The sequence below is a fragment of the Ascaphus truei genome, chromosome 8 (genome assembly GCF_040206685.1).
Source record: "Ascaphus truei isolate aAscTru1 chromosome 8, aAscTru1.hap1, whole genome shotgun sequence".
NCBI classification, from domain to species: Eukaryota; Metazoa; Chordata; class Amphibia; order Anura; family Ascaphidae; genus Ascaphus; species Ascaphus truei.
In genome coordinates this window covers 1,200,910-1,345,088 of record NC_134490.1, presented here as the reverse complement: position 1 = coordinate 1,345,088, position 144,179 = coordinate 1,200,910, and the positions used below count along the sequence as shown (strand labels likewise).

General features: G+C 54.2%; 1 long non-coding RNA gene across 2 annotated transcripts; it reads right to left on the bottom strand.

Moving 5' to 3' along the window:
- Positions 1–62,556: 62,556 nt before the first annotated feature.
- On the bottom strand, positions 62,557–132,625 carry LOC142500856 (uncharacterized). 2 transcript variants are annotated; one of them, XR_012803313.1, is made up of 4 exons: positions 132,330–132,625; positions 130,273–130,438; positions 91,066–91,203; positions 62,557–62,726 (listed from the first exon to the last, which is right to left on the bottom strand). It is a non-coding gene; the product is annotated as an uncharacterized LOC142500856 (long non-coding RNA). The 2 variants fall into 2 exon arrangements; XR_012803314.1 differs by lacking the exon at positions 91,066–91,203.
- Between the last annotated feature and the right edge of the window lie 11,554 nt (positions 132,626–144,179).

Sequence of the window (144,179 nt, the reverse complement as noted above, 5' to 3'; positions counted from 1 at the left end):
GTGTCACTAAGGGCCTCATGCAGAGGGCAGCGCTATTTAAAATTGGAGAGGGGAATAAAAAGTAGGTTTAATGGAGAGTTTTATTCTCCATATGCAGAAATGGGCGAAATCCGCTATTTTTAGCATTACTGCATGTGGAGAATTGTAAATGAGGAGATGCGCGCAGCTGAAAGGGAGAAAAAAAATCGCGCATTTTTTTTCCCCTATAGCCGGTGAGCTCCTGCTTCTTGCCAACTTTAGTTGGCGGAGAAAATTGAAGAAAATCGCGCCAAAAACAGCCGCTAGATGGCGAGCGTGCCTTTCTGAATTCGGATACTTTTCAGACTGGCGAGATGTAGTTTCTCGCCAGCCGCGTGGCGAGATTTTCACATAGAAAAAAAAAAATGCCGCGTTTTTCCTACCTCGCCATTTTCAGCTGTTTTTTGCGTGATTTTCTCCGGAAAATGGCGAGATTTTAAATTGCGCTGCTCTCTGCATGAGGCCCTATCTCATCCCATAACTCACAGTAGGACTCACCTAATTATCAGGGGAGAATGCCCACCTGTGCTCACACACAGTGTCTACCCCGACGTCACAGGCCACGGCTTCCCAGGCCACGGCATCCCAGGCCACGGTTTCCCAGGCCACGGCTGGAGTGTGTTTTCCTAAGTATAATTATCTTCATATTGTCTGTGTTATTGAATTATTTGCTTGTTCCCTCCCCGCTCATCCCCCCCCCTCCCCGCTCATCCCCCCCCCTCCCCGCTCATCCCCCCTCCTCCCCGCTCATCCTTCCCTCCCCGCTCATCCCCCCCCCTCCCCATCCACACTCATCCCCCTTCCCCGCTCACCCCCCCTACCTGCTCAGCCCCCCCTCCCCGCTCACCCCCCCTACCTGCTTAGCCCCCTCTCCCCGCTCACCCCCCCTACCTGCACAGCCCCCCCTCCCCGCTCATCTCCCCCCTGCCCGCTCATCTCCTCCCCCTGCCCGCTCATCTCCCCATCCACACTCATCCCCCTTCCCCGCTCAGTCCCCTCCCCGTTCAGCCCCCCTCCCCACTCAGCCCCCATCCCCGCTCATCCCCCCCCTCCCCGCTCATCGCCCTTACCCGCAGATCCCATGCTCAGCCCCCTTCCCCGCTAAGCCTCCCTCCCCACGCAGCCCTCCTCCCTCCTCATCTCCCCCGTCCCTGCTCATCCTCCTTCCCATCCTCACCTCCCTTCCCCGCACAGCCCCCTCTGTCCTCATTCCCTCCTCCCCACTCAGCCGCCCCCCCCCCCTCCCGCTCAGCCCCATCCCCAATTTCACAGTCTCCCGGCTGCAGAACCGGGGACAAAACCTTGTACCAAATGGATCCTATTAACCGGAACTAGTGAAATTAATGAGGTTTTCTATTGAATACATATGGCACAGAATTTTTGCACCCATTTTGCAGCCAGGAGGCTTTGATAAATGATCTATTCTGTAGTATTAGTGAATGCTTGGCTTTCCTAACTCGCCCCCGGCGCAGCCCGGCGCAGCCCGGCGCAGGTGATGGAAGATTTCCGGATTATTTCTGCCCGACACAAAGAATGTTTTGATGAGTAAAAAAGTGGCAAAATCTCCACCGCTGCGCAGTGCGCAGCAAGTACAGGTACCACGTGTGGGCAGTGTCCCACGTCTCAGCCAGGTCTGCAACCCTGCTCTTCCCCATTATTTCTTAGCATGCAATGCTTCCTTTGCAGCCAGGGATTCTGGGTAATGACATGCAACTGAGCACACACGCTACCACTTTTTGCTTCTTGTCCATTTTAACATGGATCCCTATAAGCGCACGCCTGTCCCATCTTTTCAGCACAGCCCGGGTTACAGAAGTGTAGAGCCAGTAACCTACTCACAGATTACAGAAATGTTTTTAAGAGGCTTCCGAAAGCTGCGCTAGCGCGCTCGAAGTCTGTGCTGGCGCGCTCTGCGCTCGAAGTCTGTGCTGGCGCGCTCTGCGCTCGAAGTCTGTGCTGGCGCGCTCTGCGCTCGAAGTCTGTGCTGGCGCGCTCTGCGCTCAAAGTCTGTGCTGGCGCGCTCTGCGCTCGAAGTCTGTGCTGGTGCGCTCTGTGCTCGAAGTCTGTGCTGACTTACTCTGCGCTCGAAGTCTGCGCTGGCACGCTCTGCGCTCAAAGTCTGTGCTGGCGCGCTCTGCGCTCGAAGTCTGTGCTGGCGCGCTCTGCGCTCGAAGTCTGTGCTGGCGCGCTCTGCGCTCGAAGTCTGTGCTGGCGCGCTCTGCGCTCAAAGTCTGTGCTGGCGCGCTCTGCGCTCGAAGTCTGTGCTGGTGCGCTCTGTGCTCGAAGTCTGTGCTGACTTACTCTGCGCTCGAAATCTGTGCTGGCGCGCTCTGCGCTCGAAGTCTGTGCTGGCGCGCTCTGCGCTCGAAGTCTGCGCTCGCGCGCTCTGCGCTCGAAGTCTGCGCAGGCGCGCTCTGCGCTCGAAGTCTGCGCTGGCGCGCTCGAAGTCTGTGCTGGCGCGCTCTGCGCTCGAAGTCTGTGCTGGCGCGCTCTGCGCTCGAAGTCTGTGCTGGTGCGCTCTGTGCTCGAAGTCTGTGCTGGCGAGCTCTGCGCTCGAAGTCTGTGCTGGCGCGCTCTGCGCTCGAAGTCTGTGCTGGTGCGCTCTGTGCTCGAAGTCTGTGCTGACGCGCTCTGCGCTCGAAGTCTGTGCTGGCGCGCTCTGCGCTCGAAGTCTGTGCTGGCGCGCTCTGCGCTCAAAGTCTGCGCTGGCGCGCTCGAAGTCTGTGCTGGCGCGCTCTGCGCTCAAAGTCTGCGCTGGCGCGCTCTGCGCTCGAAGTCTGCGCTGGCGCGCTCGAAGTCTGTGCATTCCACGCCGTATATTCCCATAATCTGCGTGTCAATGTCCTATGTACCGTGTACGGGAAGTGGAGACCGCCCTGTGTGGCCCCATGTGGGTGATTTGTAACCGTTACATATTATCGCCGCGCTTGTTGGTTTCATCTTCCCCAATATCCCCCAGCTCCTGTGACTGTGCAGGAATGCTTCACACACTGCTTATTAGGGAGAGACGGGGAACGATTGAGCGCTTTCTTCCCTCCTCGGAAACTCCCAGCACATGTGCCCTGAGTAATACTCCAGCCTCTGCTGCCATTAATGCGGAGGCCCAGCTGGGAGGAGCGTCGCCCGCCTGGATGAAGCCGCTTTGTGCGCTGATAATTGGCCGAGTCGCTGTGTATCTGTGTTTACACGCGGTAATTAATCAGACGTACAGTAGAGAGCCTGATGCACCGCTGGTCCCAGTCTGCACCACGGACTGCAGCATCCTCAGAGCTGCCGAGTGAAAGCAGATGGCAGATATATTTGGGACGGGGGCGAGGGGGCAATTAGCAGATCAGGGGAGAGAGGAAACGCAGCTTTAATTGAGAGGTCCGAACAGGCGCAGCCCAAGGCTCGGGCCAGACGTGTCAAGATTTGGGGATTACAGTAACCATACATGTGGAGGAGGGAGCGGGTCGCCCGTGTTACCGCCTGCAAAGCCACATGTACATGGGAAAGACACTGCAGACCACCTATAGGCTCAGCAAAGCTGTATGTACAGGAAATGCTACATGTATGCAGCAGGGCCGCTGCCAGTCAACAACCACACGTATACACACGCCAGTTTATCCAGGCATCCCGTGCGCCTCCTATGTACGTCCCATGTGCGTCCCGCCCCGTGTGCATCCTATGTGTGTTCCGTGTGCATCCCGCCCCACGTGTGTCCCGTGTGTGTTCTGTGTGCATCCCGCCCCATGTGTGTCCCATGTGTATCCTGTGTGTCCCGTGTGCATCCCGTTCCGTGTGCATCCCGCCCCATGTATGTCCCGTGTGCATCCCGTGCGCAATCCCGCAGAGCGCACCGGCCCGACTCAATGTTTATTGGAAAATCTGCAGAGACAAATCCTGTATTACAGAGGCGGATCCCAATAACGCCCGCGGGTCAGATTCTCCCTGGCATAGGGGGGCCCCACTGTATGGAAAGATACTTTGTTGATGAAGGGCATGCCATGAATGTCTATTAACAAAACATTCTTGCGATATGGAGTGAGGACGGACAGAGGCAAATGTCACCTGAAGGCCCTTCCCCGGGGGGCTTCCTGGGGGTCACAGGTCAGCTTTGCAAAACGCCTTTACCTGCAGCTCATCACCTAGCCCAGGGGTGCACAACTCCAGTCCCCCCAACAGGTCAGGTTTTCAGGATATCCCAGCTTCAGCACAGGTGGCTCAGTCAGTGTGCACCCCTAACCTAACTGCCCCGTTACTGTGCGCCGGACCCAATCACCGCCTCACCGGCCCGGGAATATACCTGCCGGATACAGACGAGCCGTTGTAGGGTTATTTGCTGAGGAAATTGTTACAAAAAAACCCCAACTGGTTCCTTTTTGTTGTTGGAAGTTTGCAAAAAGCCAGAGTTACATCCCAGCGGAGAAACCCTTTCACTGCCAGAATCGCCGGCAACGCCTCGTTGCTCTGACACTAAGGGTTAAATCGCAACAAACCACATGCTACAGTCACCTGCCGGGGAAACGTATCTCCTAAGGAGCGCACCCCACTTATTTACTCGTCCTTCCTTTGCACGTGCGAAGCTGGGGATTATACCCCGGGGTGGGGCAACCACAGTCCTCGAGGGCCACTAACAGGTCAGGTTTTCAGGATATCCCTGATTCACCATGGGAGGCTCAATCAGTGGCTCAGTCTTTGACTCAGAGCCACCTGTGCTGAAGCAGAGATATCCTGAAAACCTGACCTGTTGGTGGCCCTTGAGGACTGGAGTTGGCCGCTCCTGTTTTACGCTCTTTAAGGCGTTAGTGGTCGTTAACAAACAAAAATAAATGGGTCCAGACGCGAGAACGGCCACACATTGCTGGATATTTCGCTGGGGTTTTATTGGGGCGATCTGCTGAAGGTTTCCGGTTTGATTTATTACAGAATGAGAGAGCGGGACCGGTCTTTTAATCACATGCATTGGAATGAGCAAATTGGCGTATGCAGATTCGGAGATCCTCATTCAGCGCAATAATTAGGTGCAATGTATATAAATACTGCGAGGGGTTAATGTTTGTAAAGATCAGCGTGGGAAATGATTTTAAAGCCGCAAAACGTTTTTAATTTTTTTTAAATAAATCAGTTCTGTAGTATTAGATAATAGTGGCTGTTCTTATATATTTATTATTTAGCGCCTAATGCCATTTTTAATGTGTTTCAAAGCATCTTTTAATTTATATAACAGGCTTTAGCACACCTTCCCAGCAGTGCAAGATCTTTGCAACACCTTACTGTTGGTGATAATTTGTTGCAAATGTCCCCAGCAGTTTTAGTTGCAAACTGTAACCATAGATAATGTTACCTTAGTAATAACAGGATACATTGTAGCTGCTGCGTAACAGTGACTGAAGCAGCCATTATGTTAGGCACACAATCAGGATTTGTACAGATTTATAACCGGAGCCCCAAACGATTGCCAGCGTAGGTAAGAATGTAGAATGATACATTGCCACGCGCTTTAAGTATATAAAATACAAAGTTGGAAAGTAGCATTGCTGCTTTAACACCAGTTATTAGCTGCTCTACAAAGCAGCACAACGTTCCTAACAGCTGAAAAGCAATTAACAAGAGAAACACCTCCCAGGTTACCTTAACTGTTACGTTATCGCCCACTTTGTGCCCGTAATATTCTATATACATGACAAGCCGAAGCACAAAGCACACAGCCGGCTCCGTGCGAGCAGCGAGATGTGTGTGCGGCGTCCCGGTGATAAACCGCCAGGAACACCGACATCACCAATCAGCTGGCGTTATGTATTGTACAGTGCCGTCGGCTCATATAGAAACATATATCTTTAGAACGCACTGCGCTGAAGGCGTTAACCCGCACAATAAATAAATAAATAAGTACAGATATTCAAACACAGCAATCTGAGGAGACGTGTAAAAGTGTTATCAGTTTTATTGTAAATACAGAATAAAGCTGTCAGCAGCCTGACGTGCAAAGCGTTTGTACACGGGAAAGAATTTGGGTTATAAGATCTTTCTTCTGTTTGGCTCTAACTTCCAGCACCCCGGTGTCCCGGTTTCCTGGCGTCCCAGCGCCCCGGTTTCCTGGCGTCCCAGCGCCCCGATGTCCTGGCGTCCCAGCGCCCCGGTTTCCTGGCGTCCCAGCGCCCCGGTTTCCTGGCGTCCCAGCGCCCCGGTTTCCTGGTGTCCGAGCGCCCCGGTTTCCTGGTGTCCGAGCGCCCCGGTTTCCTGGAGTCCCAGCACCCCGGTGTCTCGGTCTCGTCGCCCCAGCGCCCTGGTTTCCTGACGTCTCAGTTTCCTGGCGTCCCAGCGTCCCGGTTTCCTGGCGTCCCAGCGCCCCGGTTTCCTGGCGTCCCAGCGCCCTGGTTTCCCGGCGTCCCAGTTTCCTGGCGTCCCAGCGCCCCGGTTTTCCGGTATCCCAGCGCCCCGGTATCCCAGCACCCCGGTGTCACGGTCTCGTCGCCCCAGCGCCCTGGTTTCCCGGTGTCCCAGTTTCCTGGCGTCCCAGGGCCCCGGTTTCCCGGTATCCCAGCACCCCGGTGTCACGGTCTCGTCGCCCCAGCGCCCTGGTTTCCCGGTGTCCCAGTTTCCTGGCGTCCCAGCGCCCCGGTTTCCCGGTATCCCAGCACCCCGGTGTCTCGGTCTCGTCGCCCCAGCGCCCTGGTTTCCCGGCGTCCCAGTTTCCTGGCGTCCCAGTGCCCCGGTTTCCTGGCGTCCCAGCGTCCGGTTTCCTGGCACCGCAGTGTCCCGGTTTCCTGGCGTCCCAGCGCCCGGTTTCCTGGCGTCCCAGCGCCCCGATGTCCTGGCGTCCCAGTTTCCTGGTGTCCCAGCGCCCCGGTTTCCTGGCATCCCAGCGTCCCGGTTTCCTGGTGTCCCAGCGCCCGGTTTCCTGGCGTCCCAGCGCCCCGGTTTCCTGGCGTCCCAGCGCCCCGGTTTCCTGGCGTCCCAGCGTCCCGGTTTCCTGGCGTCCCAGCGCCCGGTTTCCTGGCGTCCCAGCGCCCCGGTTTCCTGGCGTCCCAGCGCCCCGGTCTCATCGCCCCAGCGCCCCGGTTTCCTGGCGTCCCAGCGCCCTGGTGTCTCGGTCTCATCGCCCCAGCGCCCCGGTTTCCTGGCGTCCCAGCGCCCTGGTGTCTCGGTCTCGTAGCCCCAGCGCCCCGGTTTCCCGGCGTCCCAGTTTCCTGGCGTCTCAGCGCCCCGGTTTCCTGGCGTCCCAGCGCCCCGGTTTCCTGGCATCCCAGCGTCCCGGTTTCCTGGCGTCCCAGCGCCCGGTTTCCTGGCGTCCCAGCGCCCCAGTTTCCTGGCGTCCCAGCGCCCCGGTTTCCTGGCGTCCCAGTGCCCGGTCTCATCGCCCCAGCGCCCCGGTTTCCTGACGTCTCAGCGCCCTGGTTTCCCGGTGTCCCAGTTTCCTGGCGTCCCAGTGCCCCGGTTTCCCGGTATCCCAGCACCCCGGTGTCTCGGTCTCGTCGCCCCAGCGCCCTGGTTTCCCGGCGTCCCAGTTTCCTGGCGTCCCAGTGCCCCGGTTTCCTGGCGTCCAAGCGTCCGGTTTCCTGGCACCGCAGTGTCCCGGTTTCCTGGTGTCCCAGCGCCCGGTTTCCTGGCGTCCCAGCGCCCCGATGTCCTGGCGTCCCAGTTTCCTGGTGTCCCAGCGCCCCGGTTCCCTGGCGTCCCAGCGCCCCGGTTTCCTGGCGTCCCAGTGCCCCGGTTTCCTGGAGTCCCAGCACCCTGGTTTCCTGGCGTCCCAGCGCCCCGATGTCCTGGCGTCCCAGCGTCCCGGTTTCCTGGCGTCCCAGCGTCCCGGTTTCCTGGCGTCCCAGCGCCCCGGTTTCCTGGCGTCCCAGCGCCCCGATGTCCTGGCGTCCCGGTTTCCTGGCGTCCCAGCGCCCCGGTTTCCTGGCGTCCCAGCGCCCCGATGTCCTGGCGTCCCAGTTTCCTGGCATCCCAGTGCCCTGGTTTCCTGGAGTCCCAGCACCCCGGTTTCCTGGCGTCCCAGCGCTCCGGTTTCCTGGCGTCCCAGCGTCCCGGTTTCCTGGCGTCCCAGCGTCCCGGTTTCCAATGAATTTAGGATGTCAGGTGACCCCTCCCAAATATTCATATTAACTCACAAACGTCAGGTGACCCCTCCCAAATATTCCCATTAACTCACGGACGTCAGGTAACCCCTCCCAAATATTCCCATTAACTCACGGACGTCAGGTGACCCCTCCCAAATATTCCCATTATCTCACGGACATCAGGTGACCACTCCCAAATATTCCCATTAACTCACGGACGTCAGGTGACCACTCCCAAATATTCCCATTAACTCACGGACGTCAGGTGACCCCTCCCAAATATTCCCATTGCTACATTATACTTGGTTATTAAGGAACGTTCTGCACCGTTATTTGTTCCTACCCCGAGCGTCCCTGCTTTCGTATTTCCAAACGTATAATCTCACTTTCTTATTCGTGTATTTGAGATACATTTTTCTGTTTTCATAACACACATTTATACTTCTAAAAAAACAAATCGCTTTGGCTCAAATGATAATAAAAGTAGAGATATTTTGAAAGCGGCCGCAGTGCCGCGACTTTGTGCAGGCAGCTCCCCACCGCTCTGCAGAGGCGCTCGCTAACCGGAATTTACAGCAATGAGCGAGCATTTGGAAGGAGTTATTGATAGTTGTTAAATTGACAGACAGACCCCCCAGTCTGTGAGTGTGATACATCGTTCCCCTGGCTGCCATATTCTTGCTGTGCTTGGGTTACACGGCTGGATTGATGCTGTACGGGTCTCGCTCCCTCCCCTCCTGTTCTCAGCTATGTGGGGTATTTATTTCTGGCAGAGCAGTAAGAATAGCCCCAGAGCTCACATACGTCATAGTGACACACAGCGCCAGGGGTACTGCTCTTCTCCACCTGTGCCCTGAGCTGGGGTCATTTCCAAATATATTTGCGGATATGTTGAATAGGACATAGCTATTTTGCATTCATTTGTTGCTAGAAATGTAGAAGTTGATGGCAGATAGCCACTTGACCCACATGGGCTGCCAGTCTCTGCCCCTGATCTCGCATCATTGGCTTGCTTTCATAGTAAGACTTTCGCCTATTTCTGGAATTCTCTTGAGTACCACCTCGGCTGGGAGGCGGTTCCCCTAATCCACCACCCTCTCTGTGATGAAGTACTCCCACACATTTCCCCTGAGCACCCCCCCCCCCCCCCGGCGTCAGAGAATAACCTCTTGCTCTAGCTCTTCTCTTTCTCTGAACTATGCTTCCCTCCTGTACATTATTGCAGGGGTGCGCAAACTGGGGGGGGCAAGATTTTTTTTGGGGGGGTGGGGCAGTTACAGAGGCACCGCGCTCTTCCCCAAGGCATTTAAATTAAATGGCGGGAATCGCACGAGGCCTCTGTAACTCACTTACCTTGATTCAGATGGCTTGGTGTGACGCGTTGCTATGGCAATGTGGCATCAAATAACACAGCGGGACACGTGACGTCACATGACCCCACAGCGTCATTTACACTTGATACAAGGTGAGGGGGGGGGGGGAGAGGGCACCTGCCGGGTAGAATTAAGGTACTACCGGTAGCTCCGGCACCTGAACTTCTAAAAAAAATAATTGTATTCTTACCCAAATATCTCACCTAAAACTTACACTCAGCAAGTTTCATGAGTCTGGGGCAAAGGGGACATGGAAAGTGTGAAAGCAGGGGTCACTAACTTGTCATGTAATGATACCTAGCCCCTGGCTTATAGTGCTGTGTACCTGCCAGGGACCCCACGGTTTCAGGGGTGACCAGTGGGCTTAACCTTTATTATATAGCCTGGTCACCCCCTTACCGTCACACCTCCCCCCTCAAGACGTAGGCTCTGGGGCAGCCACCTCATCCGGTGGTTCCGCAAGCCTGGAAGATCTGGAGGTACGTTAGTCACTGGGGATGTCCTGCAGGGAGAGTCCATCAGCATTGCCGCGCTCACTGCCCTTTTTGTGCTGAATTGAAAAAGCAAACTCCTGCAGGGCGAGGCTCCAGCGAAGCAACTTCCCGTCCTCCCTCGACACCCTCTGCAGCCAACTCATGGGATTGTGATCCGTGATAACAGTAAAATCCCTACCACACAGGTAGGGCTGGAGCTTCTTCAGTGGCCACACAATTGCGAGGCACTCTTTTTCAATGGTGGCATAAGCCACTTTCCGAAGCAACAGCTTGTGACTCAGGTAGATGATCGGGTGTTCTCCGCCGTCCTCGCCTACCTTGCTCAGTACAGCGCCGACACCATAGTCCGAGGCATGGGCCTGCACCACGAGACGCTTGCTGTAGTCAAGGGATGCCAGGGTGGGATCACTAGCCAGGGCAGACTTCAAAGCCTGGAATACCTCCACGCAAGCGGGAGACCATGTTACCAGAACCGAGAGTTTCTTCTGGGTCAGGTCAGTCAGGGGTTTGGCCAGGGCGCTGTACTGGGGAACAAACTTCCTACAGTAGCCAGCGGTGCCTAAGAAAGCCATAACCTGCTTCTTTGCTCGGGGCACTGGCCACTCGAAAATGGCCTATTCCTTAGCCGGCTCAGGCTGGAGATGCCCCCCGCCTACTCTGTGCCCAAGGAACAGTACCTCTGCCATCCCGACCAGACACTTAGATGGTTTGTGTCAGCCCGGCTTTGCTATCCGTTTCAGCACCGCTGCTACATGCACTAGATTGATTCCCAGGAATTGCTTAACACAGCTATATCATCCAGGTAAAGCTTTGCATGCCTTCCAGTAACCTATTGACCAGGCGTTGGAAGGTAGACGGGGCATTCTTCATCCCGAATGGCATAACAGAAAATTGTATAAGCCACTCGGAGTGATGAAGGCTGAATTCTCCTGCGCCTTCTGGGTCAGCGGGATTTGCCAGTACCCCCTTGACAAATCCATGGTAGTCAGATACCTTGCCCCCGTGAGCTCATCGAACAGCTCGTCCATGCGGGGCATGGGGTAGGCATCTGACACCGTCTGAGCGTTGAGCTGCCGGTAGTCCACACAGAACAGAGTGGTCCCGCCCTTCTTAGGTACCAGGACTACCGGTGAAGCCCAAAGACGGTACAATTACCCCTAGGGCCAGCATCTCTTCTACCTCCTCCTCTATGCTGCTCTTCACCTCCTCCGATAACCGATAGGCATTCTTAGGCTTCGCTCATAGTGCGGGCGACAGCGACACGACGTCACAATAAATGCATTGCCGCCGTCACATGTGCTTATAGTAAGCGTGACGTGACGGAGCGACGGCTTGGTCGCGATCGCTGGAGCTCATCTCGATTTGATTTTTCCATCGACCGCAGCCTGATGTCACCGTCGCCGGCCCTACAGTATAAGCGTAGCCTTATGCAGAGGTCCCGGTGTGGACTGGGTGATCAGTAATATAGGTCTGGCCAGGCTTATCCGTGAACAGGTCCGTGTACTGGTGTAACATGGCTCGTGCCTGCACCTGCTGGGGTGCCTCAAGCTGGGGACCAATCTATACTGTACCCCCATTCCTGGCCTCCCCTAGGAGATCGGGCAGAGCTTGGCTCCCCGGGTCCTCCATCAGTTGGCTACAGATATCCAGCACGGATGGCTCACTCGGAAAACTCGCTTGTAACATATTTATGTGATAGGTTCTATGTCTACCTGTCTCCTTATCTAACTGCACAACATAGTTGCACTCGTTCATCCGCCAGAGAACCGTATATGGGCCACCCCAGGCAGCCATGAGTTTGTTCTGCTGAGTGGGCTTCAGAACAAGCACTTGCTGCCCAGGGATAAACTATCTGCTACGGGCATTTTTATCATGCCAGCGCTTCTGCTTGGTCTGAGCATCTTTCAGGTTAGCCTGTGCCAACCCCATGAGCATCTCTAACCGGTCCCTGAGCTCTACTACATACTGTAGCACAGGCGCATCAGTAGTCTTCCCTTCCCCTTCCTCACGGAACAGGTCAAGTTGTCCCGGAGCCTGCGACCATATAGAAGCTCAAAAGGTGAGAATCCGTGGACTCTTGCGGTCCCGCTCGGTATGCAACAGCAAGTGCTGTAACTGAGCCTCCCAGTCTTTCTGTTCAGCTTCTACAAAGGCTCGCAGCATCTGCTTCAGGGTGCCAATGAACCGCTCACACCGTCCGTTTGTCTGGAAGTGGTAAGGGGCAGTGCGGCGGGCTGCCACCCCGCACATAGCCCAGCGATACTGACACATTAATAGTGCCCCATGATCGGTCAGAATCTCACTAGGGAACCCTACTCTAGTACAAATCCCTATCGGAGTTTCTGCTACTTTTCTAGCCTCAGTGGATGAAAGTGCCGCAGCCTCAGGGTACCTGGTTGCAAAATCCACACGGTGAGGATGCAGCGCTTCCCCGTCCAGCTAGGGACCATAAGGGGTCCCACTATGTCTACCGCTATCCTCTGGAAAGGTTTACTGATCACCGGTAGTGGCTTCAGGGAGACCTTCACACGGTTGCCCGACTTGCCAACTCACTGGCAGGCATCACAGGAGCGGCCAAAATCTGCTACTGCCGTGGATGCACCTGGCCAGTAGAAACACTGCAAAAGCAGGGTTTGGTGCGGGTGACTCCCTGATGTCCCGCTAGTGGGATGGAGTGGGCTACCTGCAGTAACTGCTGCCTATACTCCCTGGGTATCACTAGCAGCCTCCTACTCATCCATACTCTTGTCTGGAGCATCAGGAGCATGCTTTATGTACAAGAGCCCACGGTACCAGAGATACCAATCCGACCCACCCTCAGAGGCAGACTCGGACGCCCGAAAGTCTCATGCCCTCTAAGCTGGGATTGGACTGCACTGCTTCTCTGAACCGTGCACCTAGCTCCGGCCACTCACCCTCAGTCACTAAGTCAGGGGATGGGGAAACAGGTATGTTGGAAGGGAGGTTAGGACTCATTATAGTCTCGGTCTGGCTTAGCTGCCCGGTCTCCGCAGAGACCTCAGGAATCGTTGGTCCCAAATGCAGGGGGATGGTGATTTCCTCAGTGGACAGGGGTACCAAATGCTCCCCTGCCTGGGCAAGTGCCCAACGTTGGCTCCTTGTGACCACAGCCACAGGAGCATCTTATTCAGCCAAAGAACAGATGAGGTGTCCTAGGTCATTTCGAGTAGCACCTCGGTATCCAAACCAGGCAGGACACCAACATCTCTCACTCCTCGACTGGCACCCCAGTTGAGAAACACCTGGGCGACCTGGATTGACCTAGGTCCCCCATCTGGCATAGTGACCTACATCCCTAGTCCATGGAGCAGATCCTCTGGGCTAACCATATCAGGTCGCACCAGAGTAATTGTAGCACCGGAGTCGATCAGGCTGGATGCCTGGTGATCTCCGATGGTCGCCGGATGCAAATGCTTCCTCTGGACATCGTTGACCTGCAGCCTGACTGCTGCAACTTGATGCCCGCCTGTCTCCTCCGCTGTGCTGGCTGTAGATGGTGTAGCAACCACCGCCTGGGTCCTCAGCTGTACCTGGTGGATGGCTGCTTGCTGTTCCTCTGTGGGTACCAGTCCCATGTAGGCGACCGCTTTTGGCGTTTGGGTACGTTGCCTCTGAGGGGGGTTGCTGGAACAGTGCAGATTCAGGCAATCAGGCTTCAGATGCCCGGTCCGGTGACAATGGTAGCACCGCCGCTCATGCACAAATTCTGTGGGCTTGGATGCACTTCCCCCGGCAGGAGGTTTGCTCCTCCAGGCCGGCGTAGGGTGAGCAACCTCAGCCACCATGGGCACCCGAGTCAGGGCTACCCCTGTAGGCGGGATGCCCGCTTGGCATACAGCGGATGAGTTGTCACAAACTCGTCCGCCATCCTGGCAGCCTCAATGTAGGTCTTGGGCTTGAGGTCAATCACCCATTCTCTGACTTCAGGCAGACACTTCCGCCAAAACTGCTACTGGAATATGAGGTCCAGCAGTCCCTGGTATTTGGTGGCATGCACCCTTCGATCCACCGGGTACCGTGCTTGGCTAACCGGGCTGCGAATTCCAAGTGAGTGTCCCGGCCAGTTTTCTCCCCGGATTGGAACAGCCCCCAATAAGCCTCGGGATTGACGGCATATCGATCAAGCAAGACTGCCTTGACATGCTTGTAGCCGTGGCTATCCACTGTCGGAATTCCCTGGAAAGCCTTCAGGGCTCTGCCGGCTAACAGTGGGGACAAGTGTAACACCCAGTCTCGGGGTGAGTGATGGAAAAGTCCACACTGGTCCGTGAAAACTTTCAAAAAGCCGTCTATATCATCGGTGCCATCCACAAACTTGGTAAAGCTGTGGTGAGACACTCTCGGGGGTCGGGGCTGGTCAGGGTCCTGAAGGGGTCGGGGCATCTGAACACCTTGGGCAGCCGCAATCAGCTGCAATTTCTGTTCACACATGACCCCGATAGCCATGGCTGTAACAATAGCCGTGATATCCGCAGCAGGGGCATCAGTAGCCATTGGGGCTACTGCAAGTGGGACCACAGGCCCATCCTCACTCTCGCCCTCTGATTCCTCTGCGCTCTCCTCGATGTCCAAGGTTATGTCCTGGGCTGGAGTAGCCACGGTCACCCCCAGCCATGCTGCAGCCACCGGCCTAACGCCCCCCCCTCCCTGTAGCAATGGCACCCCCTTCACAGCCACCGGCCCTCCTGCAGCAACCGCCCCCCCCCCAGTAGCAGCCACCGGCACCCCCCCAGTACCCAGTAGCAGCCACCACCACCGGCCCACCCGCAGCCACCGGCCATCCCGCAGCCACCGGGCCTGACCTGAGATCATCCAGAAGGTCAATCTGATTTTTATTTGTATTGGGGGTGTATATTTTATATGTATTGGGGGGTGTATTTTTTATATGTATTGGGGGGGGCGGTATATTTTTATATGTATTGGGGGGTGTATTTGTATATGTATTGGGTGGTGGGGGTGTAGTTTTATATATATTGGGGGGGTGTATTTTTATATGTATTGGGTGGTGGGGGTGTAGTTTTATATATATTGGGGGGTGTATTTGTATATGTATTGGGTGGTGGGGGTGTAGTTTTATATATATTGGGGGGGGTGTATTTTTATATGTATTGGGGGGGGGGCGGTATATTTGTATATGTATTGGGTGGTGGGGGTGTAGTTTTATATATATTGGGGGGGGTGTATTTTTATATGTATTGGGGGGGTTAAGTAAACGTTGTGCGCTAAAAAAAATAATTCCATGGTAGGTGCGCTATGGGTTGGGGGGGGGGCGCTATGGTTTGGGGGGGGCGCTATGGGTTGGGGGAGGGGGGGCTGCTCTTAATTTGTCCCAGGATTTCTGTTGGCGGCCCTGCCGACACCTCTCAACATCCCGTCTCCTCTTTGAACTCCGGACTCTATGCAGACTTGCTGGCACTTTAAGCAGATGCCCGGGCAAACTGCATAGAGCCTTGTAACAAATGTATCAAACACAGAAAACATATTTTAATACATGGGGGACTTTGGGGAGACTCATGACTGTAAGGGAAATAGGACTGAGATATCAGGGCTCGAAAACCAGGAGACTGGGGGACACTGGGCAGCCCCAGTATAATTCCACCCGGATATCGGCAAATCATGCCTGCTCACCGGGTAGAATTAAGTTACTACCGGTAGCTCCGCCACCCGAACTCCTGCAAACAAAATAATTGTATTCTTACCCAAATATCTCACCTAAAACTTACACACAGCAAGTTTCATGAGTCTGGGGCAAAGGGGACATGGAAAGTGGGAAAGCAGGGGTCACTAACTTGTCATGTAATGATACCTGGCCCCAGGCTTATAGTGCTGTGTAGCTGCCAGGGACCCCACAGTTTCAGGGGTAACCAGTGGGGTTAACCTTTATTATATAGCCTGGTCACCCCCATACCGTCCCACATATATCCATATAATCACAGTACACAGGTTCCTGTTCTGTGGACTGGCACATCTGTGAACAGGAGCGGTCTGTTTGCAGGAAGAGTTGGCGTCTCCAGACACTGGTAAATTATTTCCAGAAGGAGAGATGCAGCTTTCTGCACTTTGCAAAGATTCTCAGAACAGGCACAATCCCTCCCAGGGGGAAAGTTATTCCAGGGCTCTCAGATGTTATTAGAAGGAGTTGTTTGTGTACCCGGGATTTCTCCTATAGATAGAAGCATGTAGAGGCTGTGAGGAAACGTTTCTATAATGGGAATATTTTTAGAGCAAGCATTCCTCCTGTACAAAGGAGGATATTAGGGCTGCCGGGGGATCTGTTGCACGTGTAAGTTAGGATGGTTTTTGGTTCACACCAAACACGTGAAACTCGCTCGGATTTACCTTGATTTTATCAGTGGTACAAGCCAATATTGTGGTTATATTTTGTGACAAAAAAAAATGTCATTGAATGAGAATAAAAATCGAAATAAATACTTTCATCCCATCAGTGCGAGAGGGAAGTGCAATGTATTGGAAAACAATATTGTGAAAGCAAGCTTATCATAGTGCGTGAGATAAAAGGTAGAAATAGGAGAGAAAGTGCTCCATGGCGTAGTGCTGTAAGATGCTAAGAATGAGATGTTCAATGTATCGTTCATGGTAAAATCTTTTACATGAAGTAATAAGTGGGACAGCACCTGAAACGCTCCTGCTGTGCTGCCTGCAGCAGCCTGACACTGTGCAGACAGTATGTTATCTTATATCTGAGATAACCTCAGGGCATTTTTCCTCTGAACAGCCATGTATTTCTAAATCATTTTAATAATATTTGGCTAAAGCGTTTCTGGTACATTATGGAGGACTTGTGTACATTAAATTCCATCTGCCGTTTATCTGTAAAACTCTGCACTCTGTCACTGTCTGCGTGTTATCTCTCGTACATCTTTATATTTAGGCTGCCGCTGGACTTGGCCCCGTACGCCAAAAATTAGACTTTAATCTCAGCCCCTTCGGCAATGTTACTTATGTATATTACAAAAAGGTTTCTCAGTATAAAGAAACAATGTGATCTTGCAGAAGGGATAAAATAATGGCGCTTAGCATAGAACCAGTATTGGCGCCCTCGTATTACATGCCCAGGTTCCCTGAAGCCTTCTGAACCGCAAGCGTCTTTCACCCGTGGAGTCTCGGCATCTGCCGATCACCCCGTGTTAATTCCACGGACGCGGAAATGGCGGTTGTACCATCAGTTCTTCTTTCTTGGGAGGACTGGAGACTCTTCGCCGAGCACCGCTTTGGTCAAATTGACTTTCTAAACAGCACAGCGACACCCCTACGCGTTTCGTGGTGGTATCCACTTCATCAGGGAGTAGTAATGGTGTGCCAACACCTACAATTTATATGTCAGAACCCTTCTTGATTGGTTAATTAAAAAATAAATTAAAAAAGGATATACATATACACAAAAGATTGCAGCGCCAATTAATGTAGATAGGATCAAATTGAACAATTAATAAGGGACAGATATTCCCTGCTATAATGATTATAGATTGTGCCAATTACAGACAAACATAAAACCAACTTACAAACAACATACATGTAGCGCACTTTCCCCCACCCCCTTGAGGGATGTGTGGCTACGGTGTGTGTGGTGCAATACCTGTGGCTCACAGGAGGTCTGAGCCTCCGCTGCAGGGGGCCTGGGGTGTAACTGGTACGTGTTCTTCAGCGCCTCCACCTGTCACGGATTCTACTGTGTGGAATTACCTGTTACAGGACACACACACACACACATACCTGTTATAGGACCCCCCCCCCCACACACACACATATATATATAATATATATTTGCACAATAAACACACACTCGTGAGTAAACAGAAAATAACCAATTTACTACAGACTATAATATGGCTACTGGTTACAGCCTACCCGCCAGGCCTCGCACGGCGGTAACACCCGCTCAGTGTCCCACACACTTGTTCACAGTCCCCACAGTTCCTGACGGGGCCCTCGTGCACCCAACCACTGTAGTGTCCACAAGGATATAACCCCTCATCCTTATATGTGGTCAGCGCTGCCACTATAGTGTATGTTGGTGCACTTGTGCATGGGGTACCTGCCGGGGTCATGCATGGGGTACCTGCCGGGGTCATGCATGGGGTACCTGCCGGGGTCATGCATGGGGTACCTGCCGGAGGCGTCCGCCCCCAGGCGCGCTGCGTCCTCCGATGGGGGTACACGGACCCAACGGTGATCAGCGACTCCTGTGCTTCCGCGTGGGGTGATCACCAGTGGGGTGTCTCTTCCAGTCTCTTCCGTAGGGTGGTCTGGTCCCAGACCACCAAGAGCCAGGATGCCGCTGTGTCCCTCACTACAAGATGCAGGGGCAGTGTCCCTATCTAAGGGCCTGTCCCTGCAGCAAGCACAATCTAGTGGTCTCAGGGCCTTCCTGGGGCCTAAGGGGGTAAAGCTTGGCCTAGTCCAGGGGAGCACAGATCCCTGGACACTACCTCTCAGCTTCAGCTCCCTCTGTAGACTGGCGTGGTCCAAACACGCAAATTGTATCATTATCAGCGAGCAGGGGATTGCTGCAGCCCTATTGGCTGTGTGGCATCAGGTGGGGCTTTGTCCCATAGCCTTCTGGGGGCTGTAGTTCCCCCACATCGCTCCTCATGTAATGGCCGCAGGGCACCCTCACTAGTGCGCATGGCTCTTCTAATGGCCCCCGCACTCTGGACGTCACTGCGCATGCGCGAGCGCACTCAAGATGGCGGCGCCCTGAGTCGGGAGCCGCCGCGGACGTCCGGCGACCCGGTCGCCTCTCCTCCTACCCGCATGCCTCCCCCCCCCCCCCGCAATCTCGCCACCCTTGCTGGAGTCAAGGTATTAATTCGAATACTCTAGGTTCCTACAAGAATCCTGGTGGGTCTTCCTTACGTGACCCAATATCCTTGTCGTGTTTGGGACCTGCCACTTCCGTACACACTGATGAAGAGTATTAGTGCAGATCCGCGGTTACAGCTGATCCGCCGGACACCCGGGAGCCATCTTTAATACTCACAATCATTTCATGCACAAAATGTGGACTCATCCAAATTATAAATGGGACGGATCATTCTGTCTCCAATTTGAATTAGACACACCCGGACAATAAATTAATCTCCAACACTACTGTAAAATAATCATACAGAGCGGATCAAGCCAAATCCCTGGCAGAGTTCCCTAGGTATGAGGCTATGTAACGGTATCATTTAATACGGTTCTTGTTTTGCCAGCAAATTACCAATGTTACCTCTTCTTTTATGTAAAGTCACATGCTCAATGCCTTCGAGTAAACTGGGATTACTACTAAGCAATTCTTTATCGTGTCTGGATACACTGTGCAGCACAAATACATATGTAATATTCCTAACGTGTTCCTGGATCCTGTGCTTTACGCTCTGTAACGGATCGGGGGACTGGCGCCTCTCAGCGTGTCCCCGTCACCTCACGCCCCACTGCGGCTAGCTGCCCCGGTTCCCCACTCTCTCTCCTCCTCCTCTCCGAGCCGTCCCTCTGCGGCACGGTCCGCACGCCCAGGCACACGATCGGGGCACGCGCGAGGCCGCCTCACTGAACGCGCACGCTCCCGATCCCTTGTGACGAATCGAGGGACACGCGCCCCTCGGCGTGCCTCCGTCACCCCAGCCCTTACTGTACCTGGCTCCACCGCTCCTCCTTCCCTTCTGCCTCCCGTGCCGAGCCCTTCCCCCGCGATGCACGCCACACGCCCAGGCACACGGTCGGTGCGCGCGCATAACAACCTTACAGAAGGCGCGCGCACCCGATCTAGTTACCAGCCGTCCCCAGGCACTGGCTCCGCCCCCCGTCGGTTGCAGGCGATTGCCCTGGATTACCTCCCTGTCTCCTCCTCTGCTCTCACGGACCTATCCCTGCAATTACCCAGACAAACCTCTGCTCCACCCCTCACCCCTATTGGTCCTCCTTCCCATATAACCCCAGTCTGTCCTCTCAGTCCTTGCTCTGCAGAGCTTCCTGTAGCTCCTGTGTGTGCAGTGTCTATGCCCAGCTCCCTTGTCTGTTTCAGCTCTGGTTCCTGTCCCTGCCCCTGTTTGGATTCCTTTGGTGTGAACTTGGACTTTGACTACGCTGCCTTCTCCTGCCCCTGAACCCTGGCTTTCGGACATCACTACGCTGCCTTCTCCTGCCCCTGAACCCTGGCTTTCGGACATCACTACGCTGCCTTCTCCTGCCCCTGAACCCTGGCTTTGGACATCACTATGCTGCCTTCTCCTGCCCCTGAACCCTGGCTTTCGGACATCACTACGCTGCCTTCTCCTGCCCCTGAACCCTGGCTTTGGACATCACTACGCTGCCTTCTCCTGCCCCTGAACCCTGGCTTTCGGACATCACTACGCTGCCTTCTCCTGCCCCTGAACCCTGGCTTTGGACATCACTACGCTGCCTTCTCCTGCCTCTGAACCCTGGCTTTGGACATCACTACGCTGCCTTCTCCTGCCCCTGAACCCTGGCTTTCGGACATCACTACGCTGCCTTCTCCTGTCCCTGAACCCTGGCTTTGGACATCACTACGCTGCCTTCTCCTGCCCCTGAACCCTGGCTTTGGACATCACTACGCTGCCTTCTCCTGCCCCTGAACCCTGGCTTTGGACATCACTACGCTGCCTTCTCCTGCCCCTGAACCCTGGCTTTGGACATCACTACGCTGCCTTCTCCTGCCCCTGAACCCTGGCTTTGGACATCACTATGCTGCCTTCTCTTGCCCCTGAACCCTGGCTTTGGACATCACTACGCTGCCTTCTCCTGCCCCTGAACCCTGGCTTTGGACATCACTATGTTGCCTTCTCTTGCCCCTGAACCCTGGCTTTGGACATCACTACGCTGCCTTCTCCTGCCCCTGAACCCTGGCTTTGGACATCACTACGCTGCCTTCTCCTGCCCCTGAACCCTGGCTTTGGACATCACTACGCTGCCTTCTCCTGCCCCTGAACCCTGGCTTTCGGACATCACTACGCTGCCTTCTCCTGTCCCTGAACCCTGGCTTTGGACATCACTACGCTGCCTTCTCCTGCCCCTGAACTCTGGCTTTGGACATCACTACGCTGCCTTCTCCTGCCCCTGAACTCTGGCTTTGGACCTCACTACGCTGCCTTCTCCTGCCCCTGAACTCTGGCTTTGGACCTCACTACGCTGCCTTCTCCTGCCCCTGAACTCTGGCTTTGAACATCACTACGCTGCCTTCTCCTGCCCCTGAACCCTGGCTTTGGACATCACTACGCTGCCTTCTCCTGCCCCTGAACTCTGGCTTTCGGACATCACTACACTGCCTTCTCCTGCCCCTGAACCCTGGCTTTGGACATCACTACGCTGCCTTCTCCTGCCCCTGAACCCTGGCTTTGGACATCACTACGCTGCCTTCTCCTGCCACTGAACTCTGGCTTTGGACATCACTACGCTGCCTTCTCCTGCCCCTGAACCCTGGCTTTCGGACATCACTACGCTGCCTTCTCCTGCCCCTGAACCCTGGCTTTGGACATCACTACGCTGCCTTCTCCTGCCCCTGTACCCTGGCTTCTGGACATTAACCCTCCGACCTCTGGCACCCCGGACTCAGCAAGTATAACGTTTACCCTTACTCTCCAGGCCCGGCAGCGCTATTACCACACTCCGGGCACGCCCTCACTGCTGTGGGTGCGTGTTATACCCTTACCCACCTCAGTACTGGGGACTGGCCAGGTCTGCGGGCATACAGGCGTTACACATGCCTTGTGTGTGGGTCCTACGTATTGTAATTTGCATGGGCTCTCTAATAGATACAGGCATACCCCGCATTAACGTGCGCAACGGGTCCAGAGCATGTATGTAACACAGGCACACCCCACATTAACGTACCCAATGGGACCGGAGCATGTATGTAACACAGGCATACCCCACATTAACGTACGCAATGGGACGGGAGCGTGTGTGTAACACAGGCATACCCCGCATTAACGTACGCAATGGGACCGGAGCATGTATGTAACACAAGCATACCCCGCATTAACGTACGCAACGGGACCGGAGCGTGTATGTAACACAGGCATACCCCACATTAACGTACGCAATGGGACCGGAGCGTGTATGTAACACAGGCATACCCCACATTAACGTACGCAATGGGACGGGAGCGTGTGTGTAACACAGGCATACCCCACATTAACGTACGCAATGGGACCGGAGCATGTATGTAACACAGGCATACCCCACATTAACGTACGCAATGGGACCGGAGCATGTATGTAACACAGGCATACCCCGCATTAACGTGCGCATTGGGTCCAGAGCATGTATGTAAAGGGAAAATGTACTTAAAGTGAAGCACGACCTTTTCCCCACTTATCGATGCTTTGGTACAGGTAGGGAGTCGGTATTGCTGTTCGGGATGTGCTGATAGGCGCATGCGTGAGCTGCCGTTTGCCTATTGGGCGAGGGGAATCAGCGCGTCACTACTACGGCGGTTTGTAGGGCAGAATAAGTGTCCGTACTCGCAAAGCGAGCTTACGGACACAGGGGTATGGGGCTACTGAAAATATGTCCTTACTCGCGAGTGTAAAGTGAGTGTCCTTAAACCGGGGTATGCCTGTAATGCACTTTAGTAGTGTTGCAATCGATATAGTGTTTAATAGAATACTCCAGATTCGGCGCATTACAAGTTTTATTATCGGACTGCTTACATTTATTACACGGAAGATTCCGGACGGATTTTGACCCAGAAAGTTTTTTTCCATCAGTGGCTGATTTTAATTCCCTTGGTGAAGTTTTTCATATTTTTAGCTTTACGGAAAACTTCCCTGAGGGATCGTCGCAAGTTCAGAGCCTAAAATAGGACCGCGCAGTAATACACGCCAATTCTTTTTATTCTCTTTCTGTGCGTGATATGATGAATAATTAAAACAAGTAATAAAAGGAACAATTAACTTGTCTTTTCTACGACGCGATTTACCATCGTTTTTATTTATATTTTTAACCTCAATGAGATCACTTCCATTCAAATGTAGAGTTTTCTGAAATACTGAATCTAATAGTTTTTCAGCGTAGTCTCTCTGGAGAAGTTTATTTTTTTTAACTCTGTTACTTGTGTTATAAAGTCAGTGGGGCCTATTCTAGAAGCCTCGATGAGTTCGCTGCTACATCGCCAGGTTTGGCCTGTTCCCGCCGCACGGTTTGGCCTGTTCCCGCCGCACGGTTTGGCCTGTTCCCGCCGCACGGTTTGGCCTGTTCCCGCCGCACGGTTTGGCCTGTTCCCGCCGCATGGTTTGGCCTGTTCCCGCCGCACGGTTTGGCCTGTTCCCCGCCGCACGGTTTGGTCTGTTCCCGCCGCACGGTTTGGCCTGTTCCCGCCGCACGGTTTGGCCTGTTCCCGCCGCACGGTTTGGCCTATTCCCGCCGCACGGTTTGGCCTGTTCCCGCCGCACGGTTTGGCCTGTTCCCGCCGAACGGTTTGTCAGTTGAGTTATCACGGTATTCTGAAAGACTCTGAACCCACCTCAAACTGAGCGGCAGGAAAATACCTAAACCGCTCGGCGAAGCAGCAAACTCATCTCATCCTCTCTCAAAGTTCTCCCCGTGCGATCTGGCTGCGAGATGCCCAGAGAGAGCCGCCTCTCCCTGCGCGTGTGCCGCCAGCAATCGTAATGTTTTAATTCAAATTGTAATACTAGTGTACGTGAGCAGGGGGTCTCCGGAGCAGAACCGCATTGATTTCAGGTGCGGGGACCCCCTGCTTCCCGAAATACAGGCCCAGATATGGGGTGCCGGAATCTCCTATGTGTTTAAATGTCCCGCGTCACGTAACCGGGATATTTAAACGCACACGTACACTCACGAACATTAGTATAATTTGTTTTATTAAAACAGCTTCATTACCTTAGGGGTTAGCAATTAAAGCTAAACCTGAATAGCATGTTTATTGGGGGCAGAGGGGGTGGATGAAGGGGGTAGTTGCCCAGGGTGGGTGGTTAGGCCTGCCGGGAAGGTTGCAGGAGTGGTTAACCCCATTCACTACCATACCGGTGCGAACCGCTATGGTAATAAAGGGGTTAACCACTCCCGCTACCCACCCGGTAGGCCTAACCACCCACCCATGGGGCAACTACCCCCTTAACGCAATCCCTCTACCCCCAAGAAACATTAAAAAAACAATAACCCTAATACCCACCTCCTCTACCCCCAACAACCCCCCCCAACACATACAGTACAGCAATGGGCAAAATTACTATTATCCAGATATACATAACAATTAACTCAAAACAATAAACAGTAATAGAAAACATAACAATAAATTCCAAACAAGCATTTGCCAAAAAATGCATTGCCTGTCACTGTATTTGTCTGTACCCTAAAGGGGCACAGATTAATACATTAGCAGTCAATGGGCAATGACAAACATAGAAAGAAAAAAATACAATCAAAAAACTTGAAAATGTAAAATTACATATATTCAATATTTGTCTCACCATTAGAAGTCTTCAGGGGGGGTTCACGGCCATGACATCACGCGGGTGTATCGCCCTCATTGGCTGAATTGCCACCGTGACGTGGCCAGAGCTCCGTCACCACTAGTAAAGACAAAATACATTTACAAAATGTGGTCGCGTATCGTGATCTCTACACGCGCGCAGGCAGGTACTGGGCCCTTGGGGGTGGGGAAGGTATGCGCCTGGGGGAAGGTATGCGCCTGGGGGGGAGGTATGCGCTTGGGGGGATGTATGGGCCTGGGGGGGAGGTGGGAAAGGTATGGGCCCTGTGGGGGAAAGGTATGGGACTAGGGGTGGAGGTATGGGCCTGGGGGGGTGGGGGGAGGTGTGGGCCTGGGGGGAGGTATGGGCCTGGGGGGGGAGGAATGGGCCTTGAGGGGAGGGGGGAAAAGTAGTGGCCTGGGGGGCAAGGTATGGGACTAGGGGGGGAGGTATGGGTCTGGGGGGGGTGGGGGGAGGTGTGGGCCTGGGGGGAGGTATGGGCCTGGTGGGGGGGGAATGGGCCTTGAGGGGAGGGGGGAAAAGTAGTGGCCTGGGGGGGAAGGTATGGGACTAGGGGGGGAGGTATGGGCCTTGGGGGGGGAGGTATGGGCCTTGGGGGGGAGGTATGGGCTTTGGGGGGAGGGGGTGAAGGTATGGACCTGGGGGGAGGTATGGGCCTGGAGGGAGGGAGGTATGGGCCTGGGGGGGAGGGAGGTATGGGCCGTGGGGGAGGGAGGTATGGGCCATTGGGAGGGAGGTATGGGCTGGGGGGAGGGAGGTATGGGCAGGGGGGAGAAGGTTTGGGCCTGGGGGGGAAGGTTTGGGCCTGGGGGGGAGAAGGTTTGGGCCTGGGGGGGAGAAGGTTTGGGCCTGGGGGGGGAAGGTTTGGGCCTGGGGGTGGAGATATGGGCTGAGGAGGGCAGTGCGCACAAGACTAGGAGCCAGGGGGAGATTACCTTTAGGGCGGAGTCTGGAGGTTCAAGGAGGGATCTTCCGACAGCCACAGAGGGCAAGTGGGGGGGCTTGGAGGGACTGCTGACTGCCCACAGAGGGCACGTGGGGGGGCTTGGAGGGACTGCTGACGGCCCACAGAGGGCACGTGGGGGGGCTTGGAGGAGCTGCTAAGGGCAGGTAGCTTTGGGACAGAGACAGACACACAAACACACACACACACACACACACACACACACAGACACACACAGAGACACACAAACACACACACACACACACACACACAGAGACACACACACACACACACACACACACACACACACACACACACACACACACACACACACACACACACACACACACACACACACACACACACACACAGACACACACACAGACACACACACAGACACACAGACACACACACACACAAACACACACACACACAGACACACACACACAGACACAGACACACACACACACACACTGACACACACTGACACACACACACTGACACACACACTGACACACACACACTGACACACACACAGACAAAGACACACACACACACACACAGACAAAGACACACACACACAGACAAAGACACACACACACACACACACACACACAAACAGACAGAAACATACACACAGAGACAGAGAGAGAGACATATACACACACACAAACACACACAGAGACACACACACACAGAAACAGAGACACACACACAGACGCACACAGACACACACACACACAGATCCTGTATAAGCCGCTGCAGTGAGGAAGATTCAAACAAAACTTTTCCCGCCTGTACAGCTGCTTATATTAGCAAGGCCCCGCCCACGAGGAAGGCCCCGCCCATGAGGAAGGCCCCTCCCATGAGGAAGGCTCTGATTGGCTCTCCCAAGCAAGATACACGTAAGATAGCGTGTCAGCGTTTGTTTTCTGACAGGTGTTCTGGTGTGGGGCCCGGGGCCCCTGACTCAGCTGGCCCAGGACAGCAGTCCCATCTGTCCCCCCTGTCGGCGACCCTGCCCCCTGAACCCCAACTGCTTCCCACCTTGTCACTCTTCTTGCCGCCCATTGGGCATCACCCATAATACATCCTACCTTATGCCCGAACAGAACCATGACGAGGACAACCTTCCTTCCCGCATTATGGCTTTGTCACCCATACCTAACCTCCCTGCTTTGGACGCCGCACCCATCCCACAGGAATACAAACTCACCTTTAAATTAAATTAAACCCAATACTCAAGCACGGCGTCAAAACTTTCTCCAACTGGCAACGCGATATTGCCGACCCGTCCTCATGCCCTAACAAGAGGCCCTTGCCAGCTGGTCTAACCCCCATAGACCCCGCTAGCGTCACTGGGCATACGGCATTAAGCCGCGCCTATAGTGCCAGCTACCGCGACGGCGATGCATGACGTCACCCGTCGCCGCTAGCAAAAGTTGTATTTCGCTTTGCGGCGGCGTCGCGGGCGACCCGGGCATTGATTGGTTCAGGGGCTGTCACATGAGGCGACAGCCCCTGAAAAATCAAATATTCCCGGCTTCCGAAAATCGCGTCGCTTTGTCGCGCTTACTATAAGCGCTCGCGGCGGCGACAATGCATTTGTTTTTGGGCAACGCCGCGTTGACCGGCACTATAAGCGCGGCCGTACCCTCCAGCTCTCCCAGTGTGACCCACTTCCCTTTCCCATGCTGGTCATTTTTACACCGCCTTTTCAGGAAATTCAAACCCCCTAACGCATCACTACGCCCTTGCAGGGCTATGGACAGATTTCCCGGGGTCCCCCCAGTCTGAGGCCCGGCACCCTCACTCCTCACACACCTTCTCCCCTTCTGGACACACTCACCACTTCACTTACTTACCCTCATGGCCCCGGCAAAGGAAACAAAAATGCTGCAACAAACACCTTGGCCTTCAAAGTCGGACAACACGCGACCTCCGTCACCCCAACACGCGATCTCCGTCACCCCCAACACGCGACTTCCGTCACCCCCAAAACGCGACCTCCGTCACCCCCAACACGCGACCTCTGTCACCCCCAACACGCGACTTCTGGCACCCCCAACATGCGACCTCCATCACCCCCAACATGCGATCTTCGCCACCCCCACCAGACGACGGTCACCCACAACATGCGACCTCCCGTCACCCCCAACACGCGATTTCGGTCACCCCTAACACGTGACCTCTGCCACCCCAACACACGATGGTCACTCCCAACACGCGCCCTCCATCACCCCCAACACGTGACCCCCGCCACCCCCAACACGCGACTTCCATCACCCCCAACACGTGACCCCCGCCACCCCCAACATGCGACCTCCATCACCCAGCCTCTGGGCTTTCTTTATTAGGGGGCTCATCGGTTTCCCCCTGGATAACATACGGAAATGGAGAGAATACTTAACGGGCACCACTCAAAATACCGCCAAAAAAGGTAGGCCTGAGCCCTAAGCGAAAGGGCGCCATGACCGACGGGACTCGGCCCCCCTTACCAGCGAGGGTTTGGGCATCGTCCTCCCTGGCCTCTCTCCGTGGCGTCGGGGGTGACAGGGCTTGGCGGTGGGGAGGGGTCACGGAGGTTAATATGTATACCCTCTGCCAGGGGTCAGTCACGCCCCGGTCTGAGGTTAATATGTATACCCTCTGCCAGGGGTCAGTCACGCCCCGGTCTGAGGTTAATATGTATACCCTCTGCCAGGGGTCAGTCACGCCCCGGTCTGAGGTTAATATGTATACCCTCTGCCAGGGGTCAGTCACGCCCCGGCCTGAGGTTAATACGTATACCCTCTGCCAGGGGTCAGTTACGCCCCGGCCTGAGGTTAATACGTATACCCTCTGCCAGGGGTCAGTCACGCCCCGGCCTGAGGTTAATACGTATACCCTCTGCCAGGGGTCAGTCACGCCCCGGCCTGAGGTTAATACGTATACTCTCTGCCAGGGGTCAGTCACGGCCCCGCCTGAGGTTAATACGTATACCCTCTGCCAGGGGTCAGTCACGCCCCGGCCTGAGGTTAATACCTATACCCTCTGCCAGGGGTCAGTCACGCCCCGGCCTGAGGTTAATACGTATACCCTCTGCCAGGGGTCAGTCACCCCCCGGCCTGAGGTTAATACGTATAACCTCTGCCAGGGGTCAGTCACGCCCCGGCCTGAGGTTAATACGTATAACCTCTGCCAGGGGTCAGTCACGCCCCGGCCTGAGGTTAATATGTATACCCTCTGCCAGGGGTCAGTCACGCCCCGGCCTGAGGTTAATATGTATACCCTCTGCCAGGGGTCAGTCACGCCCCGGCCTGAGGTTAATATGTATACCCTCTGCCAGGGGTCAGTCACGCCCCGGCCTGAGGTTAATATGTATAACCTCTGCCAGGGGTCAGTCACGCCCCGGTCTGAGGTTAATATGTATACCCTCTGCCAGGGGTCAGTCACGCCCCGGCCTGAGGTTAATACGTATACCCTCTGCCAGGGGTCAGTCACGCCCTACCAGGGGGCAGTCACGCCCCGGCCTGAGGTTAATATGTATACCCTCTGCCAGGGGTCAGTCACGCCCCGGCCTGAGGTTAATATGTATACCCTCTGCCAGGGGTCAGTCATGCCCCGGCCTGAGGTAAATATGATGTTGCACTTCTTGAAAGTTCTTTGAAGGAAAGTGAGAGAAAGTGCCTGTTGACGTTACCTTCCCGGGGTCATTTTTGAGGCGTGTGGCTGCCTTTGTCACTGCGGCGGTTGGGGGGTAAGTGCGGGTAACCTTGCCAGACTTAAAGCCGGGGGGTGGCTGGGAGTAGTGAGTTCCTGAGGCTCATACTCAGTATACAGCCAGGCCTGGCGGTGCCCCGGTTTGGGTGCTGTTGCCAAGGTTGGAGTACCATTGGTCTTTACCCAGTGAGCGAGCACTCCGGCAGGGGGGGGGGTTGGCACTTATCAAGTTAACGTATGTTTTAATAAAAGTCGCGACCTTTGACCTCCTGACCTTGCTTGTGCTTAGTTATGTTATTGTGGGTGTGGGTCACTGGGAGTGGGCGAGGGCTCACTGGGAGTGGGCGAGGGGTCAATGGGAGTGGGCGAGGGGTCACTGGGAGTGGGCGAGGGGTGGGGGAGCTTCGTTGCCGGCTCCAAGGTCAAGCACTTACTAATTTATTACACTTTGAATAAATGTACACTGGCGACACACTTTATTCGAGCTCGGCTAGTCCCACGAATTCGGGTATACCCGGGTGTATTGAGGTTTGTGACTGTTTTCTGCCCGAGTGCATTGAGTTATTTTCCGGCAGGGATTGAAGCATTTTATTCCCGCTGGCTGCAATACTGCACAGTACATATATATATATATATATATATATATACTGCATTACAATTCATGAATTTATGCCATCTGGTAGACACGCGAAGCATTGCAGCCTATTAAATCCTAATCATTATCATTTAACAGATCAGCCGCCCGTCAGCCAGGCATGAACCCAGGCTGGGAAGGCAAACACAACGGGGCTTGTCAGAGGTGAGGAGCGGCGCATTCCAGGTATCTGCCAGGTACATACCGGGTATTTGCTCGAATAAAGTGTGTCGGTGCAGTAATAACAAAAAGTAAGTGCATCACAAGGGGAGCGGGGGCACTTTATCAGCGCGGTCCCCCACGGTCAGGACATTCCTATAACGTATCAGCTCCGAAGGTGTTTAATCAGATGGGAATGATGCACTGTAACAGTACACAATTAAGTATGTTATCACTGTGTGTGTTACACTTACTGCTATCACCGTGTGTGTTACACTAATGCACTTACACTTACTGCCATCACTGCGTTACACTAATGCTCTTACACTTACTGCTATCACCGTGTGTGTTACACTAATGCACTTACACTTACTGCCATCACTGTGTGTGTTACACTAATGCACTTACACTTACTGCCATCACTGTGTGTGTTACACTAATGCACTTACACTTACTGCCATCACAGTGTGTGTTACACTAATGCTCTTACACTTACTGCTATCACTGTGTGTGTTACACTAATGCTCTTACACTTACTGCTATCACTGTGTGTGTTACACTAATGCACTTACACTTACTGCCATCACTGTGTGTGTTACACTAATGCACTTACGCTTACTGCCATCACTGTGTGTGTTACACTAATGCACTTACACTTACTGCCATCACTGTGTGTGTTACACTAATGCACTTACACTTACTGCCATCACTGTGTGTGTTACACTAATGCACTTACACTTACTGCCATCACTGTGTGTCTTACACTAATGCACTTACACTTACTGCCATCACTGTGTGTGGTACACTAATGCACTTACACTTACTGCCATCACTGTGTGTCTTACACTAATGCACTTACACTTACTGCCATCACTGCGTTACACTAATGCTCTTACACTTACTGCTATCACTGTGTGTGTTACACTAATGCACTTACTTACTGCCATCACTGTGTGTGTTACACTAATGCACTTATACTTACTGCCATCACTGTGTGTCTTACACTAATGCACTTACACTTACTGCCATCACCGTGTGTGTTACACTAATGCACTTACACTTACTGCCATCACTGCGTTACACTAATGCTCTTACACTTACTGCTATCACTGTGTGTGTTACATGAATGCCCTTGCACTATCATTGTGTGTTACACTAATACACTTACTGCTATGACAGTGTGCGTGTGTTATACTAATGCATTTACTGCTATCACTGTGGGTGCTATGCACTAAGCAGTGATAAGTGCTTTTAGGTGAGATAAAAAGCCATTATAGCGTGATACTGCCTGCTGTGAGATTCACAAAGCAGTGATAACAGTGCAGTATCTGCTATAATGGCTACTTAAAAGCACTTATCACTGCTTTGTGAATCTCATAGCAGACAGTATCGCGCTATAATGGCTTTTTATCTCCCTTAAAAGCACTTATCACTGCTTAGTGCATGACCCCCTAAGTGCGTGTTACACTAATGCACTTACACTTACTGCTATCACTGTGTGCGTGTGTTACACTAATGCACTTACAGCTATCACTGTGTGCGCGTGTTACACTAATGCACTTACACTTACTGCTATCACTGTGTGCGTGTGTTACACTAATGCACTTACAGCTATCACTGTGTGCGTGTGTTACACTAATGCACTTACAGCTATCACTGTGTGCGTGTGTTACACTAATGCACTTACAGCTATCACTGTGTGCGTGTGTTACACTAATGCACTTACTGCTATCACTGTGTGCGTGTGTTACACTAATGCACTTACAGCTATCACTGTGTGCGTGTGTTACACTAATGCACTTACTGCTATCACTGTGTGCGTGTGTTACACTAATGCACTTACAGCTATCACTGTGTGCGCGTGTTACACTAATGCACTTACACTTACTGCTATCACTGTGTGCGTGTGTTACACTAATGCACTTACAGCTATCACTGTGTGCGTGTGTTACACTAATGCACTTACAGCTATCACTGTGTGCGTGTGTTACACTAATGCACTTACAGCTATCACTGTGTGCGCGTGTTACACTAATGCACTTACACTTACTGCTATCACTGTGTGCGTGTGTTACACTAATGCACTTACAGCTATCACTGTGTGCGTGTGTTACACTAATGCACTTACAGCTATCACTGTGTGCGTGTGTTACACTAATGCACTTACAGCTATCACTGTGTGCGTGTGTTACACTAATGCACTTACAGCTATCACTGTGTGCGTGTGTTACACTAATGCACTTACACTTACTGCTATCACTGTGTGCGTGTGTTACACTAATGCACTTACACTTGCTGCTATCACTGTGTGCGCGTGTTACACTAATGCACTTACACTTGCTGCTATCACTGTGCGCGTGTTACACTAATGCACTTACACTTGCTGCTATCACTGTGCGCGTGTTACACTAATGCACTTACACTCACTGTGCATGCCTGTAACATTCTGCGCACATCCCGGGATATCACGCGCCATGCTATAATTGTAAAGCTCTTTGAGCGTCATTGTTAGTAAAGTGCTCTCTGAAATAAATATATTACTATTATATTAGCAGCATGCATCAGCAGAGTATAAATGCACATACAGCAAAGCCTGACATCTGTGGCTCATGTCCCAGCGGATCCCAGCGGATCCTGGCTGTGAGGAGTTTCAGGCACATTGAGGGCTGCTTTGTGTCTGCTATTTGTGTAGATGGGATGGGAAACCGTGTCTGCCCTGGCTCCCTCCCCTCTGCTTCCTGCAGGGGACCAGAGGCACAAGAAAAACAAATACAAATACAGGACTATTTACTTAGGAGTCCGGAGCCTGAGGAATTACACGAGACACACAGGGTTACTGGGTATCTGGGCCTCTGCTAAGCTCATAATGTGCCCTGATTTACATACAGGACCCAGAGCTGAGAGCAAAGCACAGATCCATCATCCGAGCCTCACACACAGGCTGGTGGGGTCTCCATGCTGTGCCTGAGCTTAAAGTCCCAGTCTTGTCAATGCGTTGATATATAGATATATACATATAGATACTCAAGTCTGCCGGCCTCCATACCATTGCAAATTAATGACACCCAAACATCAAAGAAAAATCTCTGGGGGTTTGCAAATGGATTTCTTTTCTTGGCTAAATCTGGTGCTGTTTTTTGCACTGTTTTAGCCCTGCTTGTGCAGCTGGGAGATTTTAGTAACTAGACCCCTAAGTGCTCACGTGACAGTTGCTTCCTGTTTTTTGTCCTGATCACTCACTTCATGGGGAACTTCTCCCGAAATGTTCTTCCCCGGGGGGAATATTTCCTATTAGGAAATGTCCGTGTGATGTTTCGAGGGGCCACTGATATGGGTGAGGATTTGGTGGCACAGAAACGTTTGCTGGCCGCCTGCTGACAGATACAAAGCCGAAAGAACAGGGAGTAGGGGACAGATTTACTTCATGTTGCTAGGCCATTTCCATAATCTTAGCGCCATTTAGTATATCTGGACCTGCGTGTCTTTTTTGGGAGATATGTATCTTTTACAATGGCCTCTTCCCCCTCCATTCTCCCGTGACGCCTCGCTCCCTCTCCCCGAGCCGCAGACCATCTATCTCTGTGTCCGTTCCCACATGTGCAGCTCATGGTGTAGCAGGGGCAGGTTGGGAATGTTTAGATGGATGAGGCTGCGGTGTTTTAGAAAGGTTTTCTGGCCCTCTGCCCCTGGCTGTGTGTGAAATTCCTCTAGATACAGTCACATAAAGTATCTGACGGAGAGATACAACGTTACATGAAGCGTCTGAGCGAGAGATACAAAGTGCGCTGCTGAGAGGTGAAGTGGGACAGTGTGGGAAAGACGCAGAACCTCACCCTGCAGGAGAAGGCCCAGCCTTTATCTGCCTCCTAACATCTAATTACCCGCAGATTCACCTCCCGATTAAGAGATCTCCCACCTTATCCCACCAGGAGAATGGCTCTGCCAGGAGCAGTTGGATCGTGTCAGTGATATGAATCTTGGCCCATCAGCCTCACTCATTGGACGTTAGCATCACTCATTGGGTGTAAATCTCACTCATTGGACGTTAGCATCACTCATTGGGTGTAATTCTCACTCATTGGGTGTAAATCTCACCCATTGGGTGTAATTCTCACTCATTGGACGTTAGCATCACTCATTGGGTGTAAATCTCACTCATTGGGTGTAATTCTCACTCATTGGGTGTAATTCTCACTCATTGGGTGTAAATCTCACTCATTGGGTGTAATTCTCACTCATTGGGTGTAAATCTCACTCATTGGGTGTAATTCTCACTCATTGGGTGTAATTCTCACTCATTGGGTGTAATTCTCACTCATTGGGTGTAATTCTCACTCATTGGGTGTAAATCTCACTCATTGGGTGTAATTCTCACTCATTGGGTGTAATTCTCACTCATTGGACGTTAGCATCACTCATTGGGTGTAAATCTCACTCATTGGGTGTAATTCTCACTCATTGGGTGTAAATCTCACTCATTGGGTGTAATTCTCACTCATTGGGTGTAATTCTCACTCATTGGACGTTAGCATCACTCATTGGGTGTAAATCTCACTCATTGGGTGTAATTCTCACTCATTGGGTGTAATTCTCACTCATTGGGTGTAATTCTCACTCATTGGGTGTAATTCTCACTCATTGGGTGTAATTCTCACTCATTGGGTGTAAATCTCACTCATTGGGTGTAATTCTCACTCATTGGAAGTCCATACGACTCATTACTCTCATTTGTTATCAGATAATATGACTCATTAAGACTAAATCACTCTCTTTAGCAGATGATCTCCCTCTTTTCTTCAGAAGGGAGTCCCATGAAAGTCTATGTGGACAACTCATTTCCTGTACAGGGGGGGGGGGGGGGACCCATTAAAGTCTATGGGGGCAAACTATTTCTAAATAGAGGTTCCTTGCAAATAGCCGGTTTACCTCCCTGCGTCCTACAGTTTAAGAATTAAATTGTGAGCTCTGAAGCGGAACCAGTTGTTTTTTCCCTAGTCGTGTTTGCAGAGCTGCGTTCCCTGAAGGGATTATATGACAATCCATAGTGGATATAATTGCAATTGTTCATGAGACAGTGTGTCTGCGAGGTGCGGGAAGGGGCTCTTTGCCGGGGTGAGGGGGATGGGGGGGTGTGTAGCAGGGAGGAATGCAGGCGTCTCCCCGAGTATAACTGTCACAGGAGTAAGTGAGATGTTAGCAGTGTCTCCATCCTTCTTCCTCTGTCTCCAGTGCGGCTCCAGCCAGCCACAACAGCTCTTCTGGGTGCTATTTAATACAGAGTCAGGTAGACTGTTTATACAAGGGACCCCAGACTGGACAGCTGACCTGTGATGTATGGACAGGACCTTGCAGGACACTGAGTAACGACACAGGAGTAAGTTATAGAATATAACCTTGGGGGGGAAAAAGTCAAAGTTGATCCCATCGTGCTGGAGGGGATGGAGCTCCAAGGTTACAAACTTATGCTATCCAATACAGCGCAATGAACGGAGCCTCCACCCTTCTGGCAAAGCGGCCGCAGGACCACCAGGCCGAGACCCCTAGATCACCCCCCCCCCTTTTCACTCCTCTTTCTCGTTCCTGGTGGGGGTTGTGGTAGTAAGAGGTTAAGGTTGAGTGGTGGGACGGGGTTTTGGGGAGGTCCCTCCAGAGGCCTTAAAGGGCCTCACAGTTGAGGGCCTCCTCTTTTCCCGCACGCAGGAGACAGTCCTGACCACGGGCTGGTTGGGGAGCAATGTCGGGCTCCCGGGGGCAGCGGGGTTATTTTCACATACCCGTTTCTTTGTATTCAGTGGGATCAGTAACAGGTTCCGTGGTGCGTTTCCTATCTTTCATCCTAAAAGAATGGCCGGTTTGAGACATCTACTGTGGGCGGCAGCCGGCGTGATACAACGTGCAAACATGGCATCATGAGGACAGCGGGCGGCAACTTCCAGCCGCAGCAGTTATATATATAGGGTACCCCCCAGCCCCCCCCCCAACAGGTCAGGTTTTAAGGCTATCCCAGCTTCAGCACAGGTCGCTCAATCTGAGCCACTGATTGAGCGACCTGTGCTGAAGCTGGGATCCACTGATTGAGCCACCTGTACTGAAGCAGAGATATCTCGAAAACCTGACTTGTTAGGGGGGATCTTGCGGACTGGAGCTGAGAACCCCTGATATAGGAGCATACATGGAAGCGAGAGGTAACTCTCAATGTATAGCTGCCCGGTAAAACATTGTATAAATAAATATACAAAAAAAGGGGGGGATTAAAGTCTCTGGGTATATCCCGAATGTTGCTCAGCCACGGGTACACCCGCAGGGTTAGGGCAGTTGAACGTAGTGTGACTTCGCTCTGGGTTATGCTTTGTTGGATGACTCATGGATAGATGCCAACGTTGAGTTGGATAGAAGGTGGTAAGGACTTCCGTTGGGTATTGCCGGGACCTTCCTTCCTTTACGGCACTAGCTTTGGTGAGGGAGGGGAGTTCGCGGTAAAAGGATATATTACATCTCAGTGGTGACGCTAATGAAAAACGGGACATTTTCGGGGTTTCCGCAGTCCGCACGTGGGCAATAGTACTCAGAGGGCAGATAAAGGCCGATAGGTGTGGGGCAGGGTAACTAGTGGCATGTATCGGGTACCTGGAAGTGGCACCAGGTTCCTCCCGGGCTCCGACACGTTTTCAGGGGTACATTTACAAAACGGCAGTCCCTTAGTTGGGATGCTTTGTGGGTACGGTATTCTTGCATCTGAATGCTTTATATTAATCTCCTGTCTGAGGGGTAGGTGTGCCCGGGAACGGACCATTTCTTCTCTCCGCAGGTTTGGAGTTACAGAGATTGGAGTGGGCAACCAAGACACTGGGGGCAACCTCAACCAGGTGGTCAATGGGAACAGAGAGGAGTTTGGTTGATGATTAGTATTGGACAGCGAGCATTACTGATATAGGGGAAGGAGCCTATAGGAAGATAATGGGTTGTGGTAGCGGGGGAACGGGTGCCGCTCAGTACAGCAGGTAACTATTGCGGGCACGGGAAGTGTAATGGGCGTGTGGATGTAAGTAAGTCGTGGTGAGCAGCTTTATACGGTGAGCTGGGGGGGATCTAATGATATACTCTGCGTGGGGGGTAGGTGGTTGGCGGCGGTGTGCAGAGCAGTGATGGTAAATATATACGTGTATGAGCCTTCACCTGTCGGTCAGTGTGTCAGCGAGTGAGTGAGGCTTCAGAAAGAGAGACGGCTGATATAGAAAAGAGTGAGCCGTGAGCACAGAGTGGGAACGTGAACCAAATGACAGAGAATACAAAATGTAAATGGGAATCCGGTTTCTTTTCTCTCCTAGCCGGAGGAAGGAGAGTTCTCCGAGACCCGGTATAATCTCCAAATGTGTAGGTATGCATGCCGTTATTTATATAATGCCGACAATGTACTCTGTGTTTTACAAAGACAATACAGTACAGGGAATTATAATACAATAAGTTCAGCAGAATCAGACAATAGGAGAGGAAATCCCTGTCCCAAGGAGCTTACAATCTAAAGTGGTATGATGGGAGACTTACAGAGACAGCAGGTGAGGGAATAAGTGCAGTAGATGGCAGTGCTTGGTTACCATGATTGGTAGCAGTGACTGTGGGTGGGGGACAGTAGCCAGGAGTCGGGGCTATTGGGATGCATGATTTGAGAGGTGAGTTTTAAGGTTGGTCAGTATGAAATAGGGACGGAGGTGTGGGCGAGAGCAGGTGTGTCTGTGGCTGGGTCCAGGATTAGGAGAGAGATCCCCAGCAGCAGGAAGGAGGAGAGAGAGAGACGGTGAGAGGGGGAGAAGAGGACGAGTAAAATAAAAAGTGTATTATACAGTATAGAATCGTTAAAAGGCAGAAGTGTGAGTCTGGAAAGAGTTCAAATGGAAATGTCTTGGAAGGGGTTAATTCTGTGCTTGTTTTGACACAAACACCCCTGTGGGGACATCATTGATGACCCCAGTGGGGCGGCTGGCCTGAGCCCCTTGTTCGGGTGTATTATTGTAATTAGTGCTAATAGCTCCTTTGTTGGCATATGCAAATGAGTGTTTGTCTTTGAGTGTTTGCCCCTTCCCCCCAGGGAGAAGGGGTGTGATACGCGGACCCCTCCCGGCTCTGGGTGGCACTTTGTGTGGCTCCTGTCTGCGTTAGTGACAGAGCCTCTCGGTGGCGAATCTCCAGCCTCCTAACATCAAGTTCAGCTTCCCCCTGGCACCGGTTCCACCAGTCCCAGTTTGCACATTGTGATGGGGATGTTTAAAGGGGCAGAACGGCCTAGCATGCCACAAATAATAATATTTATAACCTAGCAATGTACAGTAACTGGCTTCATTAGAAAGTCTCTGAAACCACTAAAGTAACAATTTCACTTATTTGTATCCTGTGAAGAAATAATGTTTTCAATGCCTCCCAGGGCAGGTTTATTGAAACAGCTGTATATGTTTTTGGTACAGCTGTGTCCCACTCATCTAAACAGCTTTATCATTTTGATAGTTGCAGAGCAAACTGAAATGAACATGTTTATTTCCAACTTCATTTATCTTATGGGATACTACAGTTGATGGAGAGACCTGTGAGGTTGGGAAGGCTCTGTGCATGTGAAGAAGAGACCTGTGAGGTTTGAAGAGCGCAGTACACGTAAAGAAGAGACCTGTGAGGTTTAAATAGCTCTGTACATGTGAAGAAGAGACCTGTGATGTTTGGAAAGCTCTGTGCATGTGAAGAAGAGACCTGTGAGGTTTGAAGAGCGCAGTACACGTAAAGAAGAGACCTGTGAGGTTTAAATAGCTCTGTACATGTGAAGAGGAGACCTGTGAGGTTTGAAGAGCGCAGTACACGTAAAGAAGAGACCTGTGAGGTTTAAATAGGTCTGTACATGTGAAGAAGAGTGTGAGGTTTGGAAAGCTCTGTACATGAGAAGAAGAGACATGTGAGGTTTAGAAAGCTCTGTTCATGTGAAGAAGAGACCTGTGAGGTTTGGAAAGCTCTGTACATGTGAAGAAGAGACCTGTGAGGTTTGGAAAGCTCTGTACATGTGAAGAAGAGACCTGTGAGGTTTGGAAAGCTCTGTACACGTGAAGAAGAGACCTGTGAGGTTTGGAAAGCTCTGTACATGTGAAGAAGAGGCCTGTGAGGTTTGGGAATCTCTGTACATGTGAAGAAGAGACCTGTGAGGTTCGCAAAACGCTGTCCACTATAATTCCACCTCTGAAATACTATTTTATTTCCCTAAAAGATATCACAACCTAGAATAAATCTACTCATCTTCGAGATCCATACGCATACTTAACCTTTGACCCGCAGCCTTGGGGAGATGATCCTTTAGGTATCCTGGCTTTGAAGCTTCTCCAGTTAATGGTTTAATTGATCACATACTAGGAAGCGCTGCTAATGTTTGGGAATCCTTCGGCTTTGCACCATGCGCCGCATGGCTACAGCCAATTAATAAAACCTAAGTACTCTCTCATCGCAGCCTCTCGGATAACACTTAGCATCCTATTAGCTGCTGGCTTTATGGGGGCTTGGGTTTCCGGATCTGCCTTTCATATATTGCTGGGTGTTATGGCCCGGGTGTAACTTCGCTTTTCCGGGGGTATTAGGGGTAAATGACAGATCTCGCCCTGACTTTTATTTGGGGGAGAGAATTATCTGACAGGAGGAAAGTCTAAAAATAACGAGATTTTCCAGTGAATTTGAAGGGCGTCTCCCTCCTGCCGTACGACGTATTGCTGGGAAGTCACCGAGGGGTTAAAAATCCAGGGATTTGTCTTTGCAGATCACAGTGATTGTCCCAAACAGGTCATTAAGCAAATCCTTATTGCCCCAAGGAGCCCAGAGGTCTGCATTAAACGGAGGGTGACGGTGACAACGATGGTAACAAATATTATCCTTGTATCGGATCATTTTTCGATGCATTATAGTCAGAGTTTAAAGAGAAACAAGGGATGTTAACCCCCTGTCTGCCGGAGGGGCAGGAACACATCGTTTTCAGGCGTCTCTGAAGCCGACTCCTCCCTCGGGGTGACTGACGCCCGCATACTGACGCCCGCATACTGACGTCTCAGAATAATTTTTTGTTCTTGTATAGCGCTGCTAGTTTTACGCAGCGCTTCGCAGAGACATTTTGCAGGCACAGGCCCCTGTCCCGCAGAGCTTACAATCTATGTTTTTGGTGCCTGAGGCACAGGGAGATAAAGTGACTTGCCCAAGGTCACAAGGAGCCGACACTGGGAATTGAACCAGGTTCCCCTGCTGGGGTGACTGACGCCCGCCCTCTGACCCAGGGCGGTGTCTCAGAAGACGACTCCCCCCTCGGGGTGACTGACGCCCGCTCTCTGACCCAGGGCGGTGTCTCAGAAGACGACTCCCCCCTCGGGGTGACTGACGCCCGCTCTCTGACCCAGGGCGGTGTCTCAGAAGACGACTCCCCCCTCGGGGTGACTGACGCCCGCACTCTGCAGGGCGGTGTCTCAGAAGACGACTCCCCCCTCGGGGTGACTGTCGCCCGCTCTCTGACCCAGGGCGGTGTCTCAGAAGACGACTCCCCCCTCGGGGTGACTGACGCCCGACCTCTGACCCAGGGCTGTGTCTCAGAAGATGACTCCCCCCTCGGGGTGACTGACGCCCGACCTCTGACCCAGGGCGGTGTCTCAGAAGATGACTCCCCCCTCGGGGTGACTGTCGCCCGCACTCTGCAGGGCGGTGTCTCAGAAGACGACTCCCCCCTCGGGGTGACTGACGCCCGACCTCTGACCCAGGGCGGTGTCTCAGAAGACGACTCCCCCATCGGGGTGACTGACGCCCGACCTCTGACCCAGGGCGGTGTCTCAGAAGACGACTCCCCCCTCGGGGTGACTGACGCCCGACCTCTGACCCAGGGCGGTGTCTCAGAAGACGACTCCCCCCTCGGGGTGACTGTCGCCCGACCTCTGACCCAGGGCGGTGTCTCAGAAGACGACTCCCCCCTCGGGGTGACTGTCGCCCGACCTCTGACCCAGGGCGGTGTCTCAGAAGATGACTCCCCCCTCGGGGTGACTGACGCCCGCCCTCTGACCCAGGGCGGTGTCTCAGAAGACGACTCCCCCCTCGGGGTGACTGACGCCCGCACTCTGCAGGGCGGTGTCTCAGAAGACGACTCCCCCCTCGGGGTGACTGTCGCCCGCTCTCTGACCCAGGGCGGTGTCTCAGAAGACGACTCCCCCCTCGGGGTGACTGACGCCCGACCTCTGACCCAGGGCTGTGTCTCAGAAGATGACTCCCCCCTCGGGGTGACTGTCGCCCGCACTCTGCAGGGCGGTGTCTCAGAAGACGACTCCCCCATCGGGGTGACTGACGCCCGACCTCTGACCCAGGGCGGTGTCTCAGAAGACGACTCCCCCCTCGGGGTGACCGACGCCCGACCTCTGACCCAGGGCGGTGTCTCAGAAGACGACTCCCCCCTCGGGGTGACTGTCGCCCGACCTCTGACCCAGGGCGGTGTCTCAGAAGATGACTCCCCCCTCGGGGTGACTGACGCCCGACCTCTGACCCAGGGCGGTGTCTCAGAAGACGACTCCCCCCTCGGGGTGACTGTCGCCCGACCTCTGACCCAGGGCGGTGTCTCAGAAGATGACTCCCCCCTCGGGGTGACTGACGCCCGCCCTCTGACCCAGGGCGGTGTCTCAGAAGACGACTCCCCCCTCGGGGTGACTGACGCCCGCTCTCTGACCCAGGGTGGTGTCTCAGAAGACGACTCCCCCCTCGGGGTGACTGACGCCCGACCTCTGACCCAGGGCGGTGTCTCAGAAGATGACTCCCCCCTCGGGGTGACTGACGCCCACCCTCTGACCCAGGGCGGTGTCTCAGAAGATGACTCCCCCCTTGGGGTGACTGACGCCCGACCTCTGACCCAGGGCTGTGTCTCAGAAGATGACTCCCCCCTTGGGGTGACTGACGCCCGCTCTCTGACCCGGGGCGGTGTCTCAGAAGATGACTCCCCCCTTGGGGTGACTGACGCCCGCTCTCTGACCCGGGGCGGTGTCTCAGAAGATGACTCCCCCCTCGGGGTGACTGACGCCCGCTCTCTGTCCCTGGGCGCTGCCTCAGAAGATGACTCCCCCCTCGGGGTGACTGACGCCCGACCTCTGACCCAGGGCGGTGTCTCAGAAGATGACTCCCCCCTCGGGGTGACTGACGCCCGACCTCTGACCCAGGGCGGTGTCTCAGAAGACGACTCCCCCCTCGGGGTGACTGACGCCCGACCTCTGACCCAGGGCGGTGTCTCAGAAGACGACTCCCCCCTCGGGGTGACTGTCGCCCGACCTCTGACCCAGGGCGGTGTCTCAGAAGACGACTCCCCCCTCGGGGTGACTGTCGCCCGACCTCTGACCCAGGGCGGTGTCTCAGAAGATGACTCCCCCCTCGGGGTGACTGACGCCCGCCCTCTGACCCAGGGCGGTGTCTCAGAAGACGACTCCCCCCTCGGGGTGACTGACGCCCGCACTCTGCAGGGCGGTGTCTCAGAAGACGACTCCCCCCTCGGGGTGACTGTCGCCCGCTCTCTGACCCAGGGCGGTGTCTCAGAAGACGACTCCCCCCTCGGGGTGACTGACGCCCGACCTCTGACCCAGGGCTGTGTCTCAGAAGATGACTCCCCCCTCGGGGTGACTGTCGCCCGCACTCTGCAGGGCGGTGTCTCAGAAGACGACTCCCCCATCGGGGTGACTGACGCCCGACCTCTGACCCAGGGCGGTGTCTCAGAAGACGACTCCCCCCTCGGGGTGACCGACGCCCGACCTCTGACCCAGGGCGGTGTCTCAGAAGACGACTCCCCCCTCGGGGTGACTGTCGCCCGACCTCTGACCCAGGGCGGTGTCTCAGAAGATGACTCCCCCCTCGGGGTGACTGACGCCCGACCTCTGACCCAGGGCGGTGTCTCAGAAGACGACTCCCCCCTCGGGGTGACTGTCGCCCGACCTCTGACCCAGGGCGGTGTCTCAGAAGATGACTCCCCCCTCGGGGTGACTGACGCCCGCCCTCTGACCCAGGGCGGTGTCTCAGAAGACGACTCCCCCCTCGGGGTGACTGACGCCCGCTCTCTGACCCGGGGCGGTGTCTCAGAAGACGACTCCCCCCTCGGGGTGACTGACGCCCGCCCTCTGACCCAGGGCGGTGTCTCAGAAGACGACTCCCCCCTCGGGGTGACTGACGCCCGCTCTCTGACCCGGGGCGGTGTCTCAGAAGACGACTCCCCCCTCGGGGTGACTGACGCCCGACCTCTGACCCGGGGCGGTGTCTCAGAAGATGACTCCCCCCTCGGGGTGACTGACGCCCGACCTCTGCAGGGCGTGTCTCAGAAGATGACTCCCCCCTCGGGGTGACTGACGCCCGCCCTCTGACCCAGGGCGGTGTCTCAGAAGACGACTCCCCCCTCGGGGTGACTGACGCCCGCTCTCTGACCCAGGGCGGTGTCTCAGAAGATGACTCCCCCCTCGGGGTGACTGACGCCCGACCTCTGACCCAGGGCGGTGTCTCAGAAGATGACTCCCCCCTCGGGGTGACTGACGCCCACCCTCTGACCCAGGGCGGTGTCTCAGAAGATGACTCCCCCCTTGGGGTGACTGACGCCCGACCTCTGACCCAGGGCTGTGTCTCAGAAGATGACTCCCCCCTTGGGGTGACTGACGCCCGCTCTCTGACCCGGGGCGGTGTCTCAGAAGATGACTCCCCCCTTGGGGTGACTGACGCCCGCTCTCTGACCCGGGGCGGTGTCTCAGAAGATGACTCCCCCCTCGGGGTGACTGACGCCCGCTCTCTGTCCCTGGGCGCTGCCTCAGAAGATGACTCCCCCCTCGGGGTGACTGACGCCCGACCTCTGACCCAGGGCGGTGTCTCAGAAGATGACTCCCCCCTCGGGGTGACTGACGCCCGACCTCTGACCCAGGGCTGTGTCTCAGAAGATGACTCCCCCCTTGGGGTGACTGACGCCCGCTCTCTGACCCGGGGCGGTGTCTCAGAAGATGACTCCCCCCTCGGGGTGACTGACGCCCACCCTCTGACCCAGGGCGGTGTCTCAGAAGATGACTCCCCCCTCGGGGTGACTGACGCCTGACCTCTGACCCAGGGCTGATGTTTCCCATCTGGATCGGTATCTCCGAATTGAATTAATCGCATGTGCTAACAGCCTCCGACAGAATCTATATATAGACCCATTTTCCAGCCCCAGGAACCGGTCCCGTGGGACATTAGTGCCGGGAGGAAAACAGAACGTTTCACTGGGCACAGTCACAAAGAAAGTGACACCCCGAACCCCCATACACAAACCTCTTAACCCCTTCACTGCCACGGGAACTGCAATACCCCTGGAAGCAGAGGGGTTAAAACGTCATTTGTAAATATTATTTTCCCACTTTTAATGTCTTCATAGTACACAAACACTTTAACAATACTGACCTTTCCTTGTCTCCTGCTGTATATAAAGGTAAATTATGGATTCAGATCATTTTTTCTAAAACTTTTATTTTGAAGAATTTTAGAGTTAAGAGGGGAGGGGGCAATTCACGGGGGGAGGGGGGCAATTCACGGGGGGGGGGGCAATTCACAAGGGGAGGTGGCGCAGAAAGAAAAAAAGGGGGTAATCCTAGAAAGGCATAAAAAATATAATAAAGAAATGAGGTGAACAAGTAATACCAATCAAAATAGATAATGGGCACAGGGGGTATTAGACCCCTCGCTCGGGTAGTATCCTCACTGGGGTACTTCATGTCATTGTTTTTAAGTGAGAATTAAATCTAAAGATTCCTATTATACTGAAACCAAGGACCCCACAGTTACTGTATTGTACGGGGGCAGCAGCTGTTCCATTACTAGAACCTCCCCCACCTCGTTTTTAATGGGCGAGAGAAGGGGGGTTCCTTTCGTTCCGTAGCCTCCCAGCTTTGCCCCATGTTGGGGCAGATATGTGGACTACGTCCATAGAGTTCCTGTCACGAGCATCAAATGTCCAAGAGGCTAAAGGTGTATTTAAGCCAGATAATTGTGGTGATCAATTTTCGTTTTCATTTTGGGACAGGACCCTTTCTCACCACATCCTCTCCATCACGGAGGGGAGAAGCTGGACGGGTATAGTACCATCTTTCCAATAACTTAATGTTGGTTTCTTTTATTGCAGAACAAATGAAAGACTTAACCATGCTCTCGTTGACCTCCCCCCAATCACCTGGTTCCCTGAACCTCTCCCAAAGTAACATATATTGCAATTCTGTGCTATTGCGTTCTGCTCAAGGATGTCTTCTCTCTACCCCCTTTGTATCTAAAGCCCTCTCCCGCCTTAAACCTTTTTCACTGACTGCCCCACACCTCTGGAATGCCCTTCCCCTCAATTACCGACCAGCACCCTCTCTATCCACCTTAAAGACCCAGCTCAAAACACACCTGCTTAAGGAAGCATATGAGTAGCTCCATGAGTGATAGTTTTACACCACGTACATAAAGCTTGGCCCCCTGCAGACGCACTTACCAGCACGCCCTCCTACTGTCACTGTATGTCCTTCCAACCAATTAGATTGTAAGCTCTTCGGAGCAGGGACACCTTTTCCTAAATGTTACTTTTATGTCTAAAGCACTTCTCCCCTTCATGTGTTATTTATATTATTTGTTATTTATATGATTGTCACGTGTATTACTGCTGTGACGCGCTATGTACATTAATGTTGCTATATAAATAAAGACATACATACATAGTTTTCTGGGGAAAGGAGTTGATAGAATAAAGATCTTGGGGCCTACGCTATTATAAGCCGTGATAAAAAAAATCGCCGGGCCATTTGAATCGCCAGTTTTTCTAGCGTCGCTATCACGGTATTCAGAAAGCCTCGATTACCTGCGATAGCAAGATTCACAAAACGGGCGGAAAACCGGCGACGTGATGATTTTAATACTAGTGTAGATGAGCAGGGGGTCTCTGGAGCAGAACTGTGCTGATTTCAGGTCCGGTGACCCCCTGCTTCCCGAGATACAGGTCCCGTTATGGGGTGCCGGTATCTCCTATGCATTTTATTCTCACGGTCACGTGACGCGAGACATTTAAATGCTCCGGAGACCCCCTGCTCATCTACACTAGTATTAAAATGTATATTAAAACAGCTGCTACCCACAATAAACATTAAAAACACAACAACACTAATACCCACCTCCTCTACTCCCACATGATTGATACCAGAGGCTGAGGGTGTCCGGGGGTCCTCAGGTGGTCCCAGCAGGTGTCTGGGGTCCTCAGGTGGTCCCCGCGGGTGTCTGGGGTCCCTCGGGTGGTCCTTGCGGGTCTCCGTTGGCCTGCGGTACCAATCCTGTGGCAAAAAACAAATGTGGAATACATTGAAATAAATACACCTCCCTCCGCCCCACCAACCAATGAAATAAATAAAAGCACTAGCCAACCAATCAATTTAATAAATAAAAGCACTAATCAACAAAACAATTAATTAATTTTTAACACTAGCCAACAAAACAATTTAGGAATTTAAACCAGTAGCCAACAAAACAAATAATTTAAAACGCTAACCAACCCTAAAATGTACTAAAAACAAGCCATCCAAATTTAAAACAATAAAAACAAATAGAAACAATTACAATCAATTCAAAACAAGCATTTGCCAAAAATTGCATTGGTTTTCACTGTATTTATCTGTACCCTAAAGGGGCACAGATTAATACATTATCATTCAATGGGCAATCACAAACATAAAAATAAATAAATACAATTAAAATACACATTTACATACATTCAATATTTCTCTTACCTTTAGAAGTCTTCACCCACCGAATCCCGGCGTATCTGCAAGCTCTCGTACCGCGACGTCATCAGCCGCAATTCAGCGCCATCCACCTTGAAGACCAGCATCAGGTAAAATAAAAAAATATCTTTCTTTTATCTTCTATCACCGTCTTCTTTCTTCATCTGTAATTATTTTCTTCTTTTCTTTAATCTTCTTTCTTCATCTGTCAATCCAAAGCCCCACGGTAAATCCGCAACGGATATTGTCTCATCGGCTTCTTGAGGTAAAATGAGACGTACAGGCTTTATATAGGGCCTTATATAGGGCATGTGACGTCACATTGTAGGGTCAGATGGTACAGCTCAAATTTGATTGGACGCTGTATCATGTGCCCGCCTCTTTTTTTTTTTTAAAGGATATGACGTCATCTCCAAGGGAGGTACGTCACATCATTAAAACCACATGGCTATATCACATGGTATTACAGCCAGTGAGATTGAAGACAATTGTATTGTATGTCTTTATTTATATAGCGCCATTAATGTACATAGCGCTTCACAGTAATACATGTGGTAATCGAATAAATAACAGATAATATAAATAACAGATCATGGGAATAAGTGCTTTAGACATAAACATAACATTAAGGAAGAGGAGTCCCTGCCCCGAGGAGCTTACAATCTAATTGGTAGGTAGGGAGAATGTACAGAGACAATAGGAGGGAGTTCTGGTAAGTGCGTCTGCAAGGGGCCAAACTTTATGTATCATGTGTTCAGAATATCCACAGTGCTATTCATATGCTTCTTTAAGCAATTGTGTATTAAGGTGGATCTTAAAGTTGGATAGAGAGGGTGCTAGTCGGGTACTGAGGGGAAGGGCATTCCAGAGGTGGGGGGCAGTCAGTGAAAAAGGTTTAAGGCGGGAGAGGGCTTTAGATAAAAAGGGGGTAGAAAGAAGACATCCTTGAGCAGAACGCAAGAGTCGGGATGGTGCATAGCGAGAAATTAGGGCTGAGATGTAAGGAGGGGCAGAAGAGTGTAAAGCTTTAAAAGTGAGGAGGAGAATTGAGTGTGAGATGCGGGATTTGATTGGAAGCCAGGGGAGGGATTTCAGGAGGGGAGATGCTGAGACAGATCTAGAGCAAAACAAAGCTGTATGGTGCTCTAACATAGACCTGACCAATATAGGTTGTAACAATATAATGAAAAAATCAATCCATTCCCAGAGATATCCCACACTATAATGGACCATCTATAATCTGAAACATCACATCCATTTGATCAATATACCTGAAGAGTAACACCTTTGTAATGATGAATACTCACACTTGCTTGTGTCTGGTCTGTAACATTGAAAAGGATTCCTGTGGTGTTAACTGGAGTAATTCACTCACTTTGAGAAAGAGCGGAAGCTCGAAACGCGTTGGTGGGGGCCCCAGGGCTCATCCTTATTATCATGCTCTGATCCAATAAACCTTATTTTTATTGGGAACACACTCTCCAGCAATTTTTTCCGGTAGTGCTCCATCTCTCCCTGCTGAACCTGAGACAGATCTAGGAAAGAGTAGAGTGATTCTGGCAGCAGCGTTAAGGATAGATTGTAGGGGAGACAGGTGAGAGGCAGGAAGGCCGGACAGCAGGAGGTTACAGTAATCAAGACGGGAGAGAATGAGGGCCTGAGTCAGAGTTTTAGCAGTCGAGCAACAGAGGAAAGGGCGTATTTTAGTGATATTGCGGAGGAAAAAGCGACAAGTTTTAGAAATGTTTTGAATGTGAGGGGCGAATGTGAGAGAGGAGTCGAGTGTGACCCCTAGGCAGCGTGCTTGGGCTACTGGGTGAATGATCGTAGTTCCAACAGTAATGTGGAAGGAGGTAGTAGGGCCAGGTTTGGGAGGAAGTATGAGGAGCTCTGTTTTAGCCATGTTGAGTTTAAGGCGGCGGAGGGCCATCCAGGATGATATAGCAGAGAGACATTCAGAAACTTTGGTCTGTATAGCAGGTGTAAGGTCGGGTGTTGAAAAGTAAATTTGTGTCGTCAGCATAGAGGTGATATTGGATACCCCACAGAGAGATCGATAGAGGAGGAGGAGGTGTTAGCAGAAGAGACCCTGAAAGTACGATGGGAGAGGTAGGATGAGATGCAGGATAGAGCTTTGTTCCGAATACCAAGAGTATGGAGAATGTGAAGGAGAAGAGGGTGGTCCACGGTGTCAAATTCTGCAGAGAGGTCGAGTAATATGAGTAGAGTGTAATGACCTTTGTCTTTGGCAGCATGGTTGCTGTACCATGTGATAGGTCACATTAGCGGGGATCACCTGTATACCGTTTGGGTGTTTTCCAACGAGCCTTTTCTGTGTCTCCCGGTTTAATCCCGGGGACCCGTTTTGTGCTTTTCCTACAAACCGCGCAGGACACGGGCAGCGTTACCCATTGCTCCTCAAATATTTCCCAACTACAGAAGAGTGTCAGGAAAAAGTCACATCACCACCTGCCGGGCAACCCTCTTACAGAATGCCAGAAATGTGCGTCTCAGGGCTCTCCGCGTGGTGCTGGTTCTGGGGGAGTGTGGGTCGGGGGCTCTGATACCATAATGTTCCCCATAGATGTAGTTTGTTCATGAGATTTGCAGAACTTCAGAGTCACTTTTTAGTGAAAGCACTTGCACATATATCTTTACTTATGGATAACTCGTATACTGGTCCATTAACCCAGGGGGTATAGATTAACCCCTCTGCTGCTGGAGAGGCTTGCGATGCATATTACCAGCGTGCATCGCTACGCAATGTGCTGCAGTCTTGGTTCCAGCAGCTGAAAGTTTCAATCCCAAGGCAAATTCACATTTTGGGGATCGGATTTCTGGAACAAGACTCCTGAACTTCCCATAAGGCTGAGAGTTACAAGAATTAATCTGATCCAGAAACACTGTCCCTCTCTCTTCATCCATCACTCGGATGGATTTCTCCCCAACGGGGAGCCCTGAAAGTGCGGCTTAAATCCATCACAGAATGGGTAATGAAAAGTATTTCTCAGCAGATCCTGTTAAGCCAATAACTCTTTCAGTGCTGAGAGACGTGGTAACCACCTGCCCACAGAGTATGGAGGGAGCAGCCAAATCCCGACGTATACAACCCATCCAAACAAAATTCCCTCCCCCCCCCCCGGGAAAAAAACAACTGCCCCTCATTACCCACGTCAGTGTGCAAAGAGGGAAGCACGGGGCATGTCAACACCATCAGGGAACATGTGACATGGGAGAAAACGAATACATATTGCAACGACCAGAATTTCAACAAACACGTTCTTGGTCCAAAACGGGGGCAAAACCCCTGTCCTGCAGCGCAGGGGAAAGGGGCCGTTAGAAGACTGATATTTTTCTTTGGTAGATCAGGGGGGTTTTTTTATACCACGTTTGAGCCAATAAAAGCTGCACACGCCAATCTCATGTGAATACGGAGCACACGCTAAGGACAGGGCGAGTGTGAGGACGTTTGTACAAACGGTGCATTCACTTTTACTCGAGGTGCAGAAAATCGGGTCTGTGGCAAGAGTCTGAACATCATCTCTTCAGTGTTTATTCTCAACCTCTTACTTGCCAGGCGAGTCTGCAGAGCGTGGCTGCGCGGGGGGTTAAGCGCGGAGGCGGCTCCCACTATGTATAATGTGTCGCTAAAAGCAACTATGGTCTAAGTGTAACACACAGACGTGCAACGACATCACACCAATGTATAAGAGCAATTATGATGCATCGCGCATCAACTTTTTATTCACTTAAAAAATTATGCTTTGGGTGGAGTTAGAGGCGGAGTTTGCGGTGGTCAGGGGCGCCCATCGCCAAATTATATGTAAGAAAAAATAGCGCGTATGCGCCACTTTGTGCACCATAAATCCGTGGGAAATTTCGTGCCGTAAAACAAGTGCACAAGTCGTGGCAAACAACTCTTAGTGGCCTATTCTCGTGGCTCTGAGGAGCGGCGGACTATTCTCGTGGCTCTGAGGAGTGGCGGCCTATTCTCGTGGCTCCGAGGAGTGGCGGCCTATTCTCGTGGCTCGTTTTGGAGAAGGTCTCCCGCCGGACGGTAGATTAGGGCGGTTTGGAGATGTCTCCCGCCAGACGGTAGATTAGGGCGGTTTGGAGATGTCTCCCGCCGGACGGTAGATTAGGGCGGTTTGGAGAAGGTCTCCCGCCGGACGGTAGATTAGGGCGGTTTGGAGAAGGTCTCCCGCCGGACGGTAGATTAGGGCGGTTTGGAGGAGGTCTCCCGCCGGACGGTAGATTAGGGCAGTTTGGAGAAGGTCTCCCGCCGGACGGTAGATTAGGGCGGTTTGGAGAAGGTCTCCTGCCGGACGGTGAATAGGACGGTTTGGAGAAGGTCTCCCGCCGGACGGGAGATTAGGGCGGTTTGGAGAAGGTCTCCCGCCGGACGGTAGATTAGGGCGGTTTGGACGAGGTCTCACGCCGGACGGTAGATTAGGGCGGTTTGGAGAAGGTCTCCCGCCGGACGGTAGATTAGGGCGGTTTGGAGAAAGTCTCCCGCCGGACGGGAGATTAGGGCGGTTTGGAGGAGGTCTCCCGCCGGACGGTAGATTAGGGCGGTTTGGAGAAGGTCTCCCGCCGGACGGTAGATTAGGGCGGTTTGGAGAAGGTCTCCCGCCGGACGGTAGATTAGGGCGGTATGGAGATGTCTCCCGCCGGACGGTAGATTAGGGCGGTTTGGAGAAGGTCTCCCGCCGGACGGTAGATTAGGGCGGTTTGGAGGAGGTCTCCCGCCGGACGGTAGATTAGGGCGGTTTGGAGAAGGTCTCCCGCCGGACGGTAGATTAGGGCGGTTTAGAGAAGGTCTCCCGCCGGACGGTAGAATAGGGCGGTTTGGAGGTCTCCCGCCGGACGGTAGATTAGGGCGGTTTGGAGAAGGTCTCCCGACGGACGGTAGATTAGGGCGGTTTGGAGAAAGTCTCTTCGGCCGGACGGGAGATTAGGGCGGTTTGGAGGAGGTTTGGAGGAGGTCTCCCGCCGGACGGTAGATTAGGGCGGTTTGGAGATGTCTCCCGCCGGACGGTAGATTAGGGCGGTTTGGAGGAGGTCTCCCGCCGGACAGTAGATTAGGGCGGTTTGGAGAAGGTCTCCCCCGGACGGGAGATTAGGGCGGTTTGGAGAAGGTCTCCCGCTGGACGGTAGATTAGGGCGGTTTAGAGAAGGTCTCCCGCTGGACGGTAGATTAGGGCGGTTTGGAGGAGGTCTCCCGCCTGACGGTAGATTAGGGCGGTTTGGAGGAGGTCTCCCGCCGGACGATACTGAGAATAGGGCTGGCGAGAAATGACTAGCGACCGGCAGACAGTTTATTTTCATGCAGTGTTAAGGTAATAAAGCGGAGACCAATTTTTACTTCCCCAAACTGTGAGGTCTCCGTGTGTAGGGGGGCAGAAGTGACCCCGCGGGGGGGGGAAGTGACCCCGCGGGGGGGGCATACTCAGGCTTTATGTACTACTGCACTGACTCATCCTTACAGCTTGGGATTGCCCTGGATTCGGGACTCGGGGATATGCCAGGGGCAGCTTGTGCCCTCAGAACAAGACACAACAGGAGAAGGGATGGAACCAACCGAATATCCCCCTCCTTGTCCCCTCGTCTTCCTCCTGGAGGGCGGGGGGCTTAATTACTGACCCAGGAAGTGCAGTTATTGTAAAAACAACATCTGTTTTCCTCTGTAGAAGGGGCAAGCAGGTGGTGGGGGGGAGGGGGTTGGCAGACAGGTGGGGGGGTGGGAGTTGGCAGACAGGTGGGGGGGGTGGGAGTTGGCAGACAGGTGGGGGGGGGTGGGAGTTGGCAGACAGGTGGGGGGGGAGCTGGCAGACAGATGGGGGTGAGGGGGGAAGACCCCAAGTCAAACAATGCTGCTGCAGGGCAGGAGTATGGTGCAGCATTAAGTAGGGCAGGATCCTCCCCTGAAATTACTATCTGGATACGCACCTGATCTGCTGATGCCTTCATATAAATATATAACTACCAATCGTAATATGACTGACAGTGTACACAGCACTAATCAATACATAGGACATTTTTTTACTTGATGCACACAGAGATAAAGAGCCATATTAGGAGACGGAGCGGCTCAGTGAGTAACGACACTGACTGGCACTGAGTGTGAGACAGGGGAACCTGGTTCAGTTCCTGGTGTCGGCTCCTTGTGACCTTGGAAAAGTCACTTTATCTCCCTGTGCCTCAGGCACCAAAAACATAGATTGTAAGCTCCACGGGGCAGGGACCTGTGCCTGCAAAATGTCTCTATAAAGCGCTACGTAAAACTAGCAGCGCTATACAGGAACATGCTGCTATTATATTTACTAAGCGGGTCTCTGACATAAGACACCTTCTGTCGCTGGAAATGGGTCAGAACTGAAGGTGTCTTATGGCCCAAAGTGCCAGAGTTTCTAATATTCACTCACCCCTCTATAAATGAGAGACTGCCTGTCACTAAGCTAGACTGTATCCCTGGAAATAAGCCTGACTCACACTCGCCGTGACACTCACACTCGCCGTGACACTCACACTCGCCGTGACACTCACAAATCTCTGATAAGGGGATCAGAGCTCAGTCCAGCATTACCCGTCTAATGTTACTAATGGGATCAAGCTTTCATACTGCAGCTGGGTGAGCTCCCCCCAAGGGCGAGACTGTCCTCCAATAAACGAGACTGCCCTTCCAATAAACGAGACTGCCTCCTAATGTGCGAGACTGCCTTCCAATAAACGAGACTGCCTCCTAATGTGCGAGACTGCCTTCCAATAAACGAGACTGCCTTCTAATAAACTAGACTGCCTCGTAATGTGCGAAACTGCCTCCTAATGTTCGAGACTGCCTTCTAATAAACTAGACTGCCTCCTAATGTGTGAGACTGCCTTCCAATAAACTAGACTGCCTCCTAATGTGTGAGACTGCCTTCCAATAAACTAGACTGCCTCCTAATGTGCGAGACTTCCTCCTAATGTGCGATGTGCGAGACTGCCTCCTAATGTGCGAGACTGCCTTCTAATAAACGAGACTGCCTCCTAATGTGTGAGACTGCCTCCTAATGTGTGAGACTGCCTCCTAATGTGTGAGACTGCCTCCTAATGTGCGAGACTGCCTCCTAATGTGCGAGACTGCCTCCTAATGTGTGAGACTGCCTCCTAATGTGCGATGTGCGAGACTGCCTCCTAATGTGTGAGACTGCCTCCTAATGTGTGAGACTGCCTCCTAATGTGCGATGTGCGAGACTGCCTCCTAATGTGCGATGTGCGAGACTGCCTCCTAATGTGTGAGACTGCCTCCTAATGTGTGAGACTGCCTCCTAATGTGCGAGACTGCCTCCTAATGTGCGAGACTGCCTCCTAATGTGTGAGACTGCCTCCTAATGTGCGATGTGCGAGACTGCCTCCTAATGTGTGAGACTGCCTCCTAATGTGCGAGACTGCCTCCTAATGTGCGATGTGCGAGACTGCCTCCTAATGTGCGATGTGCGAGACTGCCTCCTAATGTGTGAGACTGCCTCCTAATGTGTGAGACTGCCTCCTAATGTGCGAGACTGCCTCCTAATGTGTGAGACTGCCTCCTAATGTGCGAGACTGCCTCCTAATGTGCGAGACTGCCTCCTAATGTGCGAGACTGCCTCCTAATGTGTGAGACTGCCTCCTAATGTGCGAGACTGCCTCCTAATGTGCGATGTGCGAGACTGCCTCCTAATGTGTGAGACTGCCTCCTAATGTGCGAGACTGCCTCCTAATGTGCGAGACTGCCTCCTAATGTGTGAGACTGCCTCCTAATGTGTGAGACTTCCTCCTAATGTGCGATGTGCGAGACTGCCTCCTAATGTGCGAGACTGCCTCCTAATGTGTGAGACTGCCTCCTAATGTGCGATGTGCGAGACTGCCTCCTAATGTGCGAGACTGCCTCCTAATGTGCGATGTGCGAGACTGCCTCCTACTGTGCGAGACTGCCTCCTAATGTGCGATGTGCGAGACTGCCTCCTAATGTGCGAGACTGCCTCCTAATGTGTGAGACTTCCTCCTAATGTGCGAGACTGCCTCCTAATGTGTGAGACTTCCTCCTAATGTGCGATGTGCGAGACTGCCTCCTAATGTGCGAGACTGCCTCCTAATGTGCGATGTGCGAGACTGCCTCCTAATGTGTGAGACTGCCTCCTAATGTGCGAGACTGCCTCCTAATGTGCGATGTGCGAGACTGCCTCCTAATGTGCGATGTGCGAGACTGCCTCCTAATGTGTGAGACTGCCTCCTAATGTGTGAGACTGCCTCCTAATGTGTGAGACTTCCTCCTAATGTGCGAGACTGCCCCCTAATGTGCGAGACTGCCTCCTAATGTGCGAGACTGCCCCGTAATGTGCGAGACTGCCCCGTAATGTGCGAGACTGCCTCCTAATGTGCGAGACTGCCCCGTAATGTGCGAGACCGCCCCGTAATGTGCGAGACCGCCCCGTAATGTGCGAGACCGCCCCGTAATGTGCGAGACCGCCCCGTAATGTGCGAGACCGCCCCGTAATGTGCGAGACCGCCCCGTAATGTGCGAGACCGCCCCGTAATGTGCGAGACCGCCCCGTAATGTGCGAGACCGCCCCGTAATGTGCGAGACCGTCTCTCAACAGCAGAAAACTTTTTCTTGCCATTAACCCTTAACGTGCCACAGAAGCCTTCTTCTGGAAGAGACCAATTATAATGACACAGGAGCCGACCAAGAGTGACCTGTCCCCAGCAGGGGTCATATCCAGGAGGGGGGCGAGGGGGGGCGCGGGGGGGGGGTAATGTGTTGTACAGTGGGGGGAGGGGTTAGAGTCATGATGGCAACATAACACTCATTAGGTTCTTAGTGCAGGGCGGCCACTCCAGTCCTCAAGGGCCCCCAACAGGTGAGGTTCAGGATATCCCTGCTTCAGCACAGGTGGCTCAATCTTCGACAGAGCCACTGATTGTGCTGAAGCAGGGATATCCTGAAAACCTGACCTGTTGGTGGCCCTTGAGGGCTGGAGTCGGTCACCCCTCTCTTAGTGTATCTCTGTTAAACAATGACAATGCAGACCCGGGACGCCCGCTCCCTCGCCCTAAACTCCCCCACCCCCCCAGTGAAGCACAGAGCAGATATATGACATGTGCCCCCCAAATCCTGCAGGGTGGGATACAGAGTCTGGCTCAGGCTGCAGGTCAGTGCCCGGGGTCATGACCCTGGGAGTATTCACAAACTGTTTTATCACCGTCACCTCCAGACTAGCACCAGCAGGACGGTCAGTCGACCCCTCTCCCTGCAGCGACCAGGGGCTGGACCCCCGCTGGGGGAAGGTCGGTCTCCCCCTCTCCCTGCAGCGACCCGGGGGCTGGACCCCCGCTGGGGGACGGTCAGTCTCCCCCTCTCCCTGCACTGACCAGGGGGCTGGACACCCGCTGGGGGAAGGTCGGTCTCCCCCTCTCCCTGCACCGACCCGGGGGCTGGACCCCCGCTGGGGGACGGTCAGTCTCCCCCTCTCCCTGCAGCGACCCGGGGGCAGGACCCCCTGCTGGGGGACGGTCAGTCTCCCCCTCTCCCTGCACTGACCAGGGGGCTGGACACCCGCTGGGGGAAGGTCGGTCTCCCCCTCTCCCTGCACCGACCCTGGGACTGGACCTCGCTGGGGGACGGTCAGTCTCCCCCTCTCCCTGCAGCGACCCTGGGACTGGACCTCGCTGGGGGAAGGTCAGTCTCCCCCTCTCCCTGCACCGACCCGGGGGCAGGACCCCCTGCTGGGGGAAGGTCAGTCTCCCCCTCTCCCTGCAGCGACCCGGGGGCTGGACACCCCGCTGGAGGACGGTCAGTCTCCCCCTCTCCCTGCAGCAACCCGGGGGCTGGACACCCGCTGGGGGACGGTCAGTCTCCCCTCTCCCTGCAGCGACCCTGGGACTGGACCTCGCTGGGGGACGGTCAGTCTCCCCCTCTCCCTGCAGCGACCCTGGGACTGGACCTCGCTGGGGGAAGGTCAGTCTCCCCCTCTCCCTGCACCGACCCGGGGGCAGGACCCCCTGCTGGGGGAAGGTCAGTCTCCCCCTCTCCCTGCAGCGACCCGGGGGCTGGACACCCCGCTGGAGGACGGTCAGTCTCCCCCTCTCCCTGCAGCAACCCGGGGGCTGGACACCCGCTGGGGGACGGTCAGTCTCCCCTCTCCCTGCAGCGACCCTGGGACTGGACACCCGCTGGGGGACGGTCAGTCTCCCCCTCTCCCTGCAGCGACCCAGGGGCTGGACCCCCGCTGAGGGACGGTCAGTCTCCCCCTCTCCCTGCAGCGACCCTGGGACTGGACCTCGCTGGGGGAAGGTCAGTCTCCCCCTCTCCCTGCACCGACCCGGGGGCAGGACCCCCTGCTGGGGGAAGGTCAGTCTCCCCCTCTCCCTGCAGCGACCCGGGGGCTGGACACCCCGCTGGAGGACGGTCAGTCTCCCCCTCTCCCTGCAGCAACCCGGGGGCTGGACACCCGCTGGGGGACGGTCAGTCTCCCCTCTCCCTGCAGCGACCCTGGGACTGGACCTCGCTGGGGGACGGTCAGTCTCCCCCTCTCCCTGCAGCGACCCTGGGACTGGACCTCGCTGGGGGAAGGTCAGTCTCCCCCTCTCCCTGCACCGACCCGGGGGCAGGACCCCCTGCTGGGGGAAGGTCAGTCTCCCCCTCTCCCTGCAGCGACCCGGGGGCTGGACACCCCGCTGGAGGACGGTCAGTCTCCCCCTCTCCCTGCAGCAACCCGGGGGCTGGACACCCGCTGGGGGACGGTCAGTCTCCCCTCTCCCTGCAGCGACCCTGGGACTGGACACCCGCTGGGGGACGGTCAGTCTCCCCCTCTCCCTGCAGCGACCCAGGGGCTGGACCCCCGCTGAGGGACGGTCAGTCTCCCCCTCTCCCTGCAGCGACCCGGGGGCTGGACCCCCGCTGAGGGACGGTCAGTCTCCCCCTCTCCCTGCAGCGACCCTGGGACTGGACCCCCGCTGAGGGACGGTCAGTCTCCCCCTCTCCCTGCAGCGACCCGGGGGCTGGACACCCCGCTGGAGGACGGTCAGTCTCCCCCTCTCCCTGCAGCGACCCTGGGACTGGACCCCCTGCTGGGGGAAGGTCAGTCTCCCCCTCTCCCTGCAGCGACCCGGGGGCTGGACACCCCGCTGGGGGAAGGTCAGTCTCCCCCTCTCCCTGCAGCGACCCTGGGACTGGACCCCCTGCTGGGGGAAGGTCAGTCTCCCCCTCTCCCTGCAGCGACCCGGGGGCAGGACCCCCTGCTGGGGGACGGTCAGTCTCCCCCTCTCCCTGCAGCGACCCGGGGGCAGGACCCCCTGCTGGGGGACGGTCAGTCTCCCCCTCTCCCTGCAGCGACCCGGGGGCAGGACCCCCTGCTGGGGGAAGGTCAGTCTCCCCCTCTCCCTGCAGCGACCCGGGGGCAGGACCCCCTGCTGGGGGACGGTCAGTCTCCCCCTCTCCCTGCAGCGACCTGGGGGCTGGACCCCCGCTGGGGGACGGTCAGTCTCCCCCTCTCCCTGCAGCGACCCGGGGGCAGGACCCCCGCTGGGGGACGGTCAGTCTCCCCCTCTCCCTGCAGCGACCCGGGGGCAGGACCCCCTGCTGGGGGACGGTCAGTCTCCCCCTCTCCCTGCACCGACCCGGGGGCTGGACCCCCGCTGAGGGACGGTCAGTCTCCCCCTCTCCCTGCAGCGACCCGGGGGCAGGACCCCCGCTGGGAGAGGCACAATTTATGACCCTGCCACACTTTGCTTTTATTGAGCTGTTTTTAGGAGGGTGACCAGCCCTCCCCTTCCTGCCCCGGGCTGATGGATGGATTGCTCTGGTCTCTGCTGGAGGGGAGGAGCTGCGGGTTTATCTCCAGTAACCAGATTACAGGGTTTAGGGAGACCCCCCTCTGCTCCTCACACAGGGTCACCTTTGTAATGGTCTCCCGGGTTATTAAATAGTCTCATTGCTGACAAACTAGTGCGATTGTGAACAAACCCGCAGCACATAAATCTCCTGACGTGGTCCCTCGTTCTGCCGGAGACGCCACTGCTCAATCAGGCTCAAAATACGGCAGCTCGCTTACGTGGGGCAATAGGAGGAGTTATAGGGAGGGGTTACGTGGGGCAATGGGAGGAGTTATAGGGAGGGGTTACGTGGGGCAATAGGAGGCGTTATAGGGAGGGGTTACGTGGGACAATAGGACGAGTTATAGGGAGGGGTTACGTGGGGCAATAGGAGGAGTTATAGGGAGGGGTTACGTGGGGCAATAGGAGGAGTTATAGGGAGGGGTTACGTGGGGCAATGGGAGGAGTTATAGGGAGGGGTTGCGTGGGGCAATAGGAGGCGTTATAGGGAGGGGTTACGTGGGGCAATAGGACGAGTTATAGGGAGGGGTTACGTGGGGCAATAGGAGGAGTTATAGGGAGGGGTTACGTGGGGCAATAGGAGGAACTCTTGTTTATTTAAAGTTTTTTTCCAAAATTACATTTCATAGAAAAACATTTCAAACAAAAACTGCACATTATGTACGAACTTACACTATATACATATAAACTCAGCATTTGTTCTCACCTTTCTCCTCAACAGCACCTTCACATTCCCTTTATACACATTTTTAATTGAAACTAAATATAAGCCTTAACTACCACATTAATAGCTGCTACCTTTAAAGGATTCATTTATAAACAAACATTTTTTAGCCACCCCCACAAAAAAGTATTACATTTTATTTTCCCCCACATTATCCCCCAATGACGCAAACCTCTTAGTGGCCACCGAAGGTGGGATCATGTCCGAGTCTTTCACTATGGAATTATCCATATTATGCTCCTCTTCAGATAAGGAAAGTTCCTCTACGTCATCAGTGTCTTCCGCTCTTGAACCCTAATCCTTCCTAAGAGCAGAAAAACAGTTCTTTACAGGCAATGGAGGAACCTTACCAGCGGGACCTGTAGGCTTCTTTTAGGCTGTATCCAATTCTGCTGTTTTTATCTTTACTGCCCGCCAGGATTACACTCTTGGTAAGTTCCTCCATTGTATTCTCAGACTGTTCTCCTTCTGGAAGTGCGTTTGAGGAGGTTCCATCTAAGGGATCTTCTAATATTCCTTGGGCCATGTTTACACAGTCTGTAAATTCTTCTTCTGACAGTAGATCTGGGCGAACTTTGTCCACAGGTGGATCTGGGCAAACTCCTTTCCCAGGCTGATCTGAACAAATTCTATCAGCAACTTTCAAGGCATGATCAAAAAGTGCTTAATTTTCTTCAAAATCCACTTCCTGCTCCCATATTCCTGAAATATTATGCCATGCTTTCTGCACAACTCCGATAGGAATGTCCAAATTGACCACATAAATTACATTTAATCTTTGTACAACTTGTTCTCTCATGGTCCACAGACAGGCACAAGTTGCATTTTAGAACATCACAGGAAATACTTAAGTGCCTGGCTGAACCACATCTATGGCACAATGTTGGCTGACCATAGTGAAAACTATTTTCTTTTTCTCTTCCTATGAAGAAAGAGTTGGGCAAATGCTTTGTAACATTGCCATGTCGCCAAAGTCTGACTTGTACTTTCCAACCTCCTATCCAGATGTCTTCTTCATCCTTAATTCTTGTAGGTGGAGCCAGTACATCACATTGTCTGCCAAGCCATATCAAAATATGTGATATTGGGACCGATTCGTGTCTGAAGAAAATTGTTACAGACTTTGTTTCCGGTTTGGGCACAAGAATAGCAAAGGACTTCCATAATTCAGCATTTTTAATACTCATATCTTGTCCAGAAATAGTCCAAAGCCTGAGTTCTCTTAAAGCGGACATCATACTCACAGAAGCCCGGAACATGGATAAGTGCATACATTTCATCTGCTCTGAAGCCCAATGATTCTTTTAATAGATGTTTTCTAATAACAATCCTGTCAGGCTTCATCTCCTCTCCGCCTTTATACCTCAACATTACCACATTTCTCCTTTTCAAAGGTTGGGCATTTCTGGTCACAGTGCTTACAAAGGATCTCCCACTCCAGGCTGAATGAGGTGCTGTATGAGCTGGGGTTACTTTAATGCCATTACTTTGCTTTACCCCATCTTTATATGGGGTAATAGGAGGAGTTATAGGGGGCCATTATATGGAGCAATAGACTGAGTTATAGGGAGCGGCTATATGGGGCAATAGGAGGTGTTATAGGGAGCAAAAGGATGAATAATAGGGAGCGGTTATATAGACTTATTTGATGCACATTATAGAATCAGATGTTATTCATGAATAAAATCTCAATTACCGAGCTGTCTACAGAACGTGTGAGATTTAATAAACAGGCCATTTACACGTGACACGGATATGACAGGGTGACACGGATATGACAGGGTGACACGGATATGACAGGGTGACACGGGTATGACAGGGTGACACGGATATGACAGGGTGACACGGCGGATCCCCTTGCTTTCCTTCATCAGTGCGCCCGGGTGTGGACACACCCAGCAGGTACCGTTCCACAAAAGTGCACCAACACACTGTACAGTGACGGCGCTGATCACGCCTAAGGTGAGGGGGCTATCCTTGTGGACACTTGGGAGGGAGAGTGCCCGAGGGCCTCATATGGTACAGTGTGGACTGGGGACAGAGTGGGAATATTGGTGGGTTACAGCCGTGCGAGGGGTGTGGGTAGTTGTATTATTAGTAACCATATTAGAGTGTTAATATATATGTTGACAGTAAAGGTATTGTTGTTTTATACCACGTGTGTGATTATTGTGATTGGGTCCTGTGAGGGGCTCCTCCCACTACGCTGGGATCCCTCACAGGTGGAGGCACTGCACCATTACTATTTTATATCACCCCGAGGCTCCCCGTGGCGGAGGCTCAGGCCCCTGTAAGCCAACAGGTAAAGGTAGCACCAGTAGCATATTTACAGCCTACCCCCAGATCTCACTTAGGGGGGGGGGAGGGGAACAGGGCTACATAAGTATAAAGTTAAATACGTCAATAATAATATTATTTTCTTGGTTATTTAGTTAAACCCTTTGGCCAAAGCGTCATAAGCCTGCACACCAGCGTCACGGCATAACCACATGTGCAGGTCCTAACACCACACTGTGAGCCTTCCCTTTTACCTCTGTATGAGGGGGAACAACCACAGCGAGTCCTGTCCCTACAGCAGCATGAGAGAACCTCCCACGTTAAAAAGGTGGGGAGGGGGGGTGAGCTCTGGGAGGAGGGGTCACCTACCTCCAAACAACTGTTGCCAGTCAGGAACTAAATTAACACACACACACACACACACACACACACACACACACACACACACACACACACACACACACACACACACACACACACACACACACACTTTCTCACTCAGCAAGCTCAACCCCATTACCCACCACATCTCGTGTGTGTGTCAAAAGGAGTGCTGCTGAGCGTGGCAAATGTATACAACAAAAGACAGGGGAGCCCAATGCTACATCCAATGGACAAAACATATAAAGTAATAAGTATAAAGTTTAAATACTTCAATATACTCCAATACTTGGCCAAAGGTTTTAGCTAAATAACCAGGAAAATATTGTTACCTATTACCATATATGCTTTATCAATGTAATTCTATATATGGCAAAGTTCCTGCTTGGGATGTTTTGAGCCATAAACCCCACAGACGTCAGTAGGGCCGCTTCAGCGTTTATAGAATAAGGTCGTTAGTGTAATTAGCTTCCTTAGAAAGATTCAATCAGCCGAAAAGTAACTGTTCATGTGAAAAAAAGAAGACGATTTGCGTCTCTTTCTCGCTGATCTGGTTTCTTATTACATTGCAAACAGGAGGAGGCGGAAAGGTGCGTGACCTGGGGCTGGCAAACAGTCTGATCCCTCAAAAACATCAGATAAAGATTGGAAAACGCTTGTTATCGTGGAAATGTTTACAGTTTAATAAATGATTTAAATACATTCTCGTACTTGTTCCATTTTTTTTAACCCTCTGAGTTCCAGAGGTAAGTTTCCATCACCTGATCGCGCCTCAGTGATGACATGTCGCACTGTCAGCCCGGTGACGCCGACGGAAGAAGAGGGGTGTACGGGATCTCCCCTAGAAAACAAACAAAACATCATAATGTGGCCACTATATCGTGGGACCCCTGACATGCCAGACCACGCGACATAGAAGTGATGTCATAACCAGACCATGTGACATGTAGTGATGTCATAGGGCACCCTAATTGTTAAAAGGGGGCAATCTGCTCCATTTAACCAATAAATATGTCCCTGTCCTTAGTCCACTTTTGTCCTAGACATGATGGCCTCTTTCACTGAGAGCACACGCAGTGTTATAATGGGAGTATTATACCCGGCACTGCTCTGATACACCGCGGGGCCATCTGGCACAGAATGTGGCAGATATATTTTAGGGGTAAATTATCCCCGATGCTATACAGGATAAAGCCTTCCTCCCCCTCTGCATATCTTATATAGAGATAAAAACCGTGATTGTTTTTTGCAGTCCCTCGTTCTAAATTAGATTATAAGCTCTGCTGGCTGGAGTCCAGCATGTACAGTGCTGTATACACAAAGGGACCCACAGCATCCCAGCATGTACAGTGCTGTATACACAAAGGGACCCACAGCATCCCAGCATGTACAGTGCTGTATACACAAAGGGACCCACAGCATCCCAGCATGTACAGTGCTGTATACACAAAGGGACCCACAGCATCCCAGCATGTACAGTGCTGTATACACAAAGGGACCCACAGCATCCCAGCATGTACAGTGCTATATACACAAAGGGACCCACAGCATCCCAGCATGTACAGTGCTGTATACAGAAAGGGACCCACAGCATCCCGGCATGTACAGTGCTATATACACAAAGGGACCCACAGCATCCCAGCATGTACAGTGCTATATACACAAAGGGACCCACAGCATCCCAGCATGTACAGTGCTGTATACACAAAGGGATCCACAGCATCCCAGCATGTACAGTGCTGTATACAGAAAGGGACCCACAGCATCCCAGCATGTACAGTGCTGTATACACAAAGGGACCCACAGCATCCCATCATGTACAGTGCTGTATACACAAAGGGATCCACAGCATCCCAGCATGTACAGTGCTGTATACACAAAGGGACCCACAGCATCCCAGCATGTACAGTGCTATATACACAAAGGGACCCACAGCATCCCAGCATGTACAGTGCTGTATACACAAAGGGACCCACAGCATCCCAGCATGTACAGTGCTATATACACAAAGGGACCCACAGCATCCCAGCATGTACAGTGCTGTATACAGAAAGGGACCCACAGCATCCCATCATGTACAGTGCTGTATACACAAAGGGATCCACAGCATCCCAGCATGTACAGTGCTATATACACAAAGGGACCCACAGCATCCCAGCATGTACAGTGCTATATACACAAAGGGACCCACAGCATCCCAGCATGTACAGTGCTGTATACACAAAGGGACCCACAGCATCCCAGCATGTACAGTGCTATATACACAAAGGGACCCACAGCATCCCGGCATGTACAGTGCTGTATACACAAAGGGACCCACAGCATCCCAGCATGTACAGTGCTGTATACACAAAGGGACCCACAGCAACCCAGCATGTACAGTGCTATATACACAAAGGGACCCACAGCATCCCGGCATGTACAGTGCTGTATACACAAAGGGACCCACAGCATCCCGGCATGTACAGTGCTGTATACACAAAGGGACCCACAGCATCCCAGCATGTACAGAGCTATATACACAAAGGGACCCACAGCATCCCAGCATGTACAGTACTATATACACAAAGGGACCCACAGCATCCCAGCATGTACAGTGCTGTATACACAAAGGGACCCACAGCATCCCAGCATGTACAGTGCTGTATACACAAAGGGATCCACAGCATCCCAGCATGTACAGTGCTATATACACAAAGGGACCCACAGCATCCCAGCATGTACAGTGCTGTATACACAAAGGGACCCACAGCATCCCAGCATGTACAGTGCTGTATACACAAAGGGACCCACAGCATCCCAGCATGTACAGTGCTATATACACAAAGGGACCCACAGCATCCCAGCATGTACAGTGCTATATACACAAAGGGACCCACAGCATCCCAGCATGTACAGTGCTATATACACAAAGGGACCCACAGCATCCCAGCATGTACAGTGCTATATACACAAAGGGACCCACAGCATCCCAGCATGTACAGTGCTATATACACAAAGGGACCCACAGCATCCCAGCATGTACAGTGCTGTATACACAAAGGGACCCACAGCATCCCAGCATGTAAAGTGCTATATACACAAAGGGACCCACAGCATCCCAGCATGTACAGTGCTATATACACAAAGGGACCCACAGCATCCCAGCATGTACAGTGCTATATACACAAAGGGACCCACAGCATCCCAGCATGTACAGTGCTATATACACAAAGGGACCCACAGCATCCCAGCATGTACAGTGCTATATACACAAAGGGACCCACAGCATCCCAGCATGTACAGTGCTATATACACAAAGGGACCCACAGCATCCCAGCATGTACAGTGCTGTATACACAAAGGGACCCACAGCATCCCAGCATGTACAGTGCTATATACACAAAGGGACCCACAGCATCCCAGCATGTACAGTGCTATATACACAAAGGGACCCACAGCATCCCAGCATGTACAGTGCTATATACACAAAGGGACCCACGGCATCCCAGCATGTACAGTGCTATATACACAAAGGGACCCACAGCATCCCAGCATGTACAGTGCTATATACACAAAGGGACCCACAGCATCCCAGCATGTACAGTGCTATATACACAAAGGGACCCACAGCATCCCAGCATGTACAGTGCTATATACACAAAGGGACCCACAGCATCCCAGCATGTACAGTGCTGTATACACAAAGGGACCCACAGCATCCCAGCATGTACAGTGCTATATACACAAAGGGACCCACAGCATCCCAGCATGTACAGTGCTATATACACAAAGGGACCCACGGCATCCCAGCATGTACAGTGCTATATACACAAAGGGACCCACAGCATCCCAGCATGTACAGTGCTATATACACAAAGGGACCCACAGCATCCCAGCATGTACAGTGCTATATACACAAAGGGACCCACAGCATCCCAGCATGTACAGTGCTATATACACAAAGGGACCCACAGCATCCCAGCATGTACAGTGCTGTATACACAAAGGGACCCACAGCATCCCAGCATGTACAGTGCTATATACACAAAGGGACCCACAGCATCCCAGCATGTACAGTGCTATATACACAAAGGGACCCACAGCATCCCAGCATGTACAGTGCTATATACACAAAGGGATCCACAGCATCCCAGCATGTACAGTGCTATATACACAAAGGGACCCACAGCATCCCAGCATGTACAGTGCTGTGTACACAAAGGGACCCACAGCATCCCAGCATGTACAGAGCTATATACACAAAGGGACCCACAGCATCCCAGCATGTACAGTACTATATACACAAAGGGACCCACAGCATCCCAGCATGTACAGTGCTGTATACACAAAGGGACCCACAGCATCCCAGCATGTACAGTGCTATATACACAAAGGGACCCACAGCATCCCAGCATGTACAGTGCTGTATACACAAAGGGACCCACAGCATCCCAGCATGTAAAGTGCTATATACACAAAGGGACCCACAGCATCCCAGCATGTACAGTGCTATATACACAAAGGGACCCACAGCATCCCAGCATGTACAGTGCTATATACACAAAGGGACCCACAGCATCCCAGCATGTACAGTGCTATATACACAAAGGGACCCACAGCATCCCAGCATGTACAGTGCTATATACACAAAGGGACCCACAGCATCCCAGCATGTACAGTGCTGTATACACAAAGGGATCCACAGCATCCCAGCATGTACAGTGCTGTATACACAAAGGGACCCACAGCATCCCAGCATGTACAGTGCTATATACACAAAGGGACCCACAGCATCCCAGCATGTACAGTGCTATATACACAAAGGGACCCACAGCATCCCAGCATGTACAGTGCTATATACACAAAGGGACCCACAGCATCCCAGCATGTACAGTGCTATATACACAAAGGGACCCACAGCATCCCAGCATGTACAGTGCTATATACACAAAGGGACCCACGGCATCCCAGCATGTACAGTGCTATATACACAAAGGGACCCACAGCATCCCAGCATGTACAGTGCTATATACACAAAGGGACCCACAGCATCCCAGCATGTACAGTGCTATATACACAAAGGGACCCACAGCATCCCAGCATGTACAGTGCTATATACACAAAGGGACCCACAGCATCCCAGCATGTACAGTGCTATATACACAAAGGGACCCACAGCATCCCAGCATGTACAGTGCTGTATACACAAAGGGACCCACAGCACCCCAGCATGTACAGTGCTGTATACACAAAGGGACCCACAGCATCCCAGCATGTACAGTGCTATATACACAAAGGGACCCACAGCAACCCAGCATGTACAGTGCTATATACACAAAGGGAACCACAGCATCCCAGCATGTACAGAAGTTCAAGGACGTCCCACCTCCTTCCCCCCAACTTTCCCCCAGCCATGACCCCCTTAACGTTCACGCTCCCAAAACCCTTAAGCCCATGGCTTGTCAGTAACACCCTAGGGCGAGCTGTCAAAATGTCCTATAAAATTCCCCCCGCTGACGATCCCCAGAATACTCGGCCATAAAAGCAGCGTTAACCACTTCACTCCTGGGTAGGCCTGGTGCGCGCAGCGTCACTGCGGGCCCCTCCTGCGGGGGGCGGCAGACGGGACCCCGTGTCTTGCAGCAAGTGCAACCCCAGCCCTCTGAGCTCCGGAGATGTCTGCAATAAACAGGCCCGGTGCCAGATTCCCGCGGGGGATCAGTAAAGACACAAGTGCACTTACTGTAACCCAGGGCAAAGCGACAAACCGCCACAGCGGCTGCACCGCAGGGTCAGCGCGGGCAGCGCTCCGGAGATAGCAAACAGAACGCGCACGGGATATCACTGCCTTCGGAAATCTGCTGCTGTTTTAATATATATATATTTTTGCGCTGATACATTTTTGCCGCGTTTATAGCGCCGGTGACGCGACCGATGACGTCACCCGTCGCCATTGGCGAAAGTTGTATTTAAAGTTTGAGCGACGTCGCTGGCGACAAGGCCAGTGACGTCACCAAGGGGGCGGGACGAGTGCAGTAGGTGCTCTGTGATTGGTTCAGAGAGTCACATGTGACGACTGTCTCTCCCAAAATCAAATAACACCGACTACCACATTTTTGGTCGCTACATCGCTCCGTCGCGCCTACTATAAGCGCATGCGACGGATTCAATGTGTTTGTTTTGGCGCAACGTCGCGTCGCCGTCGTCAGGCTCTATAAGCGCAGCCTAAGTCTGCAGCCACAGGGCAGCTTACTGACGTATTGCAGCAGGATGCAAAGCTGCCACGAGCAGCACCAGTGCAACCAATGTGTATTTTTCTTTGAATAAATCTGGTGCTGTTTTTTTGCACCAGGAAATCTCCGTTGCGCGGCCCTCCTTGTCACTGTGCTCCCCGTGCTAGAAAATACTTATTCCGCGACCCCGTAATGAATAAATCTTAATCCCGACTAATCAGACCAGCGCTACCAAAGCCGGTGTGACCGATCCCGGGCAGTATAGGGTCCTGAGCTCGTGGGGTAGCACACACTCACTGCGGGAGCTTCCAAAGCCACACCCCTCAATGCCTTGCTGGTGTGGATGCAAAGCATTGTGGGGAGTGGCGTTGGAAGCGCCCGCTGTAAGTGACAGGTATACCCCCATAGTAAGGTGCAGTTTGGGGTCTTACTAAGTGCGCAGTCCCCACACGGGCCCAGGACCCCGTTATTCTGCCTGGGAGCCGCCAGTACAGAGTTCTTTCAGCGATCCCCCAGGAGACGCCTCGCGTACCCCCAGGAGACGCCTCGCGTACCCCCAGGAGACGCCTCGCGTACCCCCAGGAGACGCTTCGCGTACCCCCAGGAGACGCCTCGCGTACCCCCAGGAGACGCCTCGCGTACCCCCAGGAGACGCCTCGCGTACCCCCAGGACACGCCTCGCGTACCCCGCAGGAGACGCCTCGCGTACCCCCAGGACACGCCTCGCGTACCCCGCAGGAGACGCCTCGCGTACCCCGCAGGAGACGCCTTGCGTACCCCTACACTGGGAATCACTTTTCTAAACCAACAGCTCTTGGAATTCCTGCAATTCAGGATACTCCGTTACATTGAACCTTTGCGGAGCACTCGTTGCAGACGCCGGCAGTGAAGGGGTTACTTCTAAGCACTACTAAGGAATGGACAGTGGGGTATTTTTCAGGGTCTTTGCCTTTTTACATCACTTGCAAAGATTTGTTGCGTACAAAACATTTACACGAGAAGAACACATTATAAGCTGTGAGAGCGACGTGTCTGCAAAGCTTTGCCCCGTGTTTGAAAGAATGAAGCTCTGCTGCGCAGTCACAGTACCGCTGCTTTCTAATGGCGCCGGACCACAAGTTACAGCAGCAGATGAGCAGCGCCCTGATAACTAATGTAAAAACGCATGTGTCCTCGTACCCGCGTCTCCCAGCCGGGGAACCCTGCAGGGCCCAATCCCACAGGAAGCGACTCAGGCGAAATGTCAGCGGGGCAGACATTAAAAAAGTGTGAACAAAGAAGGGCTTGTGTGTGATTGTGTGTCTGTGTGTGGGAGTCCTGGGACGCAGGCGATATGGGGTCTTATGTGGGTCACACTACAAAGCAAATCTGAGCTGCAAAACGGGGCCAAAAGGTTAAAGGCCGCTGGCACAGAGAAGCAGCAACGCGGGTTTATAACGCGGGATATTATAGCGTGCACCTGTTATAATCAGAATATGGGAGGGGTCCCGTTAACCCTTTGATGCAAGAGGGACCTGCATTGCAATGCTGGTGCCCTTTTAGAACGAGACCCGATATCGAGGTCACTTAATAAGAGAATGTAAGCGATATATTTGGTTGGGGGTGAATTCCCATTAAAACCAGATTACTCGCCAGTGCCAAACCCCGGCCCCCTCCTGCCCGGAGAACGTCACTTTATCGCAGCATCGTTATTACTGTATTACTCTGGCAGGAGGACGGAGATGTGCAGTAACACGGGGAGTTAATCAGGGGGTGCGTCCTTACTAAAAAAAACATGTTCCCCATGTGAGTGAGGCTTTCTGCACCTGCCACCAAAGGGAAGGGTTCCAGCAGGGGGGTTAAGTGCAGCTCATATAATACCGATCAGGGGAGTGATCCGTCTGGCGCGGAGTATAAAACCTAAGGGGTTGTGATACCTTAATGCAGGGGGCTCAACTCTAGCCCTGAAGGTTTGCAGGATATCCCTGCTTCAGCACAGGGGTGCAGTCGAAGACAGCCACTAATTAAGCCACCTGTGCTGAAGCAGGGATATCCTTAACACCGCACTTGTTGGGGGGTCTTGAGCCCCCTGCTGTACAGTAGCCAACCAACCGAAGGCGCCTATAGACGTTCGTGGGAATTTCCCGCCGCTTGGGGTGTGATCGAAGCCTTTGGAGTTTATAGGATGCCGGCGTCAGGGGAGATTTCTTCTCCCTGTGAGACTCAACCATCAAATGTAGCGCTGGGCTTATACTTTACTGTCTTCCAGGTCAATATAAATACAATATGGACTTCTCACAGGTTTAACCTGAGGGGCATCTGTCTGTGAACAGGACCGGTGCAGTTACTGCATCTGCTGCACTGCCAGCCCCTTTAAACTGCCCCTCACACCTTGTCTTTACAATGCACTTAATTACCAATTAGTCCAGCAATTAAACCCACTGCTCCCCTCCCCCTCCTTACAACAAACCTATAAAGGGTCTGATTAAACACAGGTGCTGAAGTACCAGCTCGGAAACACATGTATGAGAGGGACCAGAGACCCGAGACCCGAGACCCGGGACCAGGGACCCGCTATTAAATTACCTTAATAACAAACAAATGTATGAGCACAAAGGCTCCAGCACACACACGGGGATCGCTAATCCCAGCGCACACGGGGATCGCTAATCCCAGCGCACACGGGGATCGCTAATCCCAGCACACACACGGGGATCGCTAATCCCAGCGCACACGGGGATCGCTAATCCCAGCGCACACGGGGATCGCTAATCCCAGCCACACGGGGATCGCTAATCCCAGCGCACACGGGGATCGCTAATCCCAGCACACACACGGGGATCGCTAATCCCAGCGCACACGGGGATCGCTAATCCCAGCACACACACGGGGATCGCTAATCCCAGCGCACATGGGGATCGCTAATCCCAGTACACACATGGGGCTCGCTAATCCCAGCCACACGGGGCTCGCTAATCCCAGCGCACACGGGGCTCGCTAATCCCAGCGCACACGGGGATTGCTAATCCAAGCGCACACGGGGCTCACTAATCCCAACGCACAGGCGGCGCGCTAATCCCAGTGCAAAAGGGACGCGCTAATCCAAGCGCTCACGGGGTTCGCTAATCCCAGCGCACACGGGGCTCGCTAATCCCTCTGCTGGCCCTGGCTTTTTCACCAACTCAAATGTTTTTCTCCCTTCTAATTGACCAAGTACACCTCCGCACCCAACCATAATCCCCCAACCCAACAACTGACACATGTAGAAAACTGTCCTTGCTGGCTCTAACAATCCCACCAGTCTGCATTGCATGGACCCGCAACGTTACGTGTGTTACAGGCAGTAATACAGTGAGACTTACCTCTCGTTCTCACGCATGTCCTGGGCACAGAGTTATAACGTGTTACAGGCAGTAATACAGTGAGAGTTACCTCTCGTTCTCACGCATGTCCTGGGCACAGAGTTATAACATGTGTTACAGGCAGTAATACAGTGAGAGTTACCTCTCGTTCTCACGCATGTCCTGGGCACAGAGTTATAACGTGTTACAGGCAGTAATACAGTGAGAGTTACCTCTCGTTCTCACGTATGTCCTGGACACAGAGTTATAACGTGTTACAGGCAGTAATACACTGAGAGTTACCGCTCGTTCTCACGCATGTCCTGGGCACAGAGTTATAACGTGTTACAGGCAGTAATACAGTGAGAGTTACCGCTCGTTCTCACGCATGTCCTGGACACAGAGTTATAACGTGTTACAGGCAGTAATACACTGAGAGTTACCGCTCGTTCTCACGCATGTCCTGGGCACAGAGGTATAACATGTGTTACAGGCAGTAATACAGTGAGAGTTACCTCTCGCTCTCACGCATGTCCTGGGCACAGAGTTATAACGTGTTACAGGCAGTAATACAGTGAGAGATACCCCTCGTTCTCACGCATGTCCTGGGCACAGAGTTATAACGTGTTACAGGCAGTAATACAGTGAGAGATACCCCTCGTTCTCACGCATGTCCTGGGCACAGAGTTATAACGTGTTACAGGCAGTAATACAGTGAGAGTTACCTCTCGTTCTCACGCATGTCCTGGGCACAGAGTTATAACGTGTTACAGGCAGTAATACAGTGAGAGATACCCCTCGTTCTCACGCATGTCCTGGGCACAGAGTTATAACGTGTTACAGGCAGTAATACAGTGAGAGTTACCTCTCGTTCTCACGCATGTCCTGGGCACAGAGTTATAACGTGTTACAGGCAGTAATACAGTGAGAGTTACCTCTCGTTCTCACGCATGTCCTGGGCACAGAGTTATAACATGTGTTACAGGAAGTAATACAGTGAGAATTACCTCTCGTTCTCACGCATGTCCTGGGCACAGAGTTATAACATGTGTTACAGGCAGTAATACAGTGAGAGTTACCTCTCGTTCTCACGCATGTCCTGGGCACAGAGTTATAACATGTGTTACAGGATGTAATACAGTGAGAGTTACCTCTCGTTCTCATGCATGTCCTGGGCACAGAGTTATAACGTGTGTTACAGGCAGTAATACAGTGAGAGTTACCTCTCGTTCTCACGCATGTCCTGGGCACAGAGATATAACGTGTTACAGGCAGTAATACAGTGAGAGTTACCTCTCGCTCTCACGCATGTCCTGGGCACAGAGTTATAACATGTGTTACAGGCAGTAATACAGTGAGAGTTACCTCTCGTTCTCACGCATGTCCTGGGCACAGAGTTATAACATGTATTACAGGCAGTAATACAGTGAGAGTTACCTCTTGCTCTCACGTATGTCCTGGGCACAGAGTTATAACATGTGTTACAGGCAGTAATACAGTGAGAGTTACCGCTCGCTCTCACGCATGTCCTGGGCACAGAGTTATAACGTGTTACAGGCAGTAATAAAGTGAGAGTTACCTCTCGCTCTCACGCATGTCCTGGGCACAGAGTTATAACGTGTTACAGGCAGTAATACAGTGAGAGTTACCTCTCGTTCTCACGCATGTCCTGGGCACAGAGTTATAACGTGTGTTACAGGCAGTAATACAGTGAGAGTTACCTCTCGTTCTCACGCATGTCCTGGGCACAGAGTTATAACATGTGTTACAGGCAGTAATACAGTGAGAGTTACCTCTCGTTCTCACGCATGTCCTGGGCACAGCGTTATAACGTGTGTTACCGGCAGTAATACAGTGAGAGTTACCTCCCGTTCTCACGCATGTCCTGGGCACAGAGTTATAACGTGTTACAGGCAGTAATAAAGTGAGAGTTACCTCCCGTTCTCACGCATGTCTTGGGCACAGAGTTATAACATGTGTTACAGGCAGTAATACAGTGAGAGTTACCTCTCGTTCTCACGCATGTCCTGGGCACAGAGTTATAACGTGTTACAGGCAGTAATAAAGTGAGAGTTACCTCTCGCTCTCACGCATGTCCTGGGCACAGAGATATAACGTGTTACAGGCAGTAATACAGTGAGAGTTACCTCTCGTTCTCACGCATGTCCTGGGCACAGAGTTATAACGTGTATTACAGGCAGGAATACAGTGAGAGTTACCTCTCGCTCTCACGTATGTCCTGGGCATAGAGTTATGATGACAAATAATACATGGTTACAAATACAGTTACATAAGTGAGCAGGGTGATACATTATATACACGACATTGCATGCACAGTTAGAGATAATACATGTTATAGGCGTATGTAACAGTTACAGACCAGATTAACATGTGAGGCCGCTTTGGTTTTGAAAGAACTTCACAGACCCCTCCGGCCGGCAGGACGCTGGGATTCCTGCATGCGTGCTCTGCCTACCCCATGTAACAGCTGGACTAGCCATACTGTACCTGCCAGGCCACCCCAGGCCACCAGCCAGGTCACGCCATGTAACTGTCAGGTAACAAACAACCACCAACAAGTTAAAGTCCCCTGCACTCCCAAATGTAACCCCATCCCAGACCGGTAAGGTGTAATGCTCTGCGGGGATGGACGTGATGCCCCCAGCTCATGGGGATTCCCCCCCTCTGTATGTATATATGGATTTAGCGCTCACAGGGTACTCAGCACTTTACAAAGAAACCGTACAGCACAGGGAATTATAATACAATAAGGGCAACAAAGTCAGACAATAGGGAAGGCAATCCCTGCCCCGGAGAGCTTGCACTCTTATTTAGGGGCTTAAACCCCCCCCCCTTCTCTGTCTTCTGTTCTTATCTCGTCATAAATCGAACATCTCTTATTTTCTTATTAGCTCTCTCACGCTCATTTCTATCCATATCTCTCTCTCTCACACACACCTCTCTCTCACACACCTCTCTCTCACACACGTCACACCTCTCTCTCTCACACCTTTCTCTCACACACCTTTCTCTCACATACCTTTCTCTCACACACCTCTCTCTCACACACCTCTCTCTTACACACCTCTCTCTCACACACCTCCCTCTCACACACCTCTCTCTCACGCTCATTTCTATCCATCTCTCTCTCTCTCACACACACACCTCTCTCTCACACACCTCTCACACACCTCTCTCACACACCTCTCTCTCACACACACCTCTCTCTCACACACACCTCTCTCTCACACACACCTCTCTCACACACCTCTCTCACACACCTCTCTCTCACACCTCTCTCTCACTCACACCTCTCTCTCACACACCTCTCTCTCACACACCTTTCTCTCACATACCTTTCTCTCACACACCTTTCTCTCACACACCTTTCTCTCACACACCTCTCTCTCACACACCTCTCTCTTACACACCTCTCTCTCACACACCTCCCTCTCACACACCTCTCTCTCACGCTCATTTCTATCCATCTCTCTCTCTCTCACACACACACCTCTCTCTCACACACCTCTCACACACCTCTCTCACACACCTCTCTCTCACACACACCTCTCTCACACACCTCTCTCACACACCTCTCTCTCACACACCTCTCTCTCACACACCTCTCTCTCACACACCTCTCTCTCACGCTCATTTCTATCCATATCTCTCTCTCACACACACACACCCCTCTCTCACACACCTCTCTCTCACGCTCATTTCTATCCATATCTCTCTCTCTCACACACACACCTCTCTCTCACACACCTCTCTCATGCTCATTTCTATCCATATCGCTCTCACACACACCTCTCTCACACACACCTCTCTCACACACACCTCTCACACACACCTCTCTCACACACACCTCTCTCACACACACACCTCTCTCTCTCACACACCTCTCTCTCTCACACACCTCTCTCTCTCACACACCTCTCTCTCACACACCTCTCTCTCTCACACACCTCTCTCACTCACACACCTCTCTCACTCACATACCTCTCTCACTCACACACCTCTCTCACTCACACACCTCTCTCACTCACACACCTCTCACACACACCTCACACACACCTCTCACACACACACCTCTCACACACACCTCTCACACACACCTCTCTCACACACACCTCTCTCACACACACCTCTCTCACACACACCTCTCTCACACACCTCTCTCACACACACCTCTCTCACACACACCTGTCTCACACACACCTCTCTCACACACACCTCTCTCACACACACCTCTCTCACACACACACACCCCTCACACACACACTTCTCACACACACCTCTCTCACACACACTTCTCTCACACACACTTCTCTCACACACACCTCTCTCACACACATACCTCTCTCACTCACATACCTCTCTCACTCACACACCTCTCTCACTCACACACCTCTCTCACTCACACACCTCTCTCACTCACACACCTCTCACACACACCTCACACACACCTCTCACACACACACCTCTCACACACACCTCACACACACCTCTCTCACACACACCTCTCTCACACACACCTCTCTCACACACACCTCTCTCACACACACCTCTCTCACACACACCTCTCTCACACACACCTCTCTCACACACACCTCTCTCACACACACACCCCTCACACACACACACCCCTCACACACACACTTCTCACACACACCTCTCTCACACACACTTCTCTCACACACACTTCTCTCACACACACCTCTCTCACACACACCTCTCTCACACACACCTCTCTCACACACACCTCTCTCACACACACCTCTCTCACACACACCTCTCTCACACACACCTCTCTCTCACACCTCTCTCTCACACCTCTCTCTCACGCTCATTTCTATCCATATTCATCTTATTCCATCTCTATGGTTATACTAGGTCCCTCTTTTCTTCTCATTCTCTTCTCTCTTTCTTACGCTCTTGCATTTCCTCAACGTTTTCTCTCCTTCATCCTCTATATGGCACTCTTTTCTTCATCCTCTTCATTCTCCTCCCCCTCTTTCTTTTCTCTCCTCTTCTCTCTCACACCTCTCTCTTTTCTCTCTCTCACACACACACACACACACACACTCACACTGTGTCTGTTCCTAGTTTGCCTCTCTCCCTCCCCCCGATCCTGGTCCTCACCAGATGACAAACTTACATTGCGAGGCTGTAAAATGCAGGTTTTATGGTCCCTATTCATCCACAGGAATTTATGGAAGTTAATTCTTACTTAATAAAAAAAACAAATATAACAGGATTGAGCGCGTCCTAACGGTCTGTGACCGACTTCCATACTGTGCACTTCAAACCAGTCCAGACTCATCATACTCTCCAACTGTACCAGCACCAGGCCAGAATCATACTCTCCAACTGTACCAGCACCAGGCCAGACTCATACTCTCCAACTGTACCAGCACCAGGCCAGACTCATACTCTCCAACTGTACCAGCACCAGGCCAGACTCATACTCTCCAACTGTACCAGCACCAGGCCAGACTCATACTCTCCAACTGTACCAGCACCAGGCCAGACTCATACTCTCCAACTGTACCAGCACCAGGCCAGACTCATACTCTCCAAATGTACCAGCACCAGGCCAGACTCATACTCTCCAACTGTACCAACTCATGGCCAGAATCATACTCTCCAACTGTACCAGCACCAGGCCAGACTCATACTCTCCAACTGTACCAGCACCAGGCCAGACTCATACTCTCCAACTGTACCAGCACCAGGCCAGACTCATACTCTCCAACTGTACCAGCACCAGGCCAGACTCATACTCTCCAACTGTACCAGTACCAGGCCAGACTCATACTCTCCAACTGTACCAGCACCAGGCCAGACTCATACTCTCCAACTGTACCAGCACCAGGCCAGACTCATACTCTCCAACTGTACCAGCACCAGGCCAGAATCATACTCTCCAACTGTACCAGCACCAGGCCAGACTCATACTCTCCAACTGTACCAGCACCAGGCCAGACTCATACTCTCCAAATGTACCAGCACCAGGCCAGACTCATACTCTCCAAATGTACCAGCACCAGGCCAGACTCATACTCTCCAACTGTACCAGCACCAGGCCAGACTCATACTCTCCAACTGTACCAACTCATGGTCAGACTCATACTCCAACTGTACCAACTCAAGGCCAGTATCATACTCTTCAACTGTACCAACTAAAGGCCAGAATCATACTCTTCAACTGTACCAGCACCAGGCCAGACTCATACTCTCCAACTGTACCAGCACCAGGCCAGACTCATACTCTCCAACTGTACCAGCACCAGGCCAGACTCATACTCTCCAACTGTACCAGTACCAGGCCAGAATCATACTCTCTGACTGTACCAGCACCAGGCCAGAATCATACTCTCTGACTGTACCAGCACCAGGCCAGAATCATACTCTCCAACTGTACCAGCACCGGGCCAGACTCATACTCTCCAACTGTACCAACTCATGGCCAGACTCATACTCTCCAACTGTACCAGCACCAGGCCAGACTCATACTCTCCAACTGTACCAGCACCAGGCCAGACTCATACTCTCCAACTGTACCAGCACCAGGCCAGACTCATACTCTCCAACTGTACCAGCACCAGGCCAGACTCAAACTCTCCAACTGTACCAGCACCAGGCCAGACTCAAACTCTCCAACTGTACCAGCACCAGGCCAGACTCATACTCTCCAACTGTACCAGCACCAAGCCAGACTCATACTCTCCAACTGTACCAGCACCAGGCCAGACTCAAACTCTCCAACTGTACCAGCACCAGGCCAGACTCATACTCTCCAAATGTACCAGCACCAGGCCAGACTCATACTCTCCAAATGTACCAGCACCAGGCCAGACTCATAGTCTCCAACTGTACCAGCACCAGGCCAGACTCATACTCTCCAACTGTACCAACTCATGGTCAGACTCATACTCCAACTGTACCAACTCAAGGCCAGTATCATACTCTTCAACTGTACCAACTAAAGGCCAGAATCATACTCTTCAACTGTACCAGCACCAGGCCAGACTCATACTCTCCAACTGTACCAGCACCAGGCCAGACTCATACTCTCCAACTGTACCAGCACCAGGCCAGACTCATACTCTCCAACTGTACCAGTACCAGGCCAGAATCATACTCTCTGACTGTACCAGCACCAGGCCAGAATCATACTCTCTGACTGTACCAGCACCAGGCCAGAATCATACTCTCCAACTGTACCAGCACCGGGCCAGACTCATACTCTCCAACTGTACCAACTCATGGCCAGACTCATACTCTCCAACTGTACCAGCACCAGGCCAGACTCATACTCTCCAACTGTACCAGCACCAGGCCAGACTCATACTCTCCAACTGTACCAGCACCAGGCCAGACTCAAACTCTCCAACTGTACCAGCACCAGGCCAGACTCATACTCTCCAACTGTACCAGCACCAAGCCAGACTCATACTCTCCAACTGTACCAGCACCAGGCCAGACTCAAACTCTCCAACTGTACCAGCACCAGGCCAGAATCAAACTCTCCAACTGTACCAGCACCAGGCCAGACTCATACTCTCCAACTGTACCAGCACCAGGCCAGACTCATACTCTCCAACTGTACCAGTACCAGGCCAGAATCATACTCTCCAACTGTACCAGTACCAGGCCAGAATCATACTCTCCAACTGTACCAGCACCAGGCCAGACTCATACTCTCCAACTGTACCAGCACCAGGCCAGACTCATACTCTCCAACTGTACCAGCACCAGGCCAGACTCATACTCTCCAACTGTACCAACTCATGGCCAGAATCATACTCTCCAACTGTACCAGCACCAGGCCAGAATCATACTCTCCAACTATACCAGTACCAGGCCAGAATCATACTCTCCAACTGTACCAGCACCAGGCCAGAATCATACTCTCCAACTGTACCAGCACCAGGCCAGAATCATACTCTCTAACTGTACCAGCACCAGGCCAGACTCATACTCTCTAACTGTACCAGCACCAGGCCAGACTCATACTCTCCAACTGTACCAGCACCAGGCCAGAATCATACTCTCTAACTGTACCAGCACCGGGCCAGAATCATACTCTCTAACTGTACCAACTCATGGCCAGAATCATACTCTCCAACTGTACCAGCACCAGACCAGACTCATACTCTCCAACTGTACCAGCACCAGGCCAGACTCATACTCTCCAACTGTACCAGCACCAGGCCAGACTCATACTCTCCAACTGTACCAACTCATGGCCAGAATCATACTCTCCAACTGTACCAGCACAAGGCCAGACTCATACTCTCCAACTGTACCAGCACCAGGCCAGAATCATACTCTCCAACTGTACCAGTACCAGGCCAGAATCATGCTCTCTGACTGTACCAGCACCAGGCCAGAATCATACTCTCCAACTGTACCAGCACCAGGCCAGACTCATACTCTCCAACTGTACCAGTACCAGGCCAGAATCATACTCTCCAACTGTACCAGTACCAGGCCAGACTCATACTCTCCAACTGTACCAGTACCAGGCCAGAATCATACTCTCCAACTGTACCAGTACCAGGCCAGAATCATCATACTCTCCAACTGTACCAGCACCAGGCCAGACTCATACTCTCCAACTGTACCAGTACCAGGCCAGAATCATACTCTCCAACTGTACCAGTACCAGGCCTGAATCATCATACTCTCCAACTGTACCAGCACCAGGCCAGACTCAAACTCTCCAACTGTACCAGCACCAGGCCAGAATCATACTCTCCAACTGTACCAGTACCAGGCCAGAATCATACTCTCCAACTGTACCAGCACCAGGCCAGACTCATACTCTCCAACTGTACCAGCACCAAGCCAGACTCATACTCTCCAACTGTACCAGCACCAGGCCAGAATCATACTCTCCAACTGTACCAACTCATGGCCAGAATCATACTCTCCAACTGTACCAGCACAAGGCCAGACTCATACTCTCCAACTGTACCAGCACCAGGCCAGAATCATACTCTCCAACTGTACCAGTACCAGGCCAGAATCATGCTCTCTGACTGTACCAGCACCAGGCCAGAATCATACTCTCCAACTGTACCAGCACCAGGCCAGACTCATACTCTCCAACTGTACCAGTACCAGGCCAGAATCATACTCTCCAACTGTACCAGTACCAGGCCAGACTCATACTCTCCAACTGTACCAGTACCAGGCCAGAATCATACTCTCCAACTGTACCAGTACCAGGCCAGAATCATCATACTCTCCAACTGTACCAGCACCAGGCCAGACTCATACTCTCCAACTGTACCAGTACCAGGCCAGAATCATACTCTCCAACTGTACCAGTACCAGGCCAGAATCATCATACTCTCCAACTGTACCAGCACCAGGCCAGACTCAAACTCTCCAACTGTACCAGCACCAGGCCAGAATCATACTCTCCAACTGTACCAGTACCAGGCCAGAATCATACTCTCCAACTGTACCAGCACCAGGCCAGACTCATACTCTCCAACTGTACCAGCACCAGGCCAGACTCATACTCTCCAACTGTACCAGCACCAGGCCAGAATCATACTCTCCAACTGTACCAGCACCAGGCCAGACTCATATTCTCCAACTGTACCAGCACCAGGCCAGACTCAAACTCTCCAACTGTACCAGCACCAGGCCAGACTCAAACTCTCCAACTGTACCAGCACAATGCCAGAATCATACTCTCCAACTGTACCAGCACCAGGCCAGACTCAAACTCTCCAACTGTACCAGCACCAGGCCAGACTCAAACTCTCCAACTGTACCAGCACCAGGCCAGACTCAAACTCTCCAACTGTACCAGCACAATGCCAGAATCATACTCTCCAACTGTACCAGCACCAGGCCAGACTCAAACTCTCCAACTGTACCAGCACCAGGCCAGACTCAAACTCTCCAACTGTACCAGCACCAGGCCAGAATCATACTCTCCAACTGTACCAGCACCAGGCCAGACTCATACTCTCCAACTGTACCAGCACCAGGCCAGAATCATACTCTCCAACTGTACCAGCACCAGGCCAGACTCATACTCTCCAACTGTACCAGCACCAGGCCAGACTCATACTCTCCAACTGTACCAACTCATGGCCAGAATCATACTCTCCAACTGTACCAGCACCAGGCCAGAATCATACTCTCTGACTGTACCAGTACCAGGCCAGAATCATACTCTCCAACTGTACCAGCACCAGGCCAGAATCATCATACTCTCTGACTGTACCAGCACCAGGCCAGACTCATACTCTCCAACTGTACCAGCACCAGGCCAGACTCATACTCTCCAACTGTACCAGCACCAGGCCAGAATCATACTCTCTAACTGTACCAGCACCAGGCCAGACTCATACTCTCTAACTGTACCAGCACCAGGCCAGACTCATACTCTCCAACTGTACCAGCACCAGGCCAGACTCATACTCTCTAACTGTACCAGCACCAGGCCAGAATCATACTCTCCAACTGTACCAGCACCAGGCAAGAATCATACTCTCTAACTGTACCAGCACCGGGCCAGAATCATACTCTCTAACTGTACCAACTCATGGCCAGAATCATACTCTCCAACTGTACCAGCACCGGGCCAGAATCATACTCTCCAACTGTACCAGCACCAGGCCAGACTCATACTCTCCAACTGTACCAACTCATGGCCAGAATCATACTCTCCAACTGTACCAGCACAAGGCCAGACTCATACTCTCCAACTGTACCAGCACAAGGCCAGACTCATACTCTCCAACTGTACCAGCACCAGGCCAGAATCATACTCTCCAACTGTACCAGTACCAGGCCAGAATCATGCTCTCTGACTGTACCAGCACCAGGCCAGAATCATACTCTCCAACTGTACCAGCACCATGCCAGAATCATACTCTCCAACTGTACCAGTACCAGCCCAGACTCATACTCTCCAACTGTACCAGCACCAGGCCAGACTCATACTCTCCAACTGTACCAGCACCAGGCCAGACTCATACTCTCCAACTGTACCAGTACCAGGCCAGAATCATACTCTCCAACTGTACCAGTACCAGGCCAGAATCATCATACTCTCCAACTGTACCAGCACCAGGCCAGACTCAAACTCTCCAACTGTACCAGCACCAGGCTAGAATCATACTCTCCAACTGTACCAGTACCAGGCCAGAATCATGCTCTCTGACTGTACCAGCACCAGGCCAGAATCATACTCTCCAACTGTACCAGCACCAGGCCAGATTCATACTCTCCAACTGTACCAGCACCAGGCCAGACTCATACTCTCCAACTGTACCAGCACCAGGCCAGACTCATACTTTCCAACTGTACCAGCACCAGGCCAGACTCATACTTTCCAACTGTACCAGCACCAGGCCAGACTCATACTCTCCAACTGTACCAGCACCAGGCCAGACTCATACTCTCCAACTGTACCAGCACCAGGCCAGACTCATACTCTCCAACTGTACCAACTCATGGCCAGACTCATACTCTCCAACTGTACCAGAACCAGGCCAGACTCATACTCTCCAACTGTACCAACTCATGGCCAGACTCATACTCTCCAACTGTACCAGCACCAGGCCAGACTCATACTCTCCAACTGTACCAGCACCAGGCCAGAATCATACTCTCCAACTGTACCAGCACCAGGCCAGACTCATACTCTCCAACTGTACCAGCACCAGGCCAGACTCAAACTCTCCAACTGTACCAGCACCAGGCCAGACTCAAACTCTCGAACTGTACCAGCACAATGCCAGAATCATACTCTCCAACTGTACCAGCACCAGGCCAGAATCATACTCTCCAACTGTACCAGCACCAGGCCAGACTCATACTTTCCAACTGTACCAGCACAATGCCAGAATCATACTCTCCAACTGTACCAGCACCAGGCCAGAATCATACTCTCCAACTGTACCAGCACCAGGCCAGACTCATACTCTCCAACTGTACCAGCACCAGGCCAGAATCATACTCTCCAACTGTACCAGCACCAGGCCAGACTCATACTCTCCAACTGTACCAGCACCAGGCCAGACTCAAACTCTCCAACTGTACCAGCACCAGGCCAGACTCAAACTCTCCAACTGTACCAGCACAATGCCAGAATCATACTCTCCAACTGTACCAGCACCAGGCCAGACTCATACTCTCCAACTGTACCAGCACCAGGCCAGACTCATACTTTCCAACTGTACCAGCACCAGGCCAGACTCATACTTTCCAACTGTACCAGCACCAGGCCAGACTCATACTCTCCAACTGTACCAGCACCAGGCCAGACTCATACTCTCCAACTGTAAAAGCACCAGGCCAGACTCATACTCTCCAACTGTACCAGCACCAGGCCAGAATCATACTCTCCAACTGTACCAGCACCAGGCCAGACTCATACTCTCCAACTGTACCAGCACAAGGCAAGAATAATACTCTCCAACTGTACCAGCACCAGGCCAGACTCATACTCTCCAACTGTACCAGCACCAGGCCAGACTCATACTCTCCAACTGTACCAGCACCAGGCCAGACTCATACTCTCCAACTGTACCAGCACAAGGCCAGAATCTTACTCTCCAAATGTACCAGCACCAGGCCAGAATCATACTCTCCAACTGTACCAGCACCAGGCCAGACTCATACTCTCCAACTGTACCAGCACCAGGCCAGAATCATACTCTCCAACTGTACCAGCACCAGGCCAGACTCATACTCTCCAACTGTACCAGCACCAGGCCAGAATCATACTCTCCAACTGTACCAGCACCAGGCCAGACTCATACTCTCCAACTGTACCAATTCCACGCCAGAATAACACTCTCTGACTGTACCAGCTCCATGCCAGAATCATACTCTCCAATGGACCAGCACCAGGCCAGTATCATACTCTCCAACTGTACCAGCACCAGGCCAGAATCATCATATTCTCCAACTGTACCAGCACCAGGCCAGACTCATACTCTCCAACTGTACCAGCACCAGGCCAGACTCATACTCTCCAACTGTACCAGCACCAGGCCAGAATCATACTCTCCAACTGTACCAGCACCAGGCCAGACTCATACTTTAACTGTACAGCTTCCAGCATGGATTAACAAATGCAGTTACCAGATACGACAGCCTATTCCTGCCACATGTATGTATAGGAAGAGCAGGCTCCATTTTCTGTTCCCATTGGCTGAATCTCTGAATCTTCATTTGAAGGATTAATTACTTTGTAACTTCAACCAGAAAGAAGGGGTGGATGGGGAGTCGGTCTCGTCTGTGTGTGTTTCAGCAAATAAATGTAGTGAGCTGTTGGTGACAGTGGCTGCAAATAAGATGCTTATTTGCTGAAACGTGTGTGACAAGTGAGGAATGGTGGTGTGAGCACAGAAAGCAAACCCAGCAGAAGAGAATGAGGGCAAGTACAGAACCAGAGTGCAAAAACATATGGGGTAGAACATGGAAAACATACTTTACAAGTTAAGACTGGTAGAGCCAAAGTTCCGTCCCCAAGAACAGCCCATAAATCTTCAGTAGCAAAGTGCATGTAGCAAAGTGGGGTGTCTTGCTGATAAGAAGAGCTGGGTTAATTAAGGGTTAATTGCAGAGATCATTAAAAGCTCGCCTGTTCGTTGTTCTTGAGGACTGAACTTGGATGGTCTAAAGCAGGGCGGCCAACTCCAGTCCTGAAGGGCCACCAGCAGGTCAGGTTTTCAGAATATCACTGCTTCAGCACAGGCTGAGCAGTCAATCACTGAGACAGGGATTGAGCCATCTGTGCCGACGCAGGGATATCCTGAAAACCTGACCTGTTGGTGGCCCTTGAGGCCTGCAGTTGGCCACCCCTGGTCTAAAGTGTTCCAGGAGATGGTCCGATTACACAGACCTGGTGGTCCTTATCTAACATCAATGTATATGCATGGGTCTTTCTGCTCCATCCATATGAGGGTCTCGGAGGAGCTGGCCAGTGAGAGCGGGTCATGCCCAGGTCAAGGGTTACTTCCTGAGCTCCCTTCTCTCCATGCACAAGCCCGCCCATATATCTGGGGGGGTATCTGGGGGGGGGGGGGGGAGTGGGTATCCGGGAGGGGTGGGGGGATATCTGGGGGTGTGGGAGTGGGGGAAGGAATGTCCGCTATCGCTGGGAAAGTTACACAGCAGTAAGTTACACTCACATTAAGAGCGGGGACTTTGCTGCTACCTCTCCCTGTGTGGATGAAGCTTGCGGTGGTACTGCGCTGATCCAGATCTCCCTGGGGGCCCCAGTGTCCGGTCTCAGAGCGCGGACATTGCTGTGGGGGGAGGGGGTCTCACAGGCCGGCGCTAGGCCGCACACACTCACGCACAGTATGTCTCAGAGCGCGGACATTGCTGTGGGGCGGGGGGGGTCTCACAGGCCGGCGCTAGGCCGCACACACTCACGCACAGTATGTCTCAGAGCGCGGACATTGCTGTGGGGGGGGGGAGGGGGAGGTCTCACAGGCCGGCGCTAGGCCGCACATACTCACGCACAGTATGTCTCAGAGCGTGGACATTGCTGTGGGGGGGGGGGAGGTCTCACAGGCCGGCGCTAGGCCGCACATACTCACGCACAGTATGTCTCAGAGCGCGGACATTGCTGTTGGGGGGGGGGGAGGTCTCACAGGCCGGCGCTAGGCCACACACACTCACGCACAGTATGTCTCAGAGCGCGGACATTGCTGTTGGGGGGGGGGGAGGTCTCACAGGCCGGTGCTAGGCCGCACACACTCACGCACAGTATGTCTCAGAGCGCGGACATTGCTGTGGGGGGGGGGGGGTCTCACAGGCCGGCGCTAGGCCGCACACACTCACGCACAGTATGTCTCAGAGCGCGGAGATTGCTGTGGGGGGGGGGAGGTCTCACAGGCCGGCGCTAGGCCGCACACACTCACGCACAGTATGTCTCAGAGCGCGGACATTGCTGTGGGGTGGGGGGAGGTCTCACAGGCCGGCGCTAGGCCGCACACACTCACGCACAGTATGTCTCAGAGCGCGGACATTTGCTGTGGGGGGGGGGGGGGAGGTCTCACAGGCCGGCGCTAGGCCGCACACACTCACGCACAGTATGTCTCAGAGCGCGGACATTGCTGTGGGGTGGGGGGAGGTCTCACAGGCCGGCGCTAGGCCGCACATACTCACGCACAGTATGTCTCAGAGCGCGGACATTGCTGTGGGGGGGGGGGGGAGGTCTCACAGGCCGGTGCTAGGCCGCACACACTGACGCACAGTATGTCTCAGAGCGCGGACATTGCTGTGGGGGGGAGGTCTCACAGGCCGGCGCTAGGCCGCACACACTCACGCACAGTATGTCTCAGAGCGCGGACATTGCTGTGGGGGGGAGGTCTCACAGGCTGGCGCTAGGCCGCACATACTCACGCACAGTATGTCTCAGAGCGCGGACATTGCTGTGGGGTGGGGGGAGGTCTCACAGGCCGGCGCTAGGCCGCACACACTCACGCACAGTATGTCTCAGAGCGCGGACATTGCTGTGGGGGGGGGAGGTCTCACAGGCCGGCGCTAGGCCGCACACACGCACAGTATGTCTCAGAGCGCGGACATTGCTGTGGGGGGGGGGGAGGTCTCACAGGCCGGCGCTAGGCCGCACACACTCACGCACAGTATGTCTCAGAGCGCGGACATTGCTGGGGGGGGGAGGTCTCACAGGCCGGCGCTAGGCCGCACACACGCACAGTATGTCTCAGAGCGCGGACATTGCTGTGGGGGGGGGGGGGGGAGGTCTCACAGGCCGGCGCTAGGCCGCACACACTCACGCACAGTATGTCTCAGAGCGCGGACATTGCTGTGTGGGGGGGGGGAGGTCTCACAGGCCGGCGCTAGGCCGCACACACGCACAGTATGTCTCAGAGCGCGGACATTGCTGTGGGGGGGGGAGGTCTCACAGGCCGGCGCTAGGCCGCACACACTCACGCACAGTATGTCTCAGAGCGCGGACATTGCTGGGGGGGGGGGGGGGGTCTCACAGGCCGGCGCTAGGCCGCACACACTCACGCACAGTATGTCTCAGAGCGCGGACATTGCTGTGGGGGGGGGGGAGGTCTCACAGGCCGGCGCTAGGCCGCACACACTCACGCACAGTATGTCTCAGAGCGCGGACATTGCTGTGGGGTGGGGGGAGGTCTCACAGGCCAGCGCTAGGCCGCACACACTCACGCACAGTATGTCTCAGAGCGCGGACATTTCTGTGGGGGGGGGAGGTCTCACAGGCCGGCGCTAGGCCGCACACACTCACGCACAGTATGTCTCAGAGCGCGGACATTGCTGTGGGGTGTGGGAGGTCTCACAGGCCGGCGCTAGGCCGCACACACTCACGCACAGTATGTCTCAGAGCGCGGACATTTCTGTGGGGGGGGGGGAGGTCTCACAGGCCGGCGCTAGGCCGCACACACTCCCGCACAGTATGTCTCAGCGCGGACATTGCTGTGGGGTGTGGGAGGTCTCACAGGCCGGCGCTAGGCCGCACACACTCACGCACAGTATGTCTCAGAGCGCGGACATTGCTGTGGGGGGGGGGGGGGGAGGTCTCACAGGCCGGCGCTAGGCCGCACACACTCACGCACAGTATGTCTCAGAGCGCGGACATTTCTGTGGGGGGGGGGAGGTCTCACAGGCCGGCGCTAGGCCGCACACACTCACGCACAGTATGTCTCAGAGCGCGGACATTGCTGTGGGGGGGGGGGGGGGGTCTCACAGGCCGGCGCTAGGCCGCACACACTCACGCACAGTATGTCTCAGAGCGCGGACATTGCTGTGGGGGGAGGGGGTCTCACAACCCGGCGCTAGGCCGCACATACTCACACACAGTATGTCTCAGAGCGCGGACATTGCTGTGGGGGGGGGAGGTCTCACAGGCCGGCGCTAGGCCGCACACACTCACACACAGTATGTCTCAGAGCGCGGACATTGCTGTGGGGGGGGGAGGTCTCACAGGCCGGCGCTAGGCCGCACATACTCACGCACAGTATGTCTCAGAGCGCGGACATTGCTGTGGGGGGGAGGTCTCACAGGCCGGCGCTAGGCCGCACACACTCACGCACAGTATGTCTCAGAGCACGGACATTGCTGTGGGGGGGGGAGGTCTCACAGGCCGGCGCTAGGCCGCACACACTCACGCACAGTATGTCTCAGAGCGCGGACATTTCTGTGGGGGGGGGAGGTCTCACAGGCCGGCGCTAGGCCGCACACACTCACGCACAGTATGTCTCAGAGCGCGGACATTGCTGTGGGGTGTGGGAGGTCTCACAGGCCGGCGCTAGGCCGCACACACTCACGCACAGTATGTCTCAGAGCGCGGACATTGCTGTGGGGCGGGGGGGGGGGAGGTCTCACAGGCCGGCGCTAGGCTGCACACACTCACGCACAGTATGTCTCAGAGCGCGGACATTGCTGTGGGGGGGGGGGGGGGAGGTCTCACAGGCCGGCGCTTGGCCACACATACTCACGCACAGTATGTCTCAGAGCGCGGACATTGCTGTGGGGGGGGGGGGAGGTCTCACAGGCCGGGGCTTGGCCGCACATACTCACGCACAGTATGTCTCAGAGCGCGGACATTGCTGTGGGGGGGGGGGGAGGGGGAGGTCTCACAGGCCGGCGCTTGGCCGCACACACTCACGCACAGTATGTCTCAGAGCGCGGACATTGCTGTGGGGGGGGGGGGGGGTCTCACAGGCCGGTGCTAGGCCGCACACACTCACGCACAGTATGTCTCAGAGCGCGGACATTGCTGTGGGGGGGAGGGGGGAGGTCTCACAGGCCGGCGCTAGGCCGCACACACTCGCACAGTATGTCTCAGAGCGCGGACATTGCTGTGGGGGGGGGGGGGGGTGTCTCACAGGCTGGCGCTAGGCCGCACATACTCACGCACAGTACGTCTCAGAGCGCGGACATTGCTGTGGGGCGGGGGGGGGGGGAGGTCTCACAGGCCGGCGCTAGGCCGCACACACTCACGCACAGTATGTCTCAGAGCGCGGACATTGCTGTGGGGCTGGGGGGGGGAGGAGGAGGTCTCACAGGCCGGCGCTAGGCCGCACATACTCACGCACAGTACGTCTCACAGCGCGGACATTGCTGTGGGGGGAGGAGGTCTCACAGGCCGGCGCTAGGCCGCACACACTCACGCACAGTATGTCTCAGAGCGCGGACATTGCTGTGGGGGGGAGGGGGAGGTCTCACAGGCCGGCGCTAGGCCGCACACACTCACACACAGTATGTCTCAGAGCGCAGACATTGCTGTGGGGGGGGGGGGGGGGTCTCACAGGCCGGCGCTAGGCCGCACATACTCACGCACAGTATGTCCCAAGACCAATACCTAACAAGCTCAAACGCAGCGACAATAAGGGGGCAAAGCACTCACCTGGCTGGCCTTTTCAAGAAGGATAAAGAAGTGAAAAACCCAGCAGCCATTTTAGGAAACCCTGCTAATAAAGTGCATCACTTTCTGCACAGCCCTTTGGGGGATTATATCATGACGTGTGTGGTCAGGGAGAAAAGGGAAATTAAAAGCAATCACTTGACATTTATTTTGGGATTAGCTACATTGGGCTGCGGGATAGAAAGCCCCCCCCCCCTCCCCCAAAGGGAATGTGTTAATTAGGAGGACGAGGGGCTAAGACACTGGTCTCTGAAGTGGGAGAGTGGGAGAGCCTAGTTCAGGGCAGCGTGGTGCAAGCTGTGTGAGATGTTGGCCTGGTCGCCTTATCTCTCTGTTACTAATCAGCCCATACGCTCCATGGGGCAGGAATTCATTGTCCTTACAGTGCATCGTATAAGGGGTCACTGGGCGCTCGCCCGTGGGGTGAGCGTGTGAGTGATAGTGCCCTGCAGGTGCCTCTTATTTCCCCTGTGCTTCCGACACGCTGTTTACACGACTCCCTTATGTTATTACACAAACATGCCAGACCCCCGCTCCCGGTGACATGTGATCCACTAAACCCATTGATTAGCCAGAGGGCGCCCCGTGCAAAGCCGCACCCTATCCAGCGCTGGCAGAGCATCTCACAATCGGACTCTCGTTAGAGACCTGCAGAGCATCGCGTCTTTACCACTCACCCTGCTAGAGTCTGCAGAGTACCACCTGTACATGTCACGCTTGATAACTGCAGAGCATCACTCCTTCAACCCTTTGCTTGTAACTGGCCTGCAGAGCATTGCTCCATTAACCTCTTGTTGACAGTGCAGAGTTCCCGTTATACACCTCCCCCCGGAAATCCCCGGGCTCACCGATAGATTTCACCAGGCCCGGGGGCTATTGGACCTGCGATGACCCAGGCTCCCCCGCCCCTGGTTACCCTGTGTCGTGCGCCTTGCCACAGCAGTACTGAAGGGGTTAATGACAGCTCAGTAGTAAGAGCAGAATCGGGGATCCCGGGTGAAACCCCGGTATCAGTATGCCATGGCCGCAGGCAAGTCGATGTATGTACTTGTGCACAATGCCGCACGTATTAGATTGTAAGCTCTGTGGCACAGGGACTCGCTGTATCTTTGGTCCGCGCTGTCTGCCTCTCAGGAAAGAAATGCCTAGTATTATTATTTTTATTATATCCCGGATTGGCCGAAGCTCATTTAAACCACTGAAAAAACACAGCAAATGAAGCGAGCCCCTTACTGGTTCTTAGGTATGTGTGCTAGGGCAGGGTACTCAACGTCGTTCCTCAAGACCCCCCCAACAGGACAGGTTTTCAGGATATCCCAGCTTCAGCACAGGTGGCTCAATCAGTCCCTGCTTCAGCACAGGTGGCTCATCCTGTATTTGTTATATTGTAATAAAAAAGAGGTTAGCTTTTTAAATGAACTCTCTGACACGTACTGATTAAGTAAAGGGATGCGCTATGTCATACCCGGGCTAAGTGTCATACCCGGGCTAAGTGTCTTACCCGGGCTAAGTGTCATACCCGGGCTAAGTGTCATACCCGGGCTAAGTGTCATACCCGGGCTAAGTGTCAAACCCGGGCTAAGTGTCATACCCGGGATAAGTGTCATACCCGGGCTAAGGGTCATACCCGGGCTAAGCGTCATACCCGGGCTAAGCGTCATACCCGGGCTAAGTGTCATACCCGGGCTAAGGGTCATACCCGGGCTAAGCGTCATACCCGGGCTAAGCGTCATACCCGGGCTAAGCGTCATACCCGGGCTAAGCGTCATACCCGGGCTAAGCGTCATACCCGGGCTAAGTGTCATACCCGGGCTAAGTGTCTCACCCGGGCTAAGTGTCTCATCCGGGCTAAGTGTCATACCCGGGCTAAGTGTCATACCCGGGCTAAGTGTCAAACCCGGGCTAAGTGTCATACCCGGGCTAAGTGTCTTACCCGGGCTAAGTGTCATACCCGGACTAAGGGCTAGCCTCAATATATTTACTTTGCCTCAAATGACACAAACAGTTGCATTATCTTCCATTTCTGATACACTTTGCTAATTCTGCTTCAGGTTTTGTATACATCATTTAAACCAGGGGTGCGCAAACTGGGGGGCGCGAGATTTGGCAGGGGGGCAGTTACAGAGGTCCCGCGCTCCCCCAAGGCACGGCGCACGGCACGGCGCGTGGCCTCTGCAACTCAGCCTACCCTGATTCAGACGGCTTGGTTGCATCATTTAACGCTGGGTCTTCGGCGACGCGTCGCCATGGTAACCTGGCGTTAAATGACGCGGCAGGGTCACGTGACGAGCGGGGGGGGTGGGGGCACGAGCAGGCAGGAGGGCGCACCCCTGATTTAAACAACTGTTCTTTGTGTCACTTAGTGACTACTACCCCAAGATACCCTTGGCAGAGCCTTTAGAAGGTTTGGGGGCAATACATTTGGGGGGCTACTAAGGGGTTCGCTGAACATGATCGTTCTGTCAGGGCTATCTTGGGGTTATTGTCACGTTTGTGCATGGAGAAGGTGCCTGAATGCAGTAGTAGCAGTAGTAGCAGTAGTAGCAGTAGTAGGAGGAGTAGTAGTGAAATAGGGGCTGCGTGTTTGGGGAACTCTTAAGGGGTGTTATCCCATGGCTAGGGGGCTACATTTGGGGTCTTTGGGCTCTGCTCTGACAGGCGTATCCCGGGGGAAATGTCACAAACACAGCAAATAAAGAATACTTTGTAACTTCAGAAATATGAAACGATGAATAATAAATACATTTCTAATGCCAGGTGAGCTCTCTGATTGGCTGGCGCTTAGCTCCTGTGTGTGCAGCGCAGACAGGCATCTCACCTGTGTATTACATTTGTATATTTTTAATCCCAAACCCAACCCCCTGCTCCACGCTCAGGGTGATGTGATTAATTACATCCATCCATCATCCCCCAAAATGAATTAATCACTGTACAATGTGACACCTTGTATCCCCCAACACGCTGCCGTCACAATGTGCGGGCGCTGACCTATACAAGGGTCGGGACCCCCGGGGAGAGCAGTGAGGAGAGACCCCCAAATCTGCATTCAACAGTCGGAAAAGTCAAATATCTTTCCTATTAATGCGTACCTAATGCAGCTCTATTCTGCATACTGTGTATAGTATATAACTAGTGCTAACCTAACGCAGCTCTATTCTGCATACTGTGTATAGTATGTAACTAGTGCTTACCTAATGCAGCTCTATTCTGCATACTGTGTATAGTAACTAGTGCTTACCTAATGCAGCTCTATTCTGCATACTGTGTATAGTATATAACTAGTGCTTACCTAATGCAGCTCTATTCTGCATACTGTGTATAGTGTATAACTAGTGCTTACCTAATGCAGCTCTATTCTGCATACTGTGTATAGTATATAGCTAGTGCTTACCTAACGCAGCTCTATTCTGCATACTGTGTATAGAATATAACTAGTGCTTACCTAATGCAGCACTATTCTGCATACTGTGTATAGTATATAACTAGTGCTAACCTAACGCAGCTCTATTCTGCATACTGTGTATAGTATATAACTAGTACTTACCTAACGCAGCACTATTCTGCATACTGTGTATAGTGTACAGTGTATATAACTAGTGCTAACCTAATGCAGCACTATTCTGCATACTGTGTATAGTATATAACTAGTGCTAACTTAACGCAGCTCTATTCTGCATACTGTGTATAGTATATAACTAGTACTTACCTAACGCAGCACTATTCTGCATACTGTGTATAGTGTACAGTGTATATAACTAGTGCTAACCTAAAGAGGAATGACATTCTCACAAATCTCACCAAGACAGAGACATGGGAACTAGAAATAAATTGCTAAAATTGCAAAATCAGTAATAATAACAGAGCAATTAACTGAAATACTCTGAGCGAGCGTTCAACTCGTCTGACAAAGCATAAATTATCACACACAACGGAAGAATTTCTGACATCTGAAACTGGAATACTGTATGTGCACCCAAAGTTTAACTGTTACAGGAGAGGGATCCCTGCTCAGATATTACAGGTACAGAGTTACAGGTGAGAGGTCCTTGCTCAGATATTACAGGTACAGTTACAGGTGAGAGGTCTGGACTCAGATATTACAGGTACAGAGTTACAGGAGAGAGGTCCCTGCTCAGATATTACCGGTACAGAGTTACAGGTGAGGGGTCCCTGCTCAGATATTACAGGTACAGAGTTACAGGTGAGGGGTCCCTGCTCAGATATTACAGGTACAGAGTTACAGGTGAGGGGTCCCTGCTCAGATATTACAGGTACAGAGTTACAGGTGAGGGGTCCCTGCTCAGATATTACCGGTACAGAGTTACAGGAGAGGGGTCCCTGCTCAGATATTACAGGTACAGAGTTACAGGTGAGGGGTCCCTGCTCAGATATTACCGGTACAGAGTTACAGGTGAGGGGTCCCTGCTCAGATATTACAGGTACAGAGTTACAGGTGAGGGGTCCCTGCTCAGATATAACAGATACAGAGTTACAGGTGAGTGGTCCCTGCTCAGATATTACAGGTACAGAGTTACAGGTGAGGGGTCCCTGTTCAGATATTGCAGGTACAGACAGTTACAGGTGAGGGGTCCCTGCTCAGATATTACAGGTACAGACAGTTACAGGTGAGGGGTCCCTGCTCAGATATTGCAGGTACAGACAGATACAGGTGAGGGGTCCCTGCTCAGATATTACAGGTACAGACAGTTACAGGTGAGGGGTCACTGCTCAGATATTGCAGGTACAGACAGATACAGGTGAGGGGTCCCTGCTCAGATATTACTGGTATAGACAGTTACAGGTGAGGGGTCACTGCTCAGATATTACAGGTACAGACAGTTACAGGTGAGGGGTCCCTGCTCAGATATTGCAGGTACAGACAGATACAGGTGAGGGGTCCCTGCTCAGATATTACTGGTATAGACAGTTACAGGTGACGGGTCCCTGATCACATATTACAGGTACAGACAGTTACAGGTGAGGGGTCCCTGCTCAGATATTACAGGTACAGACAGTTACAGGTGAGGGGTCCCTGCTCAGATATTACAGGTATAGATAGTTACAGGTGAGGGGTCCCTGCTCAGATATTACAGGTACAGACAGTTACAGGTGTGGGTCCCTGCTCAGATATTACAGGTACAGACAGTTACAGGTGAGGGGTCCCTGCTCAGATATTACAGGTACAGACAGTTACAGGTGAGGGGTCCCTGCTCAGATATTACAGGTATAGATAGTTACAGGTGAGGGGTCCCTGCTCAGATATTACAGGTACAAACAGATACAGGTGAGGGGTCCCTGCTCAGATATTACAGGTACAGACAGTTACAGGTGAGGGGTCCCTGCTCAGATATTACAGGTATATATAGTTACAGGTGAGGGGTCCCTGCTCAGATATTACAGGTACAGACAGATACAGGTGAGGGGTCCCTGCTCAGATATTACAGATACAGACAGTTACAGGTGAGGGGTCCCTGCTCACATATTACAGGTACAGTTACAGGTGAAGGTACCTGCTCAGATATTACAGGTACAGACAGTTACAGGTGAAGGTACCTGCTCAGATATTACAGGTACAGACAGTTACAGGTGAGGGGTCCCTGCTCAGATATTACTGGTATAGACAGTTACAGGTGACGGGTCCCTGCTCAGATATTACAGGCACAGACAGTTACAGGTGACGGGTCCCTGCTCAGATATTACAGGTACAGACAGATACAGGTGACGGGTCCCTGCTCAGATATTACAGGTACAGACAGTTACAGGTGAGGGGTCCCTGCTCAGATATTACAGATACAGACAGATACAGGTGAGAGTCCCTGCTCAGATATTACAGGTACAGTTACAGGTGAGGGGTCCCTGCTCAGATATTACAGATACAGACAGATACAGGTGAGAGTCCCTGCTCAGATATTACAGGTACAGTTACAGGTGAGGGGTCCCTGCCCACATATTACAGGTACAGACAGTTACAGGTGAGGGATCCCTGCTCAGATATTACAGGTACAGACAGATACAGGTGAGAGTCCCTGCTCAGATATTACAGGTACAGTTACAGGTGAGGGGTCCCTGCTCAGATATTACAGGTACAGTTACAGGTGAGGGGTCCCTGCCCACATATTACAGGTACAGACAGTTACAGGTGAGGGGTCCCTGCTCAGATATTACAGGTACAGACAGTTACAGGTGAGGGGTTTCTCCAGGCTTCACATCCATGTTCACTCCGCTCTATAGGATTGAGATCTCTTGCACAGTGGGGACAGGAGTATTCTGAGTCCCGCACCATCTGTTTTGAGTGATATTAACGCTCCCTTAATCTCCTCTTCTCCCCTTCTCTTCATCCCTCACTGTTACTCCAAATCCCCCCGCCCCTCACCCACCACCCCCCCGTTTGCAATAAAGTGAATCCCCCTCACTGGCTTCATGCTTTAAGGAGTGCCTGAGTTCCTGGTCCTCTAGTGCAGGGTGATCAGAGGGGAGTGATACCGCTGGCCCCCTGCCCGAAAACTAATCACTTTTTAATAGAGTTTGATATATTGAGTAGCCACAGGCCACCGGGGCTGAGGCTGACCGTCCCACGCTCCCTATTAACGCCTTCACTTCTGGGGGTGATATAGGTGTGGTGTGATGCTCTGCGGGTCTCGGTATGATCACGTATGGAGCAATGTTCTGCATGTTTGTCCCTGTATAAAAAGGGTTTAAAGGAGCAATGCTCTTCACGGTGTCTCTAATAACAAGTGACGGAGGTTAACCCCTTCCCTGCCACGGGGGCCATATGCTAGTGACAGGCTTTTTGTAGAGATGCTCTGTGTATCTAGTCTTATAGATACAGTGACAATGGCGTAATGATCTGCAGCTTTCTCTGATAAGATGGGCAATACGCGAATGCTCTGCGGGGTCTTTTATTTATATAGAACCAACGGGGCTTTACAATAGGACAATACAGAGAAAATAAAGGACAAATACTGGGGATAAGAGCGGCAATATAATGAAAAGGGAAGCCCTATTCCAAAGAGCTTACACTCTAAGTGCTATGTTGGGAGACTTGCAGACAGGAAGAGTAAAAGTGCATTTATTACACGTGCCATCAGAAGGGTAAGTGCACATGGAGTCGGTAATATAGGAGTGGATAACGAAATGAGAACTTCCGTTAAGAGGCGGATTATTAGCTGGGATTTGGATGAGGAAGGTGAGGGTGCAGGGCGAATATTCAGTGGAAGAGCGATCCACAGGCGGGGAGAGATTAGTGAGAGAGGGTGGAGACGGGAAAGGGCTGCAGAGACTGCAGGGTCAAAGATGAGACAACCTTGGGCTGAGCGTAAGAGATGGGTAGGGGTATAACGAGAGATCAGAGGTGAGATATATGGAGGTGCAGAGGGGTGTAACGAGAGATCAGAGGTGAGATATATGGAGGTGTAGAGGGGTGTAACGAGAGATCAGAGGTGAGATATATGGGGGTGCAGAGGTGTGTAACGAGAGATCAGAGGTGAGATATATGGGGGCGCAGAGGGGTGTAACGGAGATCAGAGGTGAGATATATGGAGGTGCAGAGGGATGTAACGAGAGATCAGAGGTGGGATATATGGAGGTGCAGAGGGGTGTAACGGAGATCAGAGGTGAGATATATGGGGGTGCAGAGGGGTGTAACGAGAGATCAGAGGTGAGATATAAGGAGGTGCAGAGGGGTGTAACGAGAGATCAGAGGTGAGATATATGGAGGTGCAGAGGGGTGTAACGAGAGATCAGAGGTGAGATATATGGAGGTGCAGAGGGGTGTAACGAGAGATCAGAGGTGAGATATGGAGGTGCAGAGGGGTGTAACGAGAGATCAGAGGTGAGATATATGGAGGTGTCGAGGGGTGTAACGGAGATCAGAGGTGAGATATATGGAGGTGCAGAGGGGTGTAACGGAGATCAGAGGTGAGATATATGGGGGCGCAGAGGGGTGTAACGGAGATCAGAGGTGAGATATATGGAGGTGCAGAGGGGTGTAACAAGAGATCAGAGGTGGGATTAATGGAGGTGCAGAGGGGTGTAACGAGAGATCAGAGGTGAGATATACGGAGGTGCAGAGGGGTGTAACGAGAGATCAGAGGTGAGATATATGGGGGTGCAGAGGGGTGTAACGAGAGATCAGAGGTGAGATATACGGAGGTGCAGAGGGGTGTAACGAGAGATCAGAGGTGAGATATACGGAGGTGCAGAGGGGTGTAACGAGAGATCAGAGGTGAGATATATGGAGGTGCAGAGGGGGGTAACGAGAGATCAGAGGTGAGATATACGGAGGTGCAGAGGGGTGTAACGAGAGATCAGAGGGGAGATATACGGAGGTGCAGAGGGGTATAACGAGAGATCAGAGGTGAGATATACGGAGGTGCAGAGGGGTGTAACGAGAGATCAGAGGTGAGATATACGGAGGTGCAGAGGGGTGTAACGAGAGATCAGAGGTGGGATATACAGAGGTGCAGAGGGGTGTAACGAGAGATCAGAGGTGAGATATATGGAGGTGCAGAGGGGTGTAACGAGAGATCAGAGGTGAGATATACGGAGGTGCAGAGGGGTGTAACGAGAGATCAGAGGTGAGATATACGGAGGTTCAGAGGGGTGTAACGAGAGATCAGAGGTGAGATATATGGAGGTGCAGAGGTGAGGTATATGGAGGTGCAGAGCGTGTAACGAGAGACCAGAGGTGAGATATATGGGGGTGCAGAGGGGTGTAATGAGAGATCAGAGGTGAGATATATGGAGGTGCAGAGGGGGGTAACGAGAGATCAGAGGTGAGATATATGGAGGTGCAGAGGGGTGTAACGAGAGATCAGAGGTGAGATATATGGAGGTGCAGAGGGGTGTAACGAGAGGTCAGAGGTGAGATATATGGAGGTGCAGAGGGGTGTAACGGGAGATCAGAGGTGAGATATATGGAGGTGCAGAGGGGTGTAACGGGAGATCAGAGGTGAGATATATGGAGGTGCAGAGGGGTGTAACGGGAGATCAGAGGTGAGATATATGGAGGTGCAGAGGGGTGTAACGGGAGATCAGAGGTGAGATATACGGAGGTGCAGAGGGGTGTAACGAGAGATCAGAGGTGAGATATACGGAGGTGCAGAGGGGTGTAGAGATGTAAGAGAAAGTTGGAGAATTTTGTCGTTTATACAGAGATTATTAGGAAGCCGGGAGAGAGATTTCCGGAGGTCAGAAGCAGACGCGCGTCTAGAAGAGCAGGAGATGATTTGGGCGCAGCATTTTGAATGGATTGTCAGGGAGAGACGTGTGAGGCAGGGAGGCCGGATAGGAGAATGTTGCAGTAATCAATGTGGGAGAGAACGGGGGCATGCATTCGTGTTTTAGAGGTTTTTGAATCCAAAGGAATTAATGAGGTCACCCCACAAGAGCGTATATAGAGAAGAGCAGGAAATCTATAGCAGAGCTTCGAGACACACCAACAGAGAGATGTGTAGAGGTGAAGGATGAGTAGGCAAAGGAGACACTGGAGTGGTGAGATGGGCAGGAGGAGAACCAGCAGAGGGCAGTGCCACAGATGCCAAGAGAGAGAAGAATGCGCAAGAGAAGGGGGTAACCAGCAGTATCAAAGGTGTCTTTTTTTTTTTATAAGAATGGGTTAATTAAAGGAGCTTTGCTCTGCAGGATCCCAGATAATAGGAAGATTGATGGATGCTCTGCAGAGACTCAGATAATGAGCTGTGTGTTTAATGGAGTGATGCTCTGCAGGATCCCTCTCGTTGATGGAGGTTTAGCATGTGACGCTCTGCTCGTCCCAGAGAAAGGATATTGCACAAGACTTATATCTAAATGTCTGATTAATAACAAATTCATATCCCGTTCTCTGCAGACTGTGTCCATCTGGGCAAAGACCCCTGGGAAGGGTGCCAGGGGCCGACAAAAAGGGACTTTTTCTACTTGTAAACAATAATTATTTATTTATTTATAAAATGTTTTACCAGGAAGTAATACATTGAGAGTTACCTCTCGTTTTCACGTATGTCCTGGGCACAGAGTTAATGTGACAAATAATACATAGTTACAAATACAGTTACATAAATGAACAGGGTACATTATATATAATACATTGCATGCACAGTTAGAGAAGATGTATATTATGGGCGTATGTAACAGTTACAGACCAGATTAAAATGTGAGACAGCCTTAGATTTGAAAGAACTTAGACTGGTGGTGGATGTGAGAGTCTCCGGGAGACTGTTCCAGTTTTGGGGAGCACGGTAAGAGAAGGAGGAGCGGCCGGATACTTTGTTGAGCCTTGGGACTTTGAACAGTCTTTTGGAGTCAAATCTCAGGTGATAAGTGCTGCAAGTGGTAGGGGTGAGGAGCTTGTTCAGATAGGCGGGTAGCTTGCCCAGAAAGTATTTGAAGACAAGACAGGAAAGGTGAACTTTGCGCCTAGACTCGAGTGATGACCAATCTAGTTCTTTGAGCATTTCGCAGTGATGTGTGTTGCAGTTGCATTGGAGAACAAAACGACAAATTGGATTGTAGAGGGTGTCAAGTTTGCTAACTTGGTGGGTTTGGGGTGCCGAGCCATATACTATATTTCCATAGTCAATAATTGGCATTAGCATCTGCTGTGCGATACGCTTTCTGACCAGGAGACTTAGGGAGTATTTGTTCCTGTAAAATACCCATAGTTTGGCATAGGTCTTGGTTGTCAGGGTATCAATGTGCATCCCGAATGTTAAGTGGGAGTCAAACCATATGCCCAGGTATTTAAAACTAGCAACAGGGGTTAGGGCGGTGTTAGCGTTGGTTCTGATCTGGAGCTCAGTCACTGGAAGCTTTAAAAATGTAGTCTTGGTCCCAAATACCATTGTTACAGTCTTGTCAGTGTTTAAAAATAGTTTGTTTTGGGAAATCCAGTTTTCGAGTCTCAAAAAGTCAGACTGAAGTATGTGTTGAAGGTCAGAGAGGCTATGGCTGTGTGCATATAGGATTGTGTCATCTGCATACATGTGTATTGAGGCTTCCTTACAAGCTGTGGGAAGATCATTGATGAACACTGAGAAGAGTAGGGGCCCCAGAACAGAGCTTTGCGGGACACCACAGGTGATATCCGGGGGGTTGGAGTTAGAGCCAGAGATGGACACATGTTGGGATCTACCTGATAGGTAGGAATGAAACCAGTTTAAAGCATGCTTCCCAATTCCAGAGCACTGGAGTTTGTTAAGCAGGATAACATGATCAACAGTATCAAAAGCCTTTGCAAAATCTAGGAATACTGCACCAGTGAGTTGTCCCCGTTCCATTCCACACTGGATTTCATTGCAAACTTTTAGCAGGGTAGTTACGGTGGAGTGTTTGGGGCGAAAGCCAGATTGGAATTGGGCTAGGGAAATTTGTCTTGTTATAGTAATCACTTAATTGGGAGTGGACACATTTTTCCATGACTTTGGATAGAATTGGGAGAAGTGAGATTGGCCTGTAGTTTGAGACAGTGTTTTTGTCCCCACTTTTGAAGATTAGGACAACTCTGGCAGTTTTCCAGAATTTAGGGATATGGCCTGCAGACAGGATAGAGTTGACTATGGAAGCAATTGATTTGGCAATTGCTGGGGCACCAAGTCTTAGGAACCTAGATTGTAGTAAGTCGGGTCCACATTGGCTGCTTAGTTTTAGTTTGAGGATCGCTTGTGTAATCTCCTCTTCGGATACTGGGCCAAATTGAAAATTGTGAGCAGTGTTGGGAGGGGGTGGGACTGTAGGGGTACTCCCATGATGAGATTCAGGTTTGTGGTTTGTGTTGCGTTTCGCTAATAAGTTATAATACTACTTAAGATGCAAAAACCCGTCTTATTCTGTCCTGCCTGAACCTTTACTGCAGCAAGAAGCTGGTTTGATGCATTAGGAAAAACAATTGCTTCAGAAAACTGTTGGCAGAATAAAGAGGTTCGTTATCATGTCTTTAAAACATCCTTCCTGTCCCGACAATACGAATATTTTACTTTATTGTGACTTCAATTAGAACTTGAATTTTATTTTCAAAATCCCGACTTGTAATATTCAAATTAAACAAATCATTAATATTTAAAATAAAAATAAAAATTTAACATAAAATCAGACACCATTGGTTAAAAAAAAGGCATTTTATGCAATCTTTTAACAATCCTCATTATAGCGTCTGCGTTCTGCGTTCTGCTGCAGTCACTAGTGGAATTAAATAATCCGCTCTGGATTTCTGAAAATAAAGTTGAATATTTTGAAGCCGTCTCAAGTTCCTATATTTCCTATATTTCCCTTATTCTCCCCGAGGTGCCGCAGTTATAAAGAAGGACTTTCAGGTCTGGAAAAGTTTACATTCTGGAGTCAATCTAACACCCACCCGTTTCCCCTGCTCCCCCCCCGCACCCCCCCACCCGTTTCCCCTGCTCCCCCCCTTTCCCCTGCTCCCCCCCGCCCCCCCCACCCATTTCCCCTGCTCCCCCCCCACCTGTTTCCCCTACTCCCCCCCCCCCCGTTTCCCCTGCGCTCCCCCCCCGTTTCCCCTGCTCTCCCCTCCCCCCCTCCCCCCCGTTTCCCCGGCTCCCCCCTCACCCACACCCTCTTAGGGCGCAGCCTGTGATCGGGGTGTTCCCGGCCTGTCTGTCAGCAGAATCCCACATTAGGCGTCTCAGGCATCCCAGGTATGAAAACAGCAACAGGGTCTGTGTGCAACGAGCCCCTTCTATAACCCCCATGGCAGAGTATCTCTCCTTTACACCTTCCCCTCATACAAAAACCAGCAGAGCATCGCTACATAAAAACATTCCCTGATACCAGGACAAGCAGAGCATTACTCCAGGATAAATCCCCATTACACAGTATGAGCAGCAGAGCATTACTCCAGGATAAATCCCCATTACACAGTATGAGCAGCAGCAGAGCATTACTCCAGGATAAATCCCCATTACACAGTATGAGCAGCAGAGTATTACTCCAGGATAGATCCCCATTACACAGTATGAGCAGCAGAGTATTACTCCAGGATAGATCCCCATTACACAGTATGAGCAGCAGCAGCAGAGCATTACTCCAGGATAAATCCCCATTACACAGTATGAGCAGCAGAGTATTACTCCAGGATAGATCCCCATTACACAGTATGAGCAGCAGAGTATTACTCCAGGATAGATCCCCCTTACACAGTATGAGCAGCAGCAGAGCATTACTCCAGGATAAATCCCACTTACACAGTATGAGCAGCAGCAGAGCATTACTCCAGGATAGATCCCCATTACACAGTATGAGCAGCAGAGTATTACTCCAGGATAGATCCCCATTACACAGTATGAGCAGCAGCAGAGCATTACTCCAGGATAAATCCCCATTACACAGTATAAGCAGCAGAGTATTACTCCAGGATAGATCCCCATTACACAGTATGAGCAGCAGAGTATTACTCCAGGATAGATCCCCCTTACACAGTATGAGCAGCAGCAGAGCATTACACCAGGATAGATCCCCCTTACACAGTATGAGCAGCAGCAGAGCATTACACCAGGATAGATCCCCCTTACACAGTATGAGCAGCAGCAGAGCATTACTCCAGGATAGATCCCCCTTACACAGTATGAGCAGCAGAGTATTACTCCAGGATAGATCCCCATTACACAGTATGAGCAGCAGAGTATTACTCCAGGATAGATCCCCATTACACAGTATGAGCAGCAGAGCATTACTCCAGGATAGATCCCCATTACACAGTATGAGAAGCAGAGTATTACTCCAGGATAGAGCCCCATTACACAGTATGAGCAGCAGAGCATTACTCCAGGATAGATCCCCCTTACACAGTATGAGCAGCAGCAGAGCATTACTCCAGGATAGATCCCCCTTACACAGTATGAGCAGCAGCAGAGCATTACTCCAGGATAAATCCCCATTACACAGTATGAGCAGCAGCAGAGTATTACTCCATGATAGATCCCCATTACACAGTATGAGCAGCAGCAGAGTATTACTCCAGGATAGATCCCCATTACACAGTATGAGCAGCAGAGTATTACTCCAGGATAGATCCCCCTTACACAGTATGAGCAGCAGCAGAGCATTACTCCAGGATAAATCCCACTTACACAGTATGAGCAGCAGCAGAGCATTACTCCAGGATAGATCCCCCTTACACAGTATGAGCAGCAGCAGAGCATTACTCCAGGATAAATCCCACTTACACAGTATGAGCAGCAGCAGAGCATTACTCCAGGATAGATCCCCATTACACAGTATGAGCAGCAGAGTATTACTCCAGGATAGATCCCCATTACACAGTATGAGCAGCAGCAGAGCATTACTCCAGGATAAATCCCCATTACACAGTATGAGCAGCAGAGTATTACTCCAGGATAGATCCCCATTACACAGTATGAGCAGCAGAGTATTACTCCAGGATAGATCCCCCTTACACAGTATGAGCAGCAGCAGAGCATTACACCAGGATAGATCCCCGTTACACAGTATGAGCAGCAGCAGAGCATTACACCAGGATAGATCCCCCTTACACAGTATGAGCAGCAGCAGAGCATTACTCCAGGATAGATCCCCCTTACACAGTATGAGCAGCAGAGTATTACTCCAGGATAGATCCCCATTACACAGTTTGAGCAGCAGAGCATTACTCCAGGATAGATCCCCCTTACACAGTATGAGCAGCAGAGAATTACTCCAGGATAGATCCCCGTTACACAGTATGAGCAGCAGAGCATTACTCCAGGATAGATCCCCATTACACAGTATGAGCAGCAGAGTATTACTCCAGGATAGATCCCCGTTACACAGTATGAGCAGCAGAGTATTACTCCAGGATAGATCCCCATTACACAGTATGAGCAGCAGAGCATTACTCCAGGATAGATCCCCATTACACAGTATGAGAAGCAGAGTATTACTCCAGGATAGAGCCCCATTACACAGTATGAGCAGCAGAGCATTACTCCAGGATAGATCCCCCTTACACAGTATGAGCAGCAGCAGAGCATTACTCCAAGATAGATCCCCCTTACACAGTATGAGCAGCAGCAGAGCATTACTCCAGGATAAATCCCCATTACACAGTATGAGCAGCAGCAGAGCATTACTCCAGGATAAATCCCCCTTACACAGTATGAGCAGCAGCAGAGTATTACTCCAGGATAGATCCCCCTTACACAGTATGAGCAGCAGAGCATTACTCCAGGATAGATCCCGATTACACAGTATGAGCAGCAGAGTATTACTCCATGATAGATCCCCATTACACAGTATGAGCAGCAGCAGAGTATTACTCCATGATAGATCCCCATTACACAGTATGAGCAGCAGCAGAGCATTACTCCAGGATAAATCCCCCTTACACAGTATGAGCAGCAGAGTATTACTCCATGATAGATCCCCATTACACAGTATGAGCAGCAGCAGAGTATTAATCCAGGATAGATCCCCATTACACAGTATGAGCAGCAGCAGAGTATTACTCCAGGATAGATCCCCCTTACACAGTATGAGCAGCAGCAGAGCATTACTCCAGGATAAATCCCCATTACACAGTATGAGCAGCAGCAGAGTATTACTCCAGGATAAATCCCCATTACACAGTATGAGCAGCAGCAGAGCATTACTCCAGGATAGATCCCCCTTACACAGTATGAGCAGCAGCAGAGTATTACTCCAGGATAGAGCCCCATTACACAGTATGAGCAGCAGCAGAGTATTACTCCAGGATAAATCCCCCTTACACAGTATGAGCAGCAGAGTATTACTCCATGATAGATCCCCATTACACAGTATGAGCAGCAGCAGAGCATTACTCCAGGATAAATCCCCCTTACACAGTATGAGCAGCAGAGTATTACTCCATGATAGATCCCCATTACACAGTATGAGCAGCAGCAGAGTATTACTCCAGGATAGATCCCCATTACACAGTATGAGCAGCAGCAGAGTATTACTCCAGGATAGATCCCGCTTACACAGTATGAGCAGCAGTAGAGCATTACTCCAGGATAGATCCCCCTTACACAGTATGAGCAGCAGAGTATTACTCCAGGATAGATCCCCATTACACAGTATGAGCAGCAGCAGAGTATTACTCCAGGATAGATCCCCCTTACACAGTATGAGCAGCAGTAGAGCATTACTCCAGGATAGATCCCCATTACACAGTATGAGCAGCAGCAGAGTATTACTCCAGGATAGATCCCCCTTACACAGTATGAGCAGCAGTAGAGTATTACTCCAGGATAGATCCACCTTACACATCTCACTGCAGTTACTTTGGATAATAGTTGGACTCTGTGTTAATTTATTGGACCCAGCACCTTCCTGAGCCTCACAGAGACCCGGGTACCACAAGTCACAGGGAACCTCACAGAGACCCGGGTACCACAAGTCACAGGGAACCTCACAGAGACCCGGGTACCACATGTCACAGGGAATCTCACAGAGATCTGGGTACCACATGTCACAGGGAATCTCACAGAGACCCGGGTACCACATGTCACAGGGAATCTCACAGGGACCCGGGTACCACATGTCACAGGGAACCTCACAGAGACGCGGGGTACCACATGTCACAGGGAATCTCACAGAGACCCGGGTACCACATGTCACAGGGAACCTCACAGAGACCCGGGTACCACATGTCACATGGATCCTCACAGGGACCCAGGTACCACATGCCACAGGGAACCTCACAGAGACCCGGGTACCACATGTCACAGGGAACCTCACAGAGACCCGGGTACCACATGTCACAGGGAATCTCACACGTACCCCCGGGTACCACATGTCACAGGGAACCTCACAGAGACCCGGGTACCACATGTCACAGGGAACCTCACAGAGACCCGGGTACCACATGTCACAGGGAATCTCACAGAGACCCGGGGTACCACATGTCACAGGGAATCTCACAGAGACCCGGGTACCACATGTCACAGGGAATCTCACAGAGACCCGGGTACCACATGTCACAGGGAATCTCACAGACACCCGGGTACCACATGTCACAGGGAACCTCACAGAGACCCGGGTACCACATGTCACAGGGAACCTCACAGAGACCCGGGTACCACATGTCACAGGGAATCTCACAGAGACCCGGGGTACCACATGTCACAGGGAATCTCACAGAGACCCGGGTACCACATGTCACAGGGAATCTCACAGAGACCCGGGGTACCACATGTCACAGGGAACCTCACAGAGACCCGGGTACCACATGTCACAGGGAACCTCACAGAGACCCGGGGTACCACATGTCACAGGGAACCTCACAGAGACCCGGGTACCACATGTCACAGGGAATCTCACAGAGACCCGGGTACCACATGTCACAGGGAATCTCACAGAGACCCGGGTACCACATGTCAGAGGGAATCTCACAGAGACCCGGGGTACCACATGTCACAGGGAACCTCACCGAGACCCGGGTACCACATGTCACAGGGAATCTCACAGAGACCCGGGTACCACATGTCACAGGGAATCTCACAGAGACCCGGGGTACCACATGTCACAGGGAACCTCACAGAGACCCGGGTACCACATGTCACAGGGAATCTCACAGAGACCCGGGTACCACATGTCACAGGGAATCTCACAGGGACCCGGGTACCACATGTCACAGGGAACCTCACAGAGACCCGGGTACCACATGTCACAGGGAACCTCACAGAGACCCGGGTACCACATGTCACAGGGAATCTCACAGAGACCCGGGGTACCACATGTCACAGGGAATCTCACAGAGACCCGGGTACCACATGTCACAGGGAATCTCACAGAGACCCGGGTACCACATGTCACAGGGAATCTCACAGGGACCCGGGTACCACATGTCACAGGGAACCTCACAGAGACCCGGGTACCACATGTCACAGGGAACCTCACAGGGACCCGGGTACCACATGTCACAGGGAACCACACAGAGACCCAGGGTACCACATGTCACAGGGAACCTCACAGAGACCCGGGGTACCACATGTCACAGGGAACCTCACAGAGACCCGGGTACCACATGTCACAGGGAATCTCACAGAGACCCGGGTACCACATGTCACAGGGAACCTCACAGAGACCCGGGTACCACATGTCACAGGGAATATCACAGAGACCCGAGTACCACATGTCACAGGGAATCTCACAGAGACCCGGGTACCACATGTCACAGGGAACCTCACAGAGACCCGGGTACCACATGTCACAGGGAATCTCACAGAGTCCCGGGTACCACATGTCACAGGGAATCTCACAGAGACCCGGGATACCACATGTCACAGGGAATCTCACAGAGACCCTGGTACCACATGTCACAGGGAATCTCACAGAGACCCTGGTACCACATGTCACAGGGAATCTCACAGAGATCCGGGTACCACATGTCACAGGGAACCTCACAGAGACCCGTGTACCGCATGTCACAGGGAATCTCACAGAGACCCGGGTACCACATGTCACAGGGAACCTCACAGAGACCCGGGTACCACATGTCACAGGGAATCTCACAGAGACCCGGGTACCACATGTCACAGGGAATCTCACAGAGACCCGGGGTACCACATGTCACAGGGAACCTCACCGAGACCCGGGTACCACATGTCACAGGGAACCTCACAGAGACCCGGGTACCACATGTCACAGGGAATCTCACAGAGACCCGGGTACCACATGTTACAGGGAATCTCACAGAGACCCGGGGTACCACATGTCACAGGGAATCTCACAGAGACCCGGGGTACCACATGTCACAGGGAACCTCACAGAGACCCGGGTACCACATGTCACAGGGAATCTCACAGAGACCCGGGTACCACATGTCACAGGGAATCTCACAGAGACCCGGGTACCACATGTCACAGGGAATCTCACAGAGACCCGGGGTACCACATGTCACAGGGAACCTCACCGAGACCCGGGTACCACATGTCACAGGGAATCTCACAGAGACCCGGGTACCACATGTCACAGGGAATCTCACAGAGACCCGGGGTACCACATGTCACAGGGAACCTCACAGAGACCCGGGTACCACATGTCACAGGGAATCTCACAGAGACCCGGGTACCACATGTCACAGGGAATCTCACAGGGACCCGGGTACCACATGTCACAGGGAACCTCACAGAGACCCGGGTACCACATGTCACAGGGAACCTCACAGAGACCCGGGTACCACATGTCACAGGGAATCTCACAGAGACCCGGGGTACCACATGTCACAGGGAATCTCACAGAGACCCGGGTACCACATGTCACAGGGAATCTCACAGAGACCCGGGTACCACATGTCACAGGGAATCTCACAGGGACCCGGGTACCACATGTCACAGGGAACCTCACAGAGACCCGGGTACCACATGTCACAGGGAACCTCACAGGGACCCGGGTACCACATGTCACAGGGAACCACACAGAGACCCAGGGTACCACATGTCACAGGGAACCTCACAGAGACCCGGGGTACCACATGTCACAGGGAACCTCACAGAGACCCGGGTACCACATGTCACAGGGAATCTCACAGAGACCCGGGTACCACATGTCACAGGGAACCTCACAGAGACCCGGGTACCACATGTCACAGGGAATATCACAGAGACCCGAGTACCACATGTCACAGGGAATCTCACAGAGACCCGGGTACCACATGTCACAGGGAACCTCACAGAGACCCGGGTACCACATGTCACAGGGAATCTCACAGAGTCCCGGGTACCACATGTCACAGGGAATCTCACAGAGACCCGGGATACCACATGTCACAGGGAATCTCACAGAGACCCTGGTACCACATGTCACAGGGAATCTCACAGAGACCCTGGTACCACATGTCACAGGGAATCTCACAGAGATCCGGGTACCACATGTCACAGGGAACCTCACAGAGACCCGTGTACCGCATGTCACAGGGAATCTCACAGAGACCCGGGTACCACATGTCACAGGGAACCTCACAGAGACCCGGGTACCACATGTCACAGGGAATCTCACAGAGACCCGGGTACCACATGTCACAGGGAATCTCACAGAGACCCGGGGTACCACATGTCACAGGGAACCTCACCGAGACCCGGGTACCACATGTCACAGGGAACCTCACAGAGACCCGGGTACCACATGTCACAGGGAATCTCACAGAGACCCGGGTACCACATGTTACAGGGAATCTCACAGAGACCCGGGGTACCACATGTCACAGGGAATCTCACAGAGACCCGGGGTACCACATGTCACAGGGAACCTCACAGAGACCCGGGTACCACATGTCACAGGGAATCTCACAGAGACCCGGGTACCACATGTCACAGGGAATCTCACAGAGACCCGGGTACCACATGTCACAGGGAATCTCACAGAGACCCGGGGTACCACATGTCACAGGGAACCTCACAGAGACCCGTGTACCACATGTCACAGGGAATCTCACAGAGACCCGGGTACCACATGTCACAGGGAACCTCACAGAGACCCGGGTACCACATGTCACAGGGAACCTCACAGAGACCCGTGTACCGCATGTCACAGGGAACCTCACAGAGACCCGGGTACCACATGTCACAGGGAATCTCACAGGGACCCAGGTACCACATGTCACAGGGAATCTCACAGAGACCCGGGTACCACATGTCAGAGGGAATCTCACAGAGACCCGGGGTACCACATGTCACAGGGAACCTCACAGAGACCCGGGTACCACATGTCACAGGGAATCTCACAGAGACCCGGGTACCACATGTCACAGGGAATCTCACAGAGACCCGGGTACCACATGTCAGAGGGAATCTCACAGAGACCCGGGGTACCACATGTCACAGGGAAACTCACCGAGACCCGGGTACCACATGTCACAGGGAATCTCACAGAGACCCGGGTACCACATGTCACAGGGAATCTCACAGAGACCCGGGGTACCACATGTCACAGGGAACCTCACAGAGACCCGGGTACCACATGTCACAGGGAATCTCACAGAGACCCGGGTACCACATGTCACAGGGAATCTCACAGGGACCCGGGTACCACATGTCACAGGGAACCTCACAGAGACCCGGGTACCACATGTCACAGGGATCCTCACAGGGACCCAGGTACCACATGTCACAGGGAACCTCACAGAGACCCGGGTACCACATGTCACAGGGAACCTCACAGAGACCCGGGTACCACATGTCACAGGGAATATCACAGAGACCCGAGTACCACATGTCACAGGGAATCTCACAGAGACCCGGGTACCACATGTCACAGGGAACCTCACAGAGACCCGGGTACCACATGTCACAGGGAATCTCACAGAGTCCCGGGTACCACATGTCACAGGGAATCTCACAGAGACCCGGGATACCACATGTCACAGGGATTCTCACAGAGACCCTGGTACCACATGTCACAGGGAATCTCACAGAGACCCTGGTACCACATGTCACAGGGAATCTCACAGAGATCCGGGTACCACATGTCACAGGGAACCTCACAGAGACCCGTGTACCGCATGTCACAGGGAATCTCACAGAGACCCGGGTACCACATGTCACAGGGAACCTCACAGAGACCCGGGTACCACATGTCACAGGGAATCTCACAGAGACCCGTGTACCACATGTCACAGGGAATCTCACAGAGACCCGGGGTACCACATGTCACAGGGAACCTCACCGAGACCCGGGTACCACATGTCACAGGGAACCTCACAGAGACCCGGGTACCACATGTCACAGGGAATCTCACAGAGACCCGGGTACCACATGTTACAGGGAATCTCACAGAGACCCGGGGTACCACATGTCACAGGGAACCTCACAGAGACCCGGGTACCACATGTCACAGGGAATCTCACAGAGACCCGGGTACCACATGTCACAGGGAACCTCACAGAGACCTGGGTACCACATGTCACAGGGAACCTCACAGAGACCCGGGTACCACATGTCACAGGGAACCTCACAGAGACCCAGGGTACCACATGTCACAGGGAACCTCACAGAGACCCGGGTACCACATGTCACAGGGAATCTCACAGAAACCCGGGTACCACATGTCACAGGGAACCTCACAGAGACCCGGGTACCACATGTCACAGGGAATCTCACAGAGACCCGGGTACCACATGTCACAGGGAATCTCACAGGGACCCGGGTACCACATGTCACAGGGAACCTCACAGAGACCCGGGTACCACATGTCACAGGGATCCTCACAGGGACCCAGGTACCACATGTCACAGGGAACCTCACAGAGACCCGGGTACCACATGTCACAGGGAACCTCACAGAGACCCGGGTACCACATGTCACAGGGAATATCACAGAGACCCGAGTACCACATGTCACAGGGAATCTCACAGAGACCCGGGTACCACATGTCACAGGGTACCTCACAGAGACCCGGGTACCACATGTCACATGGAATCTCACAGAGTCCCGGGTACCACATGTCACAGGGAATCACACAGAGACCCAGGATACCACATGTCACAGGGAATCTCACAGAGACCCTGGTACCACATGTCACAGGGAATCTCACAGAGACCCTGGTACCACATGTCACAGGGAATCTCACAGAGACACGGGGTACCACATGTCACAGGGAACCTCACAGAGACCCGTGTACCGCATGTCACAGGGAATCTCACAGAGACCCGGGTACCACATGTCACAGGGAACCTCACAGAGACCCGGGTACCACATGTCACAGGGAATCTCACAGAGACCCGGGTACCACATGTCACAGGGTACCTCACAGAGACCCGGGTACCACATGTCACAGGGAATCTCACAGAGTCCCGGGTACCACATGTCACAGGGAATCACACAGAGACCCGGGATACCACATGTCACAGGGAATCTCACAGAGACCCTGGTACCACATGTCACAGGGAATCTCACAGAGACCCTGGTACCACATGTCACAGGGAATCTCACAGAGACACGGGGTACCACATGTCACAGGGAACCTCACAGAGACCCGTGTACCGCATGTCACAGGGAATCTCACAGAGACCCGGGTACCACATGTCACAGGGAACCTCACAGAGACCCGGGTACCACATGTCACAGGGAATCTCACAGAGACCCGGGTACCACATGTCACAGGGAATCTCACAGAGACCCGGGGTACCACATGTCACAGGGAACCTCAAAGAGACCCGGGTACCACATGTCACAGGGAACCTCAAAGAGACCCGGGTACCACATGTCACAGGGAATCTCACAGAGACCCGGGTACCACATGTTACAGGGAATCTCACAGAGACCCGGGGTACCACATGTCACAGGGAACCTCACAGAGACCCGGGTACCACATGTCACAGGGAATCTCACAGAGACCCGGGTACCACATGTCACAGGGAACCTCACAGAGACCTGGGTACCACATGTCACAGGGAACCTCACAGAGACCCGGGTACCACATGTCACAGGGAACCTCACAGAGACCCGGGTACCACATGTCACAGGGAATCTCACAGAAACCCGGGTACCACATGTCACAGGGAATCTCACAGAGACCCGGGTACCACATGTCACAGGGAATCTCACAGAGACCCGGGTACCACATGTCACTGAGAACCTCACAGAGACCCGGGTACCACATGTCACAGGGAACCACACAGAGACCCAGGGTACCACATGTCACAGGGAACCTCACAGAGACCCGGGGTACCACATGTCATAGGGAACCTCACAGAGACCCGGGTACCACATGTCACAGGGAACCTCGCCGAGACCCGGGGTACCACATGTCACAGAGAATCTCACAGAGACCCGGGGTACCACATGTCACAGGGAATCTCACAGAGACCCGGGTACCACATGTCACAGGGAACCTCACAGAGACCCGGGTACCACATGTCACAGGGAATCTCACAGAGACCCGGGTACCACATGTCACAGGGAACCTCACAGAGACCCAGGTACCACATGTCACAGGGAATCTCACAGAGACCCGGGTACCACATGTCACAGGGAATCTCACAGAGACCCGGGTATCACATGTCACAGGGAACCTCACAGAGACCCTGGTACCACATGTCACAGGGAATCTCACAGAGACCCGGGTACCACATGTCACAGAGAATCTCACAGAGACCCGGGTACCACATGTCACAGGGAATCTCACAGAGACCCGGGGTACCACATGTCACAGGGATTCTCACAGAGACCCGGGTACCACATGTCACAGGGAATCTCACAGAGACCCGGGTACCACATGTCACAGGGAACCTCACAGAGACCCGGGTACCACATGTCACAGGGAACCTCACAGAGACCCGGGTACCACATGTCACAGGGAACCTCACAGAGACGCGGGGTACCACATGTCACAGGGAATCTCACAGAGACCCGGGTACCACATGTCACAGGGAATCTCACAGAGACCCGGGGTACCACATGTCACAGGGAACCTCACCGAGACCCGGGGTACCACATGTCACAGAGAATCTCACAGAGACCCGGGGTACCACATGTCACAGGGAACCTCCCAGAGACCCGGGTACCACATGTCACAGGGAATCTCACAGAGACCCGGGTACCACATGTCACAGGGAACCTCACAGAGACCCGGGTACCACATGTCACAGGGAACCTCACAGGGACCAGGGTACCACATGTCAAAGGGAATCTCACAGGGACCCGGGTACCACATGTCACAGGGAACCTCACAGAGACCCGGGTACCACATGTCACAGGGAATCTCACAGAGACCCGGGTACCACATGTCACAGGGAATCTCACAGAGACCCGGGTACCACATGTCAGAGGGAATCTCACAGAGACCCGGGTACCACATGTCACAGGGAATCTCACAGAGACCCGGGTACCACATGTCAGAGGGAATCTCACAGAGACCCGGGGTACCACATGTCACAGGGAACCTCACAGAGACCCGGGTACCACATGTCACAGGGAATCTCACAGAGACCCTGGTACCACATGTCACAGGGAATCTCACAGAGACCCGGGTACCACATGTCACAGGGAATCTCACAGAGACCCGGGATACCACATGTCACAGGGAACCTCACAGAGACCCGGGTACCACATGTCACAGGGAATCTCACAGGGACCCGGGTACCACATGTCACAAAGAACCTCACAGAGACCCGGGTACCACATGTCACAGGGAATCTCACAGAGACCTGGGTACCACATGTCACAGGGAATCTCACATAGACCCTGGTACCACATGTCACAGGGAATCTCACAGAGACCCGGGTACCACATGTCACAGGGAATCTCACAGAGACCCGGGTACCACATGTCACAGGGAATCTCACAGAGACCCGGGTACCACATGTCACAGGGAACCTCACAGAGACCCGGGTACCACATGTCACAGGGAATCTCACAGAGACCCGGGTACCACATGTCACAGGGAATCTCACAGAGACCCGGGTACCACATGTCACAGGGAATCTCACAGAGACCCGGGTACCATATGTCACAGGGAATCTCAGAGACCCGGGTACCACATGTCACTGAGAACCTCACAGAGACCCGGGTACCACATGTCACAGGGAACCACACAGAGACCCAGGGTACCACATGTCACAGGGAACCTCACAGAGACCCGGGGTACCACATGTCACAGAGAATCTCACAGAGACCCGGGGTACCACATGTCACAGGGAATCTCACAGAGACCCGGGTACCACATGTCACAGGGAACCTCACAGAGACCCGGGTACTACATGTCACCGGGAATCTCACAGAGACCCGGGTACCACATGTCACAGGGAATCTCACAGGGACCCGGGTACCACATGTCACAGGGAATCTCACAGAGACCCGGGTACCACATGTCACAGGGAACCTCACAGAGACCCGGGTACCACATGTCACAGGGAATCTCACAGAGACCCGGGTACCACATGTCACAGGGAATCTCACAGAGACCCGGGTACCACATGTCACAGGGAACCTCACAGAGACCCGGGTACCACATGTCACAGGGAATCTCACAGAGACCCGGGTACCACATGTAACAGGGAATCTCACAGGGACCCGGGTACCACATGTCACAGGGAATCTCACAGAGACCCGGGTACCACATGTCAGAGGGAATCTCACAGAGACCCGGGGTACCACATGTCACAGGGAACCTCACAGAGACCCGGGTACCACATGTCACAGGGAATCTCACAGAGACCCTGGTACCACATGTCACAGGGAATCTCACAGAGACCCGGGTACCACATGTCACAGGAAATCTCACAGAGACCCGGGATACCACATGTCACAGGGAACCTCACAGAGACCCGGGTACCACATGTCACAGGGAATCTCACAGGGACCCGGGTACCACATGTCACAAAGAACCTCACAGAGACCCGGGTACCACATGTCACAGGGAATCTCACAGAGACCTGGGTACCACATGTCACAGGGAATCTCACATAGACCCTGGTACCACATGTCACAGGGAATCTCACAGAGACCCGGGTACCACATGTCACAGGGAATCTCACAGAGACCCGGGTACCACATGTCACAGGGAATCGCACAGAGACCCGGGTACCACATGTCACAGGGAACCTCACAGAGACCCGGGTACCACATGTCACAGGGAATCTCACAGAGACCCGGGTACCACATGTCACAGGGAATCTCACAGAGACCCGGGTACCACATGTAACAGGGAATCTCACAGGGACCCGGGTACCACATGTCACAGGGAATCTCACAGAGACCCGGGTACCACATGTCAGAGGGAATCTCACAGAGACCCGGGGTACCACATGTCACAGGGAACCTCACAGAGACCCGGGTACCACATGTCACAGGGAATCTCACAGAGACCCTGGTACCACATGTCACAGGGAATCTCACAGAGACCCGGGTACCACATGTCACAGGAAATCTCACAGAGACCCGGGATACCACATGTCACAGGGAACCTCACAGAGACCCGGGTACCACATGTCACAGGGAATCTCACAGGGACCCGGGTACCACATGTCACAAAGAACCTCACAGAGACCCGGGTACCACATGTCACAGGGAATCTCACAGAGACCTGGGTACCACATGTCACAGGGAATCTCACATAGACCCTGGTACCACATGTCACAGGGAATCTCACAGAGACCCGGGTACCACATGTCACAGGGAATCTCACAGAGACCCGGGTACCACATGTCACAGGGAATCGCACAGAGACCCGGGTACCACATGTCACAGGGAACCTCACAGAGACCCGGGTACCACATGTCACAGGGAATCTCACAGAGACCCGGGTACCACATGTCACAGGGAATCTCACAGAGACCCGGGTACCACATGTCACAGGGAATCTCACAGAGAACCGGGTACCATATGTCACAGGGAATCTCAGAGACCCGGGTACCACATGTCACTGAGAACCTCACAGAGACCCGGGTACCACATGTCACAGGGAACCACACAGAGACCCAGGGTACCACATGTCACAGGGAACCTCACAGAGACCCGGGGTACCACATGTCACAGAGAATCTCACAGAGACCCGGGGTACCACATGTCACAGGGAATCTCACAGAGACCCGGGTACCACATGTCACAGGGAACCTCACAGAGACCCGGGTACTACATGTCACAGGGAATCTCACAGAGACCCGGGTACCACATGTCACAGGGAATCTCACAGGGACCCGGGTACCACATGTCACAGGGAATCTCACAGAGACCCGGGTACCACATGTCACAGGGAACCTCACAGAGACCCGGGTACCACATGTCACAGGGAATCTCACAGAGACCCGGGTACCACATGTCACGGAATCTCACAGAGACCCGGGTACCACATGTCACAGGGAACCTCACAGAGACCCGGGTACCACATGTCACAGGGAATCTCACAGAGACCCGGGTACCACATGTCACAGGGAATCTCACAGGGACCCGGGTACCACATGTCACAGGGAATCTCACAGAGACCCGGGTACCACATGTCACAGGGAACCTCACAGAGACCCGGGTACCACATGTCACAGGGAATCTCACAGAGACCCGGGTACCACATGTCACAGGGAATCTCACAGAGACCCGGGTATCACATGTCACAGGGAACCTCACAGAGACCCTGGTACCACATGTCACAGGGAATCTCACAGAGACCCGGGTACCACATGTCACAGGGAATCTCACAGAGACCCGGGTACCACATGTCACAGGGAATCTCACAGAGACCCGGGGTACCACATGTCACAGGGATTCTCACAGAGACCCGGGTACCACATGTCACAGGGAATCTCACAGAGACCCGGGTACCACATGTCACAGGGAACCTCACAGAGACCCGGGTACCACATGTCACAGGGAACCTCACAGAGGCCCGGGTACCACATGTCACAGGGAACCTCACAGAGACGCGGGGTACCACATGTCACAGGGAATCTCACAGAGACCCGGGTACCACATGTCACAGGGAATCTCACAGAGACCCGGGGTACCACATGTCACAGGGAACCTCACCGAGACCCGGGGTACCACATGTCACAGAGAATCTCACAGAGACCCGGGGTACCACATGTCACAGGGAACCTCCCAGAGACCCGGGTACCACATGTCACAGGGAATCTCACAGAGACCCGGGTACCACATGTCAAAGGGAACCTCACAGAGACCCGGGTACCACATGTCACAGGGAACCTCACAGGGACCAGGGTACCACATGTCAAAGGGAATCTCACAGGGACCCGGGTACCACATGTCATAGGGAACCTCACAGAGACCCGGGTACCACATGTCACAGGGAATCTCACAGAGACCCGGGTACCACATGTCACAGGGAATCTCACAGAGACCCGGGTACCACATGTCACAGGGAATCTCACAGAGACCCGGGTACCACATGTCACAGGGAATCTCACAGAGACCCGGGTACCACATGTCAGAGGGAATCTCACAGAGACCCGGGGTACCACATGTCACAGGGAACCTCACAGAGACCCGGGTACCACATGTCACAGGGAATCTCACAGAGACCCTGGTTCCACATGTCACAGGGAATCTCACAGAGACCCGGGTACCACATGTCACAGGGAATCTCACAGAGACCCGGGATACCACATGTCACAGGGAACCTCACAGAGACCCGGGTACCACATGTCACAGGGAATCTCAAAGGGACCCGGGTACCACATGTCACAAAGAACCTCACAGAGACCCGGGTACCACATGTCACAGGGAATCTCACAGAGACCTGGGTACCACATGTCACAGGGAATCTCACATAGACCCTGGTACCACATGTCACAGGGAATCTCACAGAGACCCGGGTACCACATGTCACAGGGAATCTCACAGAGACCCGGGTACCACATGTCACAGGGAATCTCACAGAGACCCGGGTACCACATGTCACAGGGAACCTCACAGAGACCCGGGTACCACATGTCACAGGGAATCTCACAGAGACCCGGGTACCACATGTCACAGGGAATCTCACAGAGACCCGGGTACCACATGTCACAGGGAATCTCACAGAGACCCGGGTACCATATGTCACAGGGAATCTCAGAGACCCGGGTACCACATGTCACTGAGAACCTCACAGAGACCCGGGTACCACATGTCACAGGGAACCACACAGAGACCCAGGGTACCACATGTCACAGGGAACCTCACAGAGACCCGGGGTACCACATGTCACAGAGAATCTCACAGAGACCCGGGGTACCACATGTCACAGGGAATCTCACAGAGACCCGGGTACCACATGTCACAGGGAACCTCACAGAGACCCGGGTACTACATGTCACAGGGAATCTCACAGAGACCCGGGTACCACATGTCACAGGGAATCTCACAGGGACCCGGGTACCACATGTCACAGGGAATCTCACAGAGACCCGGGAACCACATGTCACAGGGAACCTCACAGAGACCCGGGTACCACATGTCACAGGGAATCTCACAGAGACCCGGGTATCACATGTCACAGGGAACCTCACAGAGACCCTGGTACCACATGTCACAGGGAATCTCACAGAGACCCGGGTACCACATGTCACAGGGAATCTCACAGAGACCCGGGTACCACATGTCACAGGGAATCTCACAGAGACCCGGGGTACCACATGTTACAGGGATTCTCACAGAGACCCGGGTACCACATGTCACAGGGAATCTCACAGAGACCCGGGTACCACATGTCACAGGGAATCTCACAGAGACCCGGGTACCACATGTCACAGGGAACCTCACAGAGACCCGGGTACCACATGTCACAGGGAACCTCACAGAGACCCGGGTACTACATGTCACAGGGAATCTCACAGAGACCCGGGTACCACATGTCACAGGGAATCTCACAGGGACCCGGGTACCACATGTCACAGGGTATCTCACAGAGACCCGGGTACCACATGTCACAGGGAACCTCACAGAGACCCGGGTACCACATGTCACAGGGAATCTCACAGAGACCCGGGTACCACATGTCACAGGGAATCTCACAGAGACCCGGGTATCACATGTCACAGGGAACCTCACAGAGACCCTGGTACCACATGTCACAGGGAATCTCACAGAGACCCGGGTACCACATGTCACAGGGAATCTCACAGAGACACGGGTACCACATGTCACAGGGAATCTCACAGAGACCCGGGGTACCACATGTTACAGGGATTCTCACAGAGACCCGGGTACCACATGTCACAGGGAATCTCACAGAGACCCGGGTACCACATGTCACAGGGAATCTCACAGAGACCCGGGTACCACATGTCACAGGGAATCTCACAGAGACCCGGGGTACCACATGTCATAGGGAACCTCACAGAGACCCGGGTACCACATGTCACAGGGAACCTCACCGAGACCCGGGGTACCACATGTCACAGAGAATCTCACAGAGACCCGGGGTACCACATGTCACAGGGAACCTCCCAGAGACCCGGGTACCACATGTCACAGGGAATCTCACAGAGACCCGGGTACCACATGTCAAAGGGAACCTCACAGAGACCCGGGTACCACATGTCACAGGGAACCTCACAGGGACCAGGGTACCACATGTCACAGGGAATCTCACAGGGACCCGGGTACCACATGTCACAGGGAACCTCACAGAGACCCGGGTACCACATGTCAGAGGGAATCTCACAGAGACCCGGGTACCACATGTCAGAGGGAATCTCACAGAGACCCGGGGTACCACATGTCACAGGGAACCTCACAGAGACCCGGGTACCACATGTCACAGGGAATCTCACAGAGACCCTGGTACCACATGTCACAGGGAATCTCACAGAGACCCGGGTACCACATGTCACAGGGAATCTCACAGAGACCCGGGATACCACATGTCACAAAGAACCTCACAGAGACCCGGGTACCACATGTCACAGGGAATCTCACAGAGACCTGGGTACCACATGTCACAGGGAATCTCACATAGACCCTGGTACCACATGTCACAGGGAATCTCACAGAGACCCGGGTACCACATGTCACAGGGAATCTCACAGAGACCCGGGTACCACATGTCACAGGGAATCTCACAGAGACCCGGGTACCACATGTCACAGGGAACCTCACAGAGACCCGGGTACCACATGTCACAGGGAATCTCAAAGAGACCCGGGTACCACATGTCACAGGGAATCTCACAGAGACCCGGGTACCACATGTCACAGGGAATCTCACAGAAACCCGGGTACCATATGTCACAGGGAATCTCAGAGACCCGGGTACCACATGTCACTGAGAACCTCACAGAGACCCGGGTACCACATGTCACAGGGAACCACACAGAGACCCAGGGTACCACATGTCAAAGGGAACCTCACAGAGACCCGGGGTACCACATGTCACAGAGAATCTCACAGAGACCCGGGGTACCACATGTCACAGGGAATCTCACAGAGACTCGGGTACCACATGTCACAGGGAACCTCACAGAGACCCGGGTACTACATGTCACAGGGAATCTCACAGAGACCCGGGTACCACATGTCACAGGGAATCTCACAGGGACCCGGGTACCACATGTCACAGGGAATCTCACAGAGACCCGGGTACCACATGTCACAGGGAACCTCACAGAGACCCGGGTACCACATGTCACAGGGAATCTCACAGAGACCCGGGTACCACATGTCACAGGGAATCTCACAGAGACCCGGGTATCACATGTCACAGGGAACCTCACAGAGACCCTGGTACCACATGTCACAGGGAATCTCACAGAGACCCGGGTACCACATGTCACAGGGAATCTCACAGAGACCCGGGTACCACATGTCACAGGGAATCTCACAGAGACCCGGGGTACCACATGTTACAGGGATTCTCACAGAGACCCGGGTACCACATGTCACAGGGAATCTCACAGAGACCCGGGTACCACATGTCACAGGGAATCTCACAGAGACCCGGGTACCACATGTCACAGGGAACCTCACAGAGACCCGGGTACCACATGTCACAGGGAACCTCACAGAGACCCGGGTACTACATGTCACAGGGAATCTCACAGAGACCCGGGTACCACATGTCACAGGGAATCTCACAGGGACCCGGGTACCACATGTCACAGGGAATCTCACAGAGACCCGGGTACCACATGTCACAGGGAACCTCACAGAGACCCGGGTACCACATGTCACAGGGAATCTCACAGAGACCCGGGTACCACATGTCACAGGGAATCTCACAGAGACCCGGGTATCACATGTCACAGGGAACCTCACAGAGACCCTGGTACCACATGTCACAGGGAATCTCACAGAGACCCGGGTACCACATGTCACAGGGAATCTCACAGAGACCCGGGTACCACATGTCACAGGGAATCTCACAGAGACCCGGGGTACCACATGTTACAGGGATTCTCACAGAGACCCGGGTACCACATGTCACAGGGAATCTCACAGAGACCCGGGTACCACATGTCACAGGGAATCTCACAGAGACCCGGGTACCACATGTCACAGGGAACCTCACAGAGACCCGGGTACCACATGTCACAGGGAACCTCACAGAAACGCGGGGTACCACATGTCACAGGGAATCTCACAGGGACCCTGGTACCACATGTCACAGGGAATCTCACATAGACCCTGGTACCACATGTCACAGGGAATCTCACAGAGACCCGGGTACCACATGTCACAGGGAATCTCACAGAGACCCGGGTACCACATGTCACAGGGAATCTCACAGAGACCCGGGTACCACATGTCACAGGGAACCTCACAGAGACCCGGGTACCACATGTCACAGGGAATCTCACAGAGACCCGGACCACATGTCACAGGGAACCTCACAGAGACCCGGGTACCACATGTCACAGGGAATCTCACAGAGACCCAGGTACCACATGTCACAGGGAATCTCACAGGGACCCGGGTACCACATGTCACAGGGAATCTCACAGGGACCCGGGTACCACATGTCACAGGGAATCTCACAGAGACCCGGGTACCACATGTCACAGGGAATCTCACAGAGACCCGGGTACCACATGTCACAGGGAATCTCACAGAGACCCGGGTACCACATGTCACAGGGAACCTCACAGAGACCCGGGGTACCACATGTCACAGGGAATCTCACAGAGACCCGGGTACCACATGTCACAGGGAACCTCACAGAGACCCGGGTACCACATGTCACAGGGAACCTCACAGAGACCCGGGTACCACATGTCACAGGGAATCTCACAGAGACCCGGGTACCACATGTCACAGGGAATCTCACAGAGACCCGGGTACCACATGTCACAGGGAACCTCACAGAGACCCGGGTACCACATGTCACAGGGAACCTCACAGAGACCCGGGTACCACATGTCACAGGGAATCTCACAGGGACCCGGGTACCACATGTCACAGGGAACCTCACAGAGACCCGGGTACCACATGTCACAGGGAATCTCACAGGGACCCGGGTACCACATGTCACAGGGAATCTCACAGAGACCTGGGTACCACATGTCACAGAGAATCTCACAGAGACCCGGGTACCACATGTCACAGGGAATCTCACAGAGACCCGGGTACCACATGTCACAGGGAATCTCACAGAGACCCGGGTACCACATGTCACAGGGAATCTCACAGAGACCCGGGTACCACATGTCACAGGGAATCTCACAGAGACCCGGGTACCACATGTCACAGGGAACCTCACAGAGACCTGGGTACCATATGTCACAGGGAACCTCACAGAGACCCGGGTACCACATGTCACAGGGAACCTCACAGAGACCCGGGGTACCACATGTCACAGGGAATCTCACAGAGACCCGGGTACCACATGTCACAGGGAACCTCACAGAGACCCGGGGTACCACATGTCACAGGGAATCTCACAGAGACCCGGGTACCACATGTCACAGGGAATCTGACAGGGACCCGGGTACCACATGTCACAGGGAATCTCACAGAGACCCGGGTACCACATGTCACAGGGAATCTCACAGGGACCCGGGTACCACATGTCACAGGGAAACTCACAGAGACCCAGGTACCACATGTCACAAGGAATCTCAAAAAGACCCGGGTACCACATGTCACAGGGAATCTCACAGAGACCCGGGTACCACATGTCACAGGGAATCTCACAGAGATCCGGGTACCACATGTCACAGGGAACCTCACAGAGACCCGGGTACCACATGTCACAGGGAACCTCACAGAGACCCGGGTACCACATGTCACAGGGAATCTCACAGGGACCCGGGTACCACATGTCACAGGGAATCTCACAGAGACCCGGGTACCACATGTCACAGGGAATCTCAAAGAGACCCGGGTACCACATGTCACAGGGAATCTCACAGAGACCAGTGTACCACATGTCACAGGGAATCTCACAGAGACCCGGGTACCACATGTCACAGGGAATCTCACAGAGACCCGGGTACCACATGTCACAGGGAATCTCACAGAGACCCGGGGTACCACATGTCACGGGGAACCTCACAGAGACCCGGGGTACCACATGTCACAGGGAATCTCACAGAGACCCGGGTACCACATGTCACAGGGAACCTCACAGAGACCCGGGTACCACATGTCACAGGGAACCTCACAGAGACCCGGGTACCACATGTCACAGGGAACCTCACAGAGACCCGGGGTACCACATGTCACAGGGAATCTCACAGAGACCCGGGTACCACATGTCACAGGGAATCTGACAGGGACCCGGGTACCACATGTCACAGGGAATCTCACAGAGACCCGGGTACTACATGTAACAGGAAATCACACAGAGACCCGGGTACCACATGTCACAGGGAATCTCACAGGGACCCGGGTACCACATGTCACAGGGAATCTCACAGAGACCCGGGTACCACATGTCACAGGGAATCTCACATGGACCCGGGTACCACATGTCACAGGGAATCTCACAGGGACCCGGGTACCACATGTCACAGGGAAACTCACAGAGACCCAGGTACCACATGTCACAAGGAATCTCAAAAAGACCCGGGTACCACATGTCACAGGGAATCTCACAGAGACCCGGGTACCACATGTCACAGGGAATCTCACAGAGACCCGGGTACCACATGTCACAGGGAATCTCACAGAGACCCGGGTACCACATGTCACAGGGAACCTCACAGAGACCTGGGTACCATATGTCACAGGGAACCTCACAGAGACCCGGGTACCACATGTCACAGGGAACCTCACAGAGACCCGGGGTACCACATGTCACAGGGAATCTCACAGAGACCCGGGTACCACATGTCACAGGGAACCTCACAGAGACCCGGGGTACCACATGTCACAGGGAATCTCACAGAGACCCGGGTACCACATGTCACAGGGAATCTGACAGGGACCCGGGTACCACATGTCACAGGGAATCTCACAGAGACCCGGGTACCACATGTCACAGGGAATCTCACAGGGACCCGGGTACCACATGTCACAGGGAAACTCACAGAGACCCAGGTACCACATGTCACAAGGAATCTCAAAAAGACCCGGGTACCACATGTCACAGGGAATCTCACAGAGACCCGGGTACCACATGTCACAGGGAATCTCACAGAGATCCGGGTACCACATGTCACAGGGAACCTCACAGAGACCCGGGTACCACATGTCACAGGGAACCTCACAGAGACCCGGGTACCACATGTCACAGGGAATCTCACAGGGACCCGGGTACCACATGTCACAGGGAATCTCACAGAGACCCGGGTACCACATGTCACAGGGAATCTCACAGAGACCAGTGTACCACATGTCACAGGGAATCTCACAGAGACCCGGGTACCACATGTCACAGGGAATCTCACAGAGACCCGGGTACCACATGTCACAGGGAATCTCACAGAGACCCGGGGTACCACATGTCACGGGGAACCTCACAGAGACCCGGGGTACCACATGTCACAGGGAATCTCACAGAGACCCGGGTACCACATGTCACAGGGAACCTCACAGAGACCCGGGTACCACATGTCACAGGGAACCTCACAGAGACCCGGGTACCACATGTCACAGGGAACCTCACAGAGACCCGGGGTACCACATGTCACAGGGAATCTCACACAGACCCGGGTACCACATGTCACAGGGAATCTGACAGGGACCCGGGTACCACATGTCACAGGGAATCTCACAGAGACCCGGGTACTACATGTAACAGGAAATCACACAGAGACCCGGGTACCACATGTCACAGGGAATCTCACAGGGACCCGGGTACCACATGTCACAGGGAATCTCACAGAGACCCGGGTACCACATGTCACAGGGAATCTCACATGGACCCGGGTACCACATGTCACAGGGAATCTCACAGGGACCCGGGTACCACATGTCACAGGGAAACTCACAGAGACCCAGGTACCACATGTCACAAGGAATCTCAAAAAGACCCGGGTACCACATGTCACAGGGAATCTCACAGAGACCCGGGTACCACATGTCACAGGGAATCTCACAGAGACCCGGGTACCACATGTCACAGGGAACCTCACAGATACCCGGGTACCACATGTCACAGGGAATCTCACAGGGACCCGGGTACCACATGTCACAGGGAATCTCACAGAGACCCGGGTACCACATGTCACAGGGAATCTCACAGAGACCCGGGTACCACATGTCACAGGGAATCTCACAGGGACCCGGGTACCACATGTCACAGGGAACCTCACAGAGACCCGGGTACCACATGTCACAGGGAACCTCACAGAGACCCGGGTACCAAATGTCACAGGGAATCTCACAGAGACCCGGGTACCACATGTCACAGGGAACCTCACAGAGACCCGGGTACCACATGTCACAGGGAATCGCACAGAACTCCGGGAAATATATAAGTGAGGGATTAATAGAACATTTCACAAGCTCCTGTTCTTCCCCCTTCTCCTTTCTCCACCTCATCCCATCACCCCAATCTCACCACGTATTCCTCACTGTATCTGTGTGTCCATCAATGGATTTATCAACGCTCTGTCCATCCAGCCTTCCAAGTATCTATTTATTACTCCATCTATACATTCCTCCTACCTCAGCCATCGGACCATCCATCTATTGATCCACCATTAGATACCTTTATCCTTTCATCTGTTTGTCAAGGAATCCCTATGCCCTTCCATTCTCCTGTTTAGTTTTAAACTATACATGAAATAACCCCTGTTTTTCATTATATACCCATCAATCAATGCTTTCCTTTATTTATCATCTGTTATGATTTCTTACAATGACCTTGTCTTTCCTATCCATCCATCTATCCATCCAGCCATCCATCCATCCATCTATCCATCCATCTATCCATCCATCCATCCATCCATCCATCTATCCATCCATCTATCCATCCATCCATCTATCCATCCATATATCCATCCATCTATCCATCCAGCCATCTATCCATCCATCTATCCATCCATCTATCAATCCAGCCATCCATCCATCCATCCATCTATCCATCCATCTATCCATCCATATATCCATCCATCTATCCATCCAGCCATCCATCCATCCATCCATATATCCATATATCCATCCATCAGTCCATCCATCCATCCATCCAACATATAGGTGAAGTGATAGATCACTGAATTAATTAATTTGTGGCTATTTCAAATGGTGGAAGAAAGGAATAAGTATTAGTTTGGTGGGGGAATTGGGGAGTACATGAATGGATAGTGGGTTTGATGTATAAGTGGGTTATTGATTACTGCAAGAATAAATAAGTCAATGAATAGATTGGTGTATGGTCGATGACTCAATAAATGAACGAATATATACGTTTATACAGTGGCGGCCGCCTTTATCCTAGTGCGGCCGTATCGGCGCAACTCTGATAACCGCGGGCAGATGCAGTATTTTTTTTTTACGGAATATGTTCCGGTATTTTAGCGCTCATATATTGAATGCATGAGCGTGAATGCGGTATGAACGCGGTGAAGTGCGTGGCATTCGGAAAAAATCCCCCCAAAAATTCGGAGATGTTGGAAAATAAAAGAGGCCGCGGCTGTATTCCGATGGTTGATGAGTGAGTAAATAAATGGGTGGGTGGGTAGCTGATACATCAGTGAGTGGCTGGGTGGATGTGTGACTGGGTGGGTGAGTGGCTGGGTGGATGTGTGACTGGGTGGGTGAGTGGCTGGGTGGATGTGTGACTGGGTGGGTGAGTGGCTGGGTGGATGTGTGACTGGGTGGGTGAGTGGCTGGGTGGATGTGTGACTGGGTGGGTGAGTGGATGGGTGGGTAGCTGATAACTCAGTGAGTGGCTGGGTGGATGTGTGACTGGGTGGGTGAGTGGCTGGGTGGATGTGTGACTGGGTGGGTGAGTGGCTGGGTGGATGTGTGACTGGGTGGGTGAGTGGATGGGTGGGTAGCTGATAACTCAGTGAGTGGCTGGGTGGATGTGTGACTGGGTGGGTGAGTGGCTGGGTGGATGTGTGACTGGGTGGGTGAGTGGATGGGTGGGTAGCTGATAACTCAGTGAGTGGCTGGGTGGATGTGTGACTGGGTGGGTGAGTGGCTGGGTGGATGTGTGACTGGGTGGGTGAGTGGCTGGGTGGATGTGTGACTGGGTGGGTGAGTGGATGGGTGGGTAGTTGATAACTCAGTGAGTTGCTGGGTGGATGTGTGACTGGGTGGGTGAGTGGATGGGTGGGTAGCTGATAACTCAGTGAGTGGCTGGGTGGATGTGTGGGGTTGTTTTGCCCTCTTCATGTTTGGAGATCTTCAGGTGAGTTCAGTGTTTGTGTACTGTGAGTCTCTGGGACACAGTGGCAGGTTCCATTCTGACCTGAAGCAGCCAAAGGGTCTGATGAATCCACTGACCCCTGCACTGACCCCTGCACTGACCCCAAGTGTCCCCTGCAGAAGCAGCTGTCCCACGATCGCGAGACTATGTTCGCAGTGGGGGATTCCGCGTTTGCTTTATAGTTATATTTCAAATGCTTCGAAATCGTAGGCTAAAAATCTGCCCACGGAGACACGGACACACGGAGACACGAAACATGGAGACACAGAGAGCGAAACATTCCTGCCATGGTGGGTTCTATTTATATTGACGTGATGGGCGAGACACCCTCCCCCGTTACATGAAACATTGCCCCAATACACCGTTCCCTCCCGTGGAAAATACAGCGCAGGGTCTCGTGACACCTGTATAATACTACGATGTGTAGAGCAGGACTGGCCGACTGCAGTCCTCAAGCGCCACCAACAGGTCAGGTTTTAAGGATATCCCTGCTTCAGAACAGGTGGTGCAGTCTTCGACTGAGCCACTGATTGAGCCACCTGTGTTGAAGCAGAATATCCTTGATACCTGACCTGTTGGTGGCCCTTGAGGTCTGGAGTTGGCGAGTCCTGGTGTAGACCTTGGACCCGTTAACTCTTTCTTTCCTGCGCACAGTATAATTCCATCACTATTTGCATTGGACGGGGGGGGGGGGGGTTATTTGCGGAAGCCGCTGCTTATATATTTCAGGCCATGGGCCAATGAAAGCTCAGGTTCCCGAGGTAGGCGCGTGACATCACAGCGCATAGTAACAGGAGGGGGTTTTGTAGAATGGGGGGGGGGGGGGGATGACCTCATAAAAGTGTCTCCATAAAATCCGTGAGATAGGAGCGCCCCCCGAGGCCGTGCTGAGCCTGCCCCCTGGCTGCCCAGGTGTGAAGCCTCCCCCCATATAACACCCAAGCTGTTTTATGGCTCAGGCATACCAGGAAGGGCAGGGGCAGGTCTGTGCCTCCCCTCAGGTAACACACGGCTTATCTCTACCTGCTACATGTGTTCTGTCCAGCACATCCATCACCTGCGGGACAGGCCGTGCTCCGGGTCTCACACACACACACACACACACACACACACACACACACACACACACACACACACACACACACACACACACACACACACACACACACACACACACACACACACACACACACACACACACACACACACACACACACAGCCAAGATTGCACCAGGCCAACACATCTCACTCTGACCAATGAGCGCACTCTAAGAGACAGCCTCACCTTTACCTCTCTCTCTCCCTTCCACCTGGCTGTCTCTTTTTTCTCCCCGCTTGCCTATTTCTCCGCACGTACAAAGCCGTCTCTTGGCGACACCGCAGTGCCCGTGACCCGGACTCATCTCGTGCAAACGGCAGTCTCTTCTCACACCTCTGGGGCTGTCTCTTTCCTATAAACAGAAGGGTCTATTTTCAGCACATTAGTTCTCACACGCGTGTACATGTTACTCGTGTGTATCTATGTCTGACAACCCCAACGGAAACACGTGTTTCTATGATGCTTTTGCATACACTTTATTTTCATTTTAACCCTTGCAGTCCTGCATGACCGCTGTGATATGATGTACACACACACGCACACACGCATGCACGCACACGCACGCACACACGCACGCACACACAGTGTGTACAGATGTGTCTGATAAACTGCATCTCGGGCGTTTAACCCTTCAGGGACACGGCCTCTTGCGCGTTGTGGCACAGCGGGTTCACTTTAGGGAGTTTTATTTCCGTGGAACATGTAACAGAAAGTGCAGCAAACGGCTCGTGGCCCTGACTGTGGCCTGTAATATCCACGTATAAATCCCAGGGTCAGCTCTTTGTGACCTTTGGTCAGGGTCACAGACAGATTTCCCGGGGCCCAGGTGTAGAGTTACCTCCGGGCCCCCATCCCCCACCCCGGCGGTATTTCGAGCCCCCCCATTTCACACCTCACGAGTCCCCTCTATTCCCCCCCCTTCCCATGTATTTCTCTCCCTCTGTCTCACTCCCTCCCCCGCCGCACATGTATTTATCTCCTCTGCGTCTCACTCTCACTCCCTCCCCCCTCTCACTCGCCGCCACCTTCCATCAACTACCCTACTCTATAAAGCCCCCCACACCCCCAATACATATTAAAAAGACCCCACTCTCCCAATACATATAAAAAAAAAACAATCCTCCAATACATATTAAAAAGCCCCCCACTCTCCCAATACATATTAAAAAGACCCCCACTCCCCCAATACATATTAAAAAGACAACCACTCTCCCAATACATATTAAAAAGACCCCCACTCCCCCAATACATATTAAAAAGCCCCCCACTCTCCCAATACATATTAAATAGACCCCCACTCTCCCAATACATATTAAATAGACCCCCACTCTCCCAATACATATTAAAAAGACCCCCACTCTCCCAATATATATTAAAAAGCCCCTACTCCCCCAATACATATTAAAAAGCCCCCCACTCTCCCAATATATATTAAAAAGCCCCCACTCCCCCAATATATATTAAAAAGCCCCCCACTCTCCCAATATATATTAAAAAGACCCCCACTCTCCCAATACATATTAAAAAGCCCCCCACTCCCCCAATACATATTAAAAAGACCCCCACTCCCCCAATACATATTAAAAAGACCCCCACCCCCGAGTACATATTAAAAAGACCCCCACTCTCCCAATACATATTAAAAAGACCCCCACCCCGAGTACATATTAAAAAGACCCCCACTTTCCCAATACATATTAAAAAGACCCCCACTCTCCCAATACATATTAAAAAGCCCCCTACTCTCCCAATATATATCAAAATCCCCCCAGTCCCCCAATACATATTAACAAGCCCCCTACTCTCCCAATATATATTAAAAAGCCCCCCACTCCCCCAATACATATTAAAAAGCCCCCCACTCCCCCAATACATATTAAAAAGACCCCCACCCCCGAGTACATATTAAAAAGCCCCCCACTCCCCCAATACATATTAAAAAGCCCCCCACTCCCCCAATACATATTAAAAAGCCCCCCACTCCCCCAATACATATTAAAAAGACCCCCACTCCCCAATACATATTAAAAAGACCCCCACCCCCGAGTACATATTAAAAAGACCCCCACTCTCCCAAAACATATTAAAAAGACCCCCACTCCCCCAATACAAATTAAAAAGACCCCCACCCCCGAGTACATATTAAAAAGACCCCCACCCCCGAGTACATATTAAAAAGACCCCCCACCACCTAATACATATAAACAAGACCCCCAATACAGATTTTAAAAAAACAGACTTACCTTGTGGGTGGTCTGCGGGGGCTCGGCCGGCACTGCAAGTTGGCCCCTCTTGCCAGGCCCGGCTCGCTGACCTCCCAGGGGCCCGTCGGCGTGGGACAGTGATAGAGGCCGCAGGCATCTGAGAGACAGCCGGGGCCTGGTCGCGAGAGGACCGGCAGCCGGGCCTGACCAGACGTCGGGGCCAGCTTGTGCCACCGGGCCCCCTCAGCCTACAGGCCTGGGACACCTGTACCTTCTGTCCCCCGTCGGCGGCCCTGCCTTTGGTGAGTCACTTTATCTACCTGGGCCGTAGTACAAATTAGATGGTAAGCTCTTCAGGGCAGGAGCTCATTCAGTGCTGTGTACACTGCAGCTCTGTAACAGAGATCAATAATAACATGGGGATCTCACTCCTAATCCTGGACCCAGCCATGTACACACCCGCTCTCACCCACGCCTCCCTGCCACCCGCTCTCACCCACGCCTCCCTGCCACCCGCTCTCACCCACGCCTCCCTGCCACCTCTTCCCACCCACGTCTCCCTGCCACCCGCTCTCACCCACGCCTCCCTGCCACCCGCTCTCACCCACGCCTCCCTGCCACCCGCTCTCACCCACGCCTCCCTGCCTCCCGCTCTCACCCACGCCTACCTGCCACCCGCTCTCACCCACGCCTCCCTGCCACCCGCTCTCACCCACGCCTACCTGCCACCCGCTCTCACCCACGCCTCCCTGCCTCCCGCTCTCACCCATGCCTACCTGCCACCCGCTCTCACCCACGCCTCCCTGCCCCCCGCTCTCACCCACGCCTCCCTGCCACCCGCCCTCACCCACGCCTCCCTGCCACCCGCCCTCACCCACGCCTCCCTGCCTCCCGCTCTCACCCACGCCTCCCTGCCACCCGCTCTCACCCACGCCTACCTGCCACCCGCTCTCACCCACGCCTACCTGCCACCCGCTCTCACCCACGCCTCCCTGCCACCCGCTCTCACCCACGCCTACCTGCCACCCGCTCTCACCCACGCCTCCCAGCCTCCCGCTCTCACCCACGCCTACCTGCCACCCGCTCTCACCCACGCCTCCCTGCCACCTGCTGTCACCCACGCCTCCCTGCCTCCCGCTCTCACCCACGCCTCCCTGCCACCTCTTCCCACCCACGTCTCCCTGCCACCCGCTCTCACCCACGCCTCCCTGCCACCTCTTCCCACCCACGTCTCCCTGCCTCCCGCTCTCACCCACGTCTCCCTGCCACCCGCTCTCACCCACACCTCCCTGCCTCCCGCTCTCACCCACGCCTCCCTGCCTCCCGCTCTCACCCACGCCTCCCTGCCACCTCTTCCCACCAACGTCTCCCTGCCACCGGCTCTCACCCACGTCTCCCTGCCTCCCGCTCTCACCCACGCCTCCCTGCCACCTCTTCCCACCCACGTCTCCCTGCCACCGGCTCTCACCCACGCCTCCCTGCCACCCGCTCTCACCCACGCCTCCCTGCCACCTCTTCCCACCCACGTCTCCCTGCCACCCGCTCTCACCCACGCCTCCCTGCCACCCGCTCTCACCCACGCCTCCCTGCCACCTCTTCCCACCCACGTCTCCCTGCCACCCGCTCTCACCCACGCCTCCCTGCCACCCGCTCTCACCCACGCCTCCCTGCCTCCCGCTCTCACCCACGTCTCCCTGCCACCCGCTCTCACCCACACCTCCCTGCCTCCCGCTCTCACCCACGCCTCCCTGCCTCCCGCTCTCACCCACGCCTCCCTGCCACCTCTTCCCACCCACGTCTCCCTGCCACCGGCTCTCACACACGTCTCCCTGCCTCCCGCTCTCACCCACGCCTCCCTGCCACCTCTTCCCACCCACGTCTCCCTGCCACCGGCTCTCACCCACGCCTCCCTGCCACCCGCTCTCACCCACGCCTCCCTGCCACCTCTTCCCACCCACGTCTCCCTGCCACCCGCTCTCACCCACGCCTCCCTGCCACCCGCTCTCACCCACGCCTCCCTGCCACCTCTTCCCACCCACGTCTCCCTGCCACCCGCTCTCACTCACGCCTCCCTGACACCCGCTCTCACCCACGCCTCCCTGCCACCTCTTCCCACCCACACCTCCCTGCCACCCACTCTCACCCATGCCTCCCTGCCACCTCTTCCCACCCACGTCTCCCTGCCACCTGCTCTCACCCACGCCTCCCTGCCACCCGCTCTCACCCACGCCTCCCTGCCACCCGCTCTCACCCACGCCTCCCTGCCACCTCTTCCCACCCACACCTCCCTGCCACCCACTCTCACCCATGCCTCCCTGCCACCTCTTCCCACCCACGTCTCCCTGCCACCCGCTCTCACCCACGCCTCCCTGCCTCCCGCTCTCACCCACGTCTCCCTGCCACCCGCTCTCACCCACGCCTCCCTGCCTCCCGCTCTCACCCACGCCTCCCTGCCTCCCGCTGTCACCCACGCCTCCCTGCCACCTCTTCCCACCCACGTCTCCCTGCCACCCGCTCTCACCCACGCCTCCGTGCCACCTCTTCCCACCCACGTCTCCCTGCCACCCGCTCTCACCCACGCCTCCCTGCCACCCGCTCTCACCCACGCCTCCCTGCCACCCGCTCTCACCCACGCCTCCCTGCCTCCCGCTCTCACCCACGCCTACCTGCCACCCGCTCTCACCCACGCCTCCCTGCCACCCGCTCTCACCCACGCCTACCTGCCACCCGCTCTCACCCACGCCTCCCTGCCTCCCGCTCTCACCCATGCCTACCTGCCACCCGCTCTCACCCACGCCTCCCTGCCCCCCGCTCTCACCCACGCCTCCCTGCCACCCGCCCTCACCCACGCCTCCCTGCCACCCGCCCTCACCCACGCCTCCCTGCCTCCCGCTCTCACCCACGCCTCCCTGCCACCCGCTCTCACCCACGCCTACCTGCCACCCGCTCTCACCCACGCCTACCTGCCACCCGCTCTCACCCACGCCTCCCTGCCACCCGCTCTCACCCACGCCTACCTGCCACCCGCTCTCACCCACGCCTCCCAGCCTCCCGCTCTCACCCACGCCTACCTGCCACCCGCTCTCACCCACGCCTCCCTGCCACCTGCTGTCACCCACGCCTCCCTGCCTCCCGCTCTCACCCACGCCTCCCTGCCACCTCTTCCCACCCACGTCTCCCTGCCACCCGCTCTCACCCACGCCTCCCTGCCACCTCTTCCCACCCACGTCTCCCTGCCTCCCGCTCTCACCCACGTCTCCCTGCCACCCGCTCTCACCCACACCTCCCTGCCTCCCGCTCTCACCCACGCCTCCCTGCCTCCCGCTCTCACCCACGCCTCCCTGCCACCTCTTCCCACCAACGTCTCCCTGCCACCGGCTCTCACCCACGTCTCCCTGCCTCCCGCTCTCACCCACGCCTCCCTGCCACCTCTTCCCACCCACGTCTCCCTGCCACCGGCTCTCACCCACGCCTCCCTGCCACCCGCTCTCACCCACGCCTCCCTGCCACCTCTTCCCACCCACGTCTCCCTGCCACCCGCTCTCACCCACGCCTCCCTGCCACCCGCTCTCACCCACGCCTCCCTGCCACCTCTTCCCACCCACGTCTCCCTGCCACCCGCTCTCACCCACGCCTCCCTGCCACCCGCTCTCACCCACGCCTCCCTGCCTCCCGCTCTCACCCACGTCTCCCTGCCACCCGCTCTCACCCACACCTCCCTGCCTCCCGCTCTCACCCACGCCTCCCTGCCTCCCGCTCTCACCCACGCCTCCCTGCCACCTCTTCCCACCCACGTCTCCCTGCCACCGGCTCTCACACACGTCTCCCTGCCTCCCGCTCTCACCCACGCCTCCCTGCCACCTCTTCCCACCCACGTCTCCCTGCCACCGGCTCTCACCCACGCCTCCCTGCCACCCGCTCTCACCCACGCCTCCCTGCCACCTCTTCCCACCCACGTCTCCCTGCCACCCGCTCTCACCCACGCCTCCCTGCCACCCGCTCTCACCCACGCCTCCCTGCCACCTCTTCCCACCCACGTCTCCCTGCCACCCGCTCTCACTCACGCCTCCCTGCCACCCGCTCTCACCCACGCCTCCCTGCCACCTCTTCCCACCCACACCTCCCTGCCACCCACTCTCACCCATGCCTCCCTGCCACCTCTTCCCACCCACGTCTCCCTGCCACCTGCTCTCACCCACGCCTCCCTGCCACCCGCTCTCACCCACGCCTCCCTGCCACCCGCTCTCACCCACGCCTCCCTGCCACCTCTTCCCACCCACACCTCCCTGCCACCCACTCTCACCCATGCCTCCCTGCCACCTCTTCCCACCCACGTCTCCCTGCCACCCGCTCTCACCCACGCCTCCCTGCCTCCCGCTCTCACCCACGTCTCCCTGCCACCCGCTCTCACCCACGCCTCCCTGCCTCCCGCTCTCACCCACGCCTCCCTGCCTCCCGCTGTCACCCACGCCTCCCTGCCACCTCTTCCCACCCACGTCTCCCTGCCACCCGCTCTCACCCCACGCCTCCGTGCCACCTCTTCCACCCCACGTCTCCCTGCCACCCGCTCTCACCCACGCCTCCCTGCCACCCGCTCTCACCCACGCCTCCCTGCCACCTCTTCCCACCCACGTCTCCTTGCACCCGCTCTCACCCACGCCTCCTGCCACCCGCTCTCACCACGCCTCCCTGCCACCTCTTCCCACCCACACGTCCCTGCCACCCACTCTCACCCACAGCCTCCCTGCCACCTCTTCCCACCCACACCTCCCTGCCACCCGCTCTCACCCACGCCTCCCTGCCACCCGCTCTCACCAAGCCTCCATGCCACCTCTTCCCACCCACACCTCCCTGCCACCCGCTCTCACCCACGCCTCCCTGCCACCTCTTCCCACCCATGCCTCCCTGCCACCCGCTCTCACCCACGCCTCCCTGCCACCCGCTCTCACCCACGCCTCCCTGCCACCCCGCTCTCACCCACGCCTCCCTGCCACCCACTCTCACCCATGCCTCCCTGCCACCCGCTCTCACCCACGCCTCCCTGCCACCCCGCTCTCACCCACTCCTCCCTGCCACCTTTCCCACCCACGTCTCCCTGCCACCCGCTCTCACCCACGCCTCCTGCCACCCGCTCTCACCCACGCCTCCCTGCCACCACTTCCCACCCACACCTCCCTGCCACCACTCTCACCCATGCCTCCCTGCCACCTCTTCCCACCCACGTCTCCCTGCCACCCGCTCTCACCCACGCCTCCCTGCCACCCGCTCTCACCCACGCCTCCCTGCCACCCGCTCTCACCACGCCTCCCTGCCACCTCTTCCCACCCACACCTCCCTGCCACCCACTCTCACCCACGGCCTCCCTGCCACCTCTTCCCACCCACGTCTCCCCTGCCACCCGCTCTCACCCACGCCTCCCTGCCTCCCGCTCTCACCCACGTCTCCCTGCCACCCGCTCTCACCCACGCCTCCCCTGCCTCCCGCTCTCACCCACGTCTCCCTGCCACCCGCTCTCACCCACGCCTCCTGCCTCCCGCTCTCACCCACGTCTCCCTGCCACCCGCTCCTCACCCACGCCTCCCTGCCTCCCGCTCTCACCCACGCCTCCCTGCCACCTCTTCCACCCACGTCTCCCTGCCACCGGCTCTCACCCACGCCTCCCTGCCACCTCTTCCCACCCACGTCTCCCTGCCACCCGCTCTCACCCACGCCTCGTGCCACCTCTTCCCACCCACGTCTCCCTGCCACCCGCTCTCACCCACGCTCCCTGCCACCCGCTCTCAACCCACGCCTCCCTGCCACCTCTTCCCACCCACGTCTCCCTGCCACCCGCTCTCACCCACGCCTCCCTGCCACCTCTTCCCACCCACACCTCCCTGCCACCCGCTCTCACCCACGCCTCCCTGCCACCTCTTCCCACCCACGTCTCCCTGCCACCCCTCTCACACCCACGCCTCCGTGCCACCTCTTCCCACCCACGTCTCCCTGCCACCCGCTCTCACCCACGCCTCCCTGCCACCCGCTCTCACCCACGCCTCCCTGCCACCTCTTCCCACCCACGTCTCCCTGCCACCCGCTCTCACCCACGCCTCCTGCCACCTCTTCCCACCCACACCTCCCTGCCACCCGCTCTCACCCACGCCTCCCTGCCACCTCTTCCCACCCACACCTCCCTGCCACCCGCTCTCCCCGCACCCTTCCACCTCTCCCACCCATGCCTCCCTGCCACCCGCCTCTCACCCACGCCTCCTGCCCTCGCTCACACCCACGCCTCCATGCCACCTCTTCCACCCACACCTCCCTGCCACCCACTCTCACCCACGCCTCCCTGCCACCCGCTCTCACCCACGCCTCCCTGCCACCACTCTCACCCACGCCTCCCTGCCACCCACTCTCACCCATGCCTCCCTGCCACCCGCTCTCACCCACAGCCTCCCTGCCACCCGCTCTCACCCACGCCTCCCTGCCACCCACTCTCACCCACGCCTCCCTGCCACCCACTCCACCCACGCCTCCCTGCCGCCCGCTCTCACCCACGCCTCCCTGCCGCCCGCTCTCACCCACGCCTCCCTGCCACCCGCTCTCACCCACGCCTCCCTGCCACCCGCTCTCACCCACGCCTCCTGCCACCCGCTCTCACCCACGCCTCCCTGCCACCCACTCTCACCCACGCCTCCCTGCACCCCGCTCTCACCCACGCCTCCCTGCCACCCGCTCTCACCCACGCCTCCCTGCCACCTCCTCTCACCCACGCCTCCCTGCCACCGGCTCTCACCCACGCCTCCCTGCCACCCACTCTCACCCACGCCTCCCCCTGCCACCCACTCTCACCCACGCCTCCCTGCCACCCACTCTCACCCACGCCTCCCTGCCACCCACTCTCACCCACGCCTCCCTGCCGCCTCTTCCCACCCACGCCTCCCTGCCACCCACTCTCACCCACGCCTCCCTGCCGCCTCTTCCCACCCACGCCTCCCTGCCACCCACTCTCACCCACGCCTCCCCTGCCACCCACTCTCACCCACGCCTCCCTGCCACCCACTCTCACCCACGCCTCCCTGCCACCCGCTCTCACCCACGCCTCCCTGCCGCCCGCTCTCACCCACGCCTCCCTGCCACCCGCTCTCACCCACGCCTCCCTGCCGCCTCTTCCCACCCACGCCTCCCTGCCGCCTCTTCCCACCCACGCCTCCCTGCCACCGGCTCTCACCCACGCCTCCTGCCACCGCTCTCACCCACGCCTCCCTGCCACCTCTTCCCACCCACGCCTCCCTGCCACCTCTTCCCACCCACGCCTCCCTGCCACCTCTTCCCACCCACGCCTCCCTGCCACCTCTTCCCACCCACGCCTCCCTTCCACCTCTTCCACCCACGCCTCCCTGCCACCTCTTCCCACCCACGCCTCCCTGCCACCTCTTCCCACCCACGCCTCCCTGCCACCTCTTCCCACCCACGCCTCCCTGCCACCTCTTCCCACCCACGCCTCCCTGCCACCTCTTCCCACCCACGCCTCCCTGCCACCTCTTCCCACCCACGCCTCCCTGCCACCTCTTCCCCACCCACGCCTCCCTGCCACCTCTTCCCACCCACGCCTCCCTGCCACCTCTTCCCACCCCACACCTTCCTGCCACCTCTTCCCACCCACGCCTCCCCTGCCACCTCTTCCCACCCGTGCCTCCCTGCCTCCCGCTCTCACCCACCGCCTCCTGCCGCCTCTTCCCACCCACGCCTCCCTGCCACCGCTTCCCACCCACACCTCCCTGCCACCCACTCTCACCCACGCCTCCCTGCCACCCGCTCTCACCCACACCTCCCTGCCACCTCTTCCCACCCACGCCTCCCTGCCACCTCTTCCCCCCCACGCCTCCCTGCCACCTCTTCCCACCCACACCTCCCTGCCACCTCTTCCCTCCCACGCCTCCCTGCCACCTCTTCCCACCCACGCCTCCCTGCCACCTCTTCCCACGACTCCCTGCCACCTCTTCCCCCCCACGCCTCCCTGCCACCTCTTCCCCCCCCACGCCTTTCTGCCACCTCTTCCCACCCACGGCCTCCCTGTCGCCTCTTCCCACCCACGCCTCCCTGCCGCCTCTTCCCACCCACGCCTCCCTGCCGCCTCTTCCCACCCACGCCTCCCTGCCACCTCTTCCCCCCCACGCCTCTCTGCCACCTCTTCCCACCCACGCCTCCCTGTCGCCTCTTCCCACCCACGCCTCCCTGCCACCTCTTCCCACTCACGCCTCCCTGCCACCTCTTCCCACCCACGCCTCCCTGCCACCTCTTCCCACCCACGCCTCCCTGCCACCTCTTCCCACCCACGCCTCCCTGCCACCTCTTCCCACCCACGCCTCCCTGCCACCTCTTCCCACCCACGCCTCCTGCCACCTCTTCCCACCCACACCTCCCTGCCACCTCTTCCCACCCACGCCTCCCTGCCGCCTCTTCCCACCCACACCTCCCTGCCACCTCTTCCCACCCACGCCTCCCTGCCGCCTCTTCCCACCCACGCCTCCCTGCCACCTCTTCCCCCCCTCGCCTCCCTGCCGCCTCTTCCCACCCACGCCTCCCTGCCACCCACTCTCACCCACGCCTCCCTGCCACCTCTTCCCACCCACGCCTCCCTGCCACCTCTTCCCACCCGTGCCTCCCTGCCACCTCTTCCCACCCGCGCCTCCCTGCCACCTCTTCCCCCACACTCCCTGCCACACCTTCCCCCCCACGCCTCCCTGCCACCTCTTCCCCCCACACCTCCCTGCCACACCTTCCCCCCCACGCCTCCCTGTCGCCTCTTCCCACCCACGCCTCCCTGCCGCCTCTTCCCACCCACGCCTCCCTGCCACCTCTTCCCCCCACACCTCCCTGCCACACCTTCCCCCCCACGCCTCCCTGCCACCTCTTCCCCCCACACCTCCCTGCCACACCTTCCCCCCACGCCTCCCTGTCGCCTCTTCCCACCCACGCCTCCCTGCCACCTCTTCCCACCCACGCCTCCCTGCCGCCTCTTCCCACCCACGCCTCCACGCCACCTCTTCCCATCCACGCCTCCCTGCCACCTCTTCCCCCCCTCGCCTCCCTGCCACCTCTTCCCACCCACACCTCCCTGCCACCTCTTCCCCCCCTCGCCTCCCTGCCACCTCTTCCCACCCACGCCTCCCTGCCACCTCTTCCCCCCCACGCCTCCCTGCCACCTCTTCCCGCCCGCGCCTCCCTGCCACCTCTTCCCACTCACGCCTCCCTGCCACCTCTTCCCACCCGCGCCTCCCTGCCACCTCTTCCCACCCGCGCCTCCCTGCCACCTCTTCCCACCCATGCCTCCCTGCCACCTCTCCCACCCACGCCTCCCTGCCACCTCTTCCCACCCACGCCTCCCTGCCGCCTCTTCCCACCCACACCTCCCTGCCACCTCTTCCCACCCACGCCTCCCTGCCACCTCTTCCCACCCACACCTCCCTGCCACCTCTTCCCACCCGCGCCTCCTGCCGCCTCTTCCCACCCACGCCTCCCCTGCCACCTCTTCCCCCCCACGCCTCCCTGCCACCTCTTCCCACCCACGCCTCCCTGCCACCTCTTCCCACCCACGCCTCCCTGCCACCTCTTCCCCCCCACGCCTCCCTGCCACCTCTTCCCACCCACGCCTCCCTGCACCTCTTCCCCCCCACGCCTCCCTGCCACCTCTTCCCACTCACGCCTCCCTGCCACCTCTTCCCACCCGCGCCTCCCTGCCACCTCTTCCCACCCACGCCTCCCTGCCACCTCTTCCCACCCACGCCTCCCTGCCACCTCTTCCCACCCACGCCTCCCTGCCACCTCTTCCCACCCACGCCTCCCTGCCACCTCTTCCCACCCACGCCTCCCTGCCACCTCTTCCCACCCACGCCTCCCTGCCACCTCTTCCCACCCACACCTCCCTGCCACCTCTTCCCACCCACGCCTCCCTGCCGCCTCTTCCACCCACACCTCCCTGCCACCTCTTCCCACCCACGCCTCCCTGCCGCCTCTTCCCACCCACGCCTCCCTGCCACCTCTTCCCCCCCTCGCCTCCCTGCCGCCTCTTCCCACCCACGCCTCCCTGCCACCCACTCTCACCCACGCCTCCCTGCCACCTCTTCCCACCCACGCCTCCCTGCCACCTCTTCCCACCCGTGCCTCCCTGCCACCTCTTCCCACCCGCGCCTCCCTGCCACCTCTTCCCCCCACACCTCCCTGCCACACCTTCCCCCCCACGCCTCCCTGCCACCTCTTCCCCCCACACCTCCCTGCCACACCTTCCCCCCCACGCCTCCCTGTCGCCTCTTCCCACCCACGCCTCCCTGCCGCCTCTTCCCACCCACGCCTCCCTGCCACCTCTTCCCCCCACACCTCCCTGCCACACCTTCCCCCCCACGCCTCCCTGCCACCTCTTCCCCCCACACCTCCCTGCCACACCTTCCCCCCCACGCCTCCCTGTCGCCTCTTCCCACCCACGCCTCCCTGCCACCTCTTCCCACCCACGCCTCCCTGCCGCCTCTTCCCACCCACGCCTCCACGCCACCTCTTCCCATCCACGCCTCCCTGCCACCTCTTCCCCCCCTCGCCTCCCTGCCACCTCTTCCCACCCACACCTCCCTGCCACCTCTTCCCCCCCTCGCCTCCCTGCCACCTCTTCCCACCCACGCCTCCCTGCCACCTCTTCCCCCCCACGCCTCCCTGCCACCTCTTCCCGCCCGCGCCTCCCTGCCACCTCTTCCCACTCACGCCTCCCTGCCACCTCTTCCCACCCGCGCCTCCCTGCCACCTCTTCCCACCCGCGCCTCCCTGCCACCTCTTCCCACCCATGCCTCCCTGCCACCTCTTCCCACCCACGCCTCCCTGCCACCTCTTCCCACCCACGCCTCCCTGCCGCCTCTTCCCACCCACACCTCCCTGCCACCTCTTCCCACCCACGCCTCCCTGCCACCTCTTCCCACCCACACCTCCCTGCCACCTCTTCCCACCCGCGCCTCCCTGCCGCCTCTTCCCACCCACGCCTCCCTGCCACCTCTTCCCCCCCACGCCTCCCTGCCACCTCTTCCCACCCACGCCTCCCTGCCACCTCTTCCCACCCACGCCTCCCTGCCACCTCTTCCCCCCCACGCCTCCCTGCCACCTCTTCCCACCCACGCCTCCCTGCCACCTCTTCCCCCCCACGCCTCCCTGCCACCTCTTCCCACTCACGCCTCCCTGCCACCTCTTCCCACCCGCGCCTCCCTGCCACCTCTTCCCACCCACGCCTCCCTGCCACCTCTTCCCACCCACGCCTCCTGCCACCTCTTCCCACCCACGCCTCCCTGCCACCTCTTCCCACCCACGCCTCCCTGCCACCTCTTCCCCCCCACGCCTCCCTGCCACCTCTTCCCACCCACGCCTCCTGCCACCTCTTCCCACCCACGCCTCCCTGCCACCTCTTCCCCCCCACGCCTCCCTGCCACCTCTTCCCCACCCACGCCTCCCTGCCACCTCTTCCCACCCACGCCTCCCTGCCACCTATTCCACCACGCTCCTTCCCCTCCTCCCCCACGCCTCCCTGCCACCTCTTCCCACCCACGCCTCCCTGCCACCTCTTCCCACCCACGCCTCCCTGCCACCTCCTCTCACTCCACGCCTCCCTGCCACCTCTTCCCACCCACGCCTCCCTGCCACCTCTTCCCACCCGCGCCTCCCTGCCACCTCTTCCCCCCCACGCCTCCCTGCCACCTCTTCCCACCCACGCCTCCCTGCCACCTCTTCCCACCCACGCCTCCCTGCCACCTCCTCTCACTCACGGCCTCCCTGCCACCTCTTCCCACCCACGCCTCCCTGCCACCTCTTCCCACCCACGCCTCCCTGCCACCTCCTCCACTCACGCCTCCCTGCCACCTCTTCCCACCCACG